Source organism: Oncorhynchus gorbuscha, linkage group LG16 (genome assembly GCF_021184085.1).
Source record: "Oncorhynchus gorbuscha isolate QuinsamMale2020 ecotype Even-year linkage group LG16, OgorEven_v1.0, whole genome shotgun sequence".
Taxonomy (NCBI): Eukaryota; Metazoa; Chordata; class Actinopteri; order Salmoniformes; family Salmonidae; genus Oncorhynchus; species Oncorhynchus gorbuscha.
This window is the reverse complement of record NC_060188.1, coordinates 71,095,794-71,239,972: the sequence shown is the minus strand read 5'-3', so window position 1 is coordinate 71,239,972 and position 144,179 is coordinate 71,095,794. Positions and strand designations below refer to the sequence as shown.

At 41.2% G+C, this 144,179-nt stretch overlaps 3 protein-coding genes across 6 annotated transcripts; all 3 read right to left on the bottom strand.

Annotated features, from left to right (window-relative positions):
- Positions 1-14,052: 14,052 nt before the first annotated feature.
- wnt11f2 (wnt 11, family member 2) lies at positions 14,053-16,448 on the bottom strand. Its single transcript, XM_046303551.1, has 5 exons — positions 16,238-16,448; positions 15,853-16,088; positions 15,457-15,734; positions 14,958-15,250; positions 14,053-14,815 (listed from the first exon to the last, which is right to left on the bottom strand). Exons 1-5 carry the CDS (start codon positions 16,309-16,311, stop codon positions 14,641-14,643), a joined length of 1,056 nt encoding a protein of 351 aa, XP_046159507.1. The 5' UTR covers positions 16,312-16,448; the 3' UTR covers positions 14,053-14,640.
- Positions 16,449-24,031: 7,583 nt separating this feature from the next.
- Positions 24,032-86,415, bottom strand: eda (ectodysplasin A). 4 transcript variants are annotated; one of them, XM_046306255.1, is made up of 8 exons: positions 85,972-86,415; positions 46,310-46,418; positions 31,349-31,384; positions 26,304-26,489; positions 26,178-26,200; positions 26,043-26,094; positions 25,651-25,781; positions 24,032-25,094 (listed from the first exon to the last, which is right to left on the bottom strand). In XM_046306255.1, the coding sequence occupies exons 1-8, from the start codon at positions 86,269-86,271 to the stop codon at positions 24,834-24,836; spliced, it is 1,098 nt and encodes a 365-aa protein (XP_046162211.1). In that variant the 5' UTR covers positions 86,272-86,415; the 3' UTR covers positions 24,032-24,833. The 4 variants fall into 4 exon arrangements, with proteins under 4 accessions (XP_046162211.1, XP_046162212.1, XP_046162213.1 ...); XM_046306256.1 differs by having other exon boundaries at positions 25,657-25,781; XM_046306257.1 differs by having other exon boundaries at positions 25,651-25,772.
- A 5,394-nt stretch (positions 86,416-91,809) lies between these two features.
- nalf2 (NALCN channel auxiliary factor 2) lies at positions 91,810-134,607 on the bottom strand. The gene is made up of 3 exons (XM_046303718.1): positions 133,481-134,607; positions 95,107-95,278; positions 91,810-94,955 (listed from the first exon to the last, which is right to left on the bottom strand). Exons 1-3 carry the CDS (start codon positions 134,198-134,200, stop codon positions 94,645-94,647), a joined length of 1,203 nt encoding a protein of 400 aa, XP_046159674.1. The 5' UTR covers positions 134,201-134,607; the 3' UTR covers positions 91,810-94,644.
- Positions 134,608-144,179: the final 9,572 nt, after the last annotated feature.

Here is a 144,179-nt window from a genome sequence, read left to right as displayed (position 1 = left end):
CCTTTGCGGGAGCACTGGCTTGGTGTAGGCACTTACGAAAGCGACTAACGTAGTCCAACACATTCTCATCTCCCACACACACACAACTCTTGGGACAAAAACTGTTCTTTGAGGACTTTCATTGGTCCTCTCACTGTGTGTCCAAACACTAATTCAGCCGGACTGAACCCTAGGGACCCCTGTACAGTTTTAAGAGCAGCAAACAAAACTAGAGGAACTCCCTCATCCAAATCTTTCTCAGATTCCAAACAATATTTACGTAGCATAGACTTCAGTGTCTGATGCCAACGTTCAAGCGCACCCTGAGACTCTGGGTGATATGCGCTTGCCACACGGTGTGTAATTGACAAGGACTTTAACACCTGCTTGAAGACCTTTGATAGGAAATAGGTACCCTAATCAGTGTGTACCACCTTAGGTAACCTGAATGTCGTGAATAATTTAATTAAGGCTTTACCCACTACCGGAGCTGTAGTCCTTCGCAGAGGAATGGCCTCGGGGTATCTTGTCACATAACCATTAACAGAAACTGGTTACCCGATTTTGTCTTCGGTAATGGTCCAACACAAGCTCATTGGAGAGAGAGTGGTCACTTTTATCCAATATGGGTACCACCTTTCCTCCGGCAATATCGTTACCCATTAATAAAGGTCACACCTTTTACTGGAAACATAGGACATACCCCCACTCTGAATATTCCACTGATTAACTCAGAGTGTACATTCACAAAGTTCAATGACACTGGGACAGAACCCATTTCAATACCCTGTACTAACACACTGGAACTACAGTAGGTATTGTCGGAGAAGGGTAACACATCAGACAATATAAACGACTGCACCGCACCAGTATCTCTAAGGATTTTAACCGGACTCTGTAACGCTTAGGGGATCAAAACGGGGCCATGTGGCTGGAGCTTTAGCCCCTCCATCGTTCTACATGGGTAGTAGGCTCAGGCAGCTGTAACACAAGCACTTGCTCTTCCAACAAAACATTTAACACCAGTTGTTTAACCTCTGCTTTAAATAAACTCTGCAGAATAGATACAGAATAATGATCAACTCTACGACATTTGTCAAAACCCTCCCACGTAGGGTTATCCAAAAACAATTTCAAATCAAAAGTAGCCATTTTGAACTACCACTAAAACACAAGAGCCAACAAATAGCAAACACGAATGCTACATCAGCTATTCCCAGCTGTGACGCTCAACACTGAACTAGACCACCACAATAATTTGCACGAGCGGCATGGGTATCTGTAAAGCCAGATCCCGGATGAGCCTCCAGTTCTGTTACGAACCCCTTTGGCCCTGCAGTCTAGGGCGGATGGAAACAAGACCCATAACATATCTCATGCAAATCATAACAGTGAAAAGGAACAGTGAGAACTAAAATAAATCCACAGACAACTTAAACCTACTGTCAAACACTTCAGGTTTATTTTAAACACACGGTAATGGGGTGTGGGGAAAAAGGGGCTGAGCTGGACCCAAGGATAGAAATAATACATATCCAAAAACCCCTAAGCTAGTGTAGCCTGCTTCACGAACAGCTAGCTAACTAGCCAATAAAATACAGTGGGTGGTACGCCCAGTTCTAACTTGGGGTATTCCTACGGGTAATGTATGCCCATGGGCGACTTGGCTTTGTACCCCCTTTCCCCACCAACAAACAAACAGTCATACACCACAACACATACTCACAGGATAACAGACAAAGTGAAATGTAGGGAGAGAGAGAGAGAGAGAGAGAGAGAGAGAGAGAGGGTATTTACTGTAAGACATCTTTCACAATCATTAATACAAAATATAGATGTATTGTTGTTTAGATATAATTACAACATAGGTGTACTTTAAACAAATTAATTGAATGAAAGAAACATAATGTTTAGCAGGCACTAGTTTGCATCAAGCCTGTCTTGAGCATTTGGCCATAGTTTCTCAATAACATTGCAGTAAATGTCCTCATTGTTGCATTTGAGGATATTTTTGTTGCATTGCCAATCCAAGCCTGTCTTGAGCATTTGGCCATAGTTTCTCAATAACATTGCAGTAAATGTCCCCATTGTTGCATTTGAGGATATTTTTGTTGCATTGTGAATCCAAGCCTGGCGTTGCATGCTTCATTCATGTCATAAGAGAGGGTTGCAAGCTCATGGGGATGGAAATCATACACCTTCCACCTGTATTGTAATCATGTATTGTATTTAAAAGTATTGTACTGTACTTATTTATTGTAGTGGTTCTGGGTGGCACAGTTAGTAAGTATATGGCACTAGTGACACTGGAGTTGTGGGTTGAATTCCCACTGTGGTAACATATGAAAATGTATCGACTTACTTTGGATAAAAGTGTCTGCTACATAAATGGTATATGTTACTGTGCTGACAAATGACATTTTAATAAAGTAGTGTGAAACCACCCATCAAAAAGACAGCAGCAAATTAATTTTGGATACATGTTTACTGTATATTACGGATGCATTTGTTACATACAGTACATCACTGATCTTGTCAATATCAAATTTTTCTAAACTTACTTTGGCGCAAAATCATAATAGTACATTTAAGCAATAAGGCCCTAGGGACTCTTCTTACGCACGGCACAACGAGGGGTTCCTAGATATAGCCCTTAGCCGTGGTATATTGACAATATACCACAAACACCGAGGTGCCTTATTGATATTATAAATGCGTTACCAACGTAATTATGAACTCTTGCAATTAATTTCAACATGGAGAAAGAAATCAAAGAGCTTGTAGACAAGGGGCCTGTCTGAGAGGGAGGCAGATGGCAAGGAACTGTTGTGTCTGATGAGGTACTGGCAATTGTTGTTGACCATGTGGTTAACAAAGGCCTTACCATGGCAGAGTAGTTCACTCCAATCTGAAAATATCAACTGAAAAAATAACTTACCAAAATATATTTTAGAGGGTGATGCTGCTGTGAACCATACAGTGGTGATAAATCTTGGTGGGCCAAACACCACACAACATTTTTTTTTTAGATGCATGCCAGCAAAGACACAACATAACACAACACAACACTAAAAAATACATTAATTGCACTATAGCGGTGACAAACGGTGCTGTAAGAATATTTCAAGGATAAATACACAACACAGGGGACGTGAGGTCAAGAGTACTAAAAGTCAATAGAGTACTAACGGTCAATAGGGAATTAGCAATGGAAATAATTGGTTTTCAGTTCAACATCTGTTAGGAATGTCAGTCCTGAACTCATAGCTACGTGTGGCATGTTCTCATTGGTCCAACCTGAAATAGGATACTTGTTATTTAGCCATTGGCCCAATTATTCTAATTGGTCAACCACAGGCTAGGGCTGGGTTATAAACTACATCCTGTTCCTTTGTTCACTGGAGAGAATCACTGAAGACAGGGAAGCATGAACATCTACCATCTACCTACCTGCATGATTTGTCCTCTTTGAATAAACCAATTTCCTTCCCCTGATTTGCTTTGGGGTCTGTGTTATTGAAGAGTAACATCAACTGCTGACAGTGCCCACAAAGTGTTAGGGCCTACATAGAGCTGTCCCAACAGCAGATATTTATTTTCAGCACCATGGAGGGAATCCTTACCACCGCTACACCTGGCTATCAGGAGAGCCTTGTCTGGCAGCGAAACTGTTCATTCAGCCTCATTTACTGCCTTTAAAAACATAGCTGGTATGGATGACTTGCTTAAACAAAGGTGGTTTTTCACTGACAATTGAGATGTACAAACTATGGCATAAGGGAACGATGAGTGGATAAGAGACAATCCATAATTTAGGTTGTAGTCAATATAACTATCTGTTCAGCACTTCTTAATTGTACAGTGACATAATTCAGAACATGGGCCGTTCCCCCAGTATTCTCCCTGTACACCAACTCAGAACAGTAGAATAAATAAAGGGGGCATATAAGCAGACAATGAAAACTCTTACAATATTCAATGATGAGATTTCTCTAAAACAGGCTATAGGCTACATGTGCACCACCAAGTCAGAACAGTAGGCTAAGTTATGAGGGGGAAAGGGACCAAATTATTTGGGTGATCACATGGGCTACTAACAGCTTACTACACAACATACACTTAGTATTACTTTCTTAGCTACAGTATACATATCTCCCTGGCATTTTTTGACTCCTTGTTGTGCTGTGCTCACTTGAACAGGAAGGTGGCGTGGCGATCTTTCGTGGGCAAATGTTGTCATCAAACCTTGTCCTCACAGCCTGGCATTCTCTGAATATATGGTGCTTTCAAGACAACTGGTAACTCGGAAAAGAACAAGGTCAAATCATGACGTCAGTGATCTTCAGGTTGGAGCTCTAGAATGAGCCCCGAGTTCACGACTTGGAATTCCAAGTTGGATACCGTTCAAAACATATTTTCCCAGTCGGAGCTAGTTTTTTTTCTAGAGTTCCCAGTTGTCTTGAACTCACAGAAGTCTGAGATTACCCAGTTCCAAGTATCCAGTTGTTTTGAATGTGGCAGAAGTCATGCTGGATAGACAGCATGGCCAATATATTCAACCTTTCTTGGCCCATGTGAATGTTCATCCTTTTAAGCTTGGAAAAGAGACCCTTAAAACCAAACTTGGACCACACACCCTCTCCACCAAATAGCAGGCAGGGGAAGCAAAATAGTGATTGCATTGCAATGCTTGCAGTTAGCCACTGATTCCTTCCAAACCACTCATTGTTTAATTTCCAACCATTTATCTATAATTTCTCTTCATATGATAGGGATTGAAATGAATTTGCAGGTAGTTTGTTGATGTCATTCATGATGATGTTCGCTTGTTTGGCTTGCTAGCTAAGATTTTAAAAGTTTGAAGTTGACATGATCAGTCCAATTTAAACTACGGTAGATATAACATGATTTGACGTCATTTTATCTGTGGACAGTGACCTTGAGCCTTCTTGGATGGGCACTTCTAATGTAAATCTATGGCAGCACCCAAGGAGGCTTGAACCTTCTAGCTATCCATGTAGATTATGTGGTGAGGTAGTGTCCCCATGAGTGACAGAATAATAAGCCTATCACGGCGCAACTAGAGAGGATTACCAACCCCTATGCTCTGTATTTTCCTCTGGGTGCCCCTCTACCACAAAGCACTGAGCTAAGCTGAAACATCTGCATTTTGGAGCTGCCTTACTCAAGAAAACTCTGAATGACGGGTTGCCACTGCAAGGATACTGTATCTTTGTTGATGAAGCGGCTTCTATCTGTCCGAAACTTGGCGCCGTCCAAGTGCCTGGACAACGTGCAGCTATCGCTGAAGATAGTGTGGTAGGATGTAGGCCATTACTTGGATCCTACAACGCTGCACACCTCATTGTGTTTCTTAATGAAATTGAGTTGGCCTGTTGAGGATTTTTTTCCAGCATGCAGGTGGAAGGTGTACAATCGCCATCCCCATGAGCATGCCACCTTCCTTCTGGCCATGGATGAGGCATGCTACAACATCAATGCAGACCAATGTCAAGCTTGGATTCGCCATGCGGAAAGGTTATCTTGCATTGTTTGCTATTGGATTAACTTAAAGGAGGATTATTTAAGATACTGTTTGAAGAGGTAGGGTTTTAGATGTTTTCGGGAGATGGGCAGGGGCTCTGCTGTCATAGCTTCAGAGGGAATCTGGTTCCACCATTTGGGTGCCAGGACAGAAGAGTGCATGGAGAGGGATGAGTGGGAGCTGCCTTCCCGTAGGGGTGGGAGGGCCATGAGACTTGAGGTGGCAGAATGGAGTGCTCGGGTTGGGGTGTAGGGTTTGAGCATAGCCTGAAGGTAGGGAAGGGCAGTTCATCTTGCTATTCCGTAGGTAAGCACCATGGTCTTGTAGAGGATGCGAGCTTTGACTTGAGGCCAGTTGAGTTTGCGGAGGAGCGGGGTGACATGAGAAAACTTGGGAAGGTTGAAAACCAGACGGGCTGCTGCATTCTGGATAAATTGCAGGGGTTTGATGGCACAAGCGGGGAGCCCAGCCAACAGCGAGTTGCAGTGGTCCGTCTTGTCGAGGTTGAGCTTGACACATCCAAGTTGAGATATCTGCCAGGCACGCAGAAATACTTGTTGCCATCTGGGAAGGAGAAAAGTAGGTCATTTGTGCCTACTCAAAAAAGGGGTTAAATATGTGTATAAAAAACAAATCATTTTTCCTGAACTTTCTTATATCTCATAGATATAGGACAAACACTTCAAAACCTTGTTTCTTATGATATTATTTTACTGTCTTTTTTGCCATTTATGCATGTGTTATTCAATTAGTTTTTCTGGGCCAAACTCAATATTTTACCAATAGCTTAGACTTTTTTAAATGAAAATTACTAAATGGTGAGCCTATCTGATGTATTGGTAACTAAATTAAATGTTCACATGGTATTTCACAGAAAGCATTGATTTTGCATGAATGACTCAGTGGTGAAAAATGTGTGAAACGTCAATGAATGCATAATCAAAAGTTCTGAACATAAGATAGGGGGCATTCCAAGTGTTATCAGTTTAGAGTTTTGTACTTATAGTTTTGAAAATATACCACTTACAGTACATCAGAAAAATGTGCAAAAGTAATTGAAAAAAACTGTATGTAGTTCTCAAAATGTGTAGTAAACAAACCAGTTGGAAATCTCTAGGTTTACCAAACAGTTAAGTTATTATCAATTAACAGCAGTCAGATGAATTAATAGTAAAATGCATGTTATGAGTTTTGTACTAAGTGTTGTGAAAATGTACCGCATACTTGAAAATTGCATCTAGCAATTGAAAATAATTGAAAAAAACGTTAACTCCTGAATTATGTTACCCCCCAAAAATCTAAACTAGGTAAAACTGGCCAATTTGCTGTGTACCTTCCAATATAATGCTGGGTCACTCATACTCCCTTCTATTCTCCTACTCTCTGCTCCATAACATCACTGAAAATACTCCCATATACAGTAGGTACAAACATTCTCTCATCTGTCGTTTTAAACTCAAACTTCTGATGTCAAAGTTTAAACACTGAGGTAAACACTAATGCTCAGGCACTATTTAAAATAAAATAAAATACGGCCACACTTTATTTGGATAGTCCCATATAGCTGATTTACAGATGGCCATACTATCAACAAACTACATGTTGATAAGCAACTGCAAGGTTACGGTTAGTGGTAGGGTTAGGTTTAGAAGAAAGGTTAGGGTAAGGGTTAAGATTGGGATTAGTGTTAAGTTTAGGGTTATACATTTACATTTTACATTTAAGTCATTTAGCAGACGCTCTTATCCAGAGCGACTTACAAATTGGTGCATTCACCTTATGACATCCAGTGGAACAACCACTTTACAATAGTGCATCTAAATATTTTAAGGGGGGGGGGGGGTGAGAAGGATTACTTTATCCTATCCTAGGTATTCCTTAAAGAGGTGGGGTTTCAGGTGTCTCCGGAAGGTGGTGATTGACTCCGCTGTCCTGGCGTCGTGAGGGAGTTTGTTCCACCATTGGGGAGCCAGAGCAGCGAACAGTTTTGACTGAGCTGAGCGGGAACTGTACTTCCTCAGTGGTAGGGAGGCGAGCAGGCCAGAGGTGGATGAACGCAGTGCCCTTATTTGGGTGTAGGGCCTGATCAGAGCCTGGAGGTACTGAGGTGCCGTTCCCCTCACAGCTCCGTAGGCAAGCACCATGGTCTTGTAGCGGATGCGAGCTTCAACTGGAAGCCAGTGGAGAGAGCGGAGGAGCGGGGTGACGTGAGAGAACTTGGGAAGGTTGAACACTAGACGGGCTGCGGCGTTCTGGATGAGTTGTAGGGGTTTAATGGCACAGGCAGGGAGCCCAGCCAACAGCGAGTTGCAGTAATCCAGACGGGAGATGACAAGTGCCTGGATTAGGACCTGCGCCGCTTCCTGTGTGAGGCAGGGTCGTACTCTGCGGATGTTGTAGAGCATGAACCTACAGGAACGGGCCACCGCCTTGATGTTAGTTGAGAACGACAGTTTGTTGTCCAGGATCACGCCAAGGTTCTTAGCGCTCTGGGAGGAGGACACAATGGAGTTGTCAACCGTGATGGCGAGATCATGGAACGGGCAGTCCTTCCCGGGAGGAAGAGCAGCTCCGTCTTGCCGAAGTTCAGCTTGAGGTGGTGATCCGTCATCCACACTGATATGTCTACCAGACATGCAGAGATGCGATTCGCCACCTGGTCATCAGAAGGGGAAAGGAGAAGATTAATTGTGTGTCGTCTGCATAGCAATGATAGGAGAGACCATGTGAGGTTATGACAGAGCCAAGTGACTTGGTGTATAGTGAGAATAGGAGAGGGCCTAGAACAGAGCCCTGGGGACACCAGTGGTGAGAGCGCGTGGTGAGGAGACAGATTCTCGCCACGCCACCTGGTAGGAGCGACCTGTCAGGTAGGACGCAATCCAAGCGTGGGCCGCGCCGGAGATGCCCAACTCGGAGAGGGTGGAGAGGAGAATCTGATGGTTCACAGTATCGAAGGCAGCCGATAGGTCTAGAAGGATGAGAGCAGAGGAGAGAGAGTTAGCTTTAGCGGTGCGGAGCGCCTCCGTGATACAGAGAAGAGCAGTCTCAGTTGAATGACTAGTCTTGAAACCTGACTGATTTGGATCAAGAAGGTCATTCTGAGAGAGATAGCGGGAGAGCTGACCAAGGACGGCACGTTCAAGAGTTTTGGAGAGAAAAGAAAGAAGGGATACTGGTCTGTAGTTGTTGACATCGGAGGGATCGAGTGTAGGTTTTTTCAGAAGGGGTGCAACTCTCGCTCTCTTGAAGACGGAAGGGACGTAGCCAGCGGTCAGGGATAAGTTGATGAGCGAGGTGAGGTAAGGGAGAAGGTCTCCGGAAATGGTCTGGAGAAGAGAGGAGGGGATAGGGTCGAGCGGGCAGGTTGTTGGGCGGCCGGCCGTCACAAGACGCGAGATTTCATCTGGAGAGAGAGGGAGAAAGAGGTCAGAGCACAGGGTAGGGCAGTGTGAGCAGAACCAGCGGTGTTGTTTGACTTAGCAAACGAGGATCGGATGTCGTCGATCTTCTTTTCAAAATGGTTGACGAAGTCATCTGCAGAGAGGGAGGAGGGGGGAGGGGGAGGAGGATTCAGGAGGGAGGAGAATGTGGCAAAGAGCTTCCTAGGGTTAGAGGCAGATGCTTGGAATTTAGAGTGGTAGAAAGTGGCTTTAGCAGCAGAGACAGAGGAGGAAAATGTAGAGAGGAGGGAGTGAAAGGATGCCAGGTCCGCAGGGAGGCGAGTTTTCCTCCATTTCCGCTCGGCCTTCCGGAGCCCTGTTCTGTGAGCTCGCATTGAGTCGTCAAGCCACGGAGCGGGAGGGGAGGACCGAGCCGGCCTGGAAGATAGGGGACATAGAGAGTCAAAGGATGCAGAAAGGGAGGAGAGGAGGGTTGAGGAGGCAGAATCAGGAGATAGGTTGGAGAAGGTTTGAGCAGAGGGAAGAGATGATAGGATGGAAGAGGAGAGAGTAGCGGGGGAGAGAGAGCGAAGGTTGGGACGGCGCGATACCATCCGAGTAGGGGCAGTGTGGGAAGTGTTGGATGAGAGCGAGAGGGAAAAGGATACAAGGTAGTGGTCGGAGACTTGGAGGGGAGTTGCAATGAGGTTAGTGGAAGAACAGCATCTAGTAAAGATGAGGTCGAGCGTATTGCCTGCCTTGTGAGTAGGGGGAAGGTGAGAGGGTGAGGTCAAAAGAGGAGAGGAGTGGAAAGAAGGAGGCAGAGAGGAATGAGTCAAAGGTAGACGTGGGGAGGTTAAAGTCGCCCAGAACTGTGAGAGGTGAGCCGTCCTCAGGAAAGGAGCTTATCAAGGCATCAAGCTCATTGATGAACTCTCCGAGGGGACCTGGAGGGCGATAAATGATAAGGATGTTAAGCTTGAAAGGGCTGGTAACTGTGACAGCATGAAATTCAAAGGAGGCGATAGACAGATGGGTAAGGGGAGAAAGAGAGAATGACCACATGGGAGAGATAAGGATCCCTATGCCACCACCCCGCTGACCAGAAGCTCTCGGGGTGTGCGAGAACACGTGGGCGGACGAAGAGAGAGCAGTAGGAGTAGCAGTGTTATCTGTGGTGATCCATGTTTCTGTCAGTGCCAAGAAGTCGAGGGACTGGAGGGAGGCATAGGCTGAGATGAACTCTGCCTTGTTGGCTGCAGATCGGCAGTTCCAGAGGCTACCGGAGACCTGGAACTCCACGTGGGTCGTGCGCGCTGGGACCACCAGATTAGGGTGGCAGCGGCCACGCGGTGTGGAGCGTTTGTATGGTCTGTGCAGAGAGGAGAGAACAGGGATAGACAGACACATAGTTGACAGGCTACAGAAGAGGCTACGCTAATGCAAGGAGATTGGAATGACAAGTGGACTACACATCTCGAATGTTCAGAAAGTTAAGCTTACGTAGCAAGAATCTTATTGACTAAAATTATTAAAAAGTTATGATAAGATTTAAGGTTAGGGTTAGTGCTAAGGTTAATGGAAATGTGGTTGACAGATATTTGACTAAAAGGGTTAGGGTTAGGGTTAAAAAAAAAACACAATCTACTTGGGACTATCCAAATTAAGTGTTACCAAAATTACAAATAAAAGCTTATTCAAATTCATAAGGGTTCTATGTAGAACACATCTTGCATTCCAAAGAATCATCAAATAACCCTTTCTTACAAAAATAGTTATTCAAATGAAAAGAGTGTAGGGCTAGACTAGAGTGTAGGGTTAGGAGATAAACTGAATTTAAATCTCAAATTGTGTTAGTGGTAACTATATCTACCGCACTCTTCAAACAAAGATAAAAAAAAAGGTATGGTCTCTGTATATCAATTTCTGTCCTCTGGGAGGAAATAAGGGATTCAGAGGGCACCATTTCCTTAAACATTAGACTATAAACAAAGCTCTAAGAGGGCAATTAATCTACTGGTTCCATGGCCTATGTTTTGCTTTTGGAAAGTGGTCCTCTGGAAGTCCCATGGAGATGAAATACATTTTTGTAAATAGTGAAGTCCATCGCAGAAAATGTGCAACATGTCCTTCTCACTGCACCCCCCCCCCACATAGAGTAAGAAGAGCTAATTAGGCTGTATGTCTGCCCTATAGCTCCCCTACTGCAGTTTATAGACTTGGTAGAATTTTAACAAAAAAATTGCATGCTGTTTTGCTTTTGACATCTACAAATGTAACACTCAAAAAGAACAATGTTTTTCAGCAATTAGCTCCACAACAAGGCAGGCTGAAACATGAGCGTATTTCGGAGGCAGCAAGAACTGAACCACCTGTTTTTTTGTAATTACTTTCCATGGCTGCATGGGAGGGTTTTAAAACATGTGAAAGACTAACAGCCCTAATGTAAATAGTCATACATACTTTTTGGAGCTATGTGTTGCCACCATCAATCATATCCAAAATTCTCCAACACAGACAGAAACCGTTATATTTAGTGACCACTGACCAATTCAATATAATTTTGTTTTACAGTTTTTATGCAGTTTTCTTGTTTATAATATTAATCAATCTTTACCACCAATAATGATGAGGATATAATGGTATGTGCCCATATGTATGTGGATCGTTTTAAAGAGGCAATCAGCAGTTTAGAAATGCATCCATAGCTCCTATAGAGATCTATGGATGCAAAGACTGATCAAAATTATAGTTTTAATAACAATGTTTTGAGACAATATAGTGTTTGTTTACATTTACTTTGTTTACAAACTTTGGAGTAAAACAAGATTATATTTTGGGTTCTGATGTGGTACGACAGTTAAACTAAGCTCATGAGGCATTTATAAGTTATATTCTTAAACAATTCACAAGTTAAAAAAAATGGATGTTAGCAACTGCAAATTACCCCTTTAAAATGATCACCAGTTGAATCCCTTTTGGACTCAACACAGTTGGGAGGGCTTGTGTGCATTCCAAGCATATTCACACCAGGTTCTGAATCAACAAGGGGGACGTTTACGGTTGGATGTCAACTCTTTAGTTATCTCAAACACTGGGACTCCATGCTTCAGGCACATTTAGAAAACGTGTCTGTGGAATTGACTGAAACGTCATTAAGTTGCCTTAAATATTTCAGAAATTGAAGTACCACGATTGAACTTTTAGCTAACTGTGGATGGTATAAATAGTGTGAGCCTTAAGTTCAGTGGAATTAATGAAAGTGTGGATTTGTTATTGGGTCAAGTTACTACAGCCTCTGCTGCATAAATAGTACAGTTACTATTGCTTTGCCCAAAGAAAAATGAGGTCTACAAGTTTGGCAGCACCTGCCACAGGCAGTCTCATATGATACACAGATGCTTAAAACTTAACAGGACACATTGTGTGTCATTTTTAAAATAAAATAAATATACAATTATCTATAGTTGAAGTCGGAGATGAACATACACCTTAGCCAAATATATTTCAACTTAGTTTTTCACAATTCCTGATATTTAATCCTAGTAAAAATTCCCTGTTTTAGGACACTTAGGATCCCCACTTAATTTTAAGAATGTGAAATGTCAGAATAATAGTAGAGAGAATTATTTATTTCGGTTTTTATTTCTTTCATTACATTCCCAGTGGGTCAGAAGTTTACATACACTCAACTAGTATTTGGTAGCATTGCCTTTAAATAGTTTAACTTGGGTAAAATGTTTTGGGTAGCCTTCCACAAGCTTCCCACAATAAGTTGGGTGAATTTTGGCCCATTCCTCCTGACAGAGCTGGTGTAACTGAATCAGGTTTGCAGGCCTCCTTGCTCGCACACCTTTTTCAGGTCTGCCCACATATTTTCTATGGGTTTGAGGTCAGGGCTTTGTGATGGCCACTCCATTACCTTGACTTTGTTGTCCTTGAGCCATTTTGCCACAGCTTTGGAAGTATTCTTGGGGTCATTGTCCAGTTGGAAGACCCATTTGCGACCAAGCTTTAACTTCATAACTGATGTCTTTAGATGTGCTTCAATATATCCACGTAATTTTCCTCTCTCATGACGCCATCTATTTTGTGAAGTGCACCAGTCCCTCCTGCAGCAAAGCACCCCCACAACATGATGCTGCCAACCCGTGTTTCACGGTTGGGATGGTGTTCTTCGGTTTGCAAGCATCCCCCTTTTCATCCAACAGAAACGACGGTCAAACAGTTCTATTTTTGTTTTATCAACCAGAGGACATTTCACCAGAAAGTACGATCTTTGTCCCCATGTGCAGTTGCAAACCATAGTCTGGCTGTTTCATGGCGGTTTTGGAGCAGTGGCTTCTACCTTGCTGAGCGGCCTTTCAGTTTACGTCGATATAGGACTCGTTTTACTGTGGATATAGATAATTTGTACCTGTTTCCTCCAGCATCTTCACAAGGTCCTTTGCCTGTTGTTCAGGAATTGATTTGCACTTTTCGCACCAAAGTACGTTCATCTCTAGGAGACAGAACGCGTTTCCTTCCTGAGCGGTATGACGGCTGCTTGGTCCCATGGTGTTTATACCTGTGTATTATTGTTTGTACAGATGACCGTGGTACCTTCAGGCGTTTGGAAATTGCTCACAAGGATGAACCAGACTTGTGGGGGTCTACAATTTTTTTTCTGAGGTCTTGGCTGATTTCTTTTGATTTTCCCATGATGTCAAGCAAAGAGGCACTGAGTTTGAAGGTAGACCTTGAAATACATCCACATGTACACTTCCAATTGACTCAAATTATGCCTATTATGCCTATATCAGAAGCTTCTAAAGCCATGATGCCATTTTCTGGAATTTTCCAAGCTGTTTAAAGCTGTGGCACAGTCAACTTAGTGTATGTAAATTTCTGACCCACTGGAATTGTGATACAGTGAATTATAAGTGAACTAATCTCTCTGTAAAGAATTGTTGGAAAAATTACTTGCATCATGCACAAAGTAGATGTCCTAACCAACTTACCAAAACTATAGTTTGTTAACAAGAAATTTGTGGAGTGGTTGAAAAATGATTTTTAATGACTCCAACTTAAGTGTATGAAAACTGTTCAACTGTACCTCAACATGCCCAATATAATCATAAACAACTAAAAATACAGCTCAAACTGTTGATAATATGTGTGCTGCATGCCTATGATCAGAATATCCCTACACTGAGTAGTATGGCATTAACCCTGTGTGACTAAAATGGACACAAGATCAATCAGGTATTCTGCCTCTTATTTGCAATTTCGTTAACGTGTAAGATGTAAAATTGTTAAAAGCTTTTCATGATCAGTTGGAAATCTTAAAGCTGACTGGCCAATTCGCATTTGGGGAAGCTTCTGGGAAGTCTGTTGTGATTCAGTTACTTCGTCATCTATTCAACTTGTCCTATTGCGGAACATTTTACTAATCAAACTCAAATAGCCTACAGCTCCCAATCAATCACATTTGCTCTTCAAGTAACACAATCTTCTTCACAGTAGTGCCCTCCAGTCTCTTTAAAACAGCTAACGTAGTCCAGATCATCTGCTTATCTTTGGTAGTGTCTGTGAGTTGCTCCTCTTGTTTTTTATTGCACTTAGCCTGTAGGCTATGTAGTAGCACAGAAGCACACAGGAGTCAGGTCAGGTGACTGCTGGGTCTGCACGACTCGACAAGATGATGGTGGTGAAAATAGTGCTTCATGTTCACTCACATGCCTCTGGGAAAGTTCATTTGCATATATATCTCTCCACTGTCCTTTCGCACCTCTTGCAGGTGACATAGCAGCACCAGTGGTACTTGCACTGGCATCTCTCCACAATTCTCTCAGTGTAGGCATTGTAGCCACGACCACAGCACATGAGATTGCAACTCCCACTGTCATTGGATGTCTTATTGCATTGCCTGGAGACAAAAAATGTGTTCCAATCAATAAACAACAATATAAAACCCTTATGAATGAGGATCAACATTAGACCTTCAAGGTGTCAAAGGTGGAGTAAAAATCACAATTTCCACTGAAACATTGAGAGAAACACAAACATACCTGTCCTGTGTGCCGAGTGAGCCATGCTTCTCATTGTGTGTGCAGTAATCTGGAGAGCTGACCAGGTAGACCAACTCACTCTCTCTCACTGGTCGAACGTTCAACTCTCTGGGGACCAACTGCTTCCTTGTCCCAACATGACGATGGATCACCTTCGTGGCAGACAGGTACTTGGATTTGAGGTCCATGGCAATGTGGTTAATATCATGGAGGCCCTTCCAACATGTTTTGACAGAGCAGGACCCGGACACCCCGTGGCATTTGCATTTTGTCTCTTGAGCATCAATAAGTGCCTGAAAGTATAGCAGAAATTATATTAGGATATAAACATGTGTTGCCACGTTTTGCAGATGTTAATAATATAATATGTTGTTTATGATGTAAAAAAAAACAGTCAAAATGCCAATGCCACTATTAAAAACAATGACACAATAACTTGTGCGTAATTACCCATGCATCAATATGTATATTTCATGTCAATGTGAGATTAGATCATTACCTGTCTTCCAACTGCATTATTGTGCAAGTGCATGAGTCTGAACGCCTGAGAGCCAGATCTGCTGTTTCTCATCGGTGCATCAGAAAAGGCAGATCCCATTTGGAGACCGTAGCGCAGGTTATCACCGCATCCTCCCCATATGAAGTCGGGCCCGGCCTGTTCAGCAGGGGCTGGGGCGCACGAGCAACTGGGGAGCTCTCCAGACGAGCAGGCTCTGGCAATGGAATGACTCACTAAAGCAGCCGCTAGCGAAAACACAAATGCGGACTCCCTGGTGCCTGCAATAGAGCACAGCCAACAGATAAATCAATGCAAATCACAACCAATCACAGAGGTTTACAGGCCACATGATATACTCTAATTTCTAAGATACTTTTGAAAGTGTCTTTAGCCTACCTTTTGCCAAATCTGGTGTAAAACGAGGGGCTTTTTCAACAGATGAACAGTTCCATCGCATGTCATTGAATGTGTTCTGACAGGTATTTTTGGTCAACTTGGCGGCTTGGACAATACTGTGCATCAGCTCGAGGTTTCTCCGGCAAAGTTGCGATTGATCAGGTGCCAACCAATCTAGTAGCTTGCAATGATGAGTTTGATTCCAGCCTACAGAGCTCCCCTTTACAGTAAGTCCACTGCAAAGGTAAAAACAACAACATTGAATTAGGTAATCAGCTATTTCATATGGCATAGGCCTATTAAAATAACAAAAATATGTCAGTATTGCATAGGCATCTGAATAGGACCATAGCTACATACAAATAAAATAGTAAGGAATACTTACAGCCAAAATATAGCAGCACAACAGTTCGCGTTCACAATAAATGTCACTAGAAATAAATCCATGCCGAATTTCATTGTAAAAATGAAATAGTGAATCCTCTGCCTAAAATAAAAGTATAGCTCCAAACGATTTCTTGAGTATCCAGTGATTGTTTTCAGTTTGCCTCTGCGGTCTGGGATGGGGTCAGGCGGTTTGGCCCCCCTATAGCCTATGCTGCAAGCCACTGGTGGTGTGATCTCGACTCCAGGGAGTCTTATGTTGCCGCCACGATAGCCACGCCTCATTCAATTGGCGATTTGTGAATGACAAAGGCTGAAGAACATACGCACACCGAGGTACTTTTTGCAGGTGCTGGAGTTGTAAGTGAATTTATGGAAAATAAATCCCAGGTGATTTATTTTGTGAATGAACCATGGAATGAACACAGGCACACGGATCCAACTCGAATTATGGAGATGGGACTGTAACATAGGCCTATTAGAAGTCTGATGCATCCTATGCGTTTCAAAAGATTTCCATTAATGTGCCATTAATCATGATTGATTAAAAGAGAGCCATCCAAAGTGTTAGACATGTAGGCTAAAGCGGGATACATTCATGAATTGATATTCAACACTTAAATTAATTAGCTCTGAAGTCATTTGAAGAGTTCTTTTGAAAAATAATCTGCAACATTGTAATCTAATCTAAATCAATGTGTGACAATCCGACACTGAAAACATCTCCAATCTTTGCCAGTACAATAACTTCCACAATTTTACAATATTTAAACTCGGCTATCTGTGTTCAAGGGATATGTAGAGGCCTATTTTGTGCAGTCCAATACGTATGAGAACGTTTGATAATTTGACATCTCTAAATAGCGGGAATCCCTGACCGATGTCAATATTACGTGCGCGTATACGTTTCATTACAACGTTTTACATTGGACTTTAAACAAACGTTCAAGATTGACTTCTTCTCAAATGAAGGTTAGATCTGCTCGTAAACTGTGTTATTCTCGCTTACATTGCGATAGGACTTGGATTCAAATCCCTGACGTGCCCAGTTTTTGAATGTCCCATGTATCCACCAAAATGTTCATCAATAAATTAAAGTAGTAGATTAGAGAGGCAGGCATAATGGTATCGAAAACAGTTATGTTTGAACTACAGTAGTAGAGTGGACAAGCGAAACGATTTATCCAACCATGGTTTGGGAAGATTATTGACTGAACCGACCGATTGACAAACTAAACAATAAACTCACGTTAGCTCAACTAATCCAATTAACAAGGCCCATTATCAAGGTAGGCTACTGAATTCTAACCACCAAAACAGAACATCTTACACTTAAAAGTTTGATGCTATCAGTTTTTCAAGTGTGTGTTGTTTGTGTGTGATATACACACTACTCCCCTGATAGAATCACACTATAGCCTCTGGACTTATAGTAAAGTCTACCCAACAAATCCTTATCAACAAAGAAAACAGGGAACCAGAAACAGGGATTTCAGTGGCATGGTCAAATAAGGCAGTATAAATGGTTAATTATCTGCATGTGGTATGAGCAAAGGATTAGTGGTTGAAAGAGGGTTTCTTAGTGAGAGGATTATTTAAACTTGTGTTTATCTAACCCCTATTATATTCCCTCCCTGAGAGATGCTGGATTTTCTCTTAGAAGTAGTCTTATGGTAAGACTTTGCCAGAACACCTTATTAGTGTCTTGATTACTGTCAATGGGAACACGGTAGGGGATAATGTTAAAAGTGTTTTTGAAAGGGGACTTGCCACTGCTAATTTCACTATTATTGCTTTTCCATTTTAATGAATCTATTCAACACATGTGGTCCCACAAATAATCAGCAAAGGATGGTGATTCAGTATTGTGCATGTATTGTAATATGTTCATGTTTAGCCTTGGTATACACCATCTCTTCCCCTGAGTAGCCTTTCTTAGAACCTTCTGGCGGATCCACAATTCCTGTTACAGCTAAAACAAGATAAATGCCCCGTATTTCCGCGGTGAGATGACTGATTTTCTGACACCAGCAAGGCCACCTGAACAGCAGCAGATTTCTGACACTGTGTCCTGGGGGTTTTCTGGCGGCAGGTAGCCTAGTGATTAAGAGTATTGGCCCAGTAACCGGAAGGTTGTTGGATAAAATCCTCTGAGCAGACCAGGTGAAACATCTGTCAATGTGCCCTATAAGTCCCTCTGGATAAGAATGTCTAAATGACTAACGTGAATGTCATCGCGCTTATATTGTAGCGTCAGTGTGTCCTCTGTTTTTGTTGTATCAGTTCAATGCTTTTCTTTATGCCTTTTGAAGTTGCCTAGATGTTACAATTATTCTAATATTTGGCTGATTGCTTCTTCCCTTGTTGCATCTCATATTACACTTGGTTGGTTAACTTCAAGTCCTGTGTCTCATTATGAAAACAAAATATTCACTGTCAAAACTTATATTATTGCTTGACAAAAATGAAATGCATTTTCTCTCCAGTGGGGCCTGTGAGCTACTTTTAGTTTAATATTGTCGTGCTCTCACCTAGCCTATGTAATTCTGAAATGAAGTGGAGTTTATTTGCCACAGCCACTCCCCCCCCCCCCAGAACATTCTCTCTGCTGTGAAAACCATTCTACCCCAAAGCAAATCCTTCCTTTTGTTGGATATCCAGCTTTAGATTGGGTGTAAGGCTTGAGAAGTGAGAAATCATTCATGTTTATGAAAGGTGCATTTTTGGGTGTGAGCTGGCATGCAAAGGTTGGCCCTTCCTGTTTCTCCTTTTCTTCCTCTGATAATGCTTATTCATGGGTTCTACAGTTAAACATTTCACCAAAGGAATGGAAGTATACACACACAAAATGACAAATAGTGTGTATTGGGTGTTGGAGAGGCAGACGTTTGAAGTCTTTGCTGAAAGGGTATTGCGTCTTGTGAGTGATGAAATAGGATTGCATAGGTCTTATAGGCTATGCATCTTTACAACTGATAACAGAAAACATGCATTGATTTTAATTTCATTACATTTCTTTCAAAATTACCTGAATTGACCCAAAAAATGTAAATTATTCTTATATGTTGGTTCTCCCTATATCATATGACAGCTCCAAAGTTAATAGTGAATATGAATCATTATTGCATTTTTACCAAATATTCTCTCATAGCCTAGAGATGATACTCAAATAAATGCTCCTACGCCACAAATGTATTGCTTAAACTTCAGTTATGAGTCCTCTCTGTTGCTAAAATGTTCTGAATATGATTTCTTACCAAAAGGGGGCACTGCACATCAACCCAACGTGGATCCATAGCTGTCGCTAGACCTTTTATCTCCAAACATTAGGCCGACATTAAAATGCTGTACTTCTACGCATTGTTCTTCCTTTACTGCTTAATTCAGCATGGGAACAGCTCCTTCACTGTCCTTGATCTGCAGACAAGTAAATGGAGGCCCCAGCCCAGTCTAGCTCTGTGGAAAGACAAGATAGGTTGGATTTTCTTGTACTGGTGGAGCAGGATGATGCCATGGAATCCACATCTACTGTCTCAATCAGATACTGATTGGATCATCTTGACAGGTGTCAAAAACCACATGTTAATGCAAGGTGTAACCAGGCCTTTACATACAGCTTGTTGCTAGCTGGGCCCTTTTAGGGTTTATCATTTTAGCTAACCTTATCCCCTTTCCTATCCCTAATCTAATTATCCTAACCTGCCATGTTAAATATCCTAACTTCAGGTCGAAGCTGTATTCTACCTAGTCAGAACCCCTTTTTAGGTATACGTGTACCCAGAGGACTTGTAATGATGGACATTGATATTATACTATGTAATGGTAGGCCAATAATGTCTTATTTTCATAACTACATTTATGAAGGTGAATACCTGTATGGTGGGTAAAGCTGGTTGATTGTGGTTACGCTTACACTGTCACTCTTAGTATGTCCATAGCCCCCATGGGTGGAAAGCAAATAGCATTTTAGCCTGAATCAAACCTGCAAACAGAAGCTTGCAGCAAGCTACATACAGTATATTTGCTCTATTTTCAAAAGAGGCAATATATACCTCAGTATGTCAGTACTGTAGAAGACTATGGTTTTAATGGAACTTTTGGCTGAGATATATATGCGTTGTTAAAAAAAAATCATATAACAAGTGTGAATTTAATACAATTTAATATTATAAATCAATTCAATTTACAAAAACAGAATCATATTTTCTATACATATTTACAATCACAACAGAGTATACAAATGTACATTATATTCAACAAAGCAGGGAAACAAATATACCCTATTTACCTACAAACAATCCAAATAATGCATATTCCAACACAAACCACAATGTACATTTCAACTAAACAACGTTTGAATTAAGGGACATATAGCTACCAGAGTTCGGGCTAATTCTATCTTGACCCAATTTGACAAAGGCATTGAATTTAATCGCAAAGCATGAATTGGAGAATGAACCATTCTAAGTACTGAATTGAACCAAAGGACTACAACTACGTAATACTACAACACCATGGCTCACTGTCCTTTTTGGGCATGTTGTAATGTTTTATAACAACTCTTATTGCGGAAATTAGGCTGCTGGATAATGTGGAATTACCATAATAACTGCAAAGTAATATGTTTGAACTTCCTTTGGTAAATGGATTTATATATGAAGAGTTTCGGTTCCAAAACACTATATCCACCAATTTTTAACATTTGTACCTTTTCATCAGAAGTGATTGCTTATGGATACCTTCAGGTGTGTGTAAAATATACCTGTTCTCAGGTTTTTTATGAATAGATTTTAGATTAAAATGTTATTTTTTGTGTGTGCAAAATGCTATATATACATTGTTTAGCCAAAATGGAATGTCCATATCTTGTACATTTGACTGTGATATGTGGTTGTCTCACCTAGCTATCTTAAGATGAATGCACTATCTGTGAATTGCTCAGGATAATTGCATCCGCTAATGACTAAAATGTCAAATATTCATATTTTACATACAGATCTCATATAAAGCTTGCCAGTGCGTAGTCCAAAGAAATGGAAATGAGTTACATCTGGTTCAGTCAGCCATTCCTACGGGGAAAATGAATGGGGAAAGAATAATGTTTTGGAATGAACACTGAAAATAAGGTCTGTAGTAAACACAGGCTTAGGAGATCTTATACATTTTGTTCTGTGAGATAATGTCAGTCACATGACCATTATGAATTATGAAGCCTTTATGTGCTTTTTTAAATGACAAAAATGATTAAAAATTCACAAAAAGTGACATTAGCTGATGAAGATGATCCCATAGAACAAAACATATAAGATATCCTAAGCCTGTGTTTACTACAGACCTTATTTTCAGTGTTTATCCAAAAACCCTACAAAAACTCAATTCATTTCTAAATAGGATTTGTCCAATGAATCATCGCGGAGTTAGTGCCTACAAAAAGACACCATTACTATTGCTCTCTATTCCTCTTGGTTCATTTAAAAACAATTTTTTTACATTTAAATATAGATGTCACAATTATATAATGTGTACAGTTCTTTATTATATATGTAGTTATTTGTCACATTTGACTGTGTAAAACCTAGCAGTACTACTTACAGTACCAGTCAAAAGCTTGGACAAACCTACATTCAAGGGTTTTTCTTTATTTTACTATTTTCTACATTGTAGAATAATAGTGAAGACATCAGAACTATGAAATAACACATATGGAATCACAAAGTAAGCCAAAAAGTGTTAAACAAATCCAAATCTATTTTATATTTGAGATTCTTCAAAGTAGCCACCCTTTGCCTTGATGACAGCTTTAAACACTTTTGGCATTCTCTCAACCAACTTCATGAGGTAGTCACCTGGAATGCATTACACGTTAGGTGCCTTGTTAAAAGATAATTTGTGGAATTTCTTTCCTTCTTAATGCGTTTGAGCCAATCAGTTGTGCTGTGACAAGGTAGGGGTGGTATACAGAAGATAGCCCTATTTGGTAAAAGACCAAGTTAATATTATGGCAAGAACAGCTCAAATAAGCAAAGAGAAATGACTGTCCATCATTACTTTAAGACATGAAGGTTAGTCAATCTGGACATTTTCAATAACTTTTAAAGTTTCTTCAAGTGCAGTCGCAAAAACCATCAAGCGCTATGATGAAACTGGCTCTCATGGTCGAATTGCTGCAAAGAAACCACTACTAAGGGACACCAACATGAAGAATAGACTTGCTTGGGACGAGAAACACAAGCAATGGACATTAGACCAGTGGAAATCTGTACTTTGGTCTGATGAGTCCAAATTTGAGATTTTTGGTTCCAACCGTCGTTTTTGTGAGACGCAAAGTAGATGAACGGATGACCTCCGCATGTGTGGAAGGGTGGCTACTTTGAAGAATCTAAAATCTAAAATATATTTGGATTTGCTCAACACTTTTTTGTTTATTACGTGATTCCATGTGTTATTTCATAGTTTTGATGTCTTCACTATTATTCTACAATGTAGAAAATAGTAAAAATAAAGAAAAACCCTTGAATGAGTAGGTGTGTCCAAACTTCTGACTAGTACTGTACTTCTCTGAGAGTGAGGTGGATATATAGCGTTTTGCAACAAAACATGATTATTTGTCTCTCTGAAATGAAAGAAATACATATCTGTCATCGAACAACCCCATGCCATGATTAGATGGTGAAAACACAACAATCTCTTTCATAAGTTATCTAAACAATAAAAACTAATTTACCAACATTTCTGAAAATGTATATATAGTGTTTTGGAATGAAACTCTTCATCTATTGTTCCTTCCGTAACTGTTTTGAAACCTTTTCAAAACAACTGGACCAGATTCTGCTTTTGTCACCAATTTTCCAGAAGGTTGACTGCATGGTGATCGACCAAACCGTGTAATAATAACAGTACATGCACAGTGCAGAACAGTTTCATAAACATCCAGAAACTGCATGTTGACAGATACTCCGTGCCCTTAAATTATTCCTTAAAGACTAATGTGTTCACTCACATATAAACATGAACATGAGAAGGAGTTATATGCTGAAAAATATTTTGACTGTGTGTGATATTTACAAAAGCTTCAAGCTGCCTATGTATATGGAAAGACAGAATTCTTCTGAGAAAAAGTGAAACACAAATGGCCTTCCAGACACAGGACATGACTGGTTCAGCTCAAAGGGAATGACAAGTGAATTGGTTATTTCAAACAAACCCAAGCAGAACTAAATAAAGAAAGGAAATATAACCCCATCCAGAAAAGTATTGTGATCATGACCGGTCAACATAGTAAAATGATGAATAGCATTTCAGGTCATGCTATTAGTAATTTTGAAAAATAAAACATTTCATCTACAGTATTATTCCAAGTGATTCCATATTTGACAAACAACTTAATTTCAAATAAAAAAGAAACATTCATACTGACCTTATTATTCAAGAGAGAGAGAGAGAGAGGGGGGGGGGAGAGAGAGAGGGGGAGAGAGAGAGAGGGGGAGAGAGGGAGAGAGAGAGAGGGGGAGAGAGGGAGAGAGAGAGGGGGAGAGAGAGAGAGGGGGAGAGACAAGGAGGGAGAGAGAGAGTGAGTGGGAGAGAGGCAGGAAAAGATGGAGAGAGGGAGGGAAAGAGGGAGAGAGAGAGAGAGAGAGAGAGAGAGAGAGAGAGAGAGAGAGAGAGAGAGAGAGAGGGAGAGAGGGAGATAGATGGAGAGAGTGAGGGAGAGGGTGAGAGAGAGAGAAAGAGAGAGAGGAGGGAGAGAGAGAGAGGGAGAGAGAGAGAAAGAGAAAGAAGGAGGGATAGAGAGAGAGAAGGAGGGAGAGAGAGGGAGAGGGAGGGAGAGAGAGAGGGAGAGAGAGAGAGAGATAGAGGGAGACAGAGTGTGAGAGGGATTTGCCTACAGATCAATAATTTGCTTTAACCAGTGCACATTCTAACAGAGAAATGTTTTTGTTTCAGCTATAAATGTTAATTTCATCAGACAACTGCCACACATTGTATACCTATATTGTTTTCAAAAACGTTTACAGTATGTACCTATGTTGTCTAACTAACAGACAGTTCTTTCAGTGGAGACATGACTGCCTCCTGTCAACCTTGGTTTCTCAAGCATGTCATGACCAGGGAAACCAAGTTATTATCTATAAATGCAAAATTCTAAAAGTAAAGTCTAATGTATTTATTTCTTCAAACAACTCCTCCCTTTCTTAATGCTAAGACACGTTGGGTGCATATTTGTCCATCATCACCTCCGAAGGTCATAGTCATCATCGCTCTGTGGAAGGAATCTTCCATTAAGAGATAACAGGCAGCGGTTAATATCATTACACCAGGTCATCCCACTATTATAAGGGAGGGTGGTGCTTAACAGCTCAGTAGTAGCCTGAAGGGGCGGGCCTGGCCCAGGCTGAGGGCAGATACTTTAGTACTGTACATGATGTCATCTCTGGAGTAGGTGGGCATCCTCATCTCCTATTGGTTGATATGTGATAGGTGGTGGTTATGGTTGCAGAGGAAGAGTAGAGTGGGAGGAGCCTCCCCCAGGCCATAAGTGGATATGCTGGTAGAGGGGTGGGTCGTGGCTTGACACACAGGTTGGTAGGCCTGCCACTTCAGGAGTGGCTGGCCGGGGGGGCATCCCCAAGGCGGATGCTCCCCAAGAAGGTGGTGTGGTTGGTCATGCTGATGGAGGTGTCCTCGTACACCATCTTGATGGAGATCTTCTGCCGGGCACGCAACAGACACACCCCAGCCGTGTAGCAGGTGTTGAACTTGCGCTGTCCCGTCTCAATGCTCCGCGTACAGCGCAGGAACGGTGTCTTGTCCACCATCACCTCATAACTAGCAATGTCAGTGAAGTTGAGGTAGTAAACCTGGTAGGCAAAGTTATGTGTGGACAAACATGCCATAAATATTATTTAAATTCTGAGGAAATAACATAAATATTAGAATACAGATAATTAACTACTAGACTACTTATTTAACTGAATTTATTTCCAATCATGAGATATAGCAGGCAAACTGGGCAAAAATTACCACAACATATGATTCACTTTGTACAATGTGGCTCAGTTTGAAGGACATGCAAAACATTCACTTCACTCATCCAGACATTTCCCTCTGCAGCCAAAAGCACAGTTAAAATCAACCATGTGTGTTCTGAGAAATGTAGCCTATAGTAATCCATATCATTGCTATTTAATACAAGTCATTTCATGGGGAAATCTAATTTGGATTTCTGTCAATAATAAAGCTTAGACTCAATGCTCAAGGATTCATTATAGATTATGCCTAGTATAGTCAGCCTTACCATAGCCAATTTAGATGTGTTGACCTTACTAACCTTTGAGATATCATAATTCACTGGGACTGCAGAAAGAAAGGATGAGTGACATGCAGGCGAAGAGTTAGGCCCAAGACCGTACTCACTTCTACCTGACTATAGATGAAGTAGGTGCCATCTACCAGCACCTCCAGCTCCCCAGATCTCGAGTGCATCTTGAACACCTTGTGATGCATGGATATCATTTTCCAGTTTCTCAGTACGCCTTCTGAAAGATCTCAGCGTGAGAAAAGGGCAGTCACTCAACATCCGTCATTGCCATACAATTATAGACAGGCAAAAAATAAACTGCAGTAAACACAATGTGCATGTGTATGTCTCCTGCAGTGAATTAATGTCTTAACTTATTCCGATCTGGTCTTAGAGAAACTAATAACAAATAATAGACTTCTTGAAAAGTATTTCTGACTGTAAATGTGCGTTTAATGCGTTTAATTCAGTGATGTGAGGACGAGAGGATCTAAAATTTAACTCTTACCTTCCTTGACCTGTATCGTTGTTTCCTGGCCTTGGAGATGTACCACAGCCGGCTGTAACACAACAAGAAAGAATACATTTGTGGAAAAGTGGACATACATAAAAAAAACATTACAAAATGAAAAGAGTAACACACCTGGCTATCTCTGACTCTGCCCCCTGTAGATTAGAAAACAATTACTGTGTCAGTTTTTTGAATGAAAGATTGAACAACACAAATAAATCAGGATTTGGGCCAAATGGAATGAAAGTGAGGAGGTACCTGAGGGTCCTTGAAGACCAGGGGGTCCCTGTGGCCCTGGGGGTCCAGCAGGGCCTGGAGGTCCGGGTGGTCCTGAGGGGCCCATGGCGTTGTTCCCAGGGATGCCTGGAATGCCAGGAATACCAGGTGGCCCCTGTGGCCCTGGAGGGCCTAGTGGGCCAGGTGCACCCGGAGGGCCCTTCTTACCTAAAAAGTGAAATCTGAATTAGTGGGTACTATGACATGAAAGAAAATACAAATAACCTCATCAGCACTGCACCATCACCTGTAGCAATGGAAGCGTTCACTTAAAGGAAAAATCCACCCAAAACCACTCATTCCTTTAATTTATAACACTAATAAACTCAGCAAAAAAAGAAATGTCCTCTCACTGTCAACTGCGTTTATTTTCATCAAACTTAACATGTGTAAATATTTGTATGAACATAACAAGATTCAATAACTGAGACATAAACTGAACAAGTTCCACAGACGTGACTAACAGAAATGGAATAATGTGTCCCTGAATAAAGGGGGGTCAAAATTCAAAGTAACAGTCAGTATCTGGTGTGTTTGGACCATGATAGTTTGTTGGTGATGTAGACACCAAGGAAATTGAAGCTCTCAACCTGCTCCACTACAACCCCGTCGATGAGAATGGGGGTGGGCTCGGTCCTCCTTTTTCTGTAGTCCACAATCATCTCCTTTGTCTTGATCACGGCACCACATTGCCAGGTCTCTGACCTCCTCCCTATATGCTGTCTCATTGTTGTTGGTGATCAGTCCTACCACTGTTGTGTCGTCGGCAAATTAATTATGATGTTGGAGTCGTGCTTGACCATGCAGTGATGGGTGAACAAGACGTACAGGAAGGGTCTGAGCATGCACCCCTGAAGGGCCCCCATGTTGAGGATCAGCGTGGCAGATGTGTTGTTACCTACACTTACCACCTAGGGGCTGCCCGTCAGGACGTCCAGGATCCAGTTGTAAAGGGAGGTGTTTAGTCCCAGGGTCCTTAGCTTAGTGATGAGCTTTAGTGTTGAATGCTGAGCAGTAATCTATGAATAACGTTCTTCCATAGGTGTTCCTTTTGTCCATGTGGGAAAGGGCAGTGTGGAGTGCAATAGAGATTGCATCATCTGTGGATCTGTTGGGGAGGTATGACAATTGGAGTGTGTCTAGGGTTTTTGGGATAATGGTGTTGATGTGAGCCATGGCCAGCCACTTCATGGCTACAGATGTGAGTACTACGGGTCGGTAGTCATTTAGGCAGTTTAGCTTGGTGTTCTTAGGCACAGGGACTATTGTGGTCTGCTTGAAACATGTTGGAATTACAGACTCGGTCAGGGAGAGGTTGAAAATGACAGTGAAGACACTTGCCAGTTGGTCAGCGCATGCTGGGAGTACAGGTCTTGGTAATCCTTCTGACCCTGCAGCCTTGTGAATGTTGGCCTGTTTAAACATCTTACTCACATCAGCTACGGAGAGTGTGATCACACAATCGTCCGGAACAGCTGATGCTTGCATGCATGCTTCAGTGTTGCTTGCCTCAAAGCGAGAATATAAGTAATTTAGCTCGTCTCGTAGGCTTGTGTCACTGGGCAGCTCGCGTCACTGGGTAGCTCGCGGCTGTGCTTCCCTTTGTAGTCCATAATAGTTTGCAAGCCCTGCCACATCCGATGAGTGTTGGAGCCGGTGTAGTATGATTCAATCTTAGTCCTGTACTGACGCTTTTCCTGTTTGATGGTTTGTCGGAGGGTATTTGTCGGAGGGATTTCTTATAAGCATCCCGCTCATTGAAAGCGGCAGCTCTCCCCTTTAGCTCATAGCGGATGTTGCCTGTAATCCATGGCTGGTTGGGGTATGTACGTACGGTCACTGTGGGGACGATGTCCTCGATGCACTTATTGATGAAGCCAGTGACTCAATGAAATCGGAAGAATCTCGGAACATATTCCAGTCTGTGCTAGCAAAACAATCCTATAGCTTAGCATCTGCGTGATCTGACCACTTCCTTATTGAGTCACTGGTACTTCCTGCTTTAGTCATAGCTTGTAAGCAGGAATCAGGAGGATAGATTTATGGTCAGATTTGCGAAATGGAGGGTGAGGGACAGCTTTGTACGTGTCTCTGTGTGTGGTATAAAGGTGGTGTAAAGTTTTTTTCCCCTCTGGTTGCACATTTGACATGCTGGTAGAAATGAGGTAAAACGGATTTAAGTTTGCCTGCATTAAAGTCCCCGCCCACTAGGAGCGCCGCCTCTGGATGAGCATTTTCTTGTTTGCTTATGGCCTTATACAGCTCGTTGAGTGTGGTCTTAGTGCCAGAGTCAGTTTGTGGTGGTAAATAGAAGGCTACGAAAAATATAGATGAATAGTGTGGTCTACAGCTTATTATGAGATACTCTACCTCAGGCGAGCAAAACCTCAAGACTTTCTTAATATTAGATTTCGTACACCAGCTGTTATTTACAAATAGACATAGACCACCACCCCTTGTCTTACCGGAGGCAGCTGTTCTATCTTGCAGATGGACCGAATATCCAGCCAGCTGTATGTTATCCATGTCGTCGTTCAGCCACGACTCAGTGAAACATAAGATATTACAGTTTTTAATGTCCCTTTGGTAGGATTGTCTTGATCAGAGCTCATCCATTTTGTTGTCCAATGATTGCACATTGGCTAATAGGACTGATGGTAGAGGGGGATTACTCACTCGCCGTTCAGATCCTTACAAGGCACCTCAACCTACGTCCCTGATATCTCTGTCTCTTCTTCATGCGAATTACAGGGATTTGGGCCTTGTTGGGTGTCTGAAGTAAATCTTTCACGTCAGACTAGTTAAAGAAAAAAAATCTTTGTCCAGTACGAGGTGAGCAATCGCTGTCCTGATATCCAGAAGCTATTTTTGGTCATAAGAGACGGTGTCGGAAATAATATGTACAAAATAAGTTACAAATAACTCTTCCGAGATGTGAGATAATTAACTTGCTCTCTGTAATATTGTATAGTTTTGGATTCGTGACATTACGTACTTTAGAGGACAATAGTCACGTTTCTCGACATATACACGGACTTTGAGAAGAGATTGCATGGCGATTAGCTTAGCAATCGTGTGACGCAGCATCACAACGTGAACACGATTGGTCGACAGTCTGCTGGGTGGGGTGTTATATGTTTCTTCATTCTTTGGATTCCTATCTCCTTTCTCTGATATCTCTGGCAGTGGCACCATGCAATGTACCCTGGACTGGAGAGGCAGACAAATAGGAAAAATGTGCTAGATCCTCCGTTAAGTTACACATTTCTTGAGGTAAGAATATTGCAAAAATATGATTAATGGCTCATTCGAGAGAAGACATCTTCCCGAGTTATGACATTGGTCAGTATTGAAATCTGACCTTTATGATAAACATATTCACGATCTAAAAGTCGGATTCCTATTAACCTGTCTGGGACCCTCGCCAACAACCCTCGCCAACAGCCAATGAAATTGCAGGGTGCCAAATTCAATCAACAGAAATCTCATAAATCAAATTTCTCAAACATAGAAGTATTAGGCACAATTTTAAAGATACATTTTTTGTTAATCCAGCCACAGTGTCTGATTTGAAAAAGGCTTTACAGCGAAATCTCCACAAACGATTATGTTAGGTCACCACCAAGTCACAGAAAAACACAGCGATTTTTCCAGCCAAAGCGAATCACTAACCTTTGATGATCTTCATCATATGACACTCATAGGACTTCATGTTGCACAATACATGTATGTTTTGTTCGATAAAGTTAATATTTATATCCAAAAATTTTACATTTTACATTTTACATTTACTCATTTTACATTGGCGTGTTATGTTCAGTAGTTCCAAAACATGTAGTGATTTTGCAGAGAGCCACATCAATTCACAGAAATACTCATAATAACCATTGATAATAGATACAACTATTATAATTGGAACTTTAGATAAACTTCTCCTTAATGCAACCGCTGTGTCAGATTTTGTAAAAACTTTTACGGAAAAAGCATAATCTGTGTATGGCGCTCAAGCCAAACAGATATCCACCATGTTGGAGTCAACATTAGTCAGAAAAAGCATTATATATATTCACTTACCTTTGATGATCTTCATCAGAATGCACTCCCAGGAATCCCAGTTCCACAATGAATGTTTGATTTGTTCGATAAAGTTCATAATTTACGTCCAAACACCTCTTTTTGTTCGCGCATTTAGTAAACCAATTGAAACTCATGAGGAGCGGGCAATTCCAGAGGAAATGTTGGACGAAAATTCCAAAAAGTTATATTACTGGTCGTAGAAACATGTCAAACGATGTATAGAATCAATCTTTAGGATGTTTTTTTATCATAAATGTTCAATAATGTCCCAACCGGAGAATTCTATTGTCTGTAGAAAAGCAATGGAACGAGAGGTAACTTTCTCATGACCTCGCATCACGAGCCCGTGGCTCTCTGCCAGACCTCTGACTCATTCCCCTCTCATTCAGCCCCCCTTCATAGTAGAAGCATCAAACAACATTCTAAAGACTGTTAATATCTAGTGGAAGCCTTCGGAAGTGCAAGATTACCAATATCCCATTGTATCTTCAATAGGGGATGAGTTGAAAAACTACAACCTCAGATTTCCCACTTCCTGTTTGGATTTTTTCTCAGGTTTCTGCCTGCCATATGAGTTCTGTTATACTCACACACATCATTCAAACAGTTTTAGAAATGTCAGTGCTTTCTATCCAATACTACTAATAATATGCATATATTAGCATCTGGGACTGAGTAGGAGGCAGTTTACTCTGGGCACGCTTTTCATCCAAAAGTGAAAATGTTGCCCCCTAGCCCAAACAGGTTTTAACTTCCAGTGTATTGAGAGCGACTATATCACAGTGCTACACCATACTGCCTGCTTGAAAGCCAATAACTCAGATACACATGAAAACATGAAATGACACAGTGAATGGATAGAACATCACTCAGAGATGCACAAAAAGCAATACAACATTCAAAATGGATGAACCTTTCCTCTAAGGATAGATGTAGGAATGTTACTGTACCTTTTTTCCTTTCTTTTCGTTTGTTTCCATGTGATTCTGATGTGATTCCATTCATGTGAAAGAGAGAGAACATACAGATAAATAGAGTCAAACAAGAATAGGGGGATGCAGATGCAGGACATTACAGCTTAAAACACTCCACCCCTGGCACAAGATGTATGCCACTTCTGATCAGTTGTCAAAGCTATGTATTTACGGTTTTCCATCTCATCTTTCCCCTAGTCTGGATTGCAGAATTACAGATAACCCATGAGTCATATAATAGTGCAGAAGCATGTGGAGTAAATGATTGGAGTTAGTTTGAGGATGTTTGTGGCTAACACAAGCTGAACCCAAATGCTATGAAAAGAATCAGCATGCTATTGACCTGAATTCAATAAACTCAACAAATATGATTTTAAAATAGTCAGTTAATGAAATTAGAGGGCTTTGAGAGGACACACAGTATGTCTAACCCTTGTAGATGTATCAAGATAATGTCTCGAGACATAAACAGATTTTCTCATTTTGGACATTTTGTGAATGCACAAAAGTTTGTAATTCCCACTTTAAAATGTTTCTCTTTAATAAGTGATATAAAATCTGGAACACATTAAGAGTGAAACATCTGAAATGCCAAACCCTTTGTGAAAAGTCTAGAGCAGGAGGTGGTCTGGGAGTAATTATCATTTAAAGACTCAGGAATTTTACTGATTTGAGGAAAATGTCTCTGAAGGTCGTTTTCATTGTTTATACTGCTGTATGTTGTAGTAGCTTTGGCTATGTCAAACAACACAAAAAGAGAGTTTGAGTTGACCATTGCTTGAGAAGCTTCTCTCCCAAATGTTGACATGGAATGAAAAGAAGCTAAGAACATTGTGTGTTGCATGAGCCATGAGAACAACTTTTAAGAAAGCAAAACTGGGAAAAAATCACATTCCAAAAGTTACATAAATATTTATTTCAGAGATGTTAAAAAATCCCAATCACTGTGTCCATGAAAGCCATGAGGGCCCTGAGCTGAAACACTTGTTATCAGTGAGAGATGGTGTGGCGCTGTGCCCACTGCTGTGCTCTGTGCTCTATTTGGACCCATTTCTTTGTATAAAGTGTGTTAGGGTTTCCTGAAAACAACTTCCTTAACCACAGCTTTCTGCCAGGTACTGCAAGCATGGGACTTGCTGAGCACAATGTAATTAATGTCAGGACTCCAAAAACAACAAGACTTGGATATTACTGGACCCGAGTCAGAGTCTGGGATGGACATTGAAAGTAAAATTCCCTGTAACGAGTGCACAGCACATGTCATTTATTTGATTTGAATTGCATGAATGGACCCATCCAAAGCGCTACAATTATACAATTGGAAAATAATATCCTAACATCCTTGTTCCACTCAATAAACAACATCTGTACAGCAAACAAAGTGAAAATACGTAAGAAGACTGTCAATCACACTGTAAGACCTGTGATATGCACTTTGTATGTCTGTTTGAATTGGCTTCGAAGTTGTTTTCTCAATAAATGTCATCATTTTGCTGTTTTAATTACCATTGTTTCTTAATGTTTTCTGGTTGTCTTCTCACGCAACATATATATTTTTTCTCAAAACATAAGAGATCAAAAGTAAGAAGAACAATTTGCTTAAGACGCTAGATTAAATGTTGTATTTATTCCAGATGACTTTCATTTCAAATGAGCTAAATAGTTTATTTGATGTGCAAAGTAAACATGTATTGCATGGCTAACTATGGATCTGAATGGTGAACAACTTTACATTGAAGATGGAAAGATGAGTCTGAGAGCACATGAAACAGACTCCAAAACATTGGATCTTCCTTCGTTTTGTCAATGTGCATACAGGACCAACTGTGCTAAAATGTGAAAGACTTTACATGCAGGAACTATATTGTATCAACAAGATAGAAGTGCTCCTCATATTAAAGGAAACTGTCCACCTACAACAACACCCACTCACTAATCAATCTGTCTAAAAACCTAGCAGAGAATCTTGGAATCTGTCATAGCCAGAAAACAGCCAAAGGGAGCATTACTCATTAAACAACTTACTAATCGGTTGGATAAGTGATAACAACACTTTTCACTTTGTTTTCATTGGCAGACGTCTAGGAACAGACTGTTTTACCGGAAAGAAGAATTGAAAGCTAGATGTAAGATCCTAGATGTAAGACTTGCAAGCTAGATGTAAGATTTGCGGCGCAAATTTGATCACTCTTTTGTTGCGGAAGGCTTCTTAAGTTTGTAATTTCCACTTTAAAATGTCATACTTGATTTGACCTAACGCAAAATGTATCAACCCCTAAGAAAAATGTCAATTCATTATAATACACATAATATTTCACATTTCCTGTTGCTGCAAGATTATTTTTTTGCTGTAGCAATCTGGCTCAAATTAAGATCTCACATCTGTAATAGATCAAAATGCCTTCAGCAAACTCTCTGCATACATATAGTTTGGAAAACAAACCCCATGTCGCTTAATCATCAATCAGATATAAGATTCAAAAGATTAGAAAAGAATAAGACTTATTTGTACTTTGTATTTTTATATAATTACCAAAGCATCCATGTCCATATGTGAAAAATAACAAAATTATTGATCTTTTTACTGAGGAGTTCTGTGTATTTACACATTGTAATGTGTGTATAATATATGAGTTAACACTCCTTTGCTCTGTTTGGATGAAACATGCAGTGGTTGGAGAGTGAGACAGAATCATTGAAGTCTCCATTTCGGACTTAACCGAATAAACACTTGTCTAAGATAGTTATGATGACATTGCGCCTTGAACAAATCCAGTTTGACAAGAGATTTGTACAGATATAACAAACATTTAAACACACTCTCCCCTCCATCCCAAGTGTGTCTGCTTACTCTCATGGCCGTACTGTATCCGTCAACATGGACAGCTTTGTTACCAGTAGATAGATAGTTACGGTAATGCTTAAGCCCTTCTACTCTGCAGCCATAAGTATGTTTTATGTTCAGGTTGTCAGTCACAAAATGTTGGCACCAAAGGCCAGCATGTCCACAGCCTTGGACACACCCTGCCTGCCTTGACAATAGATGAGAGGTACATGTTGATGGGGAAACCGTGGTCATTTCTCCATCATACATTTTCCCCAGCAACAAGCATATTCTTGTTGAGTGAAAATAAGAACATGATGACAAAAAAAAAAAATATATATATATATATATTATTTTCACATACACCAGATACACCAGATATTTTCACACACACACACACACACACACACACACACACACACACACACACACACACACACACACACACACACACACACACACACACACACACACACACACACACACACACACACACACACACACACACACACACACACACACACACACACACACACAGCTCATTACTCAGCTGTTTTTACAAGAGGTGTCCCCACTTAGGCACATGACTCAGCACAGCCTCCAAAGGTGCACCAGGAATTTAATGGTTGGGGATATGGTTAATAAATACTGGTAAATGTTTTATGGAGAGGCAGGGGAACAGAACAACAACAAGAGAGAACAAGGCTGTCACCAGTGTGACACAGCTCTAACAGCCGTACACTCATGATAATTGATTTCTGAAAAGAATCCCCCATATTCCATCTATAAACAGATTGTAACAAAAAAGTGGTGCAATGCTTTAATGAATGGAACAAATTAGCATCAAAGAGGACCAACATTGAAAACACATTTTCACAACACGTACTACAAAAACACATCTGCTGTGAAATGGCTTGCAAAGGCAAACTGCATATTTATGAAGGCAAAGTGCATCTGACATGAAAGAGAAATTATTATTTTGGCAAATGCTTCAGTACCAGCTCCTTTGGCTTGATAGTGCAGAGGGCTCTTTTAAGTCCTCTCCCAGGGCCAGCTGATATACTTCCATCATTAACACATCCAGTCATGGCTCAACAGCTGAGGACTCTGTTGTATCCCACACTTTAGTGTTAACTGTTAACAGTCAAAGGATTACAGATGGTCCCTCGGTCGGTCTACCATTTGGAATCAATACAAAACATTTGCACTGGGGTAACCTCTGTTATTTTGGATACATGTGACAAACACTGTTCTACATAGCACTGTGCGCAGTCTGGCATATGTCAGACATCAAGTCATACTGCCGAAAGCATACTTAGCCATGATGTTTGTTAGCATGTGTTAAACAAACAAATTGCAATACATTCAATTATAGATACATACCAGTCTCTCTGTCATTCAATCACTTTGTCATTAGTGAATTGAAATCTAGCAGTGAGGGAACAGAATCCAGATATTATGGCGATCAAACGGAGAACATAGAGGGAGTCAATGTGTGAAAACACTTAGTGTGTCAAACACTTCGGGTTGGGAGTGTTCATTCCTGCTCAAAGCCACTTCTGCAAAATAGCCTGATTTAAAACAAGGATACTTAATATCTTGTAATGGCTAGAACTTTGAGAAAATATTTCTGCTTTGTTTCTTCTGTACTAACTGAAAGTACATACATGTACTACCACATGGCAACATGCCTATTCCCCCAAAAAATCGAATAAAAAAGGCACAACGCAAACCTAAAATATCTGACTGTCAAGAAGCCCTCACCAGTTGTCCAAATGGAATAGGATCTGCTTTGTGTAACCTCATACTGCATCGGTCCTGCACAGTGCAGCTCTAACCCCTGAGCGCAGACTGTGATTCATGGCAGGGGATTATAATACATGGTCTTTTTTTCTTTTAATCAAAATAAAAGGACAGACCTGCCAAGAAGCAGGTGGGGGAAATTGTTAACATGCATTCCTGAGGCCTGAGAATGTCGCTATTTGCTTTAAAGCTCAGCCTTAATTGAATAAGCTTGTAATGTCGAGCTAAACTCACATATCCATTTGCTAATTCAACCATACTCAGCTTGTTCGATAACATCATTTGTCTTTTTAGCTAATTTGGAAAGATCTTTAGACCGGGGCTGCTTGGTCTTTAAAAGTAATGGACAAGAAATGTTTAAATCAAATTGAATTATAAAAACAAACAGCTGTTATTCTAGAAAATGAGTAAGCCAATGGTCACATCTGAAAATTTGCTCTCCTCTCTCCTGCTCCACTTGAAGGGGAAAAACATAATTATATAATCCAGTGAGCTGGTGCTCCCAGTCCTGCCAAAGGCCTTGTCATGTTATGCTGTCTGAGAAGTGGAGTGGCCCAGGGGAACCTAACACAAGCAGAGAGAGGATGGGTGGGGGTAATAAGAAGATGAGCCAATTGGCCAATCTGTCGTCTCTCTGGCTAATTTGATTTAAAAAGAGTGAAGTTAGCCAGCAGCTTCATTGTTGCAATTTGAACAAGTCTCACAGTAGGAGGCCGGATCAGTTGCGACCCATTACCAAGCAGTATTGATTTTTAAAATTTAAATTTCACCTTTATTTAACCAGGTAGGCTAGTTGAGAACAAGTTCACATTTGCAACTGCGACCTGGCCAAGATAAAGCATAGCAGTGTGAACAGACAACACAGAGTTACACATGGAGTAAACAATTAACAAGTCAATAACACAAATGACACTGCCTTAGTTCCTTGAATACTTTTAAAGATATGTCTTTGTAATTGACCTTTGTGGATTTGTGAGGTATGATATGTACTCCGCACATGATATATTGTATGTGCAGCAGTCTTATGGCTTGGGAGTAGAAGCTGTTAAGGAGCCTTTTGGACCTAGACTTAGTGCTCCGGTACTGCTTGACGTGCGGTAACAGAGACAACAGTCTATGGCTTTTGGGCCTATATCTGACACCACCTAGTATACTCCAGGCTGCATCACATCCGGCCATGATTGGAAGTCTCATAGGGCTGCGCACAATAGGCCCAGCGTCGCCCGGGGTAGGCCGTCATTGTAAATAAGAATTTGTTCTTAACTGGCTTGCCTAGTTAAATGAAGTTTCAATAAAATAAATAAAATATAGGTCTTGGATGGCAGGACGCTTGACCCCAGTGATGTACTGGGCTGCATGCACTACCCCCTGTAGCGCATTATAGTCGGATGCTGAGCAATTGCCATACCAGGCGGTGATGCAACAGGTCAGGATGCTATGAAGATTATGAGGATCTGGGCATCCAAGCCAAATCTTTTCAGTCTCCCGAGGGGGAAAAGGCGTGCCCTCTTCACAACTTTATTAGGTGTTTTTGGACCATGATAGTTTGTTGGTGATGTGGACACCAAGGAACTTAGAACTCCCAACCCGCTCCACTACAGCCCAGTCGGTGTGAATGGGGGCGTGTTCGGCCTTCATTTTCATGTAGTCCACGATCATTTCCTTTGTCTTGCTCAGGTTGAGGGAGAGGTTATTGTCAGTCTCTGACCTCCCTATAGGCTGTCTCATCATTGTCGGTGATCAGGCCTACCACCGTTGTGTCGTCAGCAAACTTAATGATGGTGTTGGAGTTGTGCTTGATTACACAGTTGTGGGTGAAAAGGGAGAAAGGAGGGGACTAAGCACGCACCCCTGAAGGGCCCCCGTGTTGAGGATCAGTGTGGCAGATGTGTTGTTGCCAGTTGCAGAGGGAGGTGTTTAGTCCCAGGGTCCTTAGCTTAATGTTGAGCTTTGTGGGCACTATGGTGTTGAATGCTGAGCTGTGGTCAATGAACAGCATTCTCACATAGGTGCTCCTTTTGTCCAGGTGGGAAAGGCCAGTGTGGAGTGCAATTGAGATTGCATCATCTGTGGATCTGTTGGGGCAGTATGCGAATTGGAGTGGGTCTAGGGTTTCCAGGAAGATTGTGTTGATTTGAGCCATGACCAGCCTTTCAAAGCACTTCATGGCTACCAATGTGAGGGCTATGGGGTGGTAGTCATTTAGACAGGTTACATTCACTTTCTTGGGCACAGGGACTGTGGTGGTCTGCTTGAAACATGTAGGTATTACAGACTCGGTCAGGGAGAGGTTGAAAATGTCAGACACTTGCCAGTTGGTCCACCCATGCTCTGAGTACAAGTCCTGGTAATCCGTCTGGCCCCGCAGCCTTGTGAATGTTGACCTCTTTAAAGGTCTTGCTCACATCAGCTACGGAGAGTGTGATCACATAGTCTTCCAGAACAGCTGGTGCTCTTGTGCATGATTCAGTGTTGCTTGCCTCAAAGTGAGCATAAAGGCATTTAACCCATCTGGTAGGCCTGCGTAACTGGGCAGCTCGCAGCTGGGTTTGTAAGCCCTGTCACATCCGATGAGCGTCAAAGCCGGTGTAGTAGGATTCAATCTTAGTTCTTAACAGACGCTTTGCCTGTTTGATGGTTTGTCTGAGGGCATAGCGGGATTTCTTATAAGCGGCCGGAGTAGTGTCTAGCCTTTAGCGCGATGCGGATGTTGCCTGTAATCCATGGCTTCTGTTTGGGATATGTACATACGGTCACTGTGGGGACGAAGTCGTCGACGCACTTATTGATGAAGCCAGTGACTGAGGTGGTATGCTCCTCAATGCCATTGGATGAATCCCGGAACATATTCTCATCTGAGCTAGCAAAACAGTCCTGTAGCGTTTCATCCACGTCATCTGAACACTTCCGTATTGAGAGAGACACTGATACGTCCTGCTTAAGATTGTACTTGTAAGGAGGAATCAGGAGGATAGAATTATGGTCAATTTAAAAAAAATAGAGGGCGAGAGAGAGCTTTGGACGTGTCTTTATGTGTCGATTAAAGGTGGTCTAGATTTTTTCTCCTTTGGTTGCACATGTGATATGCTGGTAGAAATGAGGTAAAACAGATTTAAGTTTGCCTGCATTGAAGTCCCCGGCCACTATGAGTGCCACATCTGGATGAACATTTTGTTGTTTGCTTATGGCCTTATACAGCTCGTTGAGTGCGGTCAGTGTGCCAGAGTCAGTTTGTTGTGGTAAATAGAAGGCTACGAAAAATATAGATGTAAACTCTTTTGGAAGATAGTGTGGTCTACAGCTTATCATGAGGTACTCTACCTCAGGTGAGCAATACCTCGAGACTACTTTAATAGGGCCCCTGAGTGGTTCAGCAGTCTAAGTCACTGCGTCTCTATGCTAGAGGCGTCACTACAGATCCTGGTTCGATTCCAGGCTGTATCACAACCGGCCGTGAATGGGAGTCCCATAGGGCAGCGCACAATTGGCCCAGCTTCGTCTAGGTTTGGGTTTGGCCAGGGTAAGCTGTCATTGTAAATAAGAATTTGTTCTTAACTGAATTGCCTAGTTAAATAAAGCGCACCAGCTGTTATTGACAAACAGACACACACCCCCACCCCTTGTTTTACCAGACGTAGCTGTTCTGTCCTGCCGATGCACGGAAAACCAAGCAAATGTATATTATCCATGTCGTCGTTCAGCCACGACTCGGTGATGTCTCGTTGGTAGGATAGTCTTGAACTGAGCTCATCCAGTGATTGCACGTTGGCTAATAGAATGGATACTAGAGGCGGGTTAAACACTCACTGACAAATTCTCACAAGGCACCCTGATCTCCGCCCCCTGTATTTCATTATTTTCTTCATGCTAATGAAAAGGATTTGGGTCTTGTCTGAGAGCAACATTGTATCCTTTGTGTCCATCTCCTTAAATAAAAAATATTTGTCCAGTTCGAGGTGAGTAATCTCTGTTCTGATAACCAGAAGCTCTTTTCGGTCATAAGAGACGGTAGTGTCAACATTATGTACAAAATAAATGAGAAACAATGTGAAAAAACACACAAAATAGCACAATTGGTTAAAGAGCCCGTAAAACGGCAGCCATCCCCTCCGGTACCATTCTTCCATATAACAGTAGAACTATGACTGCACCAAAACAGACAAAGAATTATTTGACATAATAAGCCTCAGATCCATGAAACTCTGTACCTGTCCGTGTTGAAAGATATCCCCTATAAAACTGACAAATCCATTTTGCAGTGAGACAGAGAAGAGGCATATCCGGTGTACGAAGCATATGTAGGGCTAACAAACTCTGAAGACTCACATATGTATGTATACATATGTCATTCTGATAGTCCCCATGCTGAGTGTTCCAGTTTACACTATGGCACACAGAGCATACAAGGACAAGGCTTTCATGACTCACTCTCACAATCCATTTCCAATGCAACCACAAACTCTACACTCCAGAAAGAATGAATAAATACCTTGGAATAAAAATTCTGTTCAACTGGATTAGATTCGAGTGTGAAGCAAAGACAGATGGGTTTTGCGGTGTGAACACATCTCTGTGAATAAATTCAGTGACACATGTAGGTGATAAGAAGGAGGAACTTCATGACAGGTGAACATAAAGCTCATCCTTTCAACAGCAGCAGTCGTCTGTGTCAGGGCATGTCTCACAGCGATCCCACTTCTACCGGTTACAACACTGACCCCGTACTCTTTGACAGGTGAAAAATCACAATCATTTTGTGCTTGTGAAGATTAAAGCCACCCTCAATACATTGTTAAATCTCCCCAGGGAGGAAGTACAGAAGGAGTAGGATCCCTCCCTTCCTCCTACATTGTCTCCTAAACCCAAGGTGGTAGAGATCAAAACAGATAAGGTGTCACAGAAGGTTTGTTCACCGCAGAAGCGTATCGCCTGGTTCTAAGGCAGGCGGAAGTGCCCTAAGCCTGAGCAGTGTGATCATACACGAACCGTCTAGTGTATTTTCAGTCCAGTGAAAATATACATTTGCAGTTGCTGTTGCCCTCCATATTGCCTATTCTTGTCACATTCTTTAGGGGGCTCTTTTGGAGAGGCCTTTCCTTCCATATAGTACCTGTACCCTTTCCAATACTTTTCTTTGGATGTTTGTAGGGGAGTCACTCTTCAATGCTGATCTTGGGAATGCGGGTAGTTCAAAACCAGGCAGGCATTTCTGAGGCAGCCAAAGACCTGGTAATTTCTGGGCTCTGCCAACACCTCTCTTGCAATACTCTGTGCTCTGGCACACTTCATATGGCATGCAGCACCTTTGTGCTTGTGTGGATCTTTATCACCAGTGGAAACCTTTCCTGGCACCAATCTAACATACTACTTTCTAACTCCTAATATCCTATTTCCTAATTGTTCTTGGTGACTGACACCTCATCAGTGACCATCAGAGGAGATCCTCAGCATTAAAGGAAAGAGTCACCCATTTTTATGTTATATATACACTGAACAAAAATATAATCACAACATGCAAGAATGTCAAAGATATATGATCCCACAGGTGAAGAAGCCGGATGTGGAGGGCCTAGGCTGGTGTGGTTACACGTGGTCTGTAGTTGTGAGGCCAGTTGGACGTACTGCCAAATTCTCTAAAACAACATTGGAGGCAGCATATGGTAAGAAATTAACATTAAATTATCTGGAAACAGCTCTGGAGGACATTCCTGCAGTCAGCATGCCAATTGCATGCTCCCTCAAAACTTGAGACATCTCCGTGGCATTGTGTTGTGTGACAAAACTGCACATTTTAAAGTGGTGCACCTGTGTAAGGATCATGCTGTTTAATCAGCTTCTTGATATGCCACATCTATCAGGTGATTGGATTATCTTTTTCAAAGGAGAAATATTCACTATTTGTAATGTAAAACAAATTTGTGCACACAATTTGAGAGAAATAAGCTTTTGGTGCCTATGGAACATTTGTGGGATTTTTTATTTCAGCTCATGAAACATGGGACCCTTACATGTTGCATTTATATTTTTTGTTCAGTGTAGTTTTTGTGCATCTCTTATATGCATATTTTATCTCAGAGATAAGAAAAAAAACCAGTAACATTCCAAATGGGTGAATCTTTCCTTTAAGCCAAAAGAGCAGCTCTCCAGCTGGGATCACAGCACTACTTCTTCCCTACAGTACCTCTCCAATGAAAACACTGGACCTGCACCATATTTACATGTAAATATATCCTCAGGGCAGAAAGCAGCAGCGCCCAAAACACATGTCAATCATCTCCTCAGCCTCCCCTGACTGGAGGTAATCCGAGGAAAGGAACAATGCCTCACCAGATCCTGATTCTGGCAGGATCATACCAACCTTATTGTGTGAAGCTGAAATATGTAGACTCACTTCAACTGATATCTAAGCAGCAGCAGTAGCCCACAATGGAAAGAGAGAGCGAGGGAGAGAGAGAGAGAGACTTAAACCCTCTAATGACAGAGCGCCCAAACAAATTACTGCATTGTAAATGTTCCAATGCAATGCATGTCAGGCTTTGAACTGAATACCACATCAGAAATCCAGTGCTCGCTCCTTTCAAACCAAGAAATCAGGAGAACAGCCGCAAAAATGTAATTACTTATATTCTGGTTTTATACCAACAACATAGAAGTGGGGAACAGCGTCTCCCTCCCAAAGTGCATAGATCCAGCCTCTGTAAATGCAACTAAACGTCCCGCCCAGTGAAGGAAAGGCGCCCTGTGTAATTTTTTAAACAGGACAAACAGTGACATGTACTCTGAATGACCTAAAATGATAAACCCAATTGTGATGATCGTCCAAATAATCTCTTTCACAACCCAAAGACATGCCTTATATAAGTAACCAGACATTTGAAACACTTTAAGGGTTTATGAGAATGCACATGAATTTATTGAATGTAATATGTGTTTAGCCATGTCCTTCAGTACTGCCGATGTTCGCCTGTAATGAGAGAGAAATGCCAACATTCATTTGGTTTTGGATGCGCCAGCCATTTGTTTGTAGTGCTGTGTTACTCAGTCTTAGTATGCTTCAAGTGCACATGTTTTGGTGATGTAATCGCTAGGTTAAAGGTAAAAAATGGTTTGCAAACATACCGGTAATCCTCGTCGAATGAAGAGGTGAATCCTTTGTTCCTGCTGCATCAGGAGGTGTGTCAAACACAGCTGTGTTCAGGAGCGCTACTTATCCTGTGTTACTGAGATCTGTAATGTGGTTGAATTCGAAGGGAGGACAAATGTTACCCTGCTTTATGCAGGGTCCTACACCATTGACTGAAGTGTGAATATATTTAGTAATATATTGATTATTGTCAGAATATGTTTATTGTTAATTCATGCCTGTATTTGAACATGCTTTCGACATGCATCCGGGGCCAAGGCTTTCGACTCTGTCAATCACATTATCCTTATCGGCAGACTCAACAGCCTTGGTTTCTCAAATGACTGCCTCGCCTGGTTCACCAACTACTTCGCAACAAAGCCTCCTTCACTCACGCCGCCAAACATACCCACGTAAAACTGACTATCCTACCGATCCTCAACTTCGGCGATGTCATTTACAAAATAGCTTCCAATACTCTACTCAACAATCTGGATTCAGTCTATCACAGTGCCATCCGTTTTGTCACCAAAGCCCCTTATACCACCCACCACTGCGACCTGTATGCTCAAGTCGGCTGGCCCTCGCTACATATTCGTCGCCAGACCCACTGGCTCCAGTTCATCTATAAGTCTATGCTAGGTAAGCTCACTGGTCACAATAACAACACCCACCCGTAGCATGCGTTCCAGCAGGTATATCTCACTGGTCGTCCCCAAAGCCAACACCTCTTTGGCCGCCTTTCCTTCCAGATTTCTGCTGCCAATGACTGGAATGAATTGCAAAAATCACTGAAGCTGGAGACTTATATTTCCCTCACTAACTTTAAACATCAGCTATCTGAGAAGCTAACCGATCGCTGCAGCTGTACATAGCCCATCTGTCAATAGCCCACCCAATCTACCTACCTCATCCCCATATTGTTTTTATTTACTTTTCTGCACACCAGTATTTGCACACCAGTATTTCTACTTGCACATCATCATCAGCTCATTTATCACTCCAGTGTTAATTTGCTAAACTGTAATTACCTAGCTACTATGGCCTATTTATTGCCTTACCTCCTCAAGCCATTTGCATACATTGTATAAAGACTTCCTTTTTTTCTATTGTGTTATTGACTGTACGCTTGTTTATTCCTTGTGTACCTCTGTGTTGTTGTTTGTGTCGCACTGCTTTGATTTATCTTGGCCAGGTCGCAGTTGTAAATGGGAACTTGTTCTCAACTAGCTTACCTGGTTAAATAAAGGTGAAATAAAAAAATAAAAATGCAAATTGTTGATTGGTTAATAATGGTTTGGTCCATATTGAAATTGATACTTGATGATTGGTTAATAATTGGTTAATACTATTTTAGCCTTGTAATTTCTGTCTAGGCCAGGCAAGGGACTGGTTGTGGACGGGTATTATTAAGGTCGGAATTGTTTGAGTGCAACTGTTTTGGGAGTTATCCCCAGTTTATGTTCCTGTTGCAACTTCCATCTTTGCTACTTTCTTTTGTAAATAATTGTAAAGTTTTTGGTGGCTTATTTTCCTGTTTGCTAGTAAAAGCCTCACCCGGGAAAGAAAAGTAAAGAACTGCTGTTGCCTCCTCACTGTAAAATCCTACCGTATTGTCTCTCACTCATCTTGGTATAGTAGGTCTACTATTGAAATACATAAATTAAGCTGTCAACTGTGTCAGAAATTCATAGGTTTCAGATTTTTTCCAAATGTTTTCAGGTTTTCGCTCTCACCATTTAAAAAAATTAGAAAAGCAAAATAATTGGATATTCTAAGTCCAAATTAGGAAATGTAGATTATTGAGTGTAGTTACCCTTTAATTCAAGTGCACAGGCACTAGCACTGTTGATGGTTAGTGGTGTTTCTGTATTGCACATGAGATGGAGTTTGCAAAACCAATGTCCACTGGATTGATGCAAATAATCAGGATATCTTTCTGCCAGGTAGGCATAGGCTACTTTATAGCTAGTTTACATTTAATTGAGAAGGATTTTGGGAAAGCCTTTCCATCTAGGCTACCAGAAGACGATAGGCCGATCATTAGCATCACTATATTTTTCCTGTTCCTTAATTGTTTGAAACCTGGATATTTGACTTCATATTATGAGGCATGTCTTACCTTTGTTCAAAATAGCCACACCAAAAACTGAACATTGAAATAAATATTTATAAACAGTTCCTCATATGCAGTCTCCTGTTCTCTTGGCTTTCAAATCAACTTTCTTTCAATGTCTAGGTCAAAGGCATTATGCTAGTCATATGTGGCTTGTTCTATCATAATCAGTCACATTGACCCCTAAACACATTTGAAGTTATATACACTGTTGGAAAGAGGAAATTTTAAGCTTCAAAACAATGTATAATTTGAGTATTAACTGTTCCAATAGAGCGCAGCATAGCTAGTTACAACGGAGGTCTCCCTGATGAACTATTTCAAGAAAACCACCCTCAAAGTTTGTAGAAGACTTATATTGTTATTTAACATCACTTGAAACTGGCTGGCTACTAATTTAACAGTTTGACAATAAAATATGCTAGCTAGCTGGTTAATATGATTAAAATGAGTTTGTGGGTATGCTAGCCAGCTAAACAGCTAGTTAGCTAGCTTGTCAGTAGACTAGACTGTTAGCTAGCCATTGACTCGTTTTGATAGATGGTTGTTCTTATCATGTGACATTTAAACGTGTACTTAATCTATGATTTAGGAAATTTAAATGAATTAGGTTGGCTAGAAAACATGTTCTAGTGAATTCTCTTTTAGGCCTACCACTGTGTGCACATTCCTTGCTGCGCTTAAAATGTGAAGAAATAATAGTTTATCAACATTTTAAGCTAAACATTATGCTATATTTCATCAGCCTTATTAATTGATACGGTTTATAATTCCACTACACTCCTTTGATACGCATCAGTGGGGATTAAGAACTGAATATACGCAATGTACACTGAAAAGAAACAGGGTTACGGTGTATACCTGCGTATAGTTTCCACTATACCACTGCCCACCATGAACCATACAGCATACTGGGTTCAGGCCTGCTCTATCCCTGCTGTCCTGAGTCTTTTACCTGGAGGTAAAACTTGATGTATACCCATCCGTCCAGTCATTTAACAAATTAGAACATGAAAGTTTAAGGCATTCTTTGAATGTAATGAAATTGTTGTTCCTAGAAAGAATCCATACCTGAATCAAGTCGTTTATTCTGCTGGCTCCTTTTGGTGCGATGGACAGCATTGTCTCTGTCTTCTTTGAGGTGAGAGCTTTTGTCACTGTTCCCCAGAGGCAACCTATTCTGTTGGTCAGTGAAGGATACAAGGAAAAGTGTTATACAATTGAAATAGAACTGTTGTTTGCATTGGAGTCTTTATCATTTCAACTAGCAAGTCATGGGAACTTGCATAAAATATACGAAATGTGTTCATATTATCTCATAACATTCATTCACAGGCAATGTGTGCAAAAGAAGTAAAAGTTTTTGTTCTTTCAATTTATATTTAAAATCAGGACGGATTAGATTTGTCTGTTTTTTGGTGTTTGTTGACACAGGTTTGAATTACTTGGCTTTGTTCACTTTGAGTATTTATGAGACCTGCACTTATGGAACATAAATTAGACCAAACTGCAACGCGATAAGCAGAGTTCCTCTCCACAGATACTAAGAAGAGGGGATAGGAAGAATGGGAGAGGGAGAAAGTGTGCAAGAGATCAACATTTCAGATGCATGCCCAACTCCAGGGGAAACCATGTGAAAACATGATTCCATTGACGGAAGGCATTAGGCTTGGGTACAAGATGCAGAAAACCAAACCCAGGCAGTCTCTGTCTGTTGGATAGTAGACAATCCTATGTTGAGCTCATAACGCTGCCCTTGGCAGAGCAGGCCGCTCGTTGCCGAGGATCCTACTTGAGATGTGGTATTGATTACTCATTGAAAATAGCACATTTTATGACAATAGAAAGCAGCAGCCATCAATTCCAAAAGTTCACCAATAACCTTAGGGCAGGAAAATAAATGTTACTCTTGACTGGGTTTAAACGTGGATTGTCTGCATTCCACAAGATTGTGTTAGCCTGCTTATATAAAGTCTGGGTGAACAGTTATAGGGAGTTTTGCCCCAATACATTACAGGACACTAATAGCTCATTTTCACTAGTTCCGTATTCCATAAAGTATCTTCAAACTACTGTTTCAAAAGCCCTACATAAATGAGTGACGCTGATTAAGGCAATAACGTACCTGTAAAATTATCGGAAAATGTGCAAGAGAGACTAGGGCTTGCCAAACGTGAACAATGAGCATTACCCATCCGTCACATGACTCCCAGCCAAAAGTTTCATTTTATGGCCCCTCTGCATTCCTTTGGGGTGATAGTCCACTTCCACCAACTATCATTAAAATCTTCAGAGGTGAGTCTCATATGCTGGTATACGCGTGTCAGCGTTTATAGAGTAGTCTCAGTTCTATATGGATATTGCACTGATATCAGGGTACTTATTATCTACATGACATACTTTACTCTAAAACATTGGAGTTCAGGACAGGAATGTTACACGAGAACTGTAACCAATGGACTACATTCCTTGTACCTCAAATACAATGTAACAACAATGGATTTATTCAGCAGTACTGAGGATGTACGGTCATACTGTAGCTGAGTGATACCAACAACAGGCATGCTTCTGTGGATGCTTTGCTCGCTGCATGCCGGCTTAAAAATGCTAGAGTTTGTGCTTAACTCTGCACCTGGCCAACATTAAAACCGGGCAGGACAATAAAGGGTGAAAGCAGTGCTGGGAGTTTATTTTGTTTATCAGCGGGGCCTTTGATATCCCAGCCAGCCCGTAAAGGGAGAGGACAGCCAAAACTTTAGTTACCCTGACAGGCACTCATTATAGTCTGTAGAGCCTGAGACAAGACCTCTGAACCGCAGCTTTGTGTCAACTTGACTCTCACCAAGTACTTTTCCATTGAGGTATTATAACAACCAAATAGATGTAGTTTATACAGTATGCTGTTGCTCACCTTTATGATACAAATGCTATCTACTTTAGTAAATGTGTACCTTACAATCTAACAAGAGGCTTCCGTCCAATTATTACAGAGGAGATCCTCAGTCCCCAAAAAATAACATGTATGGGATGACAAACACTATGATGTAATCTCATTTGATTCACCCCAACAGAAGTTCACTACATCCTGACAATTACTGAGCATGTCAATCAAATATATACTGAATGAAACAAGATATCTGCAAATACAGCCTATGGCGAAAAATAACACAATGTTGTTGGACAAAATAATAACAATTATTTTATTTTATTTTTCAATTATTGAACAACCAAACAATACAACACAGCAAGAGTAAGTACTACAAAAAAAGCATATTCAGCCCTCCCCACCCCTCCCCCAAAATATATATATTTGTAAAACAATTACAAATTACAATAAAAAATAAAATAATAATAATACTAATAATGACTAAATAAGGCAAAAGACAAGAGAGACCAACACATACACAAAGCAATATAAACAGTACATTACGGAGAGACAATATTATCATCTACAAGCACATATCACCAACCCCAATGGAAGTATTTCCATATAGTCCAGGAAGGATTGCAATACAAAGTAGTAGTTGAATTTATTTCTTAAAGCATAGGTCATCTTCTTAATAGGAATACACTTATTCATTTCAGAGAGCCATCTTGGAATTTGGAGAGGGGAATTTGATTTCCATGTCAATGCAACACATTTTCTTGCGATTTCTGTAAATTTGATATTGAAGTTATTCCTCAAACTCACATTTAAAGTTACCCAGAAAAGTTAAAGTTATCCAGAAGGCATATTTCAGGGTCAAGTGGGAAAGGGACCTCCATAATTATATAGTATACTGCCAAGTAGAATGCAAAAAAATACCTTCTGTTGTTCCACATCTGAAACACATTTCTGATATTTCAGGGTTATATCTATGTAGCCTCTGAGGTGTCAGGTAGAGTTGGTGGAGGAAAGTGTAATGTATAAGTCTGTATCCAGAGTTGATTGTCACTGACACACTATCTTGGCATAGGTCCGACCATAGGCCCTCATCAATTGTAATATTCAAATCAGATTCCCATTGCTCTCTTGACTTATGTACATCTGGTTTTGGTCATTGTTGCATTAGCAATGAGTACACTCTGGATATAAATCTATATGAGTCACGGTTATTATGGAGTAGTTGTTCAATACTTGATAGATGTAGAGAAGTAATGTCTCCAAGATTGCTTCTGAGAAAGTTTCTTAACTGTAAATAACAAAATAAACTATTATTAGATAACTGGTATATATACTTTCAGCTCAAATGACATAAGCACCCCATCTACAGTGGGGGGAAAAAAGTATTTAGTCAGCCACCAATTGTGCAAGTTCTCCCACTTAAAAAGATGAGAGAGGCCTGTAGTAATTTTCATCATAGGTACACTTCAACTATGACAGACAAAATGAGAAAAAAAATCCAGAAAATCACATTGTAAAATAAGTATTTGGTCAATAACAAAAGTTTATCTCAATACTTTGTTATATACCCTTTGTTGGCAATGACAGAGGTCAACGTGCTCTGTAAGTCTTCACAAGGTTTTCACACACTGTTGCTGGTATTTTGGCCCATTCCTCCATGCAGATCTCCTCTAAAGCAGTGATGTTTTGGGGCTGTTGCTGGGCAACACGGACTTTCAACTCCCTCCAAAGATTTTCTATGGGGTTGAGATCTGGAGACTGGCTGGGCCACTCCAGGACCTTGAAATGCTTCTTACGAAGCCACTCCTCTGTCATTGCCAACAAAGGGTATATAACAAAGTTTTGAGATAAACTTTTGTTATTGACCAAATACTTATTTTCCACAATAATTTGCAAATAAATTATTTTAAAATCCTACAATGTGATTTTCTGGATTTTTTTCTAATTTTGTCTGTCATAGTTGAAGTGTACCTATGATGAAAAAATACTACAGGCCTCTCTCATCTTTTTAATTGGGAGAACTTGCACAATTGGTGGCTGACTAAATACTTTTTTTGTCCCACTGTATATAACAATGTTCTAAATTATATAAGCACCCCATCTATATAACAATGTTCTAAATGCGTTATTCACTTCTGATACCACTGCTAAATTGTTTTGGTATTCAAGATCATTGGCAGGAGTCTGTTTCGCCACAGAGGTGTTTTAGGTCTTGTTTCAGACCAAATAACTTACTAAAATGATGGTACAGCGATTGCTCATTTTTGTTGATATAGTCTTGGGGTTCCACTTGTAGAGAATATTACTTCCAACCTTTTCATTAAGAGGAAACGTTTCCAAGAAAGGGCTGGTTCAGTTTCAAATAATCTGATTACAAAAACAAAATACAACCACATCCCGGATACTGATGTCATGCTTCCAGACAAACTAAACACCTTCTTTGCCTGCTTTGAGGATAATACAGTGCCACCATCGCGGCTCGCTAACAAAGTCGGCGCTACCCCTCTCCTCAGTGGCTGACGTGAGAAAAACTTTTAAACATGTTAACCCTTGCAAGGCTGCTGGCCCAGACGGCATCCCTAGCCGCGTCCTCAGAGCATGCGCAGACCAGCTGGCTGGTGTGTTTACGGACATATTTAATCACTCCCTATCCCAGTCTGTTGTCCCCAGATGCTTCAAGATGGCTAACATTGTTTCTGTACCCAAGAAGGCAAAGATAACTGAACTAAATGACTACTGCCCGTAAGCACTCACTTATGTCATCATGAAGTGCTTTGAGATGCTCATCAAGGATCATAGCACCTCAACCTTACCGGCCACCATAGATCCACTTCAGTTTGCATTCCGCCCCAACAGGTCCACATATGACGCAATCACCATTGCACTGCACCTATCCCATCTGGACAAAAATAATACCTATGGAAGAATGCTGTTCATTGACTACAGCTCAGCATTCAACACCATAGTACCCTCCAAGTTCATCATCAAGCTGGAGGCCCTGGGTCTCAACGCCTCTCTGTGCAACTGGGTCCTGAACTTTTTGACAGGCCGCCCCCAGGTGGTGAAAGTAGGAAACTGACCCACTTCACTGACCCTCAACACTGGGGCCCCATAAGGGTGTGTGCTCAGCCCTCTCCTGTACTCCGTGTTCACCCACAACTGTGTGGCCATGCACACCTCCAACTCAATCATCAAGTTTGCAGATGACATAAGAGTAGTGGGCTTGATCACCAATAACGACGAGACAGCCTACAGGGAGGAGTTGAGGGCACTCGGAGTGTGGTGTCAGGAAAATAACCTCTCACTCAACTTCAATAAAACGTAGGAGATTATCGTGGCCTTCAGGAAACAGCAGAGGGAGCACCCCCCCTATCCACATCGAAGGGTCAGCAGTGGAGAAGGTGGAATGTTTTAAGTTCCTCGGCGTACACATCACGGACAAACTGAAATGGTCCACCCACACAGACAATGTGGTGAAGAAGGCCCAACAGCGCTTCTTCAACCTCAGGAGGCTGAAGAAATTTGGCTTGTCACCCAAAGCCCTGAGAAAAATTTACAGATGCACAATTGAGAGCATCCTGTTGGGCTGTATCACAGCCTGGTACGGCAACTGCACCACCCTCAACCGCAAGGCTCTCCAGAGGGTGGTGCGGTCTTCACAACGCATAACCGGGGGCAAACTACCTGCCCTCCATGACACCTACAGCACCCGATGTCACAGGAACTACAAAAAGATCATCAATGACAACAACCCCCCCAAGCCACTGCCTGTTCACACCGCTATCATCCAGAAGGCAAGGTCAGTACAGGTGCATCAAAGCTGGGACCGAGAGATTGACAAACAACTTCTATTTCAAGGCCATCAGACTGCTAAACTGCAATCACTAACTCAGAGAGGCTGCTGCCCACATTGAGACACGATCACTGGACACTTTAATAAATGGATCACGAGTCACTTTAAACAATGCCACTTTAATAAGGTTTACATATCTTACATTACTCATATCCTGCATTTTATACCATCTACTGCACCTTGCCTATGCCGCTCGGCCATCGCTCATCCATATATTTATATGTACATATTCTCATTCACCCCTTTAGATTTGTGTGTATTAGGTAGTTGTTGGGGAATTGTTAGATTACTTGTGAGATTTATGTGTATTAGGTAGTTGTTGGGAATTGTTAGATTATTTGTTAGATATTACTGCACTGTTGGAACTAGAAGCACAAGCATTTCCCTACACTCGCTTTAACATCTGCTAACCATGTGTTTGTGACCAATAACATTTGATTTGATTTGAATTTGCACTGCCCAGTAATACATGTTGTTAGACAAGATTATTAATGAAAAGTAATTTGAGGTCTTAAAAACGATCACACAAGCATTGTATACATTGAAATTAGAGTAAAACTTCAACCTAAATAAATGGACGTAACTTGACTAATAGGTTGTTACATCAATCTAATTTCAACATAATCATCAGAACTATGTACTATATACATAGAAATTGTGTTGAAAATTCCACATATTATTATTATTATTTTGATCATCCTATACTCATTGCTGTTAATTAGGTACACCCATGTACTGGGTCAGACCCCCCTTTGCCTCCAGAACAGCCTGAGTTCTTTGGGGCATGGATTCTACAAGGTGTGGTGTTCAAACATTGCTAAATTGGTGTCAAGGGACCTAACGTGTGCCAGGAAAACATTCCCCACACAATTACACAACCGCCACCAGCCTGTACTGTTGACACCAGGCAGGATGGGGCCATGGACTCATGCTGCTTACGCCAAATCCTGACTCTGCCATCAGCATGACGCAACAGGAACTGGGATTCATTGGACCAAGCAATGTTTTTCCACTCCTCAATTGTCCAGTGTTGGTTGGTGATCGCATGCCCACGGGAGCCGCTTCTTCTTGTTTTTAGCTGATAGGAGTGGAACCCGGTGTGGTCGTCTGCTGCAATAGCCCATCCGCAAGAAGGACCGATGAGTTGTGCATTCTGAGATGCCATTCTGCACACAACTGTTGTACTGTACCATTATTTGCCTGTTTGTGGTCCACTCAGGGTGCGAATTACAGGGGTTCAGGTGGGGCACAGCTCCCCTGAATGAGACATTAGCTCCCCAGTAGCAGTGCGCGGGTAAAATCAATGGGGAAAATTCAACCACACATTTTTTTCTCTCACAAAACCAGATAGCAACCTCTGTCCAGTGAAGTCCACAAAGCATATTGCATGGACAGTAACAGACAGTTTCATGACCTATAGCATGGTCAGGCAAGTTAATGTTTCCAATATTTTCGGACGACAAAACAACTATTGATTTAGACCAACAGAGAGTTACCGTGAGTCACAAAGAAAACAGGAGCTGCCTCTACTATTCCAGCACCATTTCAACTTTGACATATCAACATCATCAAATCACCTCTACTTAGATACACGGACAACTAAAAGATACCAAAAACAATTTAGTCCAATCAATGAAAGCTAAATATGTTGTGGCTGTCCATGGTTCTGATTTCTGTGTGTGTGAGTGCAAGTTTGTGCAAGTAGAAAACATATGCTGACTCACCCTACTTGTATAGAAATGCCAATACCATCCTTCTCTCTTTCATGTTGATGAAACTGTCCACCACTCTGTCATACAATAAACACTTTTCTTTTTTGTTGTCCTAGGCTACTTGGCTAAAAGCCTAACTTCCATTCATGGGAAACGTTAGCTAGTTAACATTAGCCTTATACGTCTAGCTACATATTGAACTTCCATCCTTTAATGCCAGGGGCACAACAATGTATGAATTAATGCTTGGATCAGAATCGCCGTTGGCCAATACGGAGAATTAAGTAAAACCACAAGTCCAAATACCTATCTCCATCCATGGCTAATTTAGTAAAGGGACAATTTTTGCCAGCTGGCTAGCTAGCCCGCAGAGGACAACAACAAAACCAGATGCAACAATTCAAGTTTTTCTGTCAATGATGTATGCTTACAATGGGATTTGATAGGAGTGAAGCCAAATCCAAGCTGGGTTCCCATTATACTTTTTTTTGGTGCGCCAGGACCATTCACAGTTGAACTCGCTCAGTTTAGCTTAATGCTGATTGGCTCATTTTGTACACTTTTTTATCAAGGGAGGCCAAATGCTCACTGGTTTCCTTGCCTTCAATGCTACTGGCGGCAACAATGTCATACTCGTTTGGACCAGACAGCATCAGATAGATGGCCTACACGTAAAGAGACAGAGGGGCGCTGTTTCACTTGCTCTAATTCTTTCTCGTGTGAGATACATTCAGCCACTTGCAAATTTAAGGAAAATTATGAAACACAGAGAGACGAAAGATAAATAATTGTATGTTTTTTTGTTGGTCAATTGTTTTGAGAAGCCTTATTTTCCTTGGCATCCATGAATACACACCACTGTAGCACTCCTAAATGCAACAAAAGTCCAACATTGGGTGGGGGTGGAGTGAGTGTCTAAATAATGCTAATTTAACCATTCTCCTATTTGTTTAAAATGTATTGGAAAATATGTTTTACTGTGGTAAATATTAAAATAAAAGCTTTCATATGAAATTAACACACCCACCTCTCTGTCATAGCTTAAAACATTAATTTCTATGTTTCAGTGCTGTCCACTCAAGGCAGGTCACTCGTGATACAAGTCAGTTTTCGACGTCCATCCATGTCTAAGGACGTCAGGAGACGGCATGAAAACCGGCCAGTAGGGACAACAATGAGCACTGTTACCTTCAAGTAGGTTTTGGTTTTCTAGGGCGTTGAGGACGTGGATGATGGATGGGTGTAAGCATCTGCCTCTGATTCCAGAGGCAAAGGTTGCATGTTCAAATCCAGCAATAGAAATATGTTTTTGTAATGGTTAGGTTTAATGCCTAACCTTAAGAATTCTGAGTTAATGCCTAAACTTCACCTTAAACACTTAGAAATTTGACGTTTGGAACTACTTTGATAATAAAAAAAAAACATGGATGGGCGTCTAATTCTGAGAGAGACTGTGAGAGCTGGTTGGTCCACTTAGTAGTGCTGAATTTCAGCCTCAGCTGAGCTCCTTGACGCATTTTTCCTTTGTACTTCCTCGTTTTTGCCATTTGTTTGTCATTCATCCTTGATATATATATATATTTGCTTTTGTCAGTCAGCTGTTCAGAGGCTCATTGTTTTGTTTTCCAGGTGCGCGCAGGTACTGGTGTTCTCCGCGCCATCCGTGGCCAGAAGTAGTAGACCATTTATGTAGCTTTATTATTTTCTACCAATATTTTTTTTTCTTCCTTGGATCAGCTGATGATGGTTGACAATATATTACTGTCTAGCCTACTGCTAGACAGTAATGCGCAATCCAACAAGTATACGTTAATGACAGTAAGCCTATAAGATGACTCTTTCGGTTAGAAGGGGTTAATGTTCGGTTAAAAGCATTTGATTTTGCAATGCGATAGGCCTACATTATTTTGGATTTGTGTGCACATGAGAACTGTTTTCATGACAAAACGTAATGAAATGTTACGTGGCATAGTTACACTTACAGTGCATTTTCAGAGATCTCCAATATCCATAAAGGGTTTAAGTTCAATGTTCTAATTCAATTGTTAAATGCTTAATAATGACAAATAATAATCTCATAAATGTAATTAACGTAAGGAAAGAAAGGTAGTGTTTTATGTTGCACAATCTGTGAAGACTCCAAGCATTAAACTCCTGAATTATGGACTCATGAACTAGAGTGTAAAACATGTTTTGATTCAATTAATGTATTATATTGAATGTAGGCTACCTGTAGGCTACCTGTTCTCTGTGTTTTCTGCAAAATTGTCTCGGCTGAGAGGGTAAGCTACCGGCAGAGGTGGCCTAGTGTAGGGTAAACGCAAGTAAACACCGTTTATCCAACTTTTTCTGAAAAAAATGCATTGAAAGTATAGGGAGTGTAATTTGTTTTTGCCGCATCAGGCAAATCAGAGTTTACCAACCTATTTTTTTTACCACCACATCACTGGCTGCCTATTTGAAGTTCATGGTAATACACATTGCAGCTGAGTCTAGTAAATTCACCATGTGTTAGGGTGACCATCCCGTTTTCAACGGAATAGTTTCAGCCCCTTTTCATGTCTCCCAACTTTTCAGGCTACAAAAAAGATACATTTGTCAGCAAGACGTATCAATTCATGTAGGCCTAATCAATGGCAATTGCTGATTGTCATTAAGAACACTTTTTGGTGTTTTGTAACAGATGTCTATTTCCATTCATCAAATGGCACGAGTATACATGCAGTTTGGATGCTGAAATTATTTTGGACTGGATGAACATGCACCGGTAGCCTACTTTTTGAAGTGATTTGTATGACAATCATGACAGGTTGTGTTTATGCCACATTAAAAGGTAAGTAATACATTTTTACCTTTTAAATGACGTCTTTATTATTAGGCTAATAAAAATTGCACACGCTAACCCCCCCAAATGTCACTATTCTTGCCATTCTCCTTCGATCTCTCTCATCAACAAGCTGTTTTCGTCCACAGGACTGCAGCTAACTGGATGTTTTTTGTTTGTCTCACATTTCTCTGTAAACCCTAGACACTGTCATGTGTAAAAAGCCCAAGAGGCCGACCATTTCTGAGATACTGGAACCGGCGCTCCTAGCAACGACTGTCACGCCCTGACCGTAGATTGATTTGTATGTTTCTATTTTTAGTTTGGTCAGGGTGTGATGTGGGTGGGTATTCTATGTTGTATGTCTAGGTGTTGTGTTTCTATGTTTAGGTCTGGTATGGTTGTCAATCAGAGGCAGCTGGTTATCGTTGTCTCTGATTGAGAACCATACTTAGGCAGCCTGCTTTCCCACTATGGGTGTGGGTAGTTGTTTTCTGTCTCTGTCCCAGACAGGACTGTTTCGTTTGTTCTGTTTTGTTATTTTTGTTCTAGTATTCAGTGTAATTAAAAGATCATGAACATGTACCACGCTGCACCTTGGTCCTCTCCTTCTTTCACCAATGACAGCCGTTACACTGGCGATCATACCACGCGCAAAATTGCTTAGGTCACTCGTTTTTCCCATTCTAACGTTCAATCTAACAATAACTGAATGCCTCGATGCCTGTCTGCCTGCTTTATATAGCAAGCCATGACCACCTGACTCACTGTCTGTAGAAGAACCATTTTTCTGTGAAAAAAATAAACTGATTGAGTATGGTTCTCAAACTGGCCACTGAGTGTATATTGGGTTGAATTTTAGGTTTAATTAGACATGTTATTTGACGTTGTTTCAATGTTGATAGTAAAATGTTTGTTTGAATCAACATTATTGTTTCAGTGTCATGCTGACAACATAAATAAAGAGGTAGATTGAGATAAAATGTGAAGCCACAGCCCAACGATTTCTGCCTGAACAGTGACTCCTACTGGTATAAGAGGGGTAATGCACTTCAGTGAGAACAAGTCTACTATCCAGATGCCTACCTCTATGTACGCTGCTTAGCTTTGGAAACAAGCTCTTTTTAATTTCAGCTGAGCTATCATGTCAAAATATTCAGACATTGATCAGCTTCTATACTCATTTGAGTAGACTACCTAAATAACATTGAATAGTTGAAAGTAACTCTAACTTTTCTTAAACAAGCTGTGTGTGAAAGTCAATTCGGAGTGAGGTTGGCTTTATGTAGGCTCTATTAACATCTGATTTGCCCAAAGCACACCATTTTAACGAAGCTAGCTACATACAATATACCCTAATTCGTCTATGGTTGACTGGATCTTTTGAAGTTTAGAAGTAGTTACCTTAAACTCTATAAATAGGATGCCAAATGCATGGTATTAATAACACACTTTTATCTTTGGATATTGTCTTGTATATGATTCAACAGAATTTCAACCACCCAATACATTGAATATAGGATGAGGAATTTTCAACGCAATTTCAACGTATACAGAGTTCTGATGATTATGTTGAAATTAGATTGTCTTAACCTGACAAACAGGTTGTTATGTCAATGTATTTAAATTGAAGTTTTACCCTAATTTCAATGCTTACAACTTTGGTTGAAATTAGATGAAAACAGTAATGGTTAATTATTATTTTTAATTTTTAAATCCAATGTATTTTCCCTGTTGATTCCACGTCACAATACATTGATAAATTACACTGAAACAACGTTGATTCCACCAGTGTGTCCAGTGGGAGCGTTCCTTAAAGCATTTTTTAAATTAAAGTCTCAACAATTGGCAGGAGAACATGCTCTCCGAGCAGATATAGTCTTTTAGTGGGATGGGTAAAACTAACAATCTGCTAGGTAAACTGTGTTCACAGTACTCTACAGCAGTTGCCATATTTATGGTGCACAAAGACATGTGAAATCTATATGTGATGGTCCATGGCATGACAATTACAAATATGTAGTTAGAGTTCTATCATGAAACCCTCCCAGAAAAATCCAGACCAGAAAGAATATGCAAAACATGATAATACTGGACTCATAGCAGTGGAGCCTCATCAGAGGAGCAAGGGGAGGACCACCCTCCTCGGTGAATTTCATAAAAATCTAAATAGTGAAAAATTAAAAAACTATTCTAAATATATTCACATTACCAAATAATTGATTAAAACACTGTTTCGCAATGAAGGTCGCACTCAGCAGCACTCTGTAGTTTAGCCCCGTGGTGTAGCCGGAAGACAGCTAGCCTCCTAGCTCCTACCTCTGGGAACATTGACTTCAATACAAAACATAGGAGTCTCATGGTTTTCACCCCTTCCATAGACTTTCACAGTAATTATTATTATTATTATTTTTTAATTTTACCTTTATTTAACCAGGCAAGTCAGTTAAGAACATATTCTTATTTTCAATGACGGCCTGGGAACAGTGGGTTAACTGCCTGTTCAGGGGCAGAACGACAGATTTGTACCTTGTCAGCTCAGGGGTTTGAACTCGCAACCTTCCGGTTACTAGTCCAACGCTCTAACCACTAGGCTACGCTGCCAATTATGACAACTTCCGGAGGATGTCCTCCAACCTATCAGAGCTTGTGCAGTATGTTGTCCACCCAATCAAAGGATTAAATAATGAATTTAGTACTGAAAGCATAAGCTACAGCTAGCTAGCACTGCACAAAATGTGGTGAGTGGTTGCATCAAAGAGGGTGAAAGACAATAGATGAGCAGTTAAAAAAAAATATTTCAAAATTAAGGAGAAGAGCGAGCTAGCTATATTTGGTTGTATTATTTTTTTAAACTTTCACTTTCACTTAGCTAGCAAATGCAGCTAGCTAGTTTAGCCTACTCAAACACCCTGCTCAAACAGAGAGTGATGCTATGTTCGCTAGCTGGCTATGGCTATCCAACACTGGAACTCATCCATGTCAACGTAAGCTTTTGGTTTTATTAATTTATTGCCACTGGGACACATTGGTGTAACTGCTAAACTGATTTCTGACTCTACAATGTACTGCATGATTGTAGCAGGTTTACTAACGTGTTAGTTCTAGTAGTTCTAGTTGACAACGATGTAGGCTGTGTGTAGCGGTTAGCTGTCATGATATGAAGGTTTGGCTTGGAAAGATTTTTTTGCCTGGTCACAGACAGCACTCAAGTCCACAAGCGAAGGGTAAAGGTGAGAGGAGGAGAGAGTGTAGATAGTTGGAAGAAGGAATTATATATACATTGAGCAAAGTGATCATGCTGTTTGAATGTGGCTGCTATGAAAGTGAACTGTTTTGCGTGTGATCAGGGGTGAATTGAATATGAATGACAGTCATCCAATATGCTGTAATAGAAATAAGGCCATACTCCTAAAAAAAGAATCCTCCCTCATCTTAAATGGCACCGACCGCCACTGACACACAGTGAAACACAAATCTACTGTCTCGTTTTAAATCCCTTTACAATACAATCTATTGTACAGTACTGTACATGTTCCAATATAAGCCTCTACTTTGATTCTACCTTTTAGTATGTCAAATGTGCACACAGGTTGGAAAAGGATCAAAATAGGTAACATCTGCAGCTTGGAGATAACAGTGATTCATAAGACAGGTCAAACAGCATGAGATGTGGGGAGAAGAGAGACTGTGTAAATTTTTTATTTACCCTTTATTTAACTAGGCAAGTCAGTTAAGAACAAATTATTATTTACAATGACAGCTCTAAGAACAGTGTGTTAATTGCCTTGTTCAGGAGCAGAACGACAGAGTTTTACCTTGTCAGCTCAGGGATTTGATTTTGTAACCTTTCGGTTACTGGCCCAACGCTCTAACCACTAGGCTACCTGCCGCCCCAGGCGGTGTGTAAAGCAACAAGAGAACAGATACTAAGTAAATCAGACAGGAGACAAGATAGAAGGTAGCAGAGAGAGAGAGAATGAGAGAGAGGTTCCCTGGGGAGCAAGGGGAACACATCCAATATTAGAGGAACCCAGTGGGGGCTGGGGCGGAGTGGGGAGTATCACCGCTACCGGAACAGATGCTGACCTGCCAAATGCTAACCTAATGCGCCGGGGCTCTGAAAGGCTGGAGAGACGCGCTGTCTAGACTATGCAACATGAGTCTGCCGTGAGACATGGAGCATTTCTATACAGGTGACGTTTCCAGGTGCGTTTTAAATTGCACCTTTTATACTGATGGCGGACATTGCCATCTCATTCATCACACTGTAATAGGGGAGATCAGAGTACAGACCTTTCACCCTGTTTCTAGTAGTGCAGCTGGGACTGGGACCGGGATGATGTACTCAACTGAACTCCACACAGTCAAGAGACCAGGAAGGTCTATAATGCATGGGCCCTCCCACCAGGCCATTATTGTACACAAAATAACCACTTCCAAAAAAGGTTTGTCACAAATTGTTTATCACAAATCAGACTAATTAAAATCAGGGACACATATGTTGATTAGCATAACATACTTTGTTTAGCACTTGTTTGCATATCATGCCTGATACTGGGACAAGCTCTGTAGGCATGTTTCCAATGTGCTATAACCTCAGTTTTGTGTCTGGCAACATGTAACATATCAAACAAATGTAGGCCCGCTAAGCATACTTGGACAAGGAAGACTGCATACATCATTTCAGTAGAACAATGGTTATAACAACTTTAATTAGTGTGATATTCTTGCCCGCACGAACTGGATTGAAAGACATTGAATTATACCTCGATCATAAGGTTACAACAAGTCCACATCTGGAGCCTGAGGTCACATCAACATGCACTTGGGTCTGAGGCTCCTATGTCAGATATGTGTTCTGCTTAGGGGCCAAGCTCAAGAGGGAGCCCATAGCCAGTCAGACACACACGCTAACCCCTGAGGGGGTGGGAGAGACAGTGGGTAGAAAAACACAAGAGATTTGACTTATTCCTCATCACTGCTGCAAACAGACCACCCAGTGTCTTGCCCTTGACGAAAGGCCAATGCTGTTCTATTCTGTGTGGAGTTGAGTTTGAAAAATGTCTTTCCTCTCTCTGTCTAAACAGCATGTACTGTTGCTGAGGGGTCAGTCTGAATGATTATGCGACATTGGAGTGGAAGAGTATGTACTGTACATATGCAGTGTTTTCCCTAGGATTTTTTTCAGCAGTGATGGCAAAGGGTAGTGGGGGGGGGTGCATTGCAACTAGTGTTAGTTAGTGCAATGTTAGTGCAATGCCATACTAGCTGTTCACGTAGACTTCCAGTCATTGAGGAAACAACTATCCATTTAAACGAGTGTCTCGGCAGAACTATATACACTATCGTTCAAATGTTTTGGGTCACTTAGAAATGTCCTTGTTTTTGAAACAAAAGCAATTGCTTTGTCCACTAAAATAACATCAAATTGATCAGAAATACAGTGTAGACATTTTTAATGTTGTAAATGACTATTTTAGCTGGAAACTGTTGATTTTTTTATGGAATATCTACATAGACGTACAGAGGCCCATTATCAGCAACCATCACTCCTGTGTTCCAATGGCATGTTGTGTTAACTAATCCAAGTTGATCATTTTAAAGGCTAATTGATCATTAGAAAACCCTTTTGCAATTACGTTAGCACAGCTGAAAACTGTTGTCTGATTAAAGAAGCAATAAAACTGTCCTTTAGACTAGTTGAGTATCTGGAGCATCAGCATTTGTGGGTTCGATTACAGGCTCAAAATGGCCAGAAACAAATAACTTTCTTCTGAAACTCGTCAGTCTATTCTTGTTCTGAGAATTGAAGGCTATTCCATGTGAGAAATTGCCAAGAAACTGAAGATCTCGTACAACGCTGTGTACTACTCCCCTCACAGAACAGCTCAAACTGGCTCTGACCAGAATAGAAAGAGGAGTGAGAGGCCCCAGTGCACAACTGAGCAAGAGGACAAGTACATTAGAGTGACTAGTTTGAGAAACAGACGCCTCACAAGTCCTCAACTGGCAGCTTCATCATCACCCGCAAAACACCAGTCTCAATGTCAACAGTGAAGAAGCGACTCCGGAATGCTGGCCTTTGAGGCAGAGTTCCTCTGTCCACTGTCTGTGTTCTTTTGCCCATTTTAATCTTTATTTTTATTGGCCACATATATATATATGTGTGTGTGTGTGTGTGTGTGTGTGTGTGTGTGTGTGTGTGTGTGTGTGTGTGTGTGTGTGTGTGCCAGATCACACACAACACTGCGTCAGATTTTTAGCAACGGTGACAACAATTTCGCTACGATGGGCCCCCACAGCTAATGAATATAGGGGAAACACTAATATAGGAAGAAACTAAACTCATTCCAAAATCGTCCTAAATTCGGTCCTGCAGTGACATGTCAAGCATTTTTGGCACAGCGGGTAGTGCTATCACTTTTGGGAACGCTTTTGGGAAAGAGGAGCCATGGGTGGAACTGTAGAGCCTGAGGCTACTGCTTTATTGATTCATATTCAGTCTGTGTGCGTGCCATGCTGGTCCACAGATTTTTAGTTATCAGATACATGTTGGATACTAGCTCTACTCATCCATAATACATGGAAATTGAAGACAACTATATTTTGCCAAAGTTACAGTATATGTATGAAAGGTGGTTTGATATTGCTGGAAAAGGATCAAGAAGGATCTCGTTTTCGGCAATGCTGGTGTTTAATCAAATGTTTGTACACCTCAAGATGATTCTGATGAGAGGTATTTGGATAGGTAGAAGGCCTAGCATGTGGTTGGTAGTTTGAGTTAAATTAAAATATGTTTCTGTGGGCACTGTGGCCAATGTGTTTAGGAGTTCTGGATCACTGGGACTGAGAGGGAGAGTGATTACCCTGGATGTGTGGGCATGTTTCACAGTAGCTTCCTCTGCCTTCATATTTATTTGTACTTGTCGTACAAACCCAAGCATGCCTTCATGATGAGTAGTGTTTTTACTTCATGAAAAATGTAGTTAGTCATTATGCTGTGAACAGCCCATAAAAACACCCGCAATGAATGTGTGGAACATTTCATGACCTTCCACAATAATTATTTAAAGAATAAACACAACTGCTATTGTTTATACTGCACAGAATGTATTGTATATAGAGAGAATATAGGCATAAATTACTGTTGTAAAGAACGGGAATAAAACATGTCTTGAAGAGCACTGCCTTACATGAACCAGTCAGCAGTTACCATTCTCAGAGGCCCATGTTTGAACTGGGCACTGGGTCCATGTTAGACCAAATGTGTGAGTGTTAACAGTATTCAACCTTGTCCAAGTGCTCTCAATCATAGGAACTCATTGCTGTGTCATTTCAAACATGTCAAATTAATGGGGGTGAACATAAATCACTTGACATGTTTAGTAGCTACTTGTTAATAGCTAACAGTTAAACTACAACCAATATGTGCAGCAGCCCTATTGGCAAACTACAATTAAAGATCAGAATTGATTCATACATAGTTTTAACCCATAACGTTGGAGTGTGTGCAGACGTCTGAACACCATGAGGGATGTGTAGGGTGGAGGAGGGGGAGTGACTCATGAAGGGAGACACATCAGGGGTTTTACTGAGATATATTTGTATTCAGAGACTCACTCATCGTAACCATGACGGTAGTAGCTACAGTACACTGTAGAGGTCAACCGATTATGATTTTTCAATGCCAATACCGATTATTGGTGGACCAAAAAAGCCAATACCGATTAATCGGCCAATTTTTTATTTATTTATTTGTAATAAGGACAATTACAATAATACTGAATGAACACTTATTTTAACTTAATATAATACATCAATAAAATCAATTTATCATCAAGTAAATAATGAAACATTTACATTTACATTTACATTTAAGCATGTTCAATTTGGTTTAAATAATGCAAAAACAAAGTCTTGGGGAAGAAAGTAAAAGTGCAATATGTGCTATGTAAGAAAGATAACGTTTCAGTTCCTTGCTCAGAAAATGAGAAAATATGAAAGCTGGTGGTTCCTTTTAACATGAGTCTTCAATATTCCCAGGTAAGACATTTTAGGTTGTAGTTATTATAGGAATTATAGGACTATTTCCCTCTATACAATTTTGTATTTCATTAACCTTTGACTATTAGATGTTCTTATAGGCACTTTAGTATTGCCAGTGTAACAGTATAGCTTCCGTCCCTCTCCTCGCTCCACCCTGGGCTCGAACCAGCAACACCACGACAACAGCCACCATCGAAGCAGCGTTACCCATGCAGAGCAAGGGGAACAACTACTAGAAGGCTCAGAGCGAGTGACGTTTGAAACGCTATTAGCACGCGCTAACTAGCTAGCCATTTCACTTCGGTTACACCAGCCTCATCTCGGGAGTTGATAGGCTTGAAGTCATAAACAGCGCAATGCTTGACGCACAAGGAAGAGCTACTGGCAAAACACACGAAAGTGCTGTTTGAATTAATGTTTACGCGCCTGCTTCTGCCTACCACCGCTCAGTCAGATACTTAGATACTTGTATGCTCAGTCAGATTATATGCAACGCAGGACACGCTAGATAATATCTAGTAATATCATCAACCATGTGTAGTTAACTAGTGATTATGATTGATTGTTTTTTTATAAGATAAGGTTAATGCTAGCTAGCAACTTACCTTGGCTTACTGCCTTCGCGTAACAGGCAGTCTCCTTGTGGAGTGCAACGAGAGAGAGGCAGGTCGTTATTGCGTTGGACTAGTCCCCCGAGCTGACAAGGTGAAAATCTGTCGTTCTACCCCTGAACGGGGCAGTTAATCCAGGCCGTCATTGAAAATAAGAATGTGTTCTTAACTGACTTGCCTAGTGAAATAGTTAAAAAAAAAAAGTTTTGTAAATATATATTTTTTTTAAGAAATCGGCAAATCGGCGACCAAAAATACAGATTTCCGATTGTTATGAAAACTTGAAATTGGCCCTAATTAATCGGCCATGCCGATTAATCGGTCGACCTCTAGTACACTGCCTCAAAAAGGATTCCCTGGTGTGGAGGGTGTTCATGATGTTTGTAAAGAACACTTCCATGGAGAACGGGGGAGTAAGCCCATCAATGACTGTGTGAATAAGTGACTGTGGTTGAGGAGATTGCCACTTTATATATTAATTCCAGGACACAAACCAGTGCAACATATTCTGCTTTTGTGTGTCATTATGTCATTTCAGATCTACAGGCAACCAACCAGATCTACTGATGTGTCAGAAACTGCCATGGTACAGCCCAGACAAGCCTTACTGATTGTCTCTGGCACCAATAAATCAGAATTAAACTCATGTTTACAAGCCTTTTGGAAATTGAACAGTGTAAGCACAATGAAAAAGTCACACATGCAGAACATTACAGCCTTTGTACGTAGGAGTCAACAGACTTCAGTATTCATTACCTCTTTAGCTATACTATAGGAACACTGACATCAGAATATAATGAACAATTGTGCTGACTGGAAACTCAAGTGGGGTCTACCATCTACATTAGTAAAGAGCACTGTTCGCCTCATTTACAGTTTTGCACAAACTGAATACAACAACGTGTTGGGGATTGGGAGCTATACATTGTATAGTACTTTTCACTAGATTGAAGAATGCACAAAGTCAATTGTATCTTCAAAACAATTCAGACCATCCATAAGGCATCAGTGACAAAGCAATTGAAAAAGTTTGAATTGACAATCAGAGGAGATCTGGCCTTCTCTTTCTTAAAGGAAATTCCCCAGACTACTTTAACCCTAAATACTGTCAGAATCTTGCATCACATCAGTGTTATTGTGATACAGGCAGAAGGTAGCCTAGTGGTTAAGAATGTTGGGCAAGTAACTGAAAGGTTGCTGGTTTGAATCACAGAGCTAGCTGGGTGAAAATTATCTTGATGTGGCTTTGAGCAAGGTGCTTAACCTTAATTTCAACTGTAAATCGCTCTGGATAAAAGTGTCTTCTAAATATGTCAAATGTAATGATTCCTTAGACATGAGTCTGGTCAGATTTACACAGAGATATTGAAAGAAGAGGTTTGGACATTGTCCTCCTCTCATCCAGATCATGCACTGATTTCAGCAATTTTAATAGTATGCAGATTCCTGTTCGCCAAGTTGGGAAAATGCAGCAACAATAATGATGAGTCCAGGGGACAATGGAGATATATGTGAACAATTATGTGATCATGATGCCACACTTGACATGGTCTAAGAAGATCTATTCCTGGCTTCCTTTTTTAACATTATATTCATAATCCACCCTTTAACCTTGAGTGTATGAGAGTTCTTATCCAGCAAATCATATCCATTTCCCAGGGACTAAGAGAAGAGAATCTGGTGGTGGTGTGTGCTCAGAGATGTCATGCCCACAGGGTGCACAGGGCCACGTGCTCCCTCAGGTTAACTAGAAAGTAAAACAAAACAAAAAACGGTTAAATTAAAAAATATATAAAACAAATAATTACTTTTTTTGCCCATGTTTTGTCATAATTATTTATACAAATATCTGTCAGCTGTATTTTGAGGAGGGGGCACACTGACTAGACAAGGCAAAGAGTACCTCTGCTATTCTCCCTAGTAAGTGGTTCCTTCTGAGATGCATTGATCCCGTCAGTAGAGGAGATTGTAGAGCAGAGACGGAAGAGGATCCCTAATTTCTTCTGTTTCAATGGAATTCCATGAGCTAAGTAGACCAGGCCCAGCTGGTATCGCATTGGTGTCTATGGGGTGCAACACCCTTAAGTAGACCGGAACGGACCAATTTTTTCAATGGTAAACGGCCTGAATCGACTATATTCACAGAGTTTAGAGGGACACACACGGCGCAGCTGACGGTTTTGGACAGGACTCACAGGAGGTATGTTTGGAAATGAATTTGATCACCAAGAAGCCCTATCAGGCTATCAAGTTTGAGTAGCTAGCTTGTCTATCCTGGCTGGCATCACTGATGTAGCAGAAACCCCCGCAGCCCACGCAAGGCGGGGGGGGGCGCCACGAGCTCTGGGGGCCAATGCCCTGTCATGTCACACCTACAGTATGTCTAAATTTGATACATTTTTAAAGAAATACATTTGACAGGAACTCTCCTTTTTAATTTACACATGTAGCAAGTGAACTATTTGTGTTGTCCAGTCTGCATGGTATTAGGTGAGAGAGACAGACAACAACATAGTTGTCATGCATCTAATTAACTATTTCTAAGCGGTGCCAGTGGTGGCAGCCTCAGCCTCCGCACCTAATTGGCTATCAAGTTCAGAAATGTGTGCGTTGTTCAAGATGGATAAACAAAAGGCAAGACCAAGTGGTGCACAAAAACAACTGATCAAGTGCATGTCAAATCTCGACCGATGAAACACCTAACAGGTGGAAGCTAGGAGGCTTACTTTTGCAGCAGCTAGCACTAGCAGCCTCCCATTCCTGACAGAGACCACACTGCTCGGGCCCGGCAATGATAGTGGCCTTGCTCCTCCTCATCTTCCTACCCTTAAGAATAGTGACAGTTCCTCTAGTGAGAGTGCAGGACCTCGTTCTTCTCCTCTCCCAGAAAACCAGCAGTGCTCATGAGAGCGACCCCCCTTCTGTGAACACTGGTAAGCTTACGAGTGATGAGACGGATAGCCCCAACAGCGTGGAGTACGAGTTCCAATGTGTAATATATATATTACCAGTCAAAAGTTTGACACACCTACTATTTCTTTATTTGTCCTATTTTCTACATTGTAGAATAATAGTGAAGACATGAACTATGGAATAACACATATGAAATCATATTGCAACCAAAAAAAGTGTTAAACAAATTCAAATATATTTTATATTTGAGATTCTTCAAATAGCCACCTTTTACCTTGATGACAGCTTTGCACACTATTGGCATTCTCTCAACCAGCTTCATGAGGCAGTCACCTGGAATGCATTTCAATTAACAGGTGTGCCTTGCTAAAAGTTAATTTGTGGAATTTCTTTCCTTCTTAATGTGTTTGAGCCAATCAGTTGTGTTGTGACAAGGTATCGGTGGTATACAGAACATAGCCCTATTTAGTCATAGGACAAGTCCATATTATGGCAAGAACAAGTGCAGTCGCACTTACCATCAAACGCTTTGATGAAACTCGCTCCTATGAGGACCGCCACAGGATAGGAAGACCTAGAGTTACCTCTGCTGCAGAGCATAAGTTCATTAGAGTTAACTGCACCTCAGATTGCAGCCCAAATAAATGCTTCAGAGTTCAAGTAACAGACACATCAACTGTTTAGAGGAGACTGCGTGAATCAGGCCTTCATGGTCTGCAAAGAAACCTCTACTATAGGACATCAATAATAAGAAGAGACTTGCTTGGGCCAAGAAACTTGAGCAATGGACATTAGACTGGTGGAAATCTGTCCTTTGGTCTGATGAGTCCCAATTTGATATTTTTGGTTCCAACCTCCGTGTCTTTGTGAGACACAGAGTAGGTGAACGGATGATCTCCACATGTGTAGTTCCCACTTTGAAGCATGGAGGAGGAGGTGTGATGGTGTGGGGGTGCTTTGCTGGTGACACTGTCAGTGAGTTATTTAGAACTCAAACCACACTTAACCAGTATGGCTACCATGGCATTCTGCAGTGATACGCCATCCCATCTGGTTTGCGCTTAGTGGGACTATCAGTGACCCAATACACCTCCAGGCTGTGTAAGGGCTATTTGACCAAGAAGGAGAGTGATGGAGTGTTGCATCAGATGACCTGGCCTCCACAATCACCCAACCTCAACCAAATTGAGATGGTTTGGGATGAGTTTGAACGCAGAGTTAAGGAAAAGCAGCCAACGAGTGCTCAGCATATGTGGGAACTCCTTCAAGAGTGTAGGAAAAGCATTCCAGGTGAAGCTTGTTGAGAGAATTCCCAGAGTGTGCAAAGCTGTCATCAAGGCAGAGTGGCTATTTTTAGAATATAAAATACAAAATATTTCTTTATTTATTTCATAGTTTTTATGTCTTCACTATTATTCTACAATTTGGAAAATAGTCAAAATAAACCAAAACCCTTGAATGAGTAGGTGTGTCCAAACTTTTGACTGGTACTATATATATATATATATATATATATATTTTGCTGGTAAAAATAATAATATATATAACCAGCTAAATACTGTATATAGCTAGAAAACTCCAGTAAGCTTATCCCTAGTAAGCTATTGTTTGACGGAGGACTTACTGTATTATTTGGCATTAATAGACTGGTTTTACACAGCACAAACTTTCCATCCAAGCTGCGAGAGAGCTCGACGACGGCAAAGATAGGTTATAGGCCTAAAGGACAGTTGTATATTTTGAAAAAATATATTGGTTACTGTATATTACTTTTACAATCAGCAACATTTAAAAAATGTATTTTTTTATTTAACTAGGCAAGTCAGTTTTGAACAAATTCTTATTTTCAATGACGGCCTAGGAACAGTGGGTTAACTGCCTTGTTCAGGGGCAGAACGGCAGATTTTTACACTGTACTCAGGGATTCAATCTTGCAACCTTTCGGTTACTAGTCCAACGCTCTAACCACTAAGCTACCTGCCGTTTGAATTTCCCACTTTAATTACTGAACACGTAAACACATTATTGACGGCATCCAGCAATCTAAACAGCAAGATTGTGACACCGTTGGGTTACAGCTTCGTGAAACACAACATTAGGCTTAACATGAGAAAATGTTGACCAAATAAAAAATAATCCATTAAAGCAAAGCTATAGGCTACTACAAGCACTATCACCACATAATCTGATAGGCAGCTGTGTAGACGTCACAATTTCAGAACCATGGACAGCGATCGGTTGTCTATACATTTGGGGGGGGGGGTCCGCATTAGCAGGGGTCCAGAGAAACTGAGCTTCGCCAGAGGCACGCATGTCTGCTGGTAGACTTTACAAAAGCAAGCAATTACTAAATAACACTCATTGCTCTCAATCTTTTACCCAAATTTGAGCAGAAATGCAAGGAAGCGTATTTAGTTTATTTAAAAAAAGAACCATCAGTGAGGAGGATATCGACAGCTCAAGTAGTATGCTTAGATATGCAGAAAAATAGCCACCATTTCACATAAAATTAAGCGTGATGATTATGTCTCTGGCAGTTTCATAACCCCCCCCCCCAGCCATCATCACCTACTTTAAGCCCCTCAGATGTTTGAGGTGCATGACGCCTCAATGTGTTCTGAGTGGCATGATGAAGGTGACCCACGCTGGATGAGATGTTACAGCTAGAGCACTTGTCTCGTACCAGACGTGAACATGTTCTCACCTCATAAGCCCAGTGTTAGCCCAGATAAAGTCCAGTGGAGGAAAGAGAGACTTGTCTGTCCACAGAGCTCCAGATGTTGCACCAGTCTGCAGCCCTGGCCAGATGGGACACAGCTGTACTATATTGAAGCAACGCTAGCCTACATCACAGCACTGACACTAGACCTGAACCTGACATAGCAAACCAACCTCACCCATTACATGCAATCTACAGACCTCATACAGACTAACCCACTCCGAACTGTGCTCCTTCTCCTCAACCATTTTCAGAATAACAACAAAGTCTTGCCAGATTTGCCTCTATAAAATACTAATATACAGTAGGAGTAGGAATAGGGTATAAAATACCAATGTCAGAGAACAGTATTCGACAATCCAGAATTGTATGGGACATTACCCATGATGATGATTTATTTTAAAACATCACTCATCATGACAGAGTTGAATGATAGTCAAGCCCTGGAGTTCAACGGAGAGGGCAATCCATCTGAACCCATAATCAGGATTGTTTAATACTGCCATCTGTGCAAATAAGTGTGTGTAGTAAAACATTTACAGCTGTACAAGTGTTTTCACCCCAACTACTGCCATCTGGTCCTACACATCAATATTTGACAGTGTTTTCACTGAAAGATCACAGAACATGAAACATGAAGAATGGTGCGCAACGAGATGAGAAAATGACAACAGAATTAGATATTTATTAATATCTTATTGATATGAAGTAATAGCTGATCAGGCCACCTGTGACACAACAATTCTTAACAAAACGAAGGCCGGTTATATCATCCATCTCTAGTCTATTGAGCAGGTTGACGTTTATTGTCATGAGTTTTGCCCTGGAGACAGAACTGAGTGGTTTACGCTAGATGGGCCAGCTGCAAAGTAAAAATTGCCTATATTGCAAACATTAATGACAAACAACATTTTTTACATTTAAAGTTGGGGTTAGGCATTAGGGCTAGCAGTGTGGTTACGGTTAAGGTTAGGGTTAGGTTTTATGACTTTGTGGCTGTGCCAGCTAGTGACCACTCTGCAGAGCTGGCTCCAGTACATGAGTCATCTCAATAAACGCCAATGCGTCAACAGCATGAGAGGAGTCTTTTCGGCAATGAACAATGATTGCCCAATAGTCACTCGGTCAGAAACAACAAGAATCAATGAATACATCTTTGTTCTTCACAAACCAAAAAGCTTTGGTAAAAACATGAATTTACTTAAAAAGAGATTCAAAAGTCAAACAATACACTTTGAGTAGTAAACTATCCTACACAAAGAGAATCATGGTGAGCCAAAACCCTCTATGAGTAAACATTTTGGCATTCCTACCCAAAATAACAGCTATTCATCACCAAGTTCTGTGCAACACTTGGTTGGTGGATGGGGTTCAGTACCCTACATTGTATCTTCAGCAGTGTGATAATTCAAAGACTACACTGTCTGCACCGCCGGCCGATGTGGAGGAACTGCACACTCACTTGTCGTCGCAGTAGCAAAAGCCACAGCTTTGAAAAACTCATCTGTATGTGTTTGTGACTCTCTTGCGGATTTGCCCTCTTTACAAGAAACAGGATTTGGTTACACTTAGTAAACACACTTCATGTTGTGCCACGACAAGTTTTGAAAGCAGTCTTTTTTTTTCATAGGAAATTAATCTTTGATTAAAAGCATGTGGGGCATTAGCCTGCACTGGGTTGAGACCCAGCTGTGCTTTCTTCAAACCAATATAATTAGCCTTATATGAAATGTAAAAGCTGCAACTAACCATGAGAAAAGCTCAAAAGGGGAGAAAATAGTCTCAACAATTGCATACAAAATCCACTGGATCAAACCTCTGATGAAAATGTTAAAACACATGAACCAGCTGTTACATATTAGTTTGAGGTCTTCACAGTAACTGAACTACACACTGTAAATATTTTGGATCTGGTACATTGTGATTCCGAGTAACAAACTAAATTCACAATGATTCTCCATCTTTTCCGTTCAGTTCGTTATGGCCAGTTTCAAATAGTTTTCATTGGGAAGTCTTAAATTGTGACTTCATGAAAGTTGTGACTAGCCTGGTTATCACTATCCAATCTGTGGCCATCAGATGGAAACCAAAGAACTTGTCAATATAAAATATTTTCACAGTTTTTTTTATTGTTATAATGTAATCTGATGGAAAGAGAACATCCAGTGCAGCTTTGGGAATCAGTGTTACTATGGAGACAACTCTGGTCATGTCAACACACTCCAAGAAGACTTCAAACAAAGACTGGGCCCTTTCAGCAAGAGTTATGAGAAGAAACATCTTTAAGTGCTGGGTTTTCCTCTGTCTGAACACAACAAACAGTATATAGCCTCTTTAAACAATAGCCAAGATGCCTGTCATATGACTCATTGGTTTCTCTCTTTAAACTATAAAAATTAATATTGAGAAAATATTATTCTTACTACTCCCAAGCTCAAATTGTTCCCACAAAAGGTCAGAAACCAGAAATCCCTTTTTGACTAAGCAATGGAATGAATCTCAAATAACTGAGAGATTGGCAATCAGCTGCACTGTTCTAGAGATGGTTTGATAAGATATTTTAAATTTGTGCTGCAGGACCCATACATATGGGGGAAGTTCATAAAAAACACTCCATAAAGTGGATAAGTAATAAATCGAATCAAATAGACATGCAATACTCTAGGCTGTAGCCAGCCAATTCATGTATTACATGCAAAATCAAATATGAATTAGTACATAAGGCCAGAAATAATAAACTAAGATAGTGTCACTGACTTAAAGAATACATGAAAATACCAGGGGGAAAAGCATGTTCTCTTTCAGCTTTTACCTTGAGGCTCCAAACATACAGTTCAACACCCCCACATTCTTGACCTCTCAAGAGAAAAGCTAATGTAAGTCTGAGGCCCTCAGTTTTCTCCTTTTCTTCACTAATCCCAAGTCATTTGGTCCTCCTCATGCAGACTCTTAATACTGTATGTCTTGGCTGTGTGATGGCCGTGGATGTCCGCAATGGTATAAGTTCATAGTTACCACTCTTGTCATGGTGAAATAGCATGAAGGGAGAAACATCTGAAGCTGCAGCATTATAGCAACAGGTTGGCAAACTGAATCAATGGTAAAACACGGTCACCGGCTGAAACTTGTTAATAAATCCCAATATACTGTATAACAAAAACTCATTTCAGCTGCCATATTACAATCCAACATGCAAGGCACACCTTCATCAGCTACCTGCAAACAGGGAACTGATTTACCATACAATTCTAGAACAATTGTTAGAATGGCATTCGTGTTGAAGGGTAGCCTACATTGGCGATGCATGGTGAGTCAGTTTGAGAAAGATAAAACAGAAAGTAGAAAATATTTTTTTTATATCTTGTGCCTTTGCTTTTCTTGAAATAAAAACACTACTTTAACAGAACATCTGTATGTAATATAGTAAATAATCAAATGATTATTGTAGTTAATTCTACATCAATTAGGAAATTCAAGAAATGAAACAGATCATAATTCATATCAAGTCAGATAATTTATCCCAGCACCTCGTAAAGCCAGCATCAAACATAGTAAAGTCATTGTGTAATGACGAGGCCACCTTGTTTCAGGGAATAGAGAATGTGTGGTCTACAACAATTACAGGACTTGCACGTATGTACAACTACATGCAATTAAATCCAATCATATCTAGGAACCTTCAAATGATTTACACATACTGCACATGTGTCCATTCATTTGAATGTAGCCACAGGTGCAGATGTAGATTTGATCAAAACTCCCAACAATATCAAAAGTAAATGATTGACAACTCAGATATGCAGTTCAAAAGATGGCCACTGAATATGCCCTCCACTATGCGAATACTGTATATGTCTCTTGTACTTTCTTTATCTCTGTCTTTTTCAGCAAAGCCCTTGTACTTGTACTTATCCATGTAAGTGAGTTTTATAGCTCTCTAAAATTGGACTAAATCACAAAGAAAGACAAACTGGGATGTGTTCGCTAAAGCATAAGTCATACAAGGCTTTCCAACATTACACATTTTTTTTTCCATAAGCCAAGCTGCACTGAAACTGACATCAAACACTTTGCATATCAACAAAGGGCCTGGGACGTTTCACACACGCCTTATCTCATCTAGTCCCAGTAATGTCTCACAGCTGCTTTCAGTAAGGCAGTCACGAAGGCCTTTGGATGTTGCTCTGCGAGAAACTAAGATACTGGATCTTCACAAATGATACAGTCATAATCAGCTGTCTCTATGGCATCAAAAGACAAAAGAGAGAAAGAGAGATAAAATGAGTGGAAAACAAACTTTTCTCAAAAGAAGAGATTCATTTATGGATGTTTACTTTTGGGATGTAGAACGTCATTGGGTTTTCAGAGAATCTTGGTCCATGAGACAATTTACTCATAACACAGACACCATGCACGTGATGTCGTTGAGTCCTTCATCAACTTTAGTTATTGACAGATCAGACAGCTCAGTTATCTGTGCCATTTGGCTTTCCCAAATCACTCTCAACAGATAACCTCGCAGAACACGATTCTGGATATGACACACTCTTCTGAAATATTTTAGGAGACAGTCTAACAGTATATGATCATCTGGTTGTTTCAAAGAAAAAACTGGAATGTTTTAACATCTTTAACACATGATCATGCTTTTTGTTGCCCCAACGTTCTTAGTTAGAGATTTTACAGGGTCCATAAAAAGTAACCCTCCCCCTCCAAAATACACATTCTTTTGAAGGCTTTTAAAGATTAAAAATAGATGTATGAGAGCCTGAAGGACATGGGCTTTCATTTATAAAACAATCATGCTCAAATATGAGCATTAAGTGAGCATAGGCCATCATCACACAAGGTTCCAGATTGCTACATTTGAACATGAACCCATGATCAAATCTAAATTCAAACCTCTGCTCGTGCATGATGATCTCCTGTGGTGAACAAGTGGCATTGCTTGACATGATCTCATACCCTATGTACACTATACTACCTTGACAACACAAACTAGGTCCAGGAGAGACACTTGTGTAGTGTAGAGACGGATACAAATCTCTCTTTAAGAGATGTCTCCCACACTACCTCTGGGGGGAGACATCTACACCATGAGTGGTACAGTGTAAAGACAACAGCTCTCTTACGCCCTGCAAGAATTACCTTAATTACCTTAATACCAGCAGACAACATTTTTGCTCTGTTACCCAAATAAAAAATGTAAGGCTTTTAAAATACAGTATTCAGACCCCTTGACTTTTCCCACATTTTGTTAAGTTACAGCATTTTCTACACATGTATTTAAAACATGTTTTACTCGTCAATCCACACACAATACCCCATAATGACAAAGCGAAAACAGCTTTTAATCGTTTTTTGCAAATGTATTAAAAACCGAAAGTAGGAATACCTTATTTATTCAGACCTTTTGTTATGAGACTTGAAATTGAGCTCAGGTGCATCATGTTTCCATCATCATCACTGTCTTGATTGGAGTCCGCCTGTGGTAAATTCAATTGATTGGACATGATTTGGAAAGGCACACACCTGTCTATATAACGTCATACAGTTGATGGTGCATGTCTGAGCAAAAACCAAGCCATGAGGTCGAAGGAATGATCTGTAGAGCTCAGAGACTGGATTGTGTCGAGGCACAGATCTGGGGAAGGATACCAAAACAATTATGCAGCATTGAATGTCTCCACGAACACAGTGGACTCCATCATTCTCAATTGGAAAATGTATGGAACCACCAAGACTCTTACTAGAGCTGGCCACCCTGCCAAACTGAGCAATCGGTGGAGAAGGGCCTTGGTCAGGGAGGTGAACAACATCCTGATGGCCACTCTGACAGAGTTCCTCTGTGGAGATGGGAGAACCATCCAGAAGGACAACCATTTCTGCAGCACTCCACCAATCAGGCCTTTATGGTATAGTGGCCAGACGGAAGCCTATCCACAGTAAAAGACAGATACATGGCTGCCCACTTGGAGTTTGCCAAAAGGCACCTAAAGACTCTCAGACCATGAGAAACAAGATTCTCTGGTGTGATAAAACCAAGATTGTACACTTTGGCCTGAATGCCAAATGTCACATCTGGAGGAAACCTGGCACCATCCCTACGGTGAAGCATGGTGGTGGCAACATCATGCTGTAGGGATATTTTTCAGTGGCAGGGACTGGGAGACTAGTCAGGATCGACGGAACAATGAACAGAGTAAAGTACAGAGTGATCCTTGATTTAAACCTGCTCCAGGACCTCAGACTGGGGTGAAGGTTCACCCTCCAACAGGACAACAACCCTTCGCACACATAGCTAAGACAACACAGTAGTAGCTTTGGGACAAGTCTCTGAATGTCCTTGAGTGGCCCAACCAGAGCCCGGACTTTAATTTGATCAAACATCTCTGGAGAGACCTGCAAATAGCTGTGCAGCAACGCTCCCCATCCAACCTGGCAGAGCATGAGAGGATCTGCAGAGATGAATGGGAGAAATTCCTCAAATACTTGTAGCGTCATACCCAAGAAGACTTTGTGGCGGTAATCGCTGCCAAAGGTGGTGTAAAGCTCGCCGCCATTGGGCTCTGGAACAGTGGAAACGTATTCTCTGGAGTGATGAATCCCGATTCACAATCTGGGAGTCTGACGGACGAATCTGGGTTTGGCGGATGCCAAGAGAACGCTACCTGCCAGAGGGATTAGTGAGACTGTAAAGTTTGGTAGAGGAATAATGGTCTGGGGCTGTTTTTCATGTTTTGGGCTAGGCCCCTTAGTTCCAGTGAAGGAAAATCTTAACGCTCCAGCATATAATGACATTCTTGTTGAGATCGATGTGGGAGAACTTGACTGGCCTGCAGAGCCCTGACCTCAACCCCATTGAACACCATTGGGATGAATTGGAAGGGCAACTGCAAGCCAGGCCTAATCACGCAACATCAGTGCCCAATCTCACTAATGCTCTTGTGGCTGAATGGAAGCATGTTCCATCATCTAGTGGAACGCCTTCCCAGAAGAATGGAGGCTGTTATAGCAACAAAGGGGGAACCAACTCCATATTAATGCCCATGATTTTGGAATGAGATGTTCGATGAGCTGGTGTCTACATACTTTTGGTCATGTAGTGTATCTACCCATTTGTGTATCATTGCATTAATCTAATGTGGTCTCGAAGCATTTTGTATTATTTTGTATGTAAATCTGAGACACTCCATTTAGTGTGATATGTTACGGTTCATATGGTATGTATTCATTTGTGGATGTTCATCACCCATTTTGTATGATATGTTACGAATTGCAATTCGTACAACATGTTACGAATTTGCAAAATGTACAATATGTTTCAAATTCGCAAAATGTATGATATGTTATGAATTCCAATTTGTTGTGGCTAACATACGGAGCTTCCAGACCGCATTGCCAGATCAAGCATAAATGGTCTTTTAGGGAAGGGGTTAGCTAACATGCTACTTGCAAAGTAGCTGAAAAGTAGTAAGTAGAGGCAAAGTTGCTAATTAGATAAAATGCTACATTTGTCCATGATGAGATTCAAACACGTAACTTTTGGGTTGCTAGACATTTACATTATACGCAAACCCATCTACCCCGACCAACCAACCATCCTTTCATTTTTGCCTTAAGTAAGCTTCCATCTTATGTAACCATACCAAACGTAACATACTCATTTGCGTGTCCTGGATTTACGTTTACTATATTCGTTATTGTCTATGAGACCAATCTGATTAATCAAGTCTGCAACACTATATGCAATATGGTTTACATGAGAAGCTCCTGTATAGTTTGATTTGCTATCCTTATTTTGTTTGTCTATATACCTTGGTATTTATGGTATGCTAATAGTTGCACTCACATAAGTTAGGAATGAGGCTTTGTCCACACCACATCCAAGGCCGGTGTAAACAGAAAAGTTGGTAATCTGATGTATCTAATGTAAATCCACCCTAAAGTCTCTATCAGCCAGCTGAGCTAACACAATCATGCTCAGATCAGTACCTATCGTGAATCCCCACAATATGTCCAGCTAGATGCACTGTAGGCCTACATCTTTCTGTACCAAAGTATGCACAGCATACTTCATCTACATCTTTCTTTACCAAAGTATGCACAGCATACTACATCTACATCTTTCCGTACCAAAGTATGCACATTAACCAATCAATTGACATTGAGTCTAAAAACTGTAGCTCTGAACACACAGATTCTTGCAAGGCACGTGAGTGGGTTTAAATACATCTCAACAAAGAAAATCTCAACAAATATGCCAACAACTTGGTGCTAGACAGTTGTGGAAAAAGTACTAAATTGTCATACTTGAGTAAAAGTAAAGACACCTTAATAGAAAATGACTCAAGTAAAAGTGAAAGTCACCCAGTAAAATACTACTTGAGTAAAAGTCTAAAAGTATTTAGTTTAAAAAATACTTAAGTATCATAAGTAAATGGAATTGCTAAAATGTACTTAAGTAGTAAAAGTAAAAGTATAAATCATTTGAAATTCCTTATAGTAAGCAAACCAGGCTGCACAATTAGTATTTTTTTATTGACAGATAGCCAGGGGCACACTCCAACACTCAGCCATAATTTACAAACGAAGCATTTGTGTTTAGTGAGTCTGCCAGGTCAGAGGCAGTAGGGATGACCAGGGATGTTTTCTTGATAAGTGTATGAGTTGGACCATTTTCCAGTCAAAATGTAATGAGTACTTTTTGGGTGTCAGGGAAAATGTATGGAGTAAAAAGTACATTATTTTCTTTAGGAATGTTGTGAAGTAAAATGAAAAGTTGCCAAAAATATAAATAGTAAAGTACAGAAACCCCAAAAAACAACTTAAGTACTACTTTAAAGTATTTTTACTTAAGTACTTTACACTACTGGTGCTAGGTAGCAAAAATTGCCACATCTTGCTTTGAGTGGCTCTTAGCCAAATTCGGAAAGCTTGTTCAATTCCCCATGCTGGGTTTTCTATTTGAACCTTCTAACCAAGGCTTTGGAGCACCTGTCAGCAATTTGGCAAATATGTTTTTCCACCTGCTACCTCGTTTTCCTCCCTTTGTTCCTCCAAGTGCTCACCCTACCCTTCCTCCTGGCACAGTTTCTGTGTGTTGTGGCTTTAAAACAATTCCAATTTGGGACAGCCAGAAAACCACATGAAACATGTTTCGTAAATGTGGGCCCACATCTGCTCTGCAGCAAGGTTGACAACTTGCTTTCACTTCTCCTCTATTTTTCATAGTCTCTTTCAAAACTCAAACCACCATAGAATGGGAATATGATGACTGGGCTGATAAAAAGGCCTATATTATTTATTTGATTTATATAATAGCAGTGTTCATGATTTCAATCTATCTGAGTGAGGTTTAGGGAGGGTAGAAGGGAAGAAATGCAGGAAGATGTTTGATTTGGAAATTAATTATTTGTGATGGATGAGAACAAATTTGTTTTGATCAATCTCCTCGATATGCTTCTTAGTAATGTTAAGAATTTGGGATGCTCATATACATGAACGTCCAGAAAAATAAGTCCTTTAAGATAATATTTTTTTTTTATACAAGAACAATATTATGCACAATCACTTTCTAAACTCTTTCTGCTCAGACTTTTGTTCAAATTGAATTAGGCACAGACCTCAAGTCAGTATAAGGCCATCATTTTATGGGTATTAATTTATAATGCGCTGTCCTGAGATTATTTTGAAGGATGTGTTCTAGTTAGTAAACAAATTGGTTCACCCACAAAAAAATACCAAATCCAGAATGGCATGTTATTAGCAAATGTAATCCTGTCTTTTGTAAAAACTCTCTCATAAAGTGGCTGTGCCGTGGTCTTCCGTCACAGGACAGAGAGACAACAGTTTCACAAGAATTCCTCTCAAGTAATTGCACAAACTACTTCACCAAAGATGTCTGGGCTTACCCACACAAATTGAACTTCACAGAGAAGAGCAATAATAAAACATCCATGGTTGGTCTGAAAATACAAGTTGAAAAATAAAGGACTAATTGTGGTTAGCCAAAAACCACAAAAATGACTATACTGTTCAACTGTTGATAATTTGACAAATTGACAATACATGATTGATAGTTGAATGAGTTACTGTCTTGTTTAGTACTCTTGCTTCCTAAAATGAAATGTAACTCCCTCTTGGCTGGTCTCCCGGCAGGCGCCAAAGCTCATGTAGAATGCGGATACACCTTGGTCTCCAACTGTTCTGAGTCATGGTGGTCCATAGCCCTCCATAGCCTTCCAGGGCTACTAGGAAATTAAAGTAAAAAGGCAGAACTGCCTAATAGTATCTGAGCTACTATCATGATGGAATTATGAAGCCTGATCTTATGTAACAACTGGGATACTGAGTGAAAAGATCACTGGTGCATGCAGGCCTCTTTGATAACTACAATATGGCTCAATAGACATTTAGTATGTTCAATATACACAACTCAAGTTACATGACCTCTACGTTTATATGACAAACGTGTGGAGTCACAGATGATATAACTGGGAATTGAGGCTACTTTGAAGACACATATTTTTGTGAACCTCAAACCAACGCTGTTTTGAGTTTCAGAGTGGAGGCGTTAGAAAAGACATTGTGTGATTACTGAGTTCTCTTTGAAATAAACCACTCTAAAGTAAGTGAGCACCATATTTCTGCAAAAGCTGACTAAAGACTATATAATAGGTAACATCATCTGGACATACAGTACTGTATGTCAAAGTCACTTCAAAGCAGTGATTTACCTTACAGATTAGTGGTGAAAACAACAATTTTGGCACATAAATAAATGCATATTGTTAAACTGTTAGTTCACCGCTATACGATTGCTCAATATTTGTCTCCCTCAAAAATAGTTGCGTGTGATTTGGAACACACAGTTGGTGAACACGTAGAGTACCAGTCAAAAGTTTGGAAAAACGTACTCATTCAAGGGTTTTTCTTTATTTTTACTATTTTCTACATTAAAGAATATTAGTGAAGACATCAACACTATGAAATAACACATATGGAATCATGTAGCAAAAAAAGTGTTAAACAAATCAAAGTATATTGTATATTTGAGATTCTTCAAAGTACCCACCCTTTTTCTTGATGACAGCATTTCACTCTGGGTCTTCCTTTCCTGTGGTGGTACTAATGAGAGACAGTTTCAATCATAGCGCTTGATGGTTTTTGCGACTGCACTTGAAGAAACGTTTAAAGTTCTTGACATTTTCCGGATTGACTGACATTCATGTCTTAAAGTAATGATGGACTGTCATTTCTCTTTGCTTATTTGAACTGTTCTTGCCATAATATGGACTTGGTCTTTTACCAAATAGGGCTATCTTCTGTATATCACCCCTACCTTGTCACAACACAACTGATTGGCTCAAATGCATTAAGAAGGAAAGAAATTCCACAAATGAACTTTTAACAAGGCACACCTGTTAATTAAAATGCATTCCAGCTGTCATCAAGGCAAAGGGTGGCTACTTAGAAGAATCTCAAATATATTTGTTTAACACTTTTGTGGTTACTACATGATTCCATGTGTGTTATTTCATAGTTTTCATAGTCTTCACTATTTTTCCACAATGTAGAACATAGTAAAAATAAATAAAAACTCTGGAATTTGTAGGTATGTCCAAACTTTTGTCTGGTACTGTACCCTGAGTGTACAAAATAAGAAGAACATTGATATCGCTATATCAGAACAGCCTCAATTCGTCATGGCATGGACTCTACAAGGTGTCGAAAACGTTCCACAGGGATGCTGGTTGACTCCAATGTTTCCCACAGTTGTGTTATGTTGGCTGGATGTCCTTTGAGCGGTGGACCATTCTTGAAACTGTTGAGCGTGAAAAACCCAGCAGCGTTGCAGTTCTTGACACACTCAATCCGGTGCGCCTGGTATCTACTACCATACCCCGTTCAAAGGTACTTCAATCTTTTGTCTTGCCGATTCACCCTCTGAATGGCACACATACACAATCCATCTCAATTGTCTGAAGGCTTAAAAATCTTTCTTTAACCTGTCTCCTCCTCTTCATCTCCACTGATTTAATTGGATTTTACAGGTGACATCAATAAGGGAGCGATCATAGCTTTCACCTGGATTAATCTGGTCAGTCTATGTCATGAAAAGAGCTTGCGTTAGCTCCCAAAGCTAATGCCATTGCCTAGACAGGCTCTGTGGGCTAACACAATCTTGAGTCGTGACTCAGATTAGAAACGAATTGGTCCCACTAATTAGCTGCTCCAAACAATGAAAATGTGTTATTTTGTCCAGTCTCATGCAAGAGTTAAATCTCTTTATGATGTAAAAAGCTTTCATCTTCAAAAGAATACTCAACAGGAAAACCTTTTAGGCTTTTTGACGTTTTACTCTTTAGTTAGCAGTAACTGTCCCTCTGCTTTCTAAACATACTGAAAGACACAAAATGTTTTGTTTGTATGAATAGCTTCCCATAAGAAAGAGAATAACATCTGTGTAGCCACTAGCTAAACCCTCAAGATAATCTAAAGTGAAGCAGGTGCATATCATGGCAAACATCATCCACAATTAGGGACATTCAAACATTCTTTCCTAACTCCCTTGCAAACATAACAAAATTAGCAACAGTCTTGACACCTGTCCCCAGTAACAAATATGGCCCGAGGCCCACTTGTTCCTTTGAAAGCATTCCAAATAAATCAATTAAAACCTACAGCTAAAGTAAACACATTTTTCTTGACCACACATCTACAGTTCATCATCAGGGATGATGGGATGATCTAATTGAGGGGAGGGAGATGGTGTGTCATGTGGTGGTATGTGTGTGTGTGTTAAATGTATGTGTGTTTAAATGTGTGTTTACTTATGTTTTATTAGCTTGAGTGGTGGGTATTACAATAGATTATGTAAAATTACACAGGGCCCATCCCTAACTCTAACTTCTATAACTACAGCCCTCAGATTGAACCCAGACCACATACCCTCTGGATGGTTCTTTGGTTCAGGTTTTTGCTTAAATCTATGGTAATAAGGACTCAATGCAATTGACAATACAGACAAATACAAACGCAAACAATAAACACATCCATAAACGTAATTCCAAATATGTTGCCTAAATCAACTCTAAAAGGTCTCTCTCTCACTTCTTATATATGTCTGCATCTATATTAACATCTACTGCCATATGTACATTCTCCCACAATGCTTCCATTTTAATGGAGTTGAGTAATTGAGTGGATGTAATTACTTGCGTTGCACAACGTTGCTTTTAAGGTAATATCCTGTAAGAAATCGCATACTGCAACAGAGCACAAAGTCTGATTTAATAGTGATGTTGAGGGTTGGAACCGGATATTTGTTTGGAGCTAACTGTGCTAGTTAGAGATTTCACACTGAGCTCTGGAGGCAAGCCACAATGCCTGGGGAAGTTGAAATGACGAAGCAAGGGGTCGTATACCAGCTATAGTTCATTCACAATCTCATTTGGGCTTTTTTAGGTCTTTTTCTCAATATAAACCCCTATGAATAAATCATCCATAGGCCTACAACAAACATAGTGACTGAACTTAAAAGCTAAGGATTTGTTTGATGAGTCAACTAGGGGATTAAAAAAGAAAGAAAATTGCAACCACTAGTACTGTGTAGTACTTTCACAGCTGGTAGCAAGGTCAAAGACAACAACTTGGATTCTGGAGAACTCAGAGCAACATGATCACAACCAAATCATTCAACATTTCATCTCATCTGATTATAATGTCAATGAGGGCCAGATGGATTTTTAAATTTTACCTTTATTTAACCAGGCAAGTCAGTTAAGAACAAATTCTTATTTTCAATGACGGCCTAGGAACAGTGGGTTAACTGCCTGTTCAGAGGCAGAACGACAGATTTGTACCTGGTCAGCTCGGGGGTTTGAACTTGCAACCTTCCGGTTACTAGTTCAATGCTCTAACCACTAGGCTACCCTGCTGATCTTAACATTGTCAAGTTATGTGTCATTTAATTGATCTGAAATTGAAAGGCATCCACTGACTGTCGTCTTCCTACCATATGTTTCTGTGCAGTAGTACTTTTCACATGGCTTACCATGCTCATGTAAAATAATATTTCAAACCACGCACGTTTGGCATCTTACACACTATAGCCTCAGACAAGTGGGAGCTCTGTCCCATTATGTCAATTCACAGGCTAAAAGAATAGCTGACAAGAGAACTGTAGCGCCTTTTATGATTTGATTCCAGTAACATCGTCAATGGCCCCAGGTGTTTTCTGCCCTCATGACGAAATTGTAGGCGATTATAATATGCCAACAATGCAGTAAAATGTGTGAGTGGCTTGTTAATACATGGAGGGGATGGGTGTAATCTTACTGTGCCACATGCTGATGGCATGCAGTATTCTCGTAGGTGTCTGCTCGTCTCAACATGCACCACCAGGTCACTCAAACCATACACTCACTTTTAAAATCCTCGCCAAACCACGTTAGAAAAAATACTTTCAACAAAAGTATTATTAAGCATTATCAATCTCAAGTAACAATAGAGAATTGGGCACCACGACTGTGAAATTATGATTTGTATTACTATAAGCATACGGCCAACCTGCAACGAGACTGTATCATAATCAAAGAAAGCCTAAGTAGTTCTCATTTGAGAACCATGGACCAATATACTATTCTGTCTGATCAAGGACTAATGAAAGGTTCTAACTGATGACAGTCAATAGCCTAATCATCATGCACATTCACGATAGACATTGGCAGTTGTTTCAACATCCCACGAGTGAAAAATATGTTAACCATGTGATCATTCCAGGCACTTTATGCAAAGCACACCCTGGTCGGAAAATATCTCTGCATGAGGTCCCCCACGTTCTAGACATCATACCGTTTATCAACAGTAGGCTAACCATGTATGCGCACCCTGGGGCCAGTTGTTTATCTGGTCAGTTAGGTTAAATATTGAGAATAAGCAACTGAAATGCAAGGTCTTACAAAGATGTTTAAAGACCAAAAGTGATGTCCATATTGAACTTACAAATACAGTTATTTGTAATAATAAATGATCCATAATCTGTATAAAATAATTTGGTGTATAAGGCTGCACTTTGGTCCCTGATGTGTATTTCAATGCATTCTTACAAAATGTAAATATGTGTTTAGTGTTAAGCTATTACAGAGGCGATAATTATCCTACCTGTAGATCAGCTGGGTAGCTGATATCCAACAGCTGGAATACTGGAGAATATCGGTCATTCATATCGGTTGCGGCCGGTGACAGTGTCTCCTCTCTGTTCTTCTGGAGAATCTCGCGTTTCACTTCGGATCTCAGGTCCAAATAACAGAAAAGCGTAACTAGATGCAATGAAAGGGATAAGACGAAGAATCCCAGAAAGATTTTACAGTTCTTACACTGTTTCCTGCAAATGCAGGTCGACTCTTTTAATTCACTGTCCTCTAAATTTGCTAACTTTTCAGACAGCGATGTGGGTGCCATGTCTAAATACTCTTTCAGTTGTTGCTATTTCAGCATACTCGGCTTTTGTCTATGATGCTATGTCCCTAACCTGAGCTGACTGATATTCAAACGATAGCACAGTGACAGTTATCTCCATCCACATCTAGTCAGGGGGACGGTACGGTAACCCACACACTGATACTGTAAAATAAAGTGATCCCGTTTGTTTGATCCGCCCCTCCGTCTCTCATTGGCTATTACACGCCACTCCGTTGGAAAAAAAGGTAATTGCTATGCGTGGTCCTTGAGACGTCACTACCCCATTGAAGTTGAATTGTAAAATGGTTAAGCCAAGGGTTTAGGTTAGGGTTATGGTAAAGATAGGGGTTAAGGTTAGAGTTTAGGGTAGGGACGTCCCAAGGATCCCGGATTGTACTAACTCATTGAAAAACTGGAAGATCAAACTTTAATGATGAATGGTGACCTTGTCCTGTAGCTAGATCAGCCAAAATAGAATAATATATGTCTTTCTACATGCTTCGGAGACAGACAGACACACACATGATAAGACAAGCAATCTACACACGTGCACATGCATGTTGTATTGTAAATATGTGGTGGTGGTGGAGTGGTGGCCTGAAGGAACACACTGAATGTGTTGGGTAAGGTGTTATGAAATGTAATGTTATGTAGTATTTTAAACTATATGTAACTGTCTTATGTTGCTGGACCCCAGGAAGAGTAGCTGCTGCCTTGGCAGCAGTTAATGGGGATCCATAATAAATACAAATATTGAATATAATGTAACCTGTCTTGAAGATAATGCAACCTGTTAGAGATCAATATTCTGGTTTATCTGAGACCACACATAACCTAAGTGTATTTCAGAGACACACATTCTGAATGCTTAGCCATGCACCATAAATTACAAGTGTCACTATGTACAGTAACCGGGATCTTCTGGACAAAAGCTTTCACCTAAAAATGAGTAAGGGATGTTTTATACATTTCACATGTCTGCCACTAATTAGGGTCCCCTGAGAAACATCAACCAAAATTATGGTTCTTATGCTGTAACACTATTTGGGGGTATCAATAACCTTGGAGTCATGCTATGTAAATGATTTTGGTGACATTTCTTTTCTGGGCGCATGCCCACAGCTCCATTGCTTACTCACTGGTCATGACCCCCAACATTATTACAATATCAACAGCCGAAGACACATGAGGCCTTCTGAAAGCACATAGAGCTGACATCTTTAAAGTGTTAATATAAAAGTCATTATGGCGTTATAGTAACATATGTAGAGCAATATATTTTCATTCCCTCAAGCCTGTCAGTTAAAAGGACAGGAATTGTGAAATTCACATGTCAAAGAACTTTGAATAAACATACACGCATGATCAAGTTCTGTTTTCTGCCAACAAATTCAGACATTTTTCCACTATGACTGATGGCCAGTGCCCATTGTCGCATGAAGCACCTCCTGTCATCAGCCATGAGAATCTATGACCTAATCCATCTACTAAGACCACCCTATTGGATGGGGATATACATTTTGGTTCTGTGACAGTGCACTGTTTATGTCTCATAATGAGATCATGTGGGATACAGTTGGATATAGTGACGATGATGCATCATGTGAAAATGGCAATGGAAAACCATGATGGCTCCCTATTCATTTCCTCTTCTAAACACTGTCATTTGTGTAAAATACACATTCATATTTTCCTTAGTTACACATTTAAACCCACTATAAACAGATGCGGTGCAGTGTGAGTTTCTTTTTTTTTACCAAATCCGCCCATTCAAGTCAACTCAGACATTTTGTTCACAGCTGTTTGGTTATAATTATATGCTGTTTAAAACATGTCTAATGAATCCCTCTCTCTCTCACACTCACTGCCTGTCACACTTTCAGGTCCACAGGAGTATCTCAGTGGGCCTGTGGAGGTGGGGGGGGATTGAACCGGGACTGGTATTCCACTTTCCAGCGCTGAGCCCCATCCATGTCAGAGCTATCCGTAATCCTCAAAGTGTTAAGACTCCCTTTGAAACAGCAGGATCTGTCAGCTCTTGGCATGGGGAGAGAGAGCGGTGCTGCCCAGCTCACTCCTGTCTAGGCATCTGTCACAGAACACTTGGCTGCAAGACTTCAAATATTATGGACGGTGTTTGGCTATAAATTGGAAAAATATGATTAAAACAGGAGAGTGTAATAATTTCCTCATGCCCACTAAAAAGATCAACGTAGTATATTATGGGGCCTCCCTTAAGCCCCACCCCCTAATCCATCTGATGATTTCACAGTGAAAAGCATTAAAGCAAATACAATGGCACAATGACAAGGGCCTCAAGCATACAGTACTCTAGTACCTGGATCCCTTTTTAGTTGTTGTTTGTTTGAAGGATTTGATGAATAGCTGCATACACTACCAATAACATTAGCCTGTTGATGTCGGACTTGTCACTTCTTATTTGAGTGCCTGAGAGCCTCTGGCCTCTCACTGGAAAGGACAGTGTTCAAAAGGACAGTCAACCATAAGCTCTTCACATGCACAGTAATGGTCTAAAACATTGGCTGTGACCTACAGTGGGGCAAAAAAACGTATTTAGTCAGACACCAATTGTGCAAATTCTCCCACTTAAAAAGATGAGCGAGGCTTGTAATTTTCATCATAGGTACACTTCAACGATGACAGACAAAATGAGAAAAAAAATCCAGAAGATCACATTGTAGGATTTTTAATGAATTTATTTGCAAATTATGGTGGAAAATAATTATTTGGTCAATAACAAAAGTTTATCTCAATACTTTGTTATATAGCCTTTGTTGGTAATGACAGAGGTCAAACGTTTTCTGTAAGTCTTCACAAGGTTTTCACACACTGTTGCTGGTATTTTGGTCCATTCCTCCATGCAGATCTCCTCTAGAGCAGTGATGTTTTGGGGCTGTTGCAGGGCAACACAGACTTTCAACTCCCTCCAAAGATTTTCTATGGGGTTGAGATCTGGAGACTGGCTAGGCCACTCTAGGACCTTGAAATTCTTCTTACGAAGCCACTCCTTCGTTGCCCGGGCGGTGTGTTTTGGATCATTGTCATGCTGAAAGACCCAGTCACGTTTCAACTTCAATGCCCTTGCTGATGGAAGGAGGTTTTCACTCAAAATCTCACGATACATGGCCCCTTCAGTCATCCTGGTCCCTTTGCAGAAAAACAGCCCCTAAGCATGATGTTTCCACCCCCATGCTTCACAGTAGGTATGGTGTTCTTTGGATGCAACTCAGCATTCTTTGTCCTCCAAACACGACGAGTTGAGTTTTTACCAAAAAGTTATATTTTGGTTTCATCTGAGCATATGACATTCTCCCAATCTTCTTCTGGATCAACCAAATGCTCTCTAGAAAACTTCAGACGGGCCTGGACATGTACTGGCTTAAGCAGGGGGACATGTCTGGCACTGCAGGATTTGTCCCTGGCGGCGTAGTGTGTTACTGATGGTAGGCTTTGTTACTTTGGTCCCAGCTCTGCAGGTCATTCACTAGGTCCCCCCGTGTGGTTCTGGGATTTTTGCTCACCAATCTTGTGATCATTTTGACCCCACGGGGTGAGATCTTGCGTGGAGCCCCAGATCGAGGGAGATTATCAGTGGTCTTGTATGTCTTCCATTTCCTAATAATTGCTCCCACAGTTGATTTCTTCAAACCAAGCTGCTTACCTATTGCAGATTCAGTCTTCCCAGCCTGGTGCAGGTCTACAATTTTGTTTCTGGTGTCCTTTGACAGCTCTTTGGTCTTGGCCATAGTGGAGTTTGGAGTGTGACTGTTTGAGGTTGTGGACAGGTGTCTTTTATACTGATAACAAGTTCAAACAGGTGCCATTAATACAGGTAACGAGTGGAGGACAGATGAGCCTCTTAAAGAAGAAGTTACAGGTCTGTGAGAGCTTGCTTGTTTGTAGGTGACCAAATACTTATTTTCAACCATAATTTGCAAATAAATTCATTAAAAATCCTACAATGTGATTTTCTGGATTTTTTTCTCATTTTGTCTGTCATAGTTGAAGTGTACCTATGATGAAAATTACAGGCCTTTCTCATCTTTTTAAGTGGGAGAACTTGCACAATTGGTGGCTGACTAAATACTTTTCCCCACCCACTGTATATCCTTCCTCGTTGATGTAATCTCTCAGGTCATAAGGTAACATTATGTGTTGACCTTCTGAGTTTATTTGACCAACACATGAACACTGGCCATAGATATATTTTTGGTAAGCCTGGAAAGCTACAGGAAAGCTTTAGGATCTCCTGGTTTCTGTTTTGTCAATGTTTCAGCACAATAGGCAGTAAGTGACTACATCTGGTTTTCCAAGTCTAGGTCTGTTGTGGATTGGTAGGCAACCCCAGGAGCCTGCAGACAACCAAGGCCCCCAAAGGTAAGGAATGCCCATCACTGTCATAAAAGAGTAAAGCAGTGATTCCAGCACTGTTGTTTTTATGCATAGCAGAACAGACATGAACATACATAGAATCCCAGACAACCCTTGTCTATCACCCACTAACATTCAGTGGTGATATGTAAATACAGGCAAAACCATCACTGACCCACATTCATTCTATTCAAGTACGCCCAAGAATATCTCCAGCATTAACTAGATGATGTTCATGTTTCTACATAGGGATACATGTCTACAGACATGGCAGTGGTGGGTGGGAAGGTCATAGGTAATACATTGACAAAATTAAACAGTTTGTGGGGAACATACCTTAAATCATGGATCCTTTGTCTCCATCCCAGAACCAAGTGGGGCTGTCCCTATATCTTTCATGGGCCATGTCTGTTCCTTAAAGTATTCACTTTAGAAAGGACTTTCTGTAGAAGCACCATTCCAAGAGCAATAAAACAAGCTTCATATAAATATGTCTTTTATCACTTTCCAGCATTGGGAATGGATCATGCTTTTAGAGGAGCTTTATGAGATCCAATGTTCAGAATGAGATTTGAACATCAATACAACAGAGAACTGGGAAACTGCCCTTTTCTGATGTGAAGATTTGCTGTGATCCATTATTTTATCTCAACATCTGACGGGCGTCAACAGAACAGCAGATGTATTAGAGAGACCAGGCCCTGCACTGTTTGAAGAGAAATATAACAACATTATTGCAAAAATCAATCAGACACAAGTACTGTCAAAGTGGATATACTGTACACTGTAGTACCACCAAATAATGTTGGAGACTACCTCGGCAGATAATATGCATAATTCACAAGGACATGAATAGGCCACTCACAAGGAAATCATTTCAAAAGGTGTACCATTTATGAAACACTAGACCATGCTAATGTGGTTTCTCACTCCAGTGTTCAAAGAGAAACTAAAATAAGAGCACCCTTACACACAGAGTAGACTTTTTAGTTTTCTAAGGCAATTTGCTTATCAAGGCATACTGTCACACATCACATTTGAAATGTGATTGTGATAATCCAATGTGCAGTAGTTGGTGTCTATTTGTTGATGTTCCAGGAATTTGACTGATCACATAACAGCAGGAAGTTAAATCACATTGTTTAATAGTAATCAGTATAAAACCTTCTCACTGACATTGATGCAGAAATAGTATGGTGTTGCAGGCAGTTTTCTCACAAATATACAGCATACTGATGTTCTCACACTTCTCACTTAACAACAGCTCTCTCTACTGGTAAAACAGAGTAACACGGACATGACATGATTTATGTGACCCTTCAACTGATATATTTCTCTGCATGATGATGAGGGTGATGCTCACTTTTAATCTGAAGTTCAGGTTGTATAACAATGCACTGCTCACAAAAAGAGAGGCTGTTGATGAACAATTGTATTACTTTATTGGGCTTTAACAGTGAACAGGCACTGATCCGCCCAAAATACAATAGAAACAGAAAACCGATTTCATATGTACAGGTTAGCTAGAAACACAGATATGGGATAATATTTGTTTTTAGAACAGAATTAATTAGCACAGTTTCAAAACAATCTCAGAGAAAAATAAATGTTATTAGAACTAGTGCAAAAAGTTCTAAACAATGAAGCACAGTGTATAAAATGGCATAAGAAGTATTTCCCTAACAGAATACAGGCTTAGGACACCAGTGTAGATGTATATCCCCTTTTCCTTTCTCTGATAGAGGTACAATTCCTTCATATTCTAGCAGGACGAGCAACAGCCATGACTGATATGAATGAAGGGTACAAGTGGCCTTTTTGGAAATAGGGAGACCAGACAATGTTTCACACGTTAGTCATACAAGGCAGGCAGGATTTTCAATCCCAAGGTATAGTTATCAACATGGTTGTCTCTTTTACAGTGTTTGGTATCTTCAACCAGTTTATAAATCAGCATGTCAACAATGTCTGTTAGATATTCAGTTACACACCACAGTCTGTCGTAAGAAAAATAATTATCTTTTAGCAATATAAACTAAAGAAACTAGCAGTTCGTTAGACACTGACAAAATTAGCACCTACTAATTCATTGTAGGCATTAAAAGGCTACAGTGATATTATATATTTTATTTAGGATAAATTAAGAATCTCATAAATGTCATACTTTTTTATATCATATTTTCAAATCCAAGTTCAATTCATATACATATACTCTGTAAAAACCTCTGCTATGATATAGTTTTTCAATAGTAAAATAGTTACAATAGCTTTGTTAGGACATAAACAGTATGCCTGTGTTGTGGTAGACCAAGGTCACATACAGTATGTGTTTGGGAGGTGAACCCAGGATTACTCTAAAACAATAGTTTTGGCTTAGAATGACTTTGTAAGATACAAATAATGTGTCAAATATATTTGTATTTGTGAATCAATTCGTCACATTGGAAGACATCTTATTTCAGCTTCCCAAAGACAAGCCCAAATGTAAAAAACGTTTTATTTTTAATAATACACAGATTATGCCAGGAAGAGAGAGGTCAGAATAATTGTATGTGATAAATCAGAAACACATGAGAACCATTTATATAGTTATACTCTAGCTCTTCTATACAAATAACAATACCGTGCCAACAGATGACCTTTATGAATAAAATCAAGGTGGATCTTTTTCATATGTCTGATATTTAGAATTTAGAAGTAATATATATATAAACGTTTTGGTTCTTTCCAAATAATCACTCTATTTCACATTGAGGGCATAGACACGCCCTAAATCTCTACTGTGACAGAAATTGTTTTTGATGATGCGACGCATTCGCATCTTGAAAATATTTTCTTAAACATTTAGCCGTGATTAAGGGCCTCCTGGTCCAATTAGCCATTCTGGGTCTTTGTTATATGTTATATGTGGTAAATTGTCTGTTTTATGAGTAAGAAATGATTGGTGTAGTTCTAATCCAGACAGTCTTCCATGGCACAATCATCTACCTTCTGTAAGCGATTAGACACCCAGGGGGAGTTTCCACTGGTTTCAATCAGCTTTGCATAGACACATGTTCCTCCACAGCATTAATAGTATACCTCTGACATCTATCAAAAACAACATGGTTTACCTTCGGTTAGGATCTGTAATCTAATATTTGCATGAAATTATTCTGCTTGGTATATGACAATGAGGGTAGTGTTACTGAGAATAATAATAACTATATTTACTGTAAGCCAAACAAAGTATTTCTCGCGAGTATACTATTGGCTTGAAAGATGTAATGATCACCTGATTTCATGTGTTGGGTCATATAAATTAAATTGCTGACTTGTTCACACACACACACACACACACACACACACACACACACACACACACACACACACACACACACACACACACACACACACACACACACACACACACACACACACACACACACACACACACACACACACAAAACTAATCAAAAATAGCTTACAAGCCTGCAACTCACACTTTCCCAATTGTGCAATTCACAAACTCAAACGCGTACGTAACTCCCCAAAACCATCACTCAACGTATTAAATAGAGTGGTGATAAGTGAAAAAGGCCATTTGTACCCAAACCCTTCTTAGAAACAGCATTCAGTACCTCTTTCAGCATGATGGGAGACCCGCCTTTTTCACCATGCCCTCTCATGTCCTCCTTACACGTGAGATATGGCTGGCTCTCAGTTCCGAAGCCTTATCTACCTCCATATCCCTCTGTGTTGCGGGAGGGGAGGGCCCGTGCTTCGCCACTCCTCTAGTGTGGTGGAGGGCGAAGAGGTATACCGACCTGTAGCCTTCCCTGGAGTGGTGTATAACCTCCTCATTCCTGATGTCCTGTGGAGGGGACTGGATGGAGAGAGAGGGTTATAAACGCCTCACTCCTCAGGTAGTGGGAAGGAAGGGAGTCTCTGTAGACTGGAAGCCGGGGGGGGGGAACAGTAGAAACTCTTGTTCATCATCAGTCACTCCTCTCGGGCAGAGCTCTCTTCCAGGGGCAGGGGTACCATGGACTCCAGGCCCACAGCGCCACTGCTCTGGACAGTGGAAAAGGAGACGACAGTGTGCAGCAGGATGAGAACCAGAACACACAGTCTGAGTCTGCTGCTGCACAGTCGCAACGCAGCCGACACAGGTGGGGAGCTGCGCCGCTGCCATGATGATGACCCCGGAAGCTGGGTCAGGGCACACGCCGCCCCCACAGAGGGGTCGCAGCCCCTCCATCTGACGTCACAACACTCTGGGTCTGCATTGGTTAAATGGTTTTCTAGTAGCCCTGCATCACACACAGAGAAGAAACAGATTTAAGATCCAGATGATCTTATCAGATGACAAACAAGTTACAGTCCCTGTGAAATTATGGGAGGTGAGCGAAAAATAGCAACACAAACAACAGAATGTCACTGAAGGCCCCAATCATACTGTACCTGCACAGATGAAACTGGATTGTCCTCCATAGACCAAGTCATCATTGTCTGGTAACACAAAGGGGCACATGGTCTGGACCTCCAGACAATATTGCTTGCAGGGAATCCTGTGTTGACACTGGCTCTGGGTGGCGTTGAAGTATTCTGAGCATAACCAGGCTTTGTAGACTGACTGCAAGAAAAGAGCACAGCGCCTGGCGGCTTTCACACACAGCAGGGTTTTTGTCATAGCAGTGCCTGAGGTGATAATGGGTGTAATTGAGGCTAATGGATGGACATTAAAACCATTTCTACAGTATTAGCAGCTATTACAAACATCTACTATCTTCTGCTGAGGTGGCCATAAGTGGACAGATGATAGTAATTGGGCTGACTACAATGCAGGAAAACCTTGTCAAAACCAAGTCAACCCAGTATACACTTCATCAACAGTTTGCTCTCAAGGCTATAACCACAGAACCATATAGTGAAACTAACTGAATCAGCATATGTGGTAATGCACAGTGAAAATCACTGTAACAAGCAATGTATGGGGCCAGCAAACTGGAGCACAGTATTATGTATCTAAAGGAGATCCAGGGCATATCTTCAACCTACTCAGAAAGCTCTTCACCGGGTCCTGTGTATAATAAAATAAGAGAGATAAATATAGCTGTTAATATGAGCAAGTTGGCAGCAGCTCGCCATAGACAGATGCACAGGAAGCAGGGCAGCAGTGATGTAGACAGAGGACCACAGCAGTTTCTTCACCTCTGCTGTGGAGCCAAGGGCTACTGCTGTTAAGGCAGCAGGATGAGCCAGAGCCTCTTTCACAGTCATTATATTTATCATGTGGTCAACCTCCCATCGGTATAGTACACACAACACTACAACCCTCTTTTGCTCTATTCACAAGAGGATTAGATGATGCTTATCCAGTGACACATCAACCCAAGGAGATGGGGGTTAATCTAAAGGACTAAAGTCACCTGCTCCACCAAGAATAAACATGGTAGATCGCTAGAGGAGGATACTCAACATATACTCAATTATTTTCTCGCACAATTAAAACACACTACATTGCACACTATTACACCTTAGCCCAATTTTCAGTATGTCTTCCTCTGCGTGCTTCCTCGGTTAACCTTTCAATTACGAACTCCTGACAGACACAGATATGAGAGAGGAATTCCCTGACTACATTTCCATACACGTTAACCTGCAGTATATTGCTGACAGATGGTACGCTGGAATTGTGTTTTGAGAATGACAAAGACCATCTAGGGACTCAGCAACATCCTCAAAAACAAGGGGCCTCAGAACTGAACTCATCTGAATAAATAAGTTCAAACCACAGAAGTTGACTCTGTAACATAAGATGTGATCAAACATTTTTGTACTGTATGTACAACCTATTGCAAAACAATACGAATCCTGTAATAAGAAATAAAATACTTGAGAGATGAGGGTAGAAACCATCAATAATATTCCAACTTTAGTTTCTGACATGTTTAGCATTAAAAGCTACTGAAAAGCACATGATAATAAACCCTAGTGCATGGTGACTGACAGTAGCTGGCAGAGAAAGGAACCAATGACGGGTGGGATAAATAGATTTGAGGTGTAATCAATGAGCCTCCAGCGAGCACTGATTCATTCAATCTCAATCTGGGATTAAGTTCAAAAGCCCTTCAACCTCTTCTTGCGATGCCATGTCTGCAATCTGTACAAAGACTCAATTTTATACGGTTGAACTGGGGACAATTTATCTTCACTGCACACAGCAATCAAAGATGGCGACTATCACATTCGTGCCAAATTCAAACCCTGTTCACGCTTGTGTGCTCCCCACTAAATTATGAAGTTCCCCTATTTTGCTACTGATTTTAAACACGTGACTATGGAATATCAGTTCTGTGTAATTCGAGTGGAGTTCTCTCCTCCAACTGGTGCATTGTGTTTGTCATGTGTTTGACACTGCTTTTCCCTGCTTTTCACTGCTTTTTTTAAGAGTCATGAAACACTGGTCACTTTAATCATTTGTACATACTGTTTTAGACATGTTATATGTATCCTGAACAAAAATACAAAACGCAACATGCAACAATTTCAAAGATTTTACTGAGTTACAGTTCATATAGGGAAATCAATCAATTGAAATAAATTCATTAGGTCCTAATCTATGGATTTCACATGACTGGGAATAGAGTTATGCATCTGTTGGTCATAGATACCTTTAAAAAATGTAGTGGCGTGGATCAGAAAACCAGTCAGTATTTGGTGTGACCACCATTTGCCTCATGCAGCGTGACACATCTCCTTCGCATAGAGTTGATCAGGCTGTTGATTGTGGCCTGTGGAATGTTATCCCACTTCTCTTCAATGGCTGTGCGAAGTTGCTGGACATTGGCGGGAACTGGTACATGATGTCATAAACAACGATCCAGAGCGTCCCAAACATGCTCAATGCGTGAAATGTCTGGCGTGTATGAATAACTGACATTTTCAACTTCCAGGAATTGTGTACAGATCCTGGCGACATGGGGCCGTGCATTATCATGGCAGCGGATGAATGGCACGGGCCTCAGGAACTTATCCTGGTATCTCTGTGCATTCAAATTGTCATCGATAACATGAAAATTGTGCTTGTTGTCCGTAGCTTATGCCTGCCCATACCATAACCTCACCGCCATCATGGGGCACTCTGTTCACAACGTTGACATCAGCAAACGACTCACCCACACGACACCGGTACAGTTGAAACCGGGATTCATTTGACAAAGGCCTGTGAATATTTTGTTATGATAATAGTCTGCTGTAGCCATTGTAGGCTATAATGTTTGTCTCTGTGTTGGGTAAAAGAGGCTACTAATTCATTGGTTAAGAGCACCCCTGCTCATTGTGGTTTAGCTCATGACGTGGCACTAGGTATTTCTACCTATTATAGCTCTGCCAGTCTTCTGTAGTGTTTGAGAGCGTTGATGTGGTAGGCCACTTTTGTTGCTATGCTCGTAGCCTGATTCTAGGCCAGATCTAGTTTAGATTATTTTAGCTTTGATTTTGATGTCAGAACCTGTCCAAAAATGTCATTGTTCGTGTGTTTTTGTAAGTACTTTCGCTTATTTTGTGGACATTATTATTTATTCTGACCACCACTACCATCACTCAATTGACTTGTGAATGAAATTATATGTTTTTCCTTTTCTTATCCTTAGCCTGCCTCCCCAACCGCAACACACATTTACCTTTTCAAAGCCTGAAAACAGCTGGAGCATTATAGCACTTGGAGATTTTGGATAATGCCTCTGGAAAACTTATATCTAGTAACATTAAGTTGACTTCTCTCTGTAACAATATCAGAATGATGAACAGACACAAAGTAAATGCCACCTATGGCCACCCCTGAGTTCACTACCAACACTGTAGAGGCCAGCTTGATTGATGCTGACATACAGTTGAAGTCGGAAGTTTACATACACCTTAGCCAAATACATTTAAACTCACTTCACAATTCCTGATATTTAATCCTAGTAAAACATCCCTGTCTTAGGTCAGTTTGGATCATCACTGTATTTTAAGAATGTGAAATGTCCGAATAATAGTCGAGAGAATGATTAATTTCAGCTCTTTTTTATTTCATCACATTCCCAGTGTGTCAAGTTTACATACACTCCATTAGTATTTGGTAGCATTGCCTTTAAATTGTTTAACTTGTGTCAAACGTTTTGAGTAGCCTTCCACAAGCTTCCCACAATAAGTTGGGTGAATGTTGGCCCATTCCTCCTGACATAGCTGCTGTAACTAAGTCAGGTTTGTAGGCCTCCTTGCTCACACACCTTTTTTCAGTTCTGCCCACAATTCTTCTATGGGATTGAGGTCAGGGCTTTGTGATGGCCAATACCTTGACTTTGTTGTCCTTAAGCCATTTTGTCCCATCTTTGGAAGTATGCTTGGGGTCATTGTCCATTTGGAAGACCCATTTGTGACCAAGCTTTAACTTCCTGATTGAGAAGTCGCTTCAATATATCCACATTATTTTCACCCCTCATGATGCCATCTATTTTGTGAAGTGCACCAGTCCCTCCTGCAGCAAAGCACTCCCACAACATGATGCTGCCACCCCCGTGCTTCATGGTTGGGATGGTGTTCTTTGGCTTGCAAGCCTCCCCCTTTTTCCTCCAAACATAACGATGGTCATTATGGCCAAACAATTCTATTTTTGTTTCATCAGACCAGAGGACATTTCTTCACAAAGTACAATCTTTGCCTTTCAGGTTATGTCGATATAGGACTTGTTTTACTATGGATATAAATATTTTTGTACCTGTTTCCTCCAGCATCTTCACAAGGTCCTTTGCTGTTGTTCTGGGATTGATTTGCACTTTTCGCACCAATGTACATTAATCTCTAGGAGACAAAACGTGTCTCCTTCCTGAGCGGTATGATGTCTGCGTGGTCCCATGGTGTTTTTACTTGCGTACTATTGTTTGTACAGATGAACGTGGTACCTTCAGGCGTTTGGAAATTGCTCCCAAGGATGAACCAGACTTGTGGAGGTCTACAATTTATTTTCTGAGGTCTTGGCTGATTTCTTTTGATTTTCCCATGATGTCAAGCAAAGAGGCACTGAGTTTGAAGGAAGGCCTTGAAATACATCCACAGGTACACCTCCTATTGACTCAAATGATGTCAATTAGCCTATCAGAAGCTTCTAAAACCATGACATAATTTTCTGGAATTTCCCAAGCTGTTTAAAAGGCACAGTCAACTTAGCGTATGTAAACTTTTGACCCACTGGAATTGTGATACAGTGAAATAATCTGTCTATAAACAATTGTTGGAAAAATTACTTGTGTCATGCACAAAGTAGATGTCCTAACCGACTTGCCAAAACAATAATTTGTTAACAAGAAATGTGTGGAGTGGTTGAAAACTAGTTTTATTGACTCCAACCTAAGTGTATGTAAACTTCCAACTTTAACTGTAGATCTACAGTGGACTCCTCTTGCCAAAGCAAACTGCACAAGTGACAAACACATAACAGAATCAATGGTTTAAGTTACATTTAGGCCTAAAGTTAACTTTAAATGCTGCACACAGTTGGATGAAGTCTACTCTTCAAGCTAATTGGGGGCTGTTTAATGTCTGCTTTTTAACAACCTTTCCATGGATTTTCTCATGACATCATGGCTTTGTCTGCCTTTTTTATTAGGCCTATTTAAAAAAAGTCTGCCCTCGGGTGTATTCATTAGTCGGTTTCTGTTGAAAACATTTAGTCTGTTGCAAAACATTTAGCAACAGAAACCGTTTAATTTATGAACCAAACGGGGAGGGACCAACATTTATTTGTCTAATAGTAACGGTTGTTTTCTTAGTCAACCGTTTACTCCAAACGGAAAACGTTTTACAATGAAAACAACAGTTTCTATTAGACAAATGAATGTAGGTCCCTCCCCGTTTGGTTCATAAATTAAACGGTAAACGGTTTCTGTTGCTAAACATTTTGCAACAGACTGAATGTTTTCAACAGATCCAACTAATGAATACACCCCTGGGCATCCCCAGTCAGTCGACAACACCCTTTTAAAACGAGGCCTGTCTTCCACACAGCAATCCTTTGCACAGTTAGAGACCACACAGCATGACATGGGTAGTCAAGTCCTATAAAATGTCTGTTTTTAATGTACTTCTTTGGGCATGGCTTTGCACATACTGCTGTATAGTCTACTACAGTCTTTCAGTCAATGCAAAAGTTGCCTGCAGTATTCTTTTCACCAGCAGATGTCCTCACTGCTACACTGAAATCCTGTTTGTGTCACCGGAAATCATACAGCATGGTTAACACCCAATGATTCAAAATAATTTCCTATAAAATGTGAAGAATCACAAACCCATAACTTATTTTCCAATCATAATAAAACTACCTTCATTAAACAACCTTTAGTGAGTTTGATGTGAACAGTTTTAACAGTCAGAAAGCAATCAGTAATTTTATAGAGCTGTGTAATTGATTGAGATGGCTTTCAGAGCGACAGCATTACATTAATGCATTGAATTCCTGGTCAAATAAACTTGGAGTACATTATGAGCCCAAACCCAAATCATGAAATGATGTTCTACATAAAGGTCATAGTCTGCCTGCTAGAAGGGCTAAAAGCTAGCTTGACTTTGATTGTGGTCTTTCACAGACTCAAGGAAAGCAGTGTGCTAACCTGACAACCTGGCTTTGTGTGGGTCTCAGACTAAGGAGTGTTAGCCGCTTGTCTGGCTCTGAATGAGGGCCTGTTAACCTGGCTATCCTTATACAGCCCAATGAGCTGGCTCTATTCCCGGCCCGGCTGACAGATGTACAGCACAGGGCTGCTCTAACAGGCTGGAGACAGTCAACTGCATGAGACCAATGATGTTTCAAGTGCTCAATAGAAAAAGGCAAGAGACACAGTGAAAAGAAGCCTTCTACCACTCCTACAGTGTTTCACATGCTGCTGTAACACGTTTCCATTCCAGTACAGAGTGTAGCTAAAGTGCAGATAAGTGATGTATTTAATGTAAGCTCTTTTAAAATGTGTGACAGATGTCTTGCGAATGCAGCAAGCATCTAGTATGTAAAGGTGAGGTAGAACGTAATGAGTCATATTCACTGTCTGCTGCAGGTCCTATATTTGGCCAGGACTGAAAGTGATGAGGAAAGCATCCAGAGCAGATTCAATTAAAGCAAAGTACGTCTGCACTGTTTTAATCACCTCGTTAAGCAGGTATCTAATCATGAACCTTTTGGAGTCAGTTCTATGGTGGAGCAGATGTGATTTGAACTATATTTTTCTCCAAGATAAGACCATAACTACCTCAATGTTGGGATGAACAGGCCACAGCAAAACAAGCCCTTTCTCATCCAGGTGGCAGAGTGGTCTGTAGCTCTTTTGGTAAAGCATGTGTTTGTTACTTTCAAAGCCAGGATAGTGGGTTTGATTCCTGGGACCATGATTACATAAGAATCTATGCACGCATGACTGTAAGTTGCTTTGGATAAAAGCGTCTGTTTAATGGCATATTATATTTATTCAGGACCTCTTAATTTGTTCCATTTATCAATTAGTCAAATCACGAGTTTTTCATCAAACATATGCAGTAGTTATGCTTATTCATTTCACAGTGCAAGAACCAGTGTGAGTGCCTCTCCTCTCCACTCCTGCCACTACACAGGGAAACCTGTCATTATGCACAGCTCAGGAAAAGAGCAGAGAGCAAGTTAAGAGCATGAGCCTCAAAGGTTCGCTTGGAGTTGCCAAAACAAGTCTAGAAATTCCTGGCATTAGAGTGTGTTGTATTCAATTTACCCACAGCTTATTACAGTATTGCCTACTCAATCTTCTACTATTTTAATTTCCCTCCTATACTTTTAGCTAGGATACATTTTTTAATCATTTATACAGTTAAGCCAGTTAAGAACAAATTCATATTTACAATGGCGACCTGTCAAACACATTAAAATGCTCCATGCCCGTGGAGCACCTGGCTTGCTGTTAAATCAATAGGTAACTTGTTGCTAAGGGGAGGAACCATACAACTCCAAATGAATTGTTCCAAGAGAATCATTTGGTATCTGTATCAGTTCTAACGAATGTGACCTCAGATCGCACTCAGTTAGTACAAAATACAGACCAGATTTAGTCCAACACATTTGAGACATTGACAAGCGATACCGTCAGGTATCTTATGTTGCAGTACTAACCAGTGGTAGCTTTAGTAGATCGGTTGTCAAGTATTTATGACCTATAGGGAATCTAGAATCCAAATATACTTAGCTACCCCATTTGGCTCCCTTTGGGACAAAAGCTATACTCTATGTTATAGTAATATATTATTGAAGACGATCTTAAGAGCTCTCACTCTCCAAAATAAATTCTCATCGCTAAAGGGGATAGAAAGTCCTGCTATAAGAGCTCTGTTTCTTTCTATATCTCTCTCCCAAATCTATTCTCATAGCTAAAGGGGTCAGGTGACAGTGGGCTTACACTGCAGCTCTATGGCAGCTGGGTTCCTTTTCAGTAACAGTGATGTGAAGCAATTATGCATGTATAAATTGGATGGAAATGGCCCAGCATACAGCTGTCATAAACATGTATCCTCTGAATAATCAGAAAGATCAAGTCTCACTGAAGACCTGGATCAAGGAACACCGTATTGTTGGAAAGAGAATACTGGCATGGGTCAGAAAAATGTATCAGGAATATCTGACTTAAATGATCACAAGAACCTGTTGTACATTATAACATTAGTTGATCACTTTCCCCCCTGCATGACTATACTACTGGAGTTGTATTACAGGATAATGCAGTGCTAAGCACAATGGCACATTAAAACATGATACACAGGAATGTGACACACATGTATCTGAATACTACAGTTCCTAATGGAGGTTTCCAGTCAGCGGCCAGAGTGGAGATACAGATACGATCAAGAGCAACAGATGCCCTAGTTTTGCCCTGTGTCTTCCATGTCGGTTGCCAATAGATGAGTCACTCTGCTTTCTCTGATGTCTACTTGCAATAGTGCTACTCCTTTTCCAGTGCCTCTGGGAAATAAATATATTTTCCCACGTGTATTGCTTGTAATAAACTGGTAATAGATGTGCTTTAGATATATCTCTCCCAAATATTCCAAAATATGCATTCAGACACTTCCATACACTACATGTACAGTAGCTAGATAGGGAGACCGGTAGGTTTCAGGAAGAGCCCTGATGTTCATTACATGGTGCATCAAGTCCATTAAACATCTGTTGTAGGAAGTTCTTGTTAATCAACGTTCACCGCAATAGCTGGTGTATTAAGACCGGTACAGTACCTCTGCTATGTACTATAAGTAGCATTAAAAACACAGACACACCTTTGGAGGTTTTGATCTGTTGGTTGATTGGCGTCTACAGGAGCAGGTGTTTGTGGCATACTAATCTCAGATACCTATGAAGACTAATTTTAGGATTAACTGTGAAGTTTCTGTCAGAAAAAGCTAATTGCTGGAGGAAGAATCTTTATTTGACTGCTCCTGAATATTGTATAATATGTTGGCTACAGATGATATTGCTTCAAACAGTTGTGTTGGCTCAAATCCTTTGGATGTCCCTCTGTTTTCTTATCTTAACTGTGAGATGTTTAATATTATTGACTCTACTTTCTCTGAAGAGTAAAATAAAATGTGTTACACTTCATGGTAGAACTTCAAACGCAATGCACCCTACATTTTCCAGGAATAATTTCAGCTTGAGTGGTGCCCATCTAATCAATGTGACAGTTTATGACAATTCTGGAATTTCTGATAATAACTTGAACAATCCTATCACCATTCACTACTTATCTCATCTGCACATGGTCAAAGTATCTAAATACCTGAAAAGTGACATTACCGGTAAACCCTTCAGAGGCTAGTTTAAATTGAAACATATCCTTTCTAATTGTGATTATTCTCTAAGCCATACAGAGGAAGGTTGCTAGGCAAAGACTGTGGTATCTATGGTAACTGTCCCGAGGGAAGGCTAGGAGCTTGTGAACTGCCAACCCTTCATTTGGACACACTCAGCTGCCCGGACAGCTAAATAAAGACAGAGGAAACAGATCATACAAACAGGGAGTTTCCTCCCACACATCACAGAATATAACACTGACTGACTGCAGCCATTTCATGGACAGAACATACCCAGGACCATACACATGGAGGAGAGCAGCTTAGCACATGCCACACATAGCCTACAGTGATGTGAGAGGTGGGGTGGCAGCACATTATGACCAATAGTAATGGGAATGACATTTTCATGTCAATTAACACAGCTACAATGTTATAGAACCATTGTCAAGATCTTTGGAATATCCTTGTGGAAAAGAAACGACACACACACACACACACACACACACACACACACACACACACACACACACACACACACACACACACACACACACACCCTCAGCGGAGGAACTAGTGGTCTGAATAACAGACAGTTGCTGTTCTGGAGCAAAATATCACAGAATTTCATATCTGAAGATGCAGTCTAATGTAACTGCTGCCCTCTGCCATATGAAGACATGAATGGGTGACAGTTCTACCTGTAATGCTGGAGTGTCCATAGATCTCAAACACCCCTGAATGGATTCATTCAAAATCATTAGAAATCTGGCATTCTGACAAAGGTTATGGTTAATAGATAGTAAATGATGGCAGTCAGCCCATTCCGCTAGATGCCACACAGAATAGTTTCAGCACAGAAGTAATAGTATACCGCTTCATGTTACAAATAGTGGCTTCATAAGAATTCAGTGTTACAAGTGATTTAAGTTGTAGACAAAATAATTGGCTTTGTCAAGAAAATTATGAGGAAACAAAACAATCTGGACAGATTGCTATGAGCGCTATGTCCCTTAAAGCAAAGGGTGGCTGCATGGGAGACGAGATGGAGAGTACAGGTCTCCCAGGTGGGCACCAATCAGACAGGGCACCTTGTGAGGGTTACACCAGCTGTGGGCAGAGAAGGCCATTACTATACTACACTTTGTTATCCCGGGTGGCCTAACACAGAGCAGTACCTCTTACTAAAGGCCTCAACATTTGTTTGATAGTCTCACAATGTCAGCAGTGGTAGAGACCATTGGAGGAAGGCCTATGGTGTGTGAATGGGCAGTTGAAATGATGAAACCTGTGTAATGAACCCCTATAGAAAAATGCTCAGACAAAATAAATCAGCAGAGGGATCTCTGGTATACACTGGACAATGGGAAATTAAGAGCATCCCTGTGTTAACGGAGCTCATAATGGACATGCCAATTCTGGAGTGAGGATGATGATTCATTGAGTCATGGTTCTGGACATCTTGTGCAGGCACAGTTATGGGAAGAGGAACAGAGAAAAAGTGAGGTATCTTAATTTAGTGTGTCTCTGATCCTTCTAGAGAGTCACATCCCCTTCCCCTGATAGGCACCCTGAGATCCCTACCGACCAAGCCCTCCCTAACCCGGACAATGCTAGGACCTCCCGGTCGCGGCCGGTTACGACAGAGCCTGGGCGCGAACCCAGGGACTCTGATGGCACAGCTGGCGCTGCAGTACAGCGCCCTTAACCACTGTGCCACTACCAGTACATCAATCTCTCACCATTCTTTTTTAAACTGCCCTTAGACTTGGATAATGTGTCATCATTTCATTTGATAAAGTATCTTCACCCCTTTGATACAAAGTTATTTGTGGAAAATCTTAAAATAAATGCAGATGGATACAAAAAATACATTAGTCATCAAGTGTCCTCTGGAGTTTTGTTGAAACTTGAAATGCTGATGCCAAAACCCTTTTAGTGCCTTCAGAAAGAATTCATGACTTATTCCACATTTTGTTGCGTTCTTGCCCAAATTAAAAATCTACAAACAATACCCCATAACGACAAAGTGCAAAAAAAATATATTGTTTTTCAAAATTGAGTGAAAATGAAATGCAGATATCTAATTTACACAGAGTACCAGTCAAAAGGTTGGACACACCTACTGATTCAAGGGTTTCTCTTTATGTTTTACATTGTAGAATAATAGTGAAGACATCAAAACTACAAAAGAACACATATGGAATCATGTAGTAACCAAAACAAAATCTAGATATTTTATATTTGAGATTCTTCAGTGGCCACCCTTTGCCTTGATGACAGCTTTGCACACTCTATGCATTCTCTCAACCAGCTTCATGAGGTAGTCACCTGGAATGCATTACAATTAACAGGTGGGCCTTATTAAAAGTAATTTTGTGGAATTTATTTTTGACAAGGTAGGAGTGGTATACAAAAGATGGTCTTTTACCAAAAAGGCTAAGTCCATTTTATGGCAAGTACAGGTCAAATAAGCAAGACACGAAGGTCAGTCAATGCAGAACATTTTCAAGTTTCTTCAAGTGCAGTCAGAAAAACCAAGCACTATGATGAAACTGTCTCTCACGAGGACCACCACAGGAAAGGAAGACTCAGAGTTACCTCTGCTGCAGAGGATAAGTTCATTGGAGTTCACAGCCTCAGAAATTGCAGCCCAAATAAATGCTTCACAGACACATCAACTGTTCAGAGTAGACTGTGTGAATCAGGCCTTCATGGTCGAATTGCTTCAAAGAAATCACCACTAAAAAGACACCAATAATAAGAAGAGACTTGCTTGGGCCAAGAAACACGATCAATGGACATTAGACCAGTGGAAATCTGTCCTTTGGTCTGACAAGTTCACATTTGAGATTTTTGGTTCCAACCGCCGTGTCTTTGAGAGATGCAGAGTAGGTGAACGGATGATCTCCGCATGTGTGGTTCCCAGCGTGAAGCATGGAGGAGGTGGTGTGATGGTCTAGGGGTGCTTTGCTGGTGACACTGTCAATGATTTATTTAGAAATCAAGGCACACTTAACCAGCATGGCTACCACAGCATTCTACAGCGATACGCCATTCCATCTGGTTTGCACTTAATGGGACTATCAATTGTTTTCCAACAGGACAATTACCCAACACACCTCCAGGCTGTGTAAGGGTTATTTGACCAAGAAGGAGAGTAGTGGCGTACTGCATCAGATGACGTGGCCTCCACAATCACCCGACCTCAATGCTATTGAGAAGGTTAGGGATGAGTTGACCGCAAAGTGAAAGAAAAGCAGCTAACAAGTACTCAGCATATGTGGGATCTCCTTCAAGTACTGTTGTAAAAGCATTCCAGGTGAAGCCGTTTGAGAGAATGCTGTGTGCAAAGCTGTCAAGGCAAAAGGTATCTACTTTGAAGAATCTATAATACATTTTGATTTGTTTAACACTTTTTTGGTTACTGCATGATTCCATTCCATGATATGATTCTACATGATTATTTCATAGTTGAAGTCTTCACTATTATTCTACAATAAATAAATACAATTTGACAGTTACTGTAAGTATTCACACCCCTTTGCTATGCCACTCGAAATTGAGCTCAGGTGCATCCAATTTCCTTTGATCATCCTTGAGATGTCACTAACTTCACTGGAGTCCACATGACACCAATTACATTTTTTTGGACACCATGAAGTTCAAGGAACTGTCCGTAGATCGACAAGGTAGAATTGTGATGAGGTACAGTGCATTCAGAAAGTTTAAAGACCCCCTCCCTTCTTACACATAGTTACTTTGAATCCATTTTAGAAAAAGTCTTTAATTGAAATGTTTTCCTCATCAATCTACACAAAATACCCCATTATGACAGGTACTTGGTATTTCTGATTTCAAAAAATGTCTTAAGTATTCAGACCCTTTCCTATGAGACTCTAAATTGAGCTCAGTTGCATACTGTTTCCATTGATCATCCTTGCGATGTTTGTACAACTTGATCAGAGTCCACCCGTGGTTCCACAGTTCCACAGGTGACAGTGCATGTCAGATCAAAAACCAAACCATGAGGTCAAATTAATTGTCTGTTGAGATCTGAGACGGGATTGTGTCGAGGCACAGATCTGGGGAAGGGTACCACAAAATGTCTGCAGCATTGAAGGCCCCTCAAGAACACAGTAGCCTCCATCATTCTTCAATGGATGAAGTTTAGAACCACAATGACTCTTCCTAGAGCTGGCCGCCCGGCCACTCTGAGCAAACGTCGGAGAAAGGCCTTGGTCAAGGAGGTCATCAAGAACCTGATGGCCACTATGACAGGAACTCTAGAGCTCTGTGGAGAACCATCCAGAAAGACAATCATCTTTGCAGCACTCAACCAACCAGGCCTTTATGGTAGAGTGGCCAGACGGAAGCCACTCAGTTGAAAGCACATGCCAGCCGCTTGGAGTTTGCCAAAAGGCACCTAAAGGACTCTCAGACTATGAGAAACAAGACTCTCTGGTCTGATGAAACCAAGATTGAACTCTTCGGCCTGAATGCCAAGTGTTACGTCTGGAAGAAACCTTGCACCATGTCTACGGTGAAGCATGGAGGTGGCAGCATCATACTGTGGAGATGTTTTTCAGAGGCAAGGACTGGGGTACGAGTCAGGATCAAAGGAAACATGAACGTAGCAAAGTACAGAGAGATCCCTGATGAAAACCTGCTTAAATGTGCTCAGGGCCTTAGGGGATCCTTTGCTTCAATCTTCCAACAGGACAACGACTCTAAGCACACAGCCAAGACAACACAGGAGTGGCTTTGGGACAAGTCTCTGAATGTCCTTGAGTGGCCCAGGCAGAGCACGGCCTTGAACCCGATCGAACAGCTCTGGAGAGACCTGAAAATAGCTGTGCAGCGGCACTCCCCTTCCAACCTGACAGCTTGAGAGGATCTGCAGAGAAGAATGGGAGAAACTCCCCAAATACAGGTGTGCCAAGCTTGTAGCTTCATACCCAAGAAGACTCGAGGCTGTAAAAGGTGCTTCAACAAAGTACTGAGTAAAGGGTCTGAATACTTAGTTCAGTTTTATTTTTAATAGATTTGCTAAAACCTGTTTCTGCTTTGTTATTATGGGTTAGTGTGTGTAGATTGAAGGAAAAAAACATTTAATTTTAGAATAAGGCTGTAACGTAACAAAACATTAAAAAAGTAAAGGGGTCTGAATACTTTCCGAATGCACTGTGTTTATTCCAAGAGTACATTGTTCTCAATCATTGGGAAATTGAAGAAAATATGGAACAGACTCTGCCTAGAGCTGGCATCCGACCAAACTGAGTAACTGGGCAAGAAAGACCTTGGCCAGGGAGGCAACTAAAAACCCAATGACCACTGACAGAACTACAAAGTTCCTTAGCTGAGATAGGAGAACCTGCCAGAAGGACAACAGTCTCTACAGCACTTCACCAATTTAGGCGTTTTCGGGAGTGTGACCAGATGGAAGACACTCCTGAGAAAAATGCATTCGACAATCCAAAATGTTACTCTTTGGCCTGAATGTATAGTGCCATGTCTGGAGAAAACCAGGCACAGCTCATCACCCATCTAACATCTTCCCTACCGTGAAGCATGGTGGTGGCAGCGTCATGCTATGGGGATGCTTTTCAGCTGCAGGGACTGGGAGACTGGTAAGGATAGAATGAATAATGAGTGGAGCCAAATACAGGCAAATCCTTGATGAGAACCAGCTTCAGAGTGAAAATGACAGACTGGGGCGACACTGGACTGGCTACAGAACAGAAATGTGAAAGTCCTTGAGAGGCCCAGCCAAAGCCTAGACTTGAATCACATTGAGAATCTGTGGAAAGCCTCAAAGATTGCTGTTCACCGCCACTCCCCATCTAACTTAACAGCGCTTGAGAAAATCTGCAGGGAAGAACATCTCTAAATCCAGATGTGCAAAGCTGAAAACATACTCAAGACAACTCAAAGCTGTAAATCGGTGCCCGGAGGGGCTTCTACATACTGTAGTATTGACTCAGGGGTGTGAATACTTACGGAAATTAAATACAATACTTAATTTTCAATAAATTTGCAAACATTTCTAAAACATGTTTTCACTTTGTCATTATGGGGTATTGTGTGTAGATGGGTGAGAGATTAAAACATTTTTTTAAATCCATTCTGTATTCAGGATTTAACATGTGGAATAAGTCAAGGTGTATGAATACTTTCTGAAGGCACTGTAAGACATCATCCTATCTAATTATTGAAACTGGTTCATGGAGAGATTGTTTCTGAAAATAAAACTGCCCCAATTCTGCAGTCTTTTAAAAGGGCCTTTATATGAAGCCCAAGTGTAATAAAAGTAATACAACTTTCATAACTAGCTATATTTACAAATATATTTTCAGGTGGACACCTCAGACTACACTATTAAATAGATTACATATGAGGACACAATATGTTGTTGAAACTTGTCACCTTAATGAGGAAAAACCTTAAACTATCATTCATACATTATTATTTAACCAAATGAAATGGAATAAACTAAATAAATTAAACCAATTGTAATGAATTCTATAAATGCAAAGCCAAAATCATAAAAATACAAACAAACAAGATCAGCTTTTACTTGAAAACCTCCAATGTTAAGCATGGAATTGATTAACTGCATAAAACAAATATCCCTTTGTTTAGGTTTTGTTTACAGTAGAAACAGTCATTCTCCCTGTGGTGCCACTTTCATCTGTGAGCACATTTATAATATTGCCAACCAGGACAACGGAGGGAGGCCACATTACACAGCTGATGGAGCCCATTCACCAGGGTGATAAGCAGGCAGACAGCATGGCCTTCCGTCAAGGCAAGCACATCAGCAGTAGGACCCTGGAGGGAGTCTTCACTGCTTTCAGGAAGAAGGGAAAAAAGATCCGGGCAACGACCTTATCAGCATGTAATTCACAACGTTAAGATTACTATTATTATGACTTCCATCTAGGATAAATGGAATGATTTCCCAATGCAAGATGTCACTCCTTATACTGCAAGTATTCACAGCACAGATGTGATGCAGTATGCTTGTTCCTCAATGCATGGGGTGAATATGGATGACCGCATGCTTATGAAAGAGATGGTCCAGGCTAACACCCTTTTATTGGTCATATGATGCCAATCAGAAGCCAATGGACTGGACTAATACTGGTGGTGTGGGTATGTGACAACCCTTTCGTAAATCCTTTAGGAAGCTCCAGCTTGCCTCATTGATGTTCTAGAATGCTGAGAGTCAACTGCTTTATACTCTGAGCCAGCTATGTTACTTCAAAACCCAGCCCTGTCTGTTCCAAACTACCATCCTTTACATATTCCTAGGTTAACAGGTGCATATGGGGTCAGATGTGACATCCAACATCATATACACCTGTTTACATTGAAGCAAAATACTCCTAGGTTATGGATGTATATTTGATGATGCAATTAGTAAATACACATTCGCACGAATAACGGAAAGCAATATATTGCTGAAAACGTGTATGAAGATTTGTGTGAAAAGAGATTGATATGGGTAAAGAATGCGAGTGTCAGGGGTAAATATTAATATACAGTACTCATTAAGATTATAACATTTTCTTTACTTCCTGCAATGGGAAATAGATTTCAAAGCAGCTTGGTGTGGTGGCTGTACTATCATATCTAAAAGCAGAGTGCACAGCTGCTGCTCCTGTTATTCCGTGAGAAAGCTAATGTCACATAAGATTAACAGTGATTAAACATTGATTTTGATTTGACACACTGCTAGGGTGTGTTTACTGGCTGCCTTTGTGCAGCAGCAGCAGAAGGGGAATCATAAATAATTGACCATATCATATTTTTAAAATAGTGAGAGCTGGTCCAATACATTAGCAAATATGTAGAATCAAAGCTAACAAATATCCTACACTACTCAGATAATGATATGGTAACAGGAAAGTACTGTGACTGAATATTAGGATAGGCCAACCGGTTAAACTGAACTGGTGAAATGTGCACAATATGTACGGACAGAGCAGTTTTACAGAACACAAAGCAGTTGTAATGTTTTAAGAGTAAATGTGTATGACTCAAGGCAAAAGACAGGTAGGCACAAGGACAATCCCACTCTAATCCACTGCACCTAGGAAATGTGTCCATTCTTTAATGTAAAGTATTAGCCAGTATACATAACAGCTTAGACTTGACACTCCCATGTTAAAACATAACTGAATGTTATCTGTAGATGCACCCACCAAGATGTTGACATCATCCATAACCATAAGGACATAACCATAAGGATTTCAGTGTTCCGTCACCAAAGAAGACTGATCTGTAAGGTCACACTGAGAAAAATAAGATATTTGTCCTTGGAAAGAGCAATAATTCTGTCAAACGGGAATGCTTACGGGACTATTGGACAAGGGCCTGAAGAGACAATCTGAAATAACAGCAACTCTAGCCTACATAAGAGGAGAGATAAGGAATTAGACTGTGGGCTGTCAACTCCTATCTATCTCTATTTTATTTTACTACTGCAACCAACATAAGTCCAGTGTAGGATCACACAAACAAGAACATCCACAGCAAAATAGATCAGAGAACTAAACAGAATCTGACAGCAACATCTTCTGACCTAAAATATTTCAGTTCATGGCCCTACTCACATAGACCTTTCTGGTTGTTTACTAGTGAAACACAGAAGCCGTGTGGCTTTCTAGTAAATAAATAGGCTCACTGTACATGTACTGACCAAAAATATAAAAAACAACATGCAAACATTAAGATTCTACAGTTCATAAGGAAATCAGTCAATTGAAATCAATTCCTTAGGCCCTAATCTATGGATTTCACTTGACTGGGAAGACAGATGTGCATCCGTTGGTCAAAAATACCTTTTAAAAAAAGGTAGGGGCGTGGATCAGAAAATCTGGCAGTATCTAGTGTGACCAACATTTGCCTCATGCAGCAAGACACATGGCCTGTGGAATGTTGGCCCACTCCTCTTCAATGGCTGTGCGAGGTTGCAGGATATTGGCGGGAACTGGAACACTGTCATACACTATAGACCCAGAGCATCCCAAACATGCTCAATGGGTGACATGTCTGGTGGTGTATAAAGGCCATGGAAATTTCAAGCTCCTAGGAAATGTGTACAGATCCTTGCGACATGACACAGTACAGCTGAAACCGAGATTCATCTGTGAGGAGCACACTTGTCCAGTGTGCCAGTGACCATTGAAGGTGAGCATTTGCCCAATGAAGTCAGTTACGATGCCGACCTGCAGTCAAATCAAGTCCCTGGGGAGGAAGACGAGCACGCGGATGAGCTTCCCAAGACAGTTTGTGCAGAAATTCTTTGGTTGTGCAAACCTACAGCTTCATCAGCTGTCTGGGTGGCTGGTCTCAGACAATCCCGCAGGTAAAGAAGCTGAATATGGAAGTCCTGGGCTAGCGTTGTTACACGTGGTCTGCAGTTGCAAGTCCGGTTGGACGCATTTCCAAATTCTCTAAAATGACGTTGGAGTCATTTTATTTGTATTATTTTACCTTTAACTAGGCAAGGCCGTTAAGAACAAATTCTTATTTTCAATGACGGCCTAGGAACAGTGGGTTAACTGCCTTGTTCAGGGGCAGAGTGACAGATTTTTACTTTGTCAGCTCGGGGATTCGATCTTGCAAACGTTCGGTTGCTAGTCCAACGCTCTAACCACTAGGCAGGTAGCCGCCCCGGTAGGTAGCCTAGTGGTAGATAAATGATCATTACATTCTCTGGCAACGGCACTGGTGGACATTCCTGCAGTCAGCATGCCAGGCTGTATCACAACTGGCAGTGATTGGGAGTCCCATAGGGCCGTGCACAATTGGCCCAGCGTCGTCCGGATTTGGCCGTCAACTGACTTGCCTCGTTAAAAAAATATATAAATTGAACCTTTATTTAACTACCTACACACTCCCTGAACTTGAGACATCTATGTCATAACAGTGGCCTTTTATTGTCCCCAGTACAAGGTGCACCCGTGTAATAAGCATGTTTAATCTGCTTCTTGATATGTCACACTGAACAGGGATTTACACAAATATATGCACAACATTTGAGAAATATATTTTTGTGTGTGTTTGGAACATTTTAGGGGGGCTTTTATTTCAGCTCATGAAACCAACCCTTTCCGTGTTGCGTTTATATATCTGTTCAGTGTACATTCATCTCAAATCCTAAAGTAAATTAATTGTTACTAACCAGGCTATTTTAATACAGGAATACACCAAATTATTTTCTATTTCACATGTTTTTCTGCATTTTGGACAATTGTGATTTGTTTTTCTGCATTTTGGACAATTGTGGTTTGAAAACATGGAATGGAAGGCCTGCTGAGTGAAAGTTGCTGTCCCCTCTAGCTTCTAGCTTCTGCACTGCAGAGACTACTGTTGGGACAGATTGATTTGGTATAATACAAAACATTAGGTGCGCTAGAGGCCACATCCACGCTAAAACCACTCAAACCAATCAGCCACCCTGTCAGAAAGCATGAACTCTGTAGTCCCATGGTGCCTCCACTTGTCTGGGATAGCAAATCTGCCATAACACAGGGTGTCAGTAGGGAGGGGACACATGTCACCATGGTACAGTCTAGTGAAAGAGAGGGGGGGATCTGTTTGGATAGGCTTCCTTAGCTGACAGGTGTTTCTACTAGATGCTCATTAAAAATAAAATGTGAGTGTGCCACACTTGGAGGGCAACCGATGTGCTCTGCTCTACAAAAGGTGACCTCGATACAAACTTTTAAGACCGTCTTGTTTAAGAGGAAGGCAGGGTTCCTTGCTTGTTTTTGATATTTATTCCACACAGATCTTACAACAAAAAAAACATGATAAAAATTTACAGTTTCACATGTGAAATCACATTGTCATATGTGAAATAGATGTTTCCACATGCTGAGCTTAAATTTCACGTGAAACCATATTTTCACATGGACTAATTTTAGAGTTCACATGTTAAAATAAATCAAATAAGATACCTGCACACTGCTCTTGCTAATATCACTGCTCTTTATTAAGCTTACCAATCGGCCTCAAGGCATTCATAAGAGCTCTGTGCGCAGGTTTCTTATTTTTTCTCATCTTATTCAGTTGTTACCATGCACCTGCAACAAACGTAGCTCAGATGCACGAGTGCCTTTTGAATAAGGGTTCAAATGTTAACACCACCTTTACACATGTGAGAAAAATAACATGTTCGTTTTCACAACTTACATATGAATTGCAGTTGCATATGTGAAGTTTGCGGTTTCAAATTTTAAACACATTCTCATGTGTAAATCTCACGTTCATATCAGGTATGAAGGTAAGACCCAGATGCAGACAACGTCGAATTAACAATGGTTTAATAATCCAACAGGGGCAGGCAATAGACGGGTAAAGGCAGGCAGGGGTCAGTAGACCAGAGGTGGGGCAAAGGTACAGGTCAGCTGGCAGGCTCAGGGTCAGGCAGAGTGGTCAGGCAGGCAGACAGTCAGCACAGGCAAGGGTCAAAACCAGGAGGGTGAGAAAAAGAGACTGGGAAAAGCAGGAGCTGAACTAAAACACTGGTTGACTTGACAAACAAGACGAACAGAGAACACCAGTATAAATACACAGGGGGAAACCTCCGGGAAGATGGGCGACACCTGGAAGGTGGTGGAAACAATCACAAAGACAAGTGAAACAGATTAGGGTGTGACAGTAACCCCCCCCCCCCCCGGGGCGCCGCCTGGCGTCCTACCTGGGCGCATACCTGGTTGACCGGGGTGCCTGCGGTGGAAGTCAGCGATGAGGGCTGGGTCCAGGATGTCTCTAGCAGGGACCCAGCACCTCTCCTCCGGGCCATAACCCTCCCAGTCAACCAGGTACTGGAAACCCCTGCCCCGTGGTCAAACACTCAGGAAGCGTCTCGCAGTGTATGCCAGATGGCCATCGAAGACACAGGGAGGAGTGGGCCTGGAAACAGAAGACAAAGGGCTGTGAGACACAGGCTTAATCCTAGACACATGGAAAGTAGGGTGAATACGGAGGTTATGGGGTAACAAATGACTAACAGCAGTGGGGCTAATGACTCTAGAGATGGGGAACGGGCCGATGAAACGGGGGGAAAGTTCCCGGGACTCCACCCAGAAGGGCAGGTCCCAGGCAGAGAGCAATACCCTCTGCCCGAGCCAATAGCATGGAGCAGGGGTCCGGTGGCAATCTGCTTGTCACCTATACCTGGAAGTGGTCTTCAGAGTGGCCGGGGCTCTCTTCCAGGTACGGCAACAGCGGCAGATTAACTTCTGGGCAGAGGGATGACCAACTTCCTCATCTTGTTCGTGGAAGAGCAGAGGGTGATATCCCAAGGAACATCGAAGGGCGAGAGACCCGTACCCGTACAACTCAACCCATACCAGTTGCTGACTCCAGGTGGTACGGTTGGCGGAGACTAGGCAGCCGAAGAGTCGTCTCTAAGTCCTGGTTAGCACACTCCGACTGGCCATTGGACTGGGGGTGGAATTCGGAGGACAGGCTGGCCAACGACCAAATGAGTGTTCAGAATGCCTTCCAGAACCGGGATGAGAGCTGCGGACCCCAGTCGGAGACCATGTACACCAGGAGTCCGTGGATCCGGAAGACGTGCTGCACCATAAACTGGGGCGTCTCCTTGGCCGAGGGTAGTTTGGGGAGAGGGATGAAGTGGGCAGCTTTGGAAAACTGATCGACCAGTCAGGATGGCAGCGTTGCCCTCAGAAGGGGGAGACCCATGGTGAAATCCAGGGATATATGGGACCAGGGACGGTGAGGGACAGGCAGTGGTTGGAGAAGATCAGCCGGAGCTTGCCAAGGAGTTTTGTTCTGTGCGCAGACCGTGCAGGTGGTGACTAATGTGGCAACATACAGAACCATAAGTGGTCACCAAAAGCATTGTTGCACAAAGGCCAGGGTTCGACAAGAGCCCAGGTGACAGGCAAGCCTGGAGGAATGGGCCCACACCAGGACCACGGAGCGGACAGCATCAGGCACAAACAGACTTGTTATTTTGCCCCCGGACCTGTTTCTCCCGGACCCGTTTCCCTATACCCCCAGCTGAGTGCCACCGCTAGGCACGGGGTGGGAAGGATGTTCTCAGTCTCCAGGGTAATAACCGTGGGGTTATAGCGGCGAGACAGGCAACCGGCCTGAAGTTCTTGGACCCCGGCCGGTAGGAGGGGGAAAAGTTGAACCGGTTAGACAGCAGGGCCCATCTCACTTGCATGGAGTTGAGGCGCTTGGCGGAGTGGAGATACTCCAGCTTTGTGTGGTCGGTCCACACAATGAACGGATGTTCCACCCTTTATAGCCAGCGCCTCCATTCCTCCAACACCATCTTCACAGTGAGAACCCCGAGTAGCGTTGCAGCTGCACCCTGGACGTAGGCTGAGGCCAATCCACCACCACTCTCACCTTCACAGGATCCATCTGGACACTCCCAGCAGAGATGTAGCCCAGAAAGGGAATGGTGGAGCGATGGAACTCACAATTTTCATTGGAGCACATGTCCAAGAACAGGAGGAGCAGGAGAAGACGAGGATGTCATCAATGTAGAGCCTGGAACACGGCAGAGGCGTTGGTGAGGCCAAAGGGCATGACCAGATATTCGTAGTGGCCATGTTGAAGGCGGTGTTCCACTCGTCCCCCTCTCGTATCCACACCAGGTGTTACACATTTTGTAGATCCAGCTTGGAGAAAACAGTGGCCCCCTGGAGCCGCTCGAAGGCCGAGGAAATGAGTGGTAGTGGATAATGGTTCTTCACAGGAATGTCATTGAGTCCCCGGTAGTCAATGCATGGACACAGGGTCTTGTTCTTTTTCTCAGCGAAGAAGAACCCTGCGCCAGCAGGATGGATAAATCCTGTAGCTAGGGAGTCCCCAATGTCGATCTCCAAAGCCTTGGTCTCTGGCCCCGACGTCTCAGGGAAGCGTGGTGCAAGGGAGAAGGTCTTGCAGGAACATGTTTGAAAAGTGCTTCCTGGTTCCACGTACTCTCTGCTGCCAATGTGCGGAAATCCACAGTTTAGTCGGCCACCCTTTGGCTATCCTGCCGGAGCTGGATTAGCTTGCGGGCAGCTTCTCTCCCAGAGAACGGGACCTCACTCACGTACATGGCCGGCTGTTGTTCCCAAACAGCGGTAGCCCAGGTGAGATCCCTCCCAGACATCGTGAAGACATAAGCTATTTTGGAGTGATCCGAGGGGAAGGACAACAGCTGGAGCACAAAAATGAGGACACATTAAGCTAAAAACACCAGACAGGTGCTCATCTCTCCATTAAAGCATTCCGGGGGAGGTAAATGGGGATAACCGCCGAGTTACTGAGGGGCGGTGGGTTTACCACCGTGGCAGGCTTCCCCTCAGAATTGCTCCAGCAGCATGTCCAACACCCAGTCATGGCGCTCAGGCAACATTTGGACTCCCTCTATAAGACCACGAAGCAATTCCTCATTCCCACCAATGGAGGATCCTTGGGAGGAGATGGAGCTGCGCAGCTGGCCCGGGTCTGCTGGGTCAGTCATGGCCAGTTCGTACAAACAGGTATAAAGGCAAGACCCAGATGCAGTCAAAATAACAATGGTTTAATAATCCAACAGGAACAGGCAAAAGACAGCTAAAGGTAGGCAGGGGTCAGTAAACCAGAGGTGGGGCAACAGTACCTGGCGGCAGGCAGGCTCAGGGTTGGCAGAGGTCAATAATCCAGAGGTGGGGCAAAGGCACAGGTCAGCAGACAGAGGACAGGCAAGGGTCAAAACCAGGAGGGCAAGAAAAAGAGACTGGGAAAAGCAGGAGCTGATAACAAACCGACGAACAGAGAACACTGGTATAAATACACAAGGGATAAATGGGGAAGATGGGCGACAACTGGAGGGGGTGGGGAGACAATCACAAAAACAAGTGAAACAGATCAGGGTGTGACAGTTCACATGTAGAATTGCAAGTTCATGTGATGTTAAAATATTTCCCGGAAGTGGGAAATCTGAGGTTTGTAGTTTTTCAAAGCTTGGCCTACCAAATAGTGTCTATGGAGTCAAGTTGCACTTCCTACGGCTTCCACTAGATGTCAACCGTCTTTAGAAACTTGAATGAGGATTCTACTATAAAGGAGACCTGTTTGAGTCAGTGCTCTGGCAAAGTGTCTCAGGCTTGTGACGCGCGCTCCCGACAGAGTTACCTCTCATTCCAGTGCTTTTCTTCAGACATAGGAATTCTCCGGTTGGAACATGGATGTTTTATGTTAAAAACATCCTAACGATTGATTCCATACATTGTTTGACTTGTTTCTACAACCTGTAACAGAACTTTTCGAATTTGTCTGGATGAAGTGCTCCCGCCTAATGAAGATGAATTAGTGGGCTGAACACGCTATCAACACATGGCTATTTGGACATAAATGATGGAATTTATGGAACAAAATCAGTCATTTATTGTCGAACTGGGATTCCTGGGAGTGCTTTCTGATGAAGATCAAAGGTAAGTGAATATTTATGGTGTTATTTCTAACTTCTGTTGACTCCAAAATGGCGGATATTTCTCTGGCTGGATTGGGCTCTGAGCACCGCTCAGATTATGCTTTTTCCGTAAAGTTTTTTTCAAATCTGACACAGCGGTTGCATTAAGGAGAAGTCTCTAATTCTGTGAATAACAGTTGTATCTTTTATCAATGTTTATTATGAGTATTTCTGCAAAATCCTTGGATGTTTTGTAATCAAAACATTACTGCACGTAAGGCGCCAATGTAAACAGATTTTTGGATATAAATATGCATATTATCGAACAAAACATACATGTATTGTGTAACATGATGTCCTATGAGTGTCATCTGATGAAGATCAAAGGTTAGTGATTCATTTTCTATATTTCTGCTTTTTGTGACTCCTATCTTTGGCTGGAAAAATGGCTGTGTGTTCTTTTGACTTGGCTATGACCTAACATAATCATGTTGTACTTTTGCTGTAAATCAATTTTAAAAATCGGACACGATGGGTAGATAAACCTCTTGTTAATCTTTCATTTACTGTATTGGACTTGTTAATGTGTGAAAGTTACATATTTCAAAAAAATATTTTTGAATTTCGCGCACCGCCTTTTTAGCGGAATGTTGTCGAGGGGTACCGTGTAACAGAATGACTTTACGTCCGTCCCCGCGCCCATACCCGGGCGCGAACCAGGGACCCTCTGCACACGTCGACAACAGTCACCCTCGAAGCATCGTTACCCATCGCTCCACAAAAGCCGCGGCCCTTGCAGAGCAAGGGGAACTACTACTTCAAGGTCTCAGAGCAAGTGACGTAACCGATTGAAACACTATTTAGCGCACACCGCTAACTAAGCTAGCCGTTTCACATCCGTTACATCCACTAGCAGAACGCCTGCGCTAGAAAGGTTACTAGGGTATAAATATTGTAGTAAAATAACTGTAGTATATTGTGGCAAAGAAGGGGGTCGAGTGATAAGTGGCAGATATGTGAGAGCAGAGCTAATAAACGGGCTCTGCCCGATCACTAAAATGGACGGAGAAACAAACACACAGGTACTGTCCTGTTCGAAAGAACTCTCATTCTTGGTTGATTTGGTGACAGTTTACCACTTAGTTTGTGACAAACGCTCCTAACCTTGAAGAGGTTTGCCACAATATACACACTATAGTAATTCATGTTTTTGTGGACTGTAGTATTTACTATAGTGTTTTTCTTTTAATATATATTTGACATAGATTTGCAGGCTTTCTCCTTGAGGAAACCTAAATGTAGACATACTAAAAGAGCACATTTTCCAATAACCTGTTGGTAGGTAGGACTGGGGTCTGAACAGATAGATCTGCTCTTTTCTATAAACTGTAGGGAAACCAATATATGGTCTATACTTGCTTGTTGGTTTCTCACTTGTGGGTGGCACAAATTGGGATATGGGCAGGGTACATGCAAATGAAATACTGTAGTATTTACTATAGGTCAAGTCTAGTATTTTTGTGGACTGTACTTTTTTGCAGATACTACTGTAGTCTTTACTATAGTATTCTACATCATTCTATAGTAAGTGCTACACAAGATCAAGGGATACTACACAGTGTGTAGTATAGTATTCTACAGAATTAGAACTGTACTATTCTATAGTAAACTGTAGTATTTTTATGTGAGATGTTGCAATACTAATGTTTCCCCATATGGAATTGCAAATTCTGGAACGCTATTCTTAAAAATAAAAAAGACTACCTGAGTATAACAATTCAAGTGCGATAAAAGTGACGATCTCTTATTTCCTAGCCTTCCATCCAGTGTTACTGCTACAGTCGCACAGCTCTCTTCTTCATACATTGTTCATTGACCGTTGGAAGAAGTCTTTTCCGAAACCACTCCTGCATCGTCTTGGAGGTGTGCTTAGGGTCGTTGTCCTGTTGGAAGGTGAACCTTAACCTGCTTAGGACCTCAGACCCGGGTGTTCATCAAGGATCTGTGTACTTTGCTCTGTTCATCTTTCCCTTGATCCTGACTAGTCTCCTAGTCCCAGCCTCTGAAAAACATCCCCAAAGCATGATGCTGCCACCACCATGCTTCACCGTAGGCATGGTGCCAGGTTTCCTCCAGACACAACGCGTGGCATTCAGGCCAAAGAGTCCAATCTTGGGTTCAACAGACCAGAGAATCGTGTTTCACATAAGTCTGAGTCCTTTAGATGGCTGTCATGGGCCTTTTACTGTGGAGTGGCTTCCGTCTGCCCACTACCATAAAGGCCTGATTGGTAGAGTGCTGCCAAGATGATTGTCTTTCTGGAAGGTTCTCCCATCTCCACAGGAACTCTGTTATAGTGAACATCAGGTTCTTGGTCAACTCCCTGACCAAGGCCCTTCTCCCCCGTTTGGCCAGGCGGCCAGCTGTAGTAAGAGTCGTGGTGATTCCAAACTTCTTCCATTTAAGAATGAGGCCACTGTATTCTTGGGGATCTTCAATGCTGCAGAAATTGTTTGGTACCCTTCTCCAGATCTGTGCCTCGACACAATCCAGTCTCGGAGCTCTACGGACAATTTCTTCTTTCTCATGACTTGGTTTTTGCTCAGACATGCACTGTCAACTGTGGGACCTTATATAGACAGGTAAACTTATTTAACTCTCGTCATGTAGAATATGAAATGTCAGTAAATGCTAAATATATTAAAACTTCCTATATTTTTAGACATGCATACCCTTTTCACAACAATAATCTGTAGAAATACAGTAATAAAGAAATAACTACATTTACCATTGTTTTATGGATATTTACTTTAGGTTTTACATTCTAAATGCAGAATTATAGTAAAAAAAGATGTTTATAAAACTATGAAAGAGAATTTAAAAAGAATGCGGTCATCTGACTGAACTAATATTGATCACTACATTAAACACGAACTGTAAAATGATAAGTATTTACAATACCTCAATGAAAGTGAATGCATATCATTTAACAGATAGTCACAGCTCTTTTTTGTACAGTCCATGTACAGTAGTCTCAGTTCTATCCTGCTTTTGCCTTGATCCAGCTAGCTGGTTTGCATTCCTACTGACATTTACAATGGAGGTAGATTATGTCCTCATAACTGCTTTGAATAGCTAGCTAGGATTTGTGGGACACTTGAGGGGCACACATCTACCTAGGTAGGCTACTGGTAAAACCACTAGTTAGCCAGGTAGACTAACAAGCAAACTAATGACAATATACTTACACAAGTTGGTTTGCATTCATATAGCCAATACTTTTGCTAAATTCAACTGCTTTAGTTAGCTAACTAGGTTGTGTGGGCACAGTAGATTGGAAAATCATAATCAAAGTTTTGATTTAGCCTATGGTAAACTGGTTCTGACAAATACCACTTTTCCCTTTGGCCATTCTGTGGCCCCTTTAACCAGTAGCTGCTAGCTAGAATGTCAACTGCTTACTAGCTACCTAACCAGTAGGCAGACCTAGCAGAAGGTTGTATTGCATTTATGCTTCAGTACTGTCATGACTGTCCTGATCAGGTCAGGTTTCAGGAGACCACAACCCTACAGATTATCTCTCAACAGGGGAGGAGAGATCAAGGGTTCTGAAGATGTGGGGGTTTTATGACCCCTCCCGCCCCTGGTAAATCTTAGGCCAGAGAAATTCCTTTTGTCCTGTTAATATGGAGAACCAACCTCAGAACATTAAATAAAGGGACTTCAGAACAATGGTTTCTGTCAGCCACAATGGTGGTAATGACGATAGATGGAATATGAAAATGTATGTCATTTTTGTTTTATTAAAAAAGGTTAATAGATGACGTTACAATGTTTTCGTAATAACGTCATCTATTAACCTAGCATGTGTTTGATGTTTATACATTGTACGTTGTATGGAAAATGTCCAAATCAAAGAAAATGTTTTGGTAAAGATGAAATGTGAAGTTAGTTTTCTAAAATTGGGTTTGAGTAAAATCTAGACCTTGCCCATAACTTGGTACGCCCAGAGAATTGCCCTAAAGGCAGTTACGCCCACTTCTGACACGAGGGTATAAAACCTGTGAGAAAAATCATTTACAGATAAGACTACGTGACCCAAGCTGCAGTCGGGTTCGTTAACTTTTGACCTCAACGCAACACAAGTTTGAAGACAAAGAAGTCTTTTTCTACCCAAGCTACGGATGAGTAGCTGTGTCTAAGCGGGTGAATTCCAGTCGAACCACCTAGCCTCAGTCTCCCATCGAATCGTGGTATCTACACCGTTTCATTCCTATGCTGTGAGCTCTGAGCTACAGAGATGTTCTGGAAGGGCTCTTCTGAGGACAGGCAAGGGTGAGGGAACAGACTCCTAAGCCAAAAGGACACTGACATCGTGAGGACGACCAGAGAGGTGCGCCGGAGAAGTGCGTCATTGAGCAGCCTGGACGGTCCATGCGGATAATCCACAGAGACCTCCCCCACGTAATTACATCATTATATTCTGACCCATAAGAGTGGCAGTTTGGGGCAAGGCTAGGGTTAGAATAATCATAGCTGACAAATTCACCCAAATGTATATTTCTCTAGTGTACCTTCTCTTTTAAATCTCCATTTTGGGTAACACGCACCAGTGTGTTGGCCCGTTATACTAAGTTCTAATCAATAGCCTAGAATGTTTATCTTTTATCATCATTTTAGCTTTCTAGTAAATAAATACTCAACGAAGATTGGTGTGGTACGAACTCGTTGGTGAGACCCGGGTCCATGCAGATTCCCGGATTATACGACGTTCAGAACGAGATTGTAGAGGTAACTGATTAATTAGCGGCTGTTGTAAAATCGATATTCTGATATTCTTTGAGTCAATTTGGGAAATAGAAACAAAAAAAAAAAAAAAGTATTTTCCCATGGTGATTACTGAGTTAATAATTGCTTGATTCAGTTAATCAAGCAATTAGAAACTTTTAATCATTCGATGAGCAAGTCATCACATTAACTAATACAACGTCACGACAGTACGAATCTACCCAGCTAGCTAACTAGAATACTTTAAACTATTTACATGAAGTATTTAAGGTTTATTGCCATCAAAGTGAGAGTTGCCTACTTTACCAGTGTGCGATTGTGCTTACATGTTATGTAAGGTAGGTAGACTGCATTCTACCTTGACTCTCAGGTAGAAGACCATGCGAGATTGTAATTTACTTACATTAATATCATGCAATTCTGTCATCTGAGTATGATTCATTATGATCATTCACTATGATCCAACATTCTCCTCTATTTCAAAGTCTCCATCCTCTACATCACTCTTCAGAACTATTAAAAAGGTTAGTGTAATTAATGACTAGTCAACATTTTTCCATTTGAAGCCATTTGACAAATGAATCAGAAACACGTTGCAGGCGTCATTCAAAACACCCGCGCACACAACTGGCACCTATTGAATACAGCAGCTTGGCACATGCATTGCTAGGAGAGCGGATATAGATCATCCCAAGTCAAGCACTACCACCAAACGTTTGCTTAATTGTTTAACATGATGTTTAAAAAGTTGATGAAATGTCTAGATGTGCAGTTCATCAACTTCGTGTTGTATTTGCTAGCTAATATCGTGGCATGTGTAGTTGGCTGCACACACGTTAGCAAGATAGCTAGCGCCTCGGGTAGTATTGGCTAGCTACCAACCAGACCGTGGCTAGCTAGCAGCAAGCCAGCTAAGATAAAACTTTTTTGTAACACATGTTGATTGTTAACGTTTTAATTATGAATATTGATGCATTGACATTCATCTATTGCACTAGATTGCTAGCTGCATTTCATAACCTAGCTAGCGCGTGCTAATCTTGCTAGCTAGGTAGTTTGCTGTAAGCCAATTCCACCTGATAACATATGTTTCGCTCTCTCCTTCAAAAGTTACTTGAAATGGAATTGAGGAAATTCCCTGCAATCCTCAAACTGAAGTAATATTCATAGCTAGTTTAGCAAACCGAGTAGTTCAGCATGGAAGTACAAAGAAATAATCACTGTTGTCCCCTTTTGAAGTCCATTGTCATTGTAATCAAGCAAATCATAAATATACACGTCAGTAGTTAACTGGAACCTAGATTAAAATCTACAAGCTACTTTTTATTCTTTGTTAAGTTAAATATAGAGAAATGGGGAACATGTCAGGTCTTCCCAAATTGGCACATCGTTCCTGTGGCTTCACAGTGAAAACGTTACGAGCTTGTGGTTCATCAGTCATTACACCGACAAAGCAAATGGCCAATATGTATGCTGCATGGTTAACTGCAAATGTCAGTTTACAAAATATAATCCTTTTAAAAGTCATATGCGTCATCATAGTCTGCTGTATCACAATGTGACAAGATGCAAGGGCCGTTTACATGTGAAAATCGTCACTGTCAGAAACAATGCCTTGAGCTGAAGTATCTTCTTGCTCATCTAAGGTCACATGTTTCAAAAAGATAAAAGGTCAAATGCCCGTTCAGACACTGTAGCAAATCCTTTACGTTAAAATCCTTTTACCACCCATATTTCAAGACTGCATAGGTATGCTGTAGCTGTGCATGTGTCCAATTATTCGGTTCATTCAGTGAGTTCTCATGATGCTGAAAGTCTGTTCGGTGTAGATCTTATTGATGTGTGACATCAGTCAGTGCTGGATTCTCTTAATACATTGGGTGTGGAAGAGCTGGAAGACATGATGTATCTCCACGTCTTGAGGCCAGTAGACGCAAGGAAGCAGATAGCCCAAGTGAACGCTACATTTAAGTATCAGTTTGTTACTTAGAAAACTCATGATAACGGTCATTAAAACATGGTATTGCTACTATGTAAGATGTGTTAAGCATGATGAGAAAATTAGAACATGGTACACGGCCTGATTCCCAACCTCTTATTTTTATCCAAGGTGAAAAGGATAGTACTGAAAGGAATGACCCAAAACCCAGATGTGTCTGGTAGCCCCCAAACACCCCAAAGCAAGGATTGTCCCATTGCTATACATAAGTACATAAAGAAAATGCTAAACAGGTTATACATTTACAGTTTTACATAAGTGCATATACACCCAAAACTTACAAAATGGGCTCTATGTATGATGATATGATTGACAAGAAAGTATTTAAGGTGGGTGTCAAGTCAGGTAATGTCTAAGTCAAATAGTTCAAATCATAACTTTTGGAAAGCTTTGAGCTATACTACCAATGATTTCAATCTACACAGACAGAAAGGTCTAGGCTCAGTTTCTCAGACTCTGTTTAAGCTTAGTGTAGCCCTCCTATTCATGGTGTCAAATGTAGTTTGATTGCTTTTAATAAAAAGTAGTCATAATCATAGAATTTAAAAAGCAGACAATTGATAAGATGTATATGTTACAATGGGAGTTAAGTTTGGATTAGAAACTCTGTGATAATGTATGTGGCGTCAGGGTGTAAAATGTGGAGTTAAGAGAACCCCAAATGTGTTTCTTGTGCACCTTCACAGTGTAGATACAACACAAAGCACAAGCTCACCACTGGCTAGTTCAACCGCATGCTCCAGCCCGAGTAGACAGACAGCAGTGGACAATAACTGGCACTTCAGTTTTGGAATTCCTTGAAATCAAATGCCATCTGAGGTTACAAGAAAGCTGGAGAACAAGGAGGGTCCAACTGGAAGGGAGAGAAAGTTATTCACCTGACTAGATGAAATCCTTACAGTTTGTCAAATGCCAGGAAAGAAGCATTTTGAGTGAAGTAGTCAGAAAGATGGTGCTGACGTATCCAAGATGTTATTGAAGGTGAAATTGTTGGTAAAGGACACAACTCCCTTACTAAGCAGCTGCAGAGCCAAGTTGACAACTTGAAGTGAGGGAACACCCCCCTTTCCCAAAGAAGAAAGTCAAGTGAGTCTGAGGATCCACCATCCAAGAGGATATGCCTGGATTCTTACAGCTTTATCAACTGGCGACCGGGACGTCTACCAGCCAATGAAACACACACAAGAAGAACTAAAGAAGATGTACAAAAACAGAAGCAAAGACAAGTATTGAAAAGAAAATGCCAGCAACCTTCTACTCTCAGAGGAAAGACATAATTTGTGGTATGGAGACCTCTGACATTGCAAAAGAATGGCCATATCTACACAAGACCCCCGGCATCAAGACTAATTTTAGAGAACTTACTGGTGTTGAACTCAATGAAGAGCATGAGAAAGCCATGGCGAGCAAATGTGGGAGAATTGTGTCCTACTTCAAATCTCTCCCTCGTGAGTGGAGGAGCAAGATTGACAGTTTCTATACCTGACAGTGTCTTGGCAAAAAGAAATCAGAAGCAAACCTACCTGGGTCTTTTTTGCTGCTACTTAACTTATTCAATGAAGAAGAGAACAGGATGTTCCTCAATGTTGATGAAACTTGCCTCCCAATGGAAATTGACTGTGCAAAGTTGCCAAGCACACCATGCATCGTTGTTTGTGGAAAGACATGTGTTTTTTCACTTCACATACCCAAGTTAAAATCAGTTTTCCTAAAGTGTATTATTTTGGAACCACAAGTTTACTTTTAATACTATTCCGTGTACTAAAGTAAATCATAAACCCACTTATTTTAGTATACTTATAATACAGGATTGGAAATATAAAATATATTGCTAGTTTATAAAAAATTAAGTGTAAACTAATAGCTTAAGTGTACCGAAATGGTATTTGTAATCTTGTATTCAAAGTATTGTGACTAGTCCTGCATAACAAAGCTGGACAAGTGGGAAAGGAACGAGACAAAAAGAACCAAGGGCAATTTAAAGTGTTTTATATTAAATAAACAAGTCAACTTCTCTGACCATTCAGGGAAATAAAATAAACAGTAAACCAATATGCACTCTAAGGAACAAAAAGGAGACTTAACAGAAGCTATACTTATGAATAGGAGGAGAGGAGTCCGACTCCTGTCAGGGTGTCGTGAGGTCCGAAGCGTCGAACATCATTAGGCACGTGGTGTAACTTTGACAACATGCTGCTGGCTTACTGCATTGAATTGGTAGCTCTTTGAAAACTGAACTGGGCATCAGAGCTTGTTTATTAATTTTTTTTTTTTTTTTTTTTTTTTTAACTCTTCCCATCTCTACTTATTACGATTTGAATACTATATAGTGTTCTAACATACAACTTAAGTGGTTCCAAAAGAATACAGCTTTTTTTGCTTGGGTAACAATGTGTCAGTCCTGTGTGGGTGTGTGTGAGGGAGATAGAATGGGAGTTTGAGGGAGTTTGAGGGAGCAGGAACAAAACAAAAAAAGGAGATGAAGTGGGTGAGGTTGCAGGAGGTAATGAGATGGGTAAAGAGAGGAAGAGTTTGAATGGAAGATAGTGGTAAAACATTTCACCCCTTGTCTGTCATTACCATAGAGAGTTCTCCTCTGACTGCTGGAAACTTCATGGTTTCTGTGGACCAGATCGTGTTGAATGGCATTCTTACTTTCAACGATGCCCTGTTAATGATGTTTGTGGCATATTATCACTAACATAAATTATCCCTCTGATCAGGCAGCAACATTGGAGTCCTGCAGAGGTATGAATTCATCCCTTATTACCCACTACAATTTTATTTGAAGTGACTGACTGTATAGTTCTGCCAGGATTTCTTTGTAGCACTTGGGAAAGTGGCGTGTAACATTATATTGCGCACCTATTGCAATAAACATTACTTTCTTTGCAGAATTGCAGAGGTTATAACTAACTCTAGTCTGGTGTTGTCATCTAGGATGCCTTACTGGTAACTACAACTTTCAATTTCAAAATAGAACCACACAAGTCCCTTGTTGGCCAACAGAAATATAGCATTTCAGGATACACTTACTATGCACCCAATAAACACTGCTCAAAAAAATAAAGGGAACACTAAAATAACACATCCTAGATCTGAATGAATTAACTATTCTTATTAAATACTTTTTTCTTTACATAGTTGAATGTGCTGACAACAAAATCACAAAAATGATCAATGCAAATCAAATGTATCAACCCATGGAGGTCTGGATTTGGAGTCACACTCAAAATTAAAGTGGAAAACCACACTACAGGTTGATCCAACTTTGATGTAATGTCCTTAAAACAAGTCAAAAAGAAGGCTCAGTAGTGCGTGTGTGGCCTCCCTACAACACCTGGGCATGCTCCTGATGAGGTGGCGGATGGTCACCTGAAGGATCTTCTCTCAGGCCTGGACTAAAGCATCCACCAACTCCTGGACAGTCTGTGGTGCAACGTGGCGTTGGTGGATGGAGCGAGACATGATGTCCCAGATGTGCTCAATTGGATTCAGGTCTGGGGAACGGGCGGGCCAGTCCATAGCATCAATGCCTTCCTCTTGCAGGAACTGCTGACACACTCCAGCCACATGAGGTCTAGCATTGTCTTGCATTATGAGGTACCCAGGGTCAACCGCACCAGCATATGGTCTCACAAGGGGTCTGAGGATCTCATCTCGGTACCTAATGGCAGTCAGGCTACCTCTGGCGAGCACATGGAGGGCTGTGCGGCTGCAGAACGTTCTCCACGGAGTCTCCAGACTGTCATTGTGTCACAGGTGCTCAGTGTGAACCTGCTTTCATATGTGAGGAGCATAGGGCGCCAGTGGCGAATTTGCCAATCTTTGTGTTCTCTGGCAAATGCCAAACGTCCTGCACGGTGTTGGGCTGTAAGCACAACCCCCAACTGTGGACGTCGGGCCCTCATACAACCCTCATGGAGTCTGTTTCTGACCGTTTGAGCACATTTGTGGCCTGCTGGAGGTCATTTTGCAGGGCTCTGGCAGTGCTCCTCATGCTCCTCCTTGCACAAAGGCAGAGGTAGCGGTCCTGCTGCTGGGTTGTTGCCCTCCTACGGCCTCCTCCATGTCTCCTGATGTACTGGCCTGTCTCCTGGTAGCGCCTCCATGCTCTGGACACTACGCTGACAGACACAGCAAAACTTCTTGCCACATCTCGCATTGATGTGCCATCCTGGATGAGCTGCACTACCTGAGCCACTTGTGTGGGTTGTAGACTCAGTCTCATGCCACCACTAGAATGAAAGCACCACCAGTATTCAAAAGTGACCAAAACATCAGCCAGGAAGCATAGGAACTCTGAGAAGTGGTCTGTGGTTACCACCTGCAGAACCACTCCTTTATTGGGGGTGTCTTGCTAATTGCCTATAATTTCCACCTGTTGTCTATTCCATTTGCACAACAGCATGTGAAATTTATTGTCAATCAGTGTTGCTTCCTAAGTGGACAGTTTGATTTCACAGAAGTGTGATTGCCTTGGAGTTACATTGTGTTGTTTAAGTGTTCCCTTTATTTTTTTGAGCAGTGTACTTTCTGGTGAATAAAACATTGTGAAACATCGTTCCACTGTTACCTTAACTGTATCAGACATTTTCTAATATTACATTGCAAACATCCTACATGTAGCCCCTTTAAATTAGATACAACTGTACCTGCAAAAAAACATGTTAGTCAACCAATCTAATTATTGTATCTGAAAGGGTAGAGGACCACTCCTAGTGATTTAATGACAGACACACTGGTATAGAATGGCATTTGTTATTTCATCCAACACAGGTGCCTATTCAACCCAGATAAGGGGTCCAAAGTGGAGAAGAACTCAGTGGCATGCAATCAATCCAAAAGATATTTCTCTGATCTCAAACATTGCTATGGAGGGAGTAGCCTTGCACGCACACATACATACAGGCACTTAAATCCACAGACTGCAGCACACAGTCAAGAAACAGGCAGATGATTAAAAACAACACTTGACCAAAATGTTAGAACTGAATGTTTTTACATTAGCATGTTGTAAGTTGCTTTTAAGTGAATGTTTGACACAATATATGTAAAGTTTGAGTTCAAGAAATGTTTTTGCACTTGGATTGACATACCTTGTCCTACACATCTCCCCATATAGTTGTGGGTTAGGATGACAGAATAATAACATGACCTATATTTTATAACCAAAATGTTTGGAAAAATTATATTTAAAAAATAAATAATTGAATTTCCTATGTTTGACACCGTAACTATCAAGTGTATAGTTCTAGAAATGTTTGTACACTGAGATGACCTGATACCGCGCTTAACACACCCTTCCCTTTCTACCCCTTAACCATGCCACTGCACACACACAGGTTAAGGTTTGAACATGTATTGAATAACTTAATAAATATATAAGGAAATCCCTGTATAATGTCTGATTGTTTTTTTTGCTGGAGAATTCTTTATTTTCACAACCAATAAGTTAACATTGAGAATAAGGTTTTTGTAATCAATTAAGGAGTTGTCTGTTTTTTAGCTGACCAATACTCCATTTTCACAACTGATACCAGTTATATTGAGTAGGTTTAAGTAACATGACAATTCTGTGTTTTAGCTATATTTTGGCATCAATTCAGGAGTCATTTCTGGGTTTAAGTTACATTGAGAGCAGTTTTTTGTAATTTTATGATTATAATCTGTGTTCGAACTATATTTTGTCATCAATTAAGGAGTTCTTTATGCTTTTGAACTGGCCCATTCTTTATTTTCACAACCAATGCCAGCAAAAAAATATTACAGGTAAAAAAATAGGAGTTAATGTCATGAAATTACAGTAATATACTTTGATGGAAAGTAATCACCGTTTTTATACATGTTATTTATGTACATTTTTAGTCCGTAGTTTTACAGTCTATTTCTGTCACCTGTGCTGCCAGACTTACTGTAAATTATTAGGATTTTTGATTATTGAAAAAAAAATATAATAATAACAGTGTAGGCCATCATGGCCCTATCAATACCAACCAGGTCAAATAGTCTGACTGTGGTCCATAATGACTCATAAATAGCCCTCACCACAGATAGCCCTGTGCTGCAAGGTAGTGGAACATCAAAGGCTCTGTCAGACCACTCAGGCAACCCTGAGAGGGCACAGAGGGGTGACATCAGAGCTCAACACAGGTGGCAAGATGCCAGAGCTGAGTAGTGGCATGAAAAACAAAACACTATTAACATGTTTCCTTGTGCTTCTATAACAAAAAAACATCTGGTATAGGTAGATCTTTGTGAGAGTCTTATGCAACCACGAACCACTTCTGAACACATACTAGCCTATTCATCAACTCAGTGTGAATAGTCACATTATTCATGCAGCACATTTATTGTTTCAAAAATGGCAAAATTTCATAAGAGGTATTGTGTAACCATAGAGTACATTATCTGTGTAATAATTTAGTCACCTTAAATATGTGTGTGTAAATGTGTTGTCAAAACATGCCAATGGAGAGGTGCTATCTAGAATCTAAAACGGTTCTTCGGCTGTCCCCATAGGAGAACCCTTTGAAGAATTGAAGAACCCTTTTGAGTTCCATGTAGAACCCATTACACAAAGGGTTCTATATGGAATCCAAGAGTTCTACCAGGAACCAAAAAGGGTTGTCCTATGGGGACAGCCAAATGACCCATTTTTCTAAGAGTGTAGCCTACTGGTCCCTGCTGAAAACTGCCATTATTAGGGAACATGCACACCTGGAGAACAGGTGTAGCATATGACAGGAAGCACAAATTGATCTTACCTTACAGTCCTCTGTGTGGGATCGGACGGAATAATCCTCTGATAAATACTTGAGAAAGAAGAAGTCAAACTCCTCATATTTTTCCTGAGCGTGTTGGTCCAGCCTCATGTATGCCTGGATACAGATGCTGCAGACATCCTCATCATCCCCACCACTGCTAAACAAATCCAAAACCATGTTCTGAAGACTACAATTTAAACTGTCTGGGCTTGACATCCCCAACAGTAAGTCGGAAATGGAGTAAGAATCACAAAAAGAGAGGCTAAAATTCCTAAAATAATCAAGTAACATCTGTGACGAGAACGTTGGTGGAGTTGAGGACCTAAAGTCAGTTTTTTGCCGATACAATATGGTGCAGGCTGACTCCAGGTGTGTGTGGTGGCTTTGAGCATCAGTGCAATGAGGACCTGGAGCAGCGGATTTGGTCAAATTGCTTAGAAAAATACCACATTTCCCCTCATTTAGAGCCGGGTGGACCCCGTCAGTCGCGTTATTCCAGATTTTGCGGTTGCTCCTATCCTTGGACCTCAGTTTAACTCCAGCACACAGCCAGAGGTGATTAGAGAGAAGGACAGTGAAAAATAATAGGGATGCCAAAGACATTCGCCATTTCTGTACCCTCTCGGAATCGGCACAGGGTTTGTCGTTTTGTTTGGGTGCACAACATATTTTTAACACGGCGTCATCTTCCCTTCGAAACATCCAAGCACCCCTGATCATATTTTAGGGGGTAGACAAAAGCGATCTGATGGCTTTTTCACCTTTGCAGTATATCCCCTACCTCGTTTGCAACATGGTGATGGGAAGCATTTTTTCCAAGTTGTTGTGTCAAGAAATCAATCCAGCTCCAAACCCCGGCGTCTAATCCATTGCAAATAGATAACGTCCGGCATAATATTCCCGATACACCCAAAATTGTAACATGTTGTGAAATCCTACCGACACCCCCAGCACCGGTGCAGCATCACACAAGAAACACATAGCACGTACAAAAACGAACTCTTTACTCTATATCTGCCATTCTCAAACATGACAAGTCTTATTTTTTCTTCCGTATTTAGTGCAAAAAGCGACATTTGCCTCTCATCTTCCCCTTCCTTTTGACAGTCTAGTTTAGTCTGTCGCCATCTTCGGTTTAGCACAGAAAAACCTTCAGATTATTTAATTGAAGAGGGTGGAGCGCCTGCGCTATTGGTCGCCCCTGTGGTTCCACATCTCCTCTCACATTCCCATTAAAGGTCCAATGCAGCCGTTTTTATTTCAATATAAAATACATTCTGGGTAACAATATAGTGCCTTACTGTGATAGTTTTTAAAATGGTAAAACATAAACAAAAATTGCTTCTTAGCAAAGAGCAATTTCTCAAATAAGAATTTTGCTATGACAGTCTGTTAGTGTCCTGAGAGGGGAGGGGAAAACTGAAAACTTGCTGTTATTGGCAGAGGTTTGGAACTCTTTCTTATTGATCTATTAACTAATGTACCACCTGGTAATGTCACCAGGCAGGCCAAAACGCCATCCCACCAAAACAGGCTGGAATTATAGGCTGTCTTTTCAAACAGCTCTTACAGCAAAAATGAATTATCATAATTTTCACAATTGCACAGAATTATTCCAACCTCATGGTGTGGAAATATATATAAAACATAAGAAAATCACGTTTTTGGCTGCACTGGGCCTTTAACGCAAACCCATTCATTCCCCAATTTTCATTCAATCCTTTCATTGGGCATGCTTACCCGAGGAGGAATTTAAGGAGAGAGATTAAACACCACATTATCCATCTGGTTTGCAAGGTTTGCACGAAAATATTAAATGTTATGTTACAAAATAATATTCCATGGTAAACAGATTTAGATTATGTTTCGAGTGTGGTAATACTACAGGTTGAGTGTGGTAATACTGTACACCAAGAAAATGTGAGGTCACAGGATTAAAAAAAATGTTTGTTCATTTTACACGATTTGATGATGTTTTCCAACATATTTTAAAGAAGAAGTGGTATGAATTGTCATCAAGTACTACTGTAGGCCTACTACTAATGCCTGACTAGGCAAATTATTACTACTACATTTTATAACCATGATAATCATAATAACAATACTAATTATCATGATTAGCATCATCATCAATAATCACAATAATCCTAATCTCTATATACGGTTCTGCAATCTGCGCATAAGAACAATATTGGGGTCAAAAATGTTTGACACCCTTGATAAAGATGAGCAAAACTGTCTTTATAACATAAATAATGAAAATACTGAGCTAGATGGTATGCTCAAAAAAAGCAAACTTATATTATTTTATAGTCATACAATTGCTCCGAGAATTTTTTTTTCTCGAACTGGTAGGGGTTAAAATGATTGATACCCCTGTTTTCAATACCTTTCAATACATTACCTTGCGAGGATGTTTTATGAGTTTGATAACACATTGGGTGAAATCTTAGACCATCCCTTCATATAGTATCCTTCCAGATCTTTGATAGCCTTCGTCTGCTCTTATGGACTGCCCTTTTCAATTCAATTAATAGGTTTCAAGTCCGGAGACTGAGATGGCCATTACAAAATATTGATTTTGAAGCCAATTACCAATTTCTTTGTCGATTTTGATATGTGCATGTGGTTATTGTCTTGATGGAAGATCCACTTGCGGCCAAGTTTCAGTCTCCTGGCAGAGTCAACCAGGTTTTTGGCTAAAATATCCGGTTACTGAGTAAGTTCATGATGCCGTTGACCTTATTAAAAAGGGTCCCAGGACCAGTGGAAGCAAAATAGCCTCCTCACATCAAACATCCACTACCATATTTTATAGTAGGTATGGGATTATTTTCTGCTCATGCGATCTCATTTAGACGCCAAACCCACCACTGGTGTGTGTTGACAATTAATTGCTCTATTTTCATGTCATCTGACCAAAGCTCCGGTTCCAATCCAAGTGCCAATGTTGCTTAGCAAACTCCAAGCGTTTACATTTGTTGGGTGTGACATGAAAATATAACTAATTGGCCACGCACAACAGTGGTGAGTTTGGCGTCCAACCTTTTTGAGAAAAAGCATGTATTACTCCTTGCAAAATGGCGACGACGGAGAAGGGCGACATCTTCCGAGTTCCAACCCGACTTAGCTTTTTTCGTGATTATGTTGACTTTTTTGTACATAAAGTTCCTACTATTGTCACACATTATGAATGGGAGCTCGTGAGATCAGGATGGTTCATATTACATTTACATTTACATTACATTTAAGTCATTTAGCAGACGCTCTTATCCAGAGCGACTTACAAATTGGTGCATTCACTTTATGAGATCCAGTGGAACAGTCACTTTACAATAGTGCATCTAAATCTTAAAGGGGGGGGGGGGGGGGAGGGAATACTTATCCTATCCTAGGTATTCCTTAAAGAGGTGGGGTTTCAGGTGTCTCCGGAAGGTGGTGATTGACTCCGCTGTCCTGGCGTCGTGAGGGAGTTTGTTCCACCATTGGGGGGGCCAGAGCAGCTAACAGCTTTGACTGGGCTGAGCGGGAGCTGTATGAGGCTAAAACTTACCAGGATGTTCGGGCGATATGTGCAAAATATCTAATTGCGATTTTTCAACCAAATATCGTGATTTGACTTGCAATATACTGTATACTGAACAAAAATATACACGCAACATGTAAAGTGTTGGTCCTATCGGCTGAAATAAAAGATCCCAGAAATGTTCCATATGCACAAAAAGCTTATTTCTCTCAAATTTTGTGCACAAATTTGTTTACATCCCTGTTAGTGAGCATTTTTCCTTTGCCAAGATAATCCAGCTGACAGATGTGGGATATTAAGAAGCTAATTAAACAGCATGATCATTACACAGGTGCACCTTGTGCTGGGGACAATAAAAGGCAGTGTGCACTACATGTGCAGTTTTGTCACACAACACAATGCCACAGATTTCTCAAGTTTTGAGGGAGCATTCCACTGGCATGCTGACTGCAGGAATGTCCATCAAAGCTATTGCCAAAGAATGTAATGTTAATTTCTCTACCATAAGCTGCCTCCAACGTCTTTTTAGAGAACTTGGCATTACTTCCAACCGGCCTCACATACGCAGAGCATGTGTAACCACGCCACCATAGGACCCCAACATCCGGCTTCATCACCTGCAGGATCGTCTGAGACCAGCCACCTGGACAGCTGATCAAACTGAGGAGTATTTCTGTCTGTAATAAAGCCCTTTTGTGGAGGAAAACTCATTCTGATTGGTTGGGCCTGGCTCCTCAGTGGGTGGGCCTGGCTCCAAAGTGGGTGGGCATATGCCATCCAATGGCTGCACCCCTGCCCAGTCATGTGAAATCCAAAGATTAAGACCTTATTTATTTATTTAAATTGACTGATTCCTTATATGAACTGTAACTCAGTAAAATCGTTGAAATTGTTGCATGTTGCGTTTATATTTTTGTTCAGTATACACTGTGTAAAAAACATTATGAACACCTGCTCTTTCCATGTCCTAGACTGACCAGGTGAATCCAGGTGAAAGTTATGTTATTGATGTAATTTGTTAAATCCACTTCAATCAGTGTAGGCGAAGGGGATTGTGTATGTGTGCCATTCAAAGGGTGAATGGGCAAGACAAAAGTTTGAAGTGCCTTTGAACGGGGTATGGTAGTAGTTGCCAAGCACACCTATTCGTGTCAAGCAGTGCAATGCTGCTGTTTTTCACTTTCAACAGTTTCCCGTGTGTATTTAGAATGGTCCACCACCCAAAGGACATCTAGACAACTTGACACAACTTTGGGAAGCATTGAAGTCAACATGAGCCAGCATCCCTGTGGAACACTTTCAACGCCTTGTAGAGTCCATGACCAGACGAATAGCAACCTGTATTAGAGCTAGCATTTGCGTTGCCCTAGCTAGTGGCTCCCGAGTGGCGCAGTGGTCTAATGCACTGCATCTCAGTGCTAGAGCGGTCAATACAGACCCTGGCTCGATTACAGGCTGTATCACAACCAGCTGTGATTGGGAGTCCAATAGGGCGATGTGCAATTGGCCCAGCGCTGTCTGGGTTAGGGTTTGGTTGGTGTAGGCCGTCATTGTAAATAAGAATTTATTCTTAACTGACTTGCCTAGTTAACTGACTTGTTAACTGACTAGTTAACTGACTTGCTTAGTTAAATAAAGGTTAAATCAAATAAATACAAAAATAGTGCATTTAGCTAAAGGGCATTTACCTAGCCAGCTAGCGATTAGCTTTTTAGGCTTGAACAAATGTTGTGTTGCAATTCTGACGTACAATACTACCTTTCACAGTTTTTGGCAGTTTCATCTCACACACACACAAAAATGTACACCAAACGGCCTGTGAGGAGTGCTACGAGAACATAACCGGAAAGAGGTATCCTGCTCGTTTTCATGTTAAAAGTCTCCATTTTCTATTACTCAGTTGAGTTTACTTCACATGTAGGTAGCTAATATAATGGATTTGTTTGCCAGCGCAAGTCTAGATAGCACTAGCTGTATTATGCCTACAACAGTGAAGTTTCAGTCTGCTAGGTGTACAGTATATACACAGCACGGGCATCCCCATGCATGCACTTTATGACTAAATCAATATTGCACCATCCCATTATCTGGGCTCGGTCTGCAATCATAACCAGTAGTATCAACCAGGAATACTGAAACATAGAATAATAATAGATGTTTTTTGAATCTATGAATTATGTATGACCACTGGAGTCTTTGCCACTCAAAATATATTTTTATAGAATATTTTGATATCACTCAAAATCTTGCCAAAGCATATTCTGTAGGGAGAGGTTTAATGTAGTCTAAGTCTGGCATAAGCTTATTCCCACACTTTACAATAACTCTGTTGCTATGGTTTTAGGTAGTCTCCATATAGGTTATTCCCTCCATTGCAACACTGCTGCCCAGTTGAAGAGCTCCATGCAGCACCACAGCACCATCAGAAAGCAACCCTCAGCCTCAGAAGATGCCCTTCTGGAGACCGTATTATCACCCAAGATAATTCGCTGTATATCACCCCTCAAGCCGTTACCATGACAGCCCTCAAGGAACTTCAGCATATCGACTGTAGTACTTACGCTGCTAAAACACTCGACCACTGTTACTCCAAATCGATTTTAGCAAAAATGTGGGATGCCTACCAGCCACTACACAACACAACACTAAACAATACATGAATTGCACGATAACGGTGACAAACGGTGCCTGCAAACTGTTAGGGCCTACATACAGCAGAGAACCAACAGCAGTCCCAACACCTTAACACTGCTACACCTGGCTATCAGCGGAGCCAAATCTGGCAGCGAAACAGTTAAATCAGTCTCATTTACTGCCTTTTAAAAAACATAGCTGATATGGCTGACTTGCTGAACAAAGATGGTTTCTTCTGACAGTTTAGATGTACAAACTATGCCTGAAGGGAACGATGAGCGGATAAGAGGCAATCCATAATTCCGATTAAGACATTAATGAGCAAGCGACGATGGATGTAGCCAATATAACTATTTGTTCTGCACCTTTGAAATGTACAGCGACAGAACTCAGAACATGGGCCGTTCTTACAGTGTACTCTCTGTACACCACGTCAGAACCGTAGGATAAATAAAGGGGGCATATAAGCAGACATCGAAAGCTCTTACAATATTCAATGATTACATTTCTCTAAAACAGGTTGTAGGCTACGGAACAGTAGGCAAAATTCAGAGGGGAAAATAGACCAAATTTTTAGGGTGAGGCACATTGAACGCTGTTTGGGTCTTTCCGTGTCAAAAAAGATACACATCAAATAACACTATTTGACGCATTAAATAAGCTTTATAATTTGTCAAATAACACAATTCTATTATAGAATGTTGTTTGTGCTGAATTTGTAAGTGCAAGGTAAGCGCCATCACTACTATCAGTGGCACTGTCAAAGCTGTACAAAAAGTCTGCAAACATGCACACCTTGGCCACGAACGATGTGTCAAAAGAGATACACAAAAGATATACTGTACATATAACGTGATTTGAAGTTATTTTATCTGTGGCCAATGACCTTGAGCCTTCTTGGAAGGGCTCTTCTAACGTAACTCTACGGCAGGACACAAAGGGCTTAAATGTTCGATGTCTACCTTTACTAAGGACTTAGACTTGACGTGATGGTGTCCCCATGAGTGACAGAACACTGAGCCAATCACAGCACAATGCTCCTATTTTCTGCTGAGTTGCCCAACCACCACAGAAAGCACTGAGCTAAGCTGAGCCACCTGCATATTGGAGCTGCATTACTCAAGAAAACATAAAAGAGACAATGTTTGTATGCAGCTTTATTAACTCAATGATATATATATTTTTACATTGTTTGCAAACTGATATGTGAGATGTATTAATGCCAAAAAAACATGCAAAATAGGCAGGCCCTACAAAGAATTTATTTATTTTTTGCTAAAAATGGGGTGCTCGAAATAGGCTCTGCCCCCCCTGCCCTGAATGAAGGGTCACCACTGCTTCCATACAAGGCATACAAGGCCCTCCCCCGCCCTCCTTTCGTCAAATTTGACCATGACTCCATTTTGCTCCTCCCTTAACATAGGCAGAAACTCAAACAGGAAGTACCCTTGCTAAGGACTATTCAACACTTGTCTGACCAATTGAAATCCACGCTTTGTTTTGATGACGTGGACTGGGATATGTTCCGGGAAGCTTTCGAGAATAATATTGACGAATACACTGAGACGGTGACTGGGTTTATGAGGAAGTGTATAAAAGATGTTAAACCTACCCTAACCATAAACCATGGATAGATGGCAGCATTCACACAAAACTGAAAGTGCGAACCACCGCATTTAACCATGGCAAGGTGTTGGGAATATAGCAGAATACAAACGGAGTAGTCATTCCCTCCACAAGGCAATCAAACAGGCACAATGTCAGTATAGAGACAAAGTGGAGTCACAATTTAATGGCTCAGACACGAGACGTGTGTGGGAGGGTCTACAGACAATCACGGACTACAAAAGGAAAACCAGCCACGTCGCGGACACCGACGTCTTACTTCCGGAGAAGCTAACCATGTTCTTTGAGGATAACATAGTGCCACCTATGCGGCCCGCTATCAAGGACTGTGGGATCTCCTTCTCCGTGGCCGACGTAAATAAGACATTTAAATGTGTTAACCCTCGCAAGGCTGCCGGCCCAGATAGTATCCCTAGCCTCATCCTCAGAGCATGCGCAGAGCAGCTGGCTGGTGTGTTTATGGACATATTCAATCTTTCCCTATCCCAATCTGCTGTCCCCACATGTTTCAAGATGGCCACCATTGTTACTTTACCCAAGAATGCAAAGAGAACTGAACTAAATGACTATCGCCCAGTAGCACTCACTTCTGTCATCAAGAAGTGCCTTGAGATCATATCACCTCAACCTTACCTGTCACACTAGACATTTACATTTACATTTAAGTCATTTAGCAGACGCTCTTATCCAGAGCGACTTACAAATTGGTGCATTCACCTTATGACATCCAGTGGAACAGCCACTAGACCCACTTCAATTTGCTTACCGCCTCAATAGGTCCACAGACGATGCAATCGCCATCACACTGCACAATGCCCTATCCCATCGAACAAGAGGAATACCTATGTAAGAATGCTATTCATTGACTATAGCTCAGAATTCAACACCATAGTACCCTCCAAGCACATCATTAAGCTTTAGGCCCTGGGTCTGAACCCTGCCTAGCGCAATTGGGTCCTGGACTCCCTGACGGCCGCCCCCAGATGATGAGTGTAGGAAACAACACCTTCACTTCGCTGATTATCAACACGGGGGCCCCACAAGGGTGTGTGCCCTACTGTAATCCCTGTTCACCCATGACTGCTTGGCCAAGCACGTCTCCAACTCAATCATCAAGTTTGCAGACAACTCAACAGTAGTAGGCTTGATTACCAACAACGAAGAGACAGCCTATGGGGAGGAGGTGAGGGCTCTGGGAGTGTGATGCCAGGAAAATAACCTCTCACTCAATGTCAACAAAACAAAGGAGATGATCGTGGACTTCAGGAAACAGTAAAGGGAGCACATCTCTATCCACATCGACGGGACAGCAGTGGAGAAGGTGGAAAGTCTTAAGATCCTCTGTGTACATATCACCAACAAACTGAAATGGTCCACCCACACAGATAGTGTGGTGAAGAAGGTGCAACAGCACCTCTTCAACCTCAGGAGGCTGAAAAAATGTGGCTTGTCATCAAAAACCCTCCCTAAAATTTACAGGTCCACAATTGAGAGCATCCTGTCAGGCTGTATCACCGCCTGGTACGGCAACTGCACCACCCACAACCGCAGGGCTCTCCAGAGGTTGGTGCGGTCTGCACAACGCATCACCAGGGGCAAACTACTTGCCCTCCAGGACACCTACAACACCCGATGTCACAGGAAGGCAAAAAAGATCATGCCCTATCCCATCGGACAAAAGGAACACCTATGAAAGAATGCTATTTATTGACTACAGCTCAGCGTTCAACACCATAGTGCCCTCAAAGATCATCACTAAGCTAAGGACCCTGAGACTAAACCCCTCCCTCTGCAACTGTATCCTGGACTTTCTGACAGGCCGCCCCCAGGTGTAGAGGGTAGGGAACAACACATCTGCCACACTGATCCTCAACACGGGGACTTCTCAGGGGTGCATGCTCAGTCCCCTCCTGTACTCACTGTTCACTCATGACTGTATGGCCAGGCATGAGTCCAACCCCATCATCAAGTTTGCCGATGACAACGATGAGACATCCTATAGGGAGGAGGTCAGAGACCTGGTCGCGTGGTGCCAGGACAACAACCTCTCCCTCAACGTGATCAAGACAAAGGAGATGATTGTTGACTACAGCAAAAGGAGGACCGAGCACGCCCCCATCCTCATCGACGGAGCTGTAGTGGAACAGGTTGAGAGCTTCAAATTCCTTGGTGTCCACATCACCAACATACTATCATGGTCCAAACACACCAAGACAGTTGTGAAGAGGGCACGACAAAGCCTATTCCTCCTCAGAAGACTGAAAAGATATAGCATGGTTCCTCAGATCAGCCTCCGACCGCAAGGCACTACAGAGGGTGGTGCGTATGGCCCAGTACATCACTTGGACCAAGCTTCCTGCCATCCAGGATCTCTATATCAGGCGGTGTCAGAGGAAGGCCTTAAAAATGGTCAAAGACTCCAGCCACCTTCGTCATAGTCTGTTTTCTTTGCTACAGCACGGCAAGCGGTACCGATGATCTCTATACATCCGTTGCAAGACCCACTGGTTGATGCTTATTTATAAAACCCTTGTTTTCGAGTTGCTGTGCGTTTTGTTGCCAACGTATTTTGCTACCTGACAACTTTACGGTTTTCACTTTTTAATTACCGTTCATATATTTATTTATTTTTTCCTCAACTTTTTCACTCCGGACGCTTTATCTGGACACGATTCGTCAGGACCTCCAACAGCCGAAGCTAAGTAGTAACATTAACATGATGCCTTCTAATTGTAGTCGCTGTACTCTCCTTACGGCGAGGATAGCTGTGCTACAAGCCCAGCTTCATAAGCAATCGTTAGGCAAGGGTAATTTCAGTGTAGGAAAGGATGAAACCGCGTCTGTGCCACCAGTAAGTACAGATAGTAGCATAAATCCCCTGGCACAGTCCCCGCAGCCGGACAACTTTCTCAC

Excerpts from the sequence above, each read along its gene's own strand:
- wnt11f2 (XM_046303551.1), bottom strand. The coding sequence starts at position 16,311 with ATGAAATTCGGCATGGATTTATTTCTAGTGACATTTATTGTGAACGCG. Across the intron at positions 15,735-15,852 it reads TACACCAGATTTGGCAAAAG|GCACCAGGGAGTCCGCATTT; the intron begins GTAGGCTAAAGA and ends GCTCTATTGCAG. Across the intron at positions 15,251-15,456 it reads ATAATGCAGTTGGAAGACAG|GCACTTATTGATGCTCAAGA; the intron begins GTAATGATCTAA and ends CTATACTTTCAG.
- eda (XM_046306255.1), bottom strand. The coding sequence starts at position 86,271 with ATGGCACCCACATCGCTGTCTGAAAAGTTAGCAAATTTAGAGGACAGT. Across the intron at positions 46,419-85,971 it reads GCTACCCAGCTGATCTACAG|AATAGGTTGCCTCTGGGGAA; the intron begins GTAGGATAATTA and ends ACTGACCAACAG. Across the intron at positions 26,201-26,303 it reads TGGTCTTCAAGGACCCTCAG|GGGGCAGAGTCAGAGATAGC; the intron begins GTACCTCCTCAC and ends TCTAATCTACAG.
- nalf2 (XM_046303718.1), bottom strand. The coding sequence starts at position 134,200 with ATGATCAGGGGTGCTTGGATGTTTCGAAGGGAAGATGACGCCGTGTTA. Across the intron at positions 95,279-133,480 it reads CCCACACAGAGGACTGTAAG|TCAGTCTACAAAGCCTGGTT; the intron begins GTAAGATCAATT and ends CTTTTCTTGCAG. Across the intron at positions 94,956-95,106 it reads ATCCAGTTTCATCTGTGCAG|GGCTACTAGAAAACCATTTA; the intron begins GTACAGTATGAT and ends TGTGTGATGCAG.